The 116,986-nt window shown below is 40.9% G+C and overlaps 5 protein-coding genes across 7 annotated transcripts; 1 reads left to right on the top strand and 4 right to left on the bottom strand.

The window, feature by feature from the left end:
- Positions 1 to 22,638: 22,638 nt before the first annotated feature.
- klhl4 (kelch-like family member 4) lies at positions 22,639 to 44,619 on the bottom strand (the record flags this gene model as incomplete). The annotated part of the gene is made up of 11 exons (XM_079268470.1): positions 22,639 to 24,127; positions 24,464 to 24,635; positions 25,696 to 25,908; positions 26,723 to 26,885; positions 29,589 to 29,813; positions 29,904 to 30,090; positions 31,697 to 31,909; positions 34,949 to 35,145; positions 35,484 to 35,620; positions 36,863 to 37,030; positions 44,165 to 44,619. The coding sequence occupies 11 exons, from the start codon at positions 44,617 to 44,619 to the stop codon at positions 24,068 to 24,070; spliced, it is 2,190 nt and encodes a 729-aa protein (XP_079124596.1). The 3' UTR covers positions 22,639 to 24,067.
- Positions 44,620 to 53,399: 8,780 nt separating this feature from the next.
- On the bottom strand, positions 53,400 to 90,669 carry ahnak (AHNAK nucleoprotein). Of its 2 annotated transcripts, XM_079268979.1 has the most exons (7): positions 90,540 to 90,669; positions 83,173 to 83,242; positions 78,828 to 78,885; positions 78,520 to 78,676; positions 78,196 to 78,413; positions 68,785 to 78,081; positions 53,400 to 68,082 (listed from the first exon to the last, which is right to left on the bottom strand). In XM_079268979.1, the coding sequence occupies exons 4-7, from the start codon at positions 78,674 to 78,676 to the stop codon at positions 56,386 to 56,388; spliced, it is 21,369 nt and encodes a 7,122-aa protein (XP_079125105.1). In that variant the 5' UTR covers positions 78,828 to 78,885; positions 83,173 to 83,242; positions 90,540 to 90,669; the 3' UTR covers positions 53,400 to 56,385. The 2 variants fall into 2 exon arrangements, with proteins under 2 accessions (XP_079125105.1, XP_079125104.1); XM_079268978.1 differs by having other exon boundaries at positions 53,400 to 78,081.
- Positions 90,670 to 101,034: 10,365 nt separating this feature from the next.
- eef1g (eukaryotic translation elongation factor 1 gamma) lies at positions 101,035 to 108,626 on the bottom strand. The gene is made up of 10 exons (XM_079269018.1): positions 108,572 to 108,626; positions 107,531 to 107,689; positions 107,283 to 107,346; positions 105,948 to 106,090; positions 105,616 to 105,759; positions 105,361 to 105,490; positions 104,468 to 104,672; positions 103,102 to 103,274; positions 102,044 to 102,168; positions 101,035 to 101,425 (listed from the first exon to the last, which is right to left on the bottom strand). The coding sequence occupies exons 1-10, from the start codon at positions 108,581 to 108,583 to the stop codon at positions 101,267 to 101,269; spliced, it is 1,314 nt and encodes a 437-aa protein (XP_079125144.1). The 5' UTR covers positions 108,584 to 108,626; the 3' UTR covers positions 101,035 to 101,266.
- Positions 108,627 to 108,797: 171 nt separating this feature from the next.
- Positions 108,798 to 111,852, bottom strand: polr2g (RNA polymerase II subunit G). Its single transcript, XM_079269405.1, has 8 exons — positions 111,738 to 111,852; positions 111,295 to 111,404; positions 110,756 to 110,915; positions 110,265 to 110,315; positions 109,837 to 109,902; positions 109,449 to 109,520; positions 109,306 to 109,339; positions 108,798 to 109,161 (listed from the first exon to the last, which is right to left on the bottom strand). Exons 1-8 carry the CDS (start codon positions 111,747 to 111,749, stop codon positions 109,148 to 109,150), a joined length of 519 nt encoding a protein of 172 aa, XP_079125531.1. The 5' UTR covers positions 111,750 to 111,852; the 3' UTR covers positions 108,798 to 109,147.
- Positions 111,853 to 113,689: 1,837 nt separating this feature from the next.
- On the top strand, positions 113,690 to 116,315 carry LOC306777532 (uncharacterized protein). Of its 2 annotated transcripts, none has more exons than XM_079268697.1 (5): positions 113,690 to 113,932; positions 114,019 to 114,153; positions 114,259 to 114,358; positions 115,148 to 115,278; positions 115,499 to 116,315. In XM_079268697.1, exons 1-5 carry the CDS (start codon positions 113,879 to 113,881, stop codon positions 115,787 to 115,789), a joined length of 711 nt encoding a protein of 236 aa, XP_079124823.1. In that variant the 5' UTR covers positions 113,690 to 113,878; the 3' UTR covers positions 115,790 to 116,315. The 2 variants fall into 2 exon arrangements, with proteins under 2 accessions (XP_079124823.1, XP_079124822.1); XM_079268696.1 differs by having other exon boundaries at positions 114,019 to 114,177.
- Positions 116,316 to 116,986: the final 671 nt, after the last annotated feature.

Genomic DNA, 116,986 nt, shown 5'->3' with positions numbered 1-116,986 from the left:
CCAAACAAATAAAAATGCACCAGAGATTTTTTTCTTGGAGAAGACCTTTGTGTTTAGAACGGAACAGGAAAAAGCTTCGACATCATCGAACATTATGTTCTGACACCGGGTATCCAAAGACACATTTGTTTTTATGAAAATGTCAGCAGACTTTTACTTCATGTGGATGCAAAAGCTTTGAGCTATTCCTTGTATACATCACTAAAAACTGCATCAGAGTTTCCACTGGAAGATGTTTTTGCATTTGTTAATATAAATTCGCCAGATCAATATTGTTAAGTCAACACATGGCCATCGACACAATCCTTTATCCATTAAATGCTCCATTACATTGTCCCGACGGTTTCCCGACAAGCCATTAGGTAACAAAATCTCGCAATGGAAACCCAGTCTCCTCACATCGGTCAGTTTGGAGCCTTCATTGCAATATGTTCGCCCGCCTTCCTCTGGGTTTCACAGCGCGGCATGAAAGACAAATGGATATCCATTAGTCGTGTATTAATTACATGTCGAGAATTAATTTGTCCATCAATCAAGCAATTTTTCCCTCCACTTGTCAAGTGTAATTTGGTGACACAATGAACAGAATCTGGTAGGCCTGTTCGGATCTCCGCTGTTAACAGACTGTGCGGTGGTGACAGACTGGAACACTGAATGCATCTGCCTCTCGTTTCCTCTACGGAAGCACACCACCGTGCACACCCTGCTGAGCAAAGGTTCACAAAAACACCTCGAATAGAACTGACGCAAATTATCATGTCAAGATAGATTAATTGCAAAGATCGCTGAAAGACTAATGATTACCACTGTCAGAATGCATAGATGCGCAGACACGGCAGTGCAACCGCTTTTCAGTGGGCATCATATACAATTATCTGTTCTTCTCTGCAAGAATGAATGTCAAAGTGGCAACGCATCCAAATCCAAATACCACAAATGATTAGAACGTGAAGATTCTGAGCCGTCATTACAGAATAATGGGACGCGGGAGGGGAAGTGTTTCTGAGTTATTTTTATATACAACTGAATTACTCAAACTGATGTACACTACTACACCTTCCCTTTGGAGGACACAGATCATGTGGAGTGGGTGATGTGATGCATCATCAATTGGTACATAAAGTAAAGTGTTTCAGCAAAGACACTTACAAATAAACATATTAGTTTGATATAAGTAGGTGAAAACCACATCATTATGTGCTGAATAGTAAAGGGACATTGTAAATGGATATGTTCTGAAGATATACTACATCTACACTGATTTATATCATAATATAATATCATAAAGCTCTGTGATGTTCTCTTCTTTGATTAGGAGGTGAAGATAAAGAAAGGAAACCAGGATGTGGATTGGCCACTTTGTCTTAACTCAACACAGAAGGTAATATTTTAAACATTCAGTGTGTAACACCATGTCCAAAATATGCATGTATAATTTACTACATTTGTATCATATTTTGACCTTTTATGTTATTATTGTGTAGCATTAGCAACTGCACTATTTCTAGTCAGTACACACATAATTGCATAATTTCTATAAATGCGGTTACATTTAGTCGTTGCAGAACACGAAGCATAATATTGGATTGTCTCTGCAGCGGTATGAGTAACCCTGGTGTAGGCCCTGAGGCACGAGTATGACAACAGAGGTGAGAACAAACATTTTTTACCTCCTCTGAGCCTCTGCACCGCATCCTTGGCCAGTTTAGTGCATAGCGGGCCCCCTGCAAATACACCGTGTGATACCATTGACACAGATTATGGATTTTACCTTCTTAAAAATATGCTATGTGGGAGCGTGGAAATGTCAGGGAAAGCACCCGGGCTCTGAGATTTACTGGGAATTTATAGATCACCAAACGCTTCTCTCTAAGGAGAACGAGAGGGGGAGAGTCCATGCAGGAGGCTCGTCAGAATGCAGCCACTGTTTCCTATTTCACCCCGAGCAAGAAGCGATATCTGGCAAATTTGCATATACATGCATTTGCACAGATCCAATCAAACATCAAGGTGCAAGACACAATTCCAGGATTCAAAGCTGAATGGCAACCAGTGTTTCAGCTGTAACCAATACGCACAGCCCAAGGAAGTGGAGGGGGAGGGGGGCTTTATCTTCCGAACAGATACCATTTAAACCACAGAGGAGTTTTAAGCAGACTGCATATAGCAGCACAGGTCAGGTCACTCGGTTTTGTTACAGCTGGAGAGTGTCAAGCAAATAGAATGGATTAACAGTGGACAGGTTATGCCGTCATGTAGCATTCAGTTCAATGGGGCATCTGTTTGTGTCTAGTGTTGAATCATTAATTATTCGTAGAAAGCATCAAATGCCTCATAAGTATTTGCCTGATAAACAGGATCATAACACATTTGTATGGTAGATGTGTGACCAATTTCGGATCAAATCAAGGCTGATAAGAAGTTATCAACACTTGTATCTGTGAATCTCTGCATAGAAAATCTCATTCTCTTTGCTGCTCTTTTTGTGGTCTTATGTTGTTTCAAAGACGTCTTTCTAGTTTTCTTTTTGGAGTATATCAGCTGCCAGTGACCGCATACTGTAAAACCAAAATGCAGCGCTTGTTAAAATCATATTAAATCAAAGCATAATGATTGTCGGAAATCTTTTTCCCTCCCCCGAAATACAGTTCATGAAAGTGGAGAAAAACAGTGGAGGAAGGGAGATGGAACAGAGGTGAATGAGAGAATATATTAAGCCCTGAATGAAGAGATGGAGGGAAAATGTTCCGCGTTCGCAGCCTTCAGAATGTGTTATTAAGGAATGATTTCAACAGGCTCTTAGTAGCTCTCATTAGATGGTGTATCAAACCAGAACAAAACTCACTTCTCCTAACTATGTGGAGGAAGTGGATTGGAAAATTAAATGGGGAGAGGAGAGTGAGGGAGCAGTCTCTGCCACGCTCTTGTCACTGTGCCCCTGCTCCCACTAACAAGTCCGCTCGGTCGACTCGCGCTGAAAGTCATTCACATGGTCTTTAATTTCACTTCATTGATTGGAATTTAAAGCCCCGGAATATAGCAAGGAAGACATTAAGATTATCTATTCCCTAAACCCTGCACCGACCATTTGTTTTTAAATTGCGGTACAGTTTGGCTGAAACCTGGTCTTTTGAGTTTGCAGCCCTAAAAACTTCAGACACTTTGCAAAACTGAGCTTGCACTCGCTGTTGGGTACTATATGAGTGCCTGCCGTTTCTAAAGAAGTATATATTTATATATTGCATGCTGTAGATCAATAAAAGCAACATTTCATTAATCTTGACATGCTGTTCGTGCTTGATGCCAGATGCTGGGGACACAAGCTGTCTCAACAATAGACATGCTCTTCAGTGCTTACTTTCCCTTTCCCCGGTTGTCTTTGTTTGCACTTCCAAAGACAGCAATACATCTGTCAGCAAGATATGATTTGCATAAACATCAAACTATTCTTCAGAGTATCCGTCAGGGAAACTCTTGAGATTTGGAAAATATTAGCATTTCAAGGTTACATTTACACTATGTTCATATCTGTTTTGCATATACTATTTTTGTGTGTTCTTAATTTATCGTTATATTATTGCGTATGTCTTTGACCAACGCCAGGGTGTTGAGATTTTCGGCATTTAATTACTTACGCAATATGATCAGTTTTGAGTCTCAGCAAAAACAAAAATACTGCTGCAAATACTTGATAGAAACAGTCCATAACTTGTCATCATCTGTGTGGTAAGATGCAAGAAAAACATTCCAAAATCATGCCGTATCCGGATGGTGTTAAGAAAATAAATCGAGAGAAGACATATAAACAGGATTCCAATTCATTTCACTCAGCAACCGCATGCAATCACATCTTGAAATGGAAATTACACCTTGGACAAGTGCATGGCTATTTTATGGGTTGCTTTTGCCACTGATTGTATACCACTCATGTAGTACGACAGCTTATGCATGATGGAATTGCTGTTGACGACAACTGTAGGGAAATTTCACGTTTGTCTGCAGTATGTATTTTGTGTGCGCGCTTGTGTAAATGGCTGTGAAAGAGAGGAAAGGCGGCCCTCGTGATGCCATTTGCATGATTAGCTGTTATTGTTAAACAAGGCTGAGCACTGGCCTGGAATTACAGTTATACAGAGAGAAGCAAATGAACAGAATGATGGAACACCAAAGAAAAACACCAAAGAAAAAAGAAATCTCAAGAACATGTATTTTTTGCAAACATCTAATCTGTGCCTCTTCAGATGGGTTTAGTTGTTGTGGTTGTTGGTTTTTTTCTTATCTACAGCCACTTCAATTGTCCTCAAACTCCCCCTTGTGTACCTCAACTTTCCTCTTTTTTTCCTGTCAACTAAAAAAAGCCACACAAAGGTTAAAGAATTACATATCACATGAGTAATAGCTAAGACCTAAGTCGACCTCCACTTCTGGATCTACAATATGTGGTCTCCTGAACTTAAATCTCAAACATTATACTTCAAGTACTGTATGAATCAATATTACCTTTATATGTGCTATTTTACTTCGCTCCAGTGTCAGGATCGATACTCTATGAATTTGTAAGTGCATCTTAGCTTCAGGGATAGCCTGTAACCTGTGGCACTGACATCTCATTTCTGCCTTCAGCCCTCCTCAAAGCTCTGAGCTAAGTTTGGAGTACCAAACTTATGCTGCACCCAGTAGTATCAGCATTATAATGTGAAACAACTTTCAGATTCTTAGTGATTTTACGTGGAAAAGAAATGTTCTCCTGACTTCATTTCTGGTTTAAAACAAATGCCAAATGATGTCGATGGAAACAGCTATACGTTTAAATTCCCTCAGCTCTGTGCTGCCTTTAGACTAATACTTCAGTGCCAGTGACGGAGCTGTGAAGAAGGCCGAGCTCCTCTGTCAGTAATAACAAAAAAAGGGGAGCAGAGCAGATTCGGCCTTACATTGTTTTATTTATGAGAAGTGAACAGTATTACATTTCAGGTTTAAGCTTTTCAGAACAGTGTATGATTTGTATTAACAAACTTCAGGTTCACTCTTTTCTTGAATCTTTTCCATTGGTGACCACTGCACATGTGCCTTTAAATAAAGTTTCTGTGGCGTAACAGTTCACAGACAGCTGCTGGCATGTCTGTGATGTGTTTGCAACTGACACACAAACTTACACAGACTACATAATTGGCTGCTTTGCATTTTCCGGATGTGTTAGACTTTTTTCTATTTTGAGCTGACGTCCTCAGTTGGCTTTTTTTTAGTTGAGTATTTTAAAATGCTGAACATGTGCGTAGAACATTGCTCTCAACTCTAAACATTGCAGTGGCTGCAGTGGACGTGTTCAACTAAGCAGTATGACCTTTGATAACTGGGATTAACCAGTTCCAACCAGTTTGAGTTTATCGTGTCATACTTTACTGCTGTTGTGAATGAAGTTGAGTTCAATTCAGTTTTGTAAAATGCAGCTGGAATATTGAGACTTCAGATTGCTTTCATCCTTTTGCAAATCTTTCCATTTGGGTATAATCTGAATTTTTAAGATTGACTTTATTTTGTAACAATTTCGAATGTTTCACTAATGGACACTGTCTTACACATTTTATGTCAATTTTAAATATAAAGAGTATAGTTGATTTAATTAGGGTTAGAGGTTATATTTAAAAATATAATTCAGTTTCTGCAATTTGTCATCAAAAAGCCCTCAAGCTATCTCCAGGCATTGACAGGTGAACCTGTACATTTTTGAGGAATTAAGGCCACCAGTGTTTTGCCCCCGATTTCAAAAGCTATGGGGCAGGAGATAGAGACGAGTGATTTAAATACGGCTGATGTTGTGCCCAAGTTGAGAGTTAAACTACATCACAGCTCACCTCTGATTACGAATAATTTTGCCTTGATATGGAATTTTGTGGCATTTGAAGGAAACATCAAAACAGGAAGTCTGTTTGGTGGTGTTGGGCCACTGACAGCTAGAGCTGAGTCCTGAGCAGCCAAAAGACTGAATTTGGAAATGCCTTATTTTTGGGAACTGCCATTAAAATCTTTTTCTTACAGCAAAGACTAACAATAGGAAGTTCAGCAAACTGAGAGTGTTGTTGAACTAATGTCTGACACTAGAGTGGGGAAATCAATCTGAAAGTGTATGCTATTCTTTATCAAATTAAATAAACCTCTCATCATTTTTACTGAATCAATATACATGAACAGGTATGGGCATCAAGCATCAACCCTAGGCATCAAGAGGTTAAGGAATAAAAACTCACGTGTTCTCCAATAATAAAGCTAAAATTAAAGATATTTATTTTAGGAATCGGCTTTGTTGTTTGATGATTACAGCCCTGATTGGATCACTCTTACAAGCCAATAGAGTGAGATTTCTCCCATATTAAGGCTTTGGGTCAGATTATGTACATACTGATATCAGTATTATGTCATACATACAAACTATATGTCTGGACTTGTGCTCTATTGTCTTTGGATCAATTATCTATTGTTTTCAAGTAATGATAAATGTGTGTGTTGCTTTTTCTGTAATTGATCTTGTAATTTAAATTAAATTAAAATCTAACTTTCATGACACAGAATTTAGTTTAGGAGATGTATGTTTGGACCACATCATGGTCAAAAATTCCTGTCTCCCTTCTGAAGATCAGTACGTTATTTGGGGACAATGGATGGCATTGGTGTCGTCAAAAATAGGATCCACCTCAGAATTTGATGCAGTTTGAATTTCCTGCGACACGTGATTTCTAGTCCTTATCATCAGCTCAACCTTTCTTAAGTTTCCTTGGCAGAGAGAGGTAATACACGTTGGGATGGGTTGGACTATAATCCCTGTGGATACAGTGGATCTACATTGGCAAAAGGACAATAGTAATGATATTCACCTAATCTCCCTTGACAGATTCAGGACATGCTTTTCATTAACACAAAAGTGGATAAGAGAGCAATAAGCACTGTTTCAGAGTTTACCTAAATCCTTTAAAGCTAACTGAGATTCACATTCTGGTGTTGCCTGTCTCTGTCTGCTTGGGTTTAAGCCAATGGGGTACCATATTTACACAGCTCTTTGACATACTTTTTCAGCTGCATTTTTCAAGTTGTGACTACAAACAACAGCAGGGACACAGTTAATTTCACAGCTGGCCATGTGAATTTAAGTAATAAGAAATATGCATATAAGACAATGCTGTGCCTCTATTTTGTACTTTAATGAATGCTTTCTACGTTCAGTGTGGATGAAAACATTTTAAAATTGTAAAATCTGTGGCTGAAAAAAGATGCCCTTTTCAAATGAATTTCATGTTTCCTATTGTGCTTAATATCTTAATATAAACCGTCGCTATATATAATGTAACTGCTTATACAGTTGGAGTGTTAAATCCAACCATTCAAAACATATTGCGAGAAAAAAGAAATCACGAGCTGATGATCTCATCAGATTATGATCTCATTCAGTTTAATTAAAATACACAGGTTCCAGCCTGTAAAGCGTGTCTACTTTGGTAACAGCAGTCTTTATCGTCTGAAAAAAAACAGCATCAGATTGTGCTGTCAATTATTTTTGTTAGGAACAGGTGTTTTTCAAATGCTTGTTATCTAGATTTGATAAAAGGAACTTTGCATTTCTTGATGTTTGGAGGAAAGAATCGGAAGGAATCTAAAAAAAACAAAAAACTGAACTTTTTTTCATGAACAGAAATAGTGTCAGTGGAGTTTCCATTCAGATTGCAAAGGAGGTAAGAAGAGGGAGGATAGCACTTATTTTTCTTTTTAATTAGCTTCATTTGAGGAATTATCCAGCACTAATATAATGGCTCGATTCATCTCCCACACCATCTGGTGTGAGAGCGGTGTACCTCTGGAGCTGATTGCTTTCCCCCGGTGCTGTGTCGGGGTAATAGGCTGTTCAAAGGCTGCTCTGGGCTCGGACAGCTGAGCAGAGGTGGGGCAAGAGCAGCTGGTCTTGGCGCCGTCACCTGCTGCCTCTCAGCAGTCTTTCAAATATGGTCCGTCCGTGCCCGAAGTTCAGTATCTATGTCTGCGTATGTGTGTGTTTGTGCACATGAGAGTATTTCCTTTAGAAGAGAGAGAGAGAGAGAGAGAGAGAGAGAGAGAGAGAGAGAGCAAATCATCAGGGCTCTTGTGAACATCTGGAAGAAGTGAGACAGGTGACAAATAAGCAGTAGTGTCTGGAGATGATACCAGCACTTCAGTTAGGTGTCACCTCTGCTCCTTGTGTCAAATTTCACTCTCAAAAATGCACATTATTTGCTTTATTTAAATAGCTTTTTTAGTGAACTGTTCACAAGCCTCTCTATCAAACACTTGAGCTCCATCTCAGCATCCACTTTTAATCATTGCATTGTCACTGGATTTTTTGTTCAAAGACTATATTTGTCAAAATGGAGGGGGTTCATTTGAGAGTTGACATCTGGTTTGCCCTGAGGCCCATCCAGAAGTGCACTGCGCCCACAGCTTATACCTGTTGACGAGGACCTGCTTATGGTCAGCAAACTTGTTGTATCAATGTAATTTACTACAGCTTAGAGCAGGATGAAGGTCTGCACCTGCAATTTAAAAGCTTTGCTTCTAAAAACTCCCATCACCCCTGTTTCCAGTCGCAGGTTTTCAGGGAAGAATACAATTAATAAAAAAATCAATTCAAATAGAAATCAATGAATGGAGGTTTAAGTAACAGATAACATGTTTTCTTCCAACATGCTAGTAAGCCCTCATACAAGGACACTCTGGGAGTCTTCGGTTGTATTAAATGTTGTCATGGATTCATTCGACGCTAAAAAGCTTTATCCTTGTCCCAAAATGTTTTCCATCACAACATTATGCAAGATGTTTAAATCAAACTCGGCGAAAACTGCAGAGTCGTTTTAAGAGAAAACAGACCAGAATGAAGATGATTGTACTGGCTGACTGACTGTCCTGATGACAGTAGCTAACGTGAGCTTGTTAAAATTAAAATCTAACGGAGAAGCTCTGATGCCAACACTTTTGGGACTCAGCCTCTTTGTAACTCAGTTGTTTGGGTTTCTATGTACTGCGAAACTGTTGTAATATGAGCAGCTGATCACAAATAAGGGCACTGCTTTGTGCAGGAACTGTATGCGTGTGTGTGTGTGTGTGTGTGTGTGTGTGTGTGTGTGTGTGTGTGTGTGTGTGTGTGGTGTGTGTGTTTCTCTGCAGATGGGGAGGTGGGTGACCAGGGGGAAGGGTGGGGGTTATTGAGGGTGTCTTATCTAACAGTTGAGCAGCTTTATGGCTTCTAATAGGCACCCTGTCAGATTGAATTGTAAATATGGAGCACCATTGTGCATTCAGAAGTGTGTACATCCTCTGCTTCATTTACCAGATGCTAAGTCATGACCAGCCCATTTATTACACCATGCAATCCACAATTAAAATGGAGAGAGGCTCGCAAGGAAAAAGCCATTTACCTTAGCCCGAGCTGCACTTACACACCAGACACACATTTCACTGTTACTTGAAAACTTTCCATGCATGGAGCACATTATCATTTGATTTCCATCCAGAGTTCTCAATTAAAATTATACAGAGGTTGCATTTCATTACCTGAGCTCGGGGCAATTTGCAGGCCATTAAGCTTCTACCTGTATCAGCGGAGATGTTTTCGAGGTGAACATCTGGGGTTGAGGTGGCAGAGCATGAAATGAAATGCCCCTGGCTCTTGGCTCTGCCTTTTGTCCAAAAATGGCTACGGGTATTAGAACGCCATGCAAAAAAAAGTGTGTTTCTGCGGGTGGCAACAAATTGGTCTGGGAGATTAATTGAAATAGAAAATTGACCACGAATGTGAGGATACCAAGTGACCAAAAAGTATTTAAGTATGTAGAATTGAATGGATTTGTAGTGTTGGGAAGCAAGAATTCTACTGAATTTGGTTCATATTATTATTATTTTTGTTATTATAATTGTTACTATACGTTTACCCAGCTTGCATTTGGCTTCAAAACCCCTGAACATGACACCAATTTCTTTGCTGTCTAAATCCTGAATACCTGTAAAAAATGCAAAGTGTTCCTTGCTGAGTTCCTCATAAAGGGATCAAGATTCTCCATAAAACTCTAATTGATTTCTGTACCACACAATAATAAAGACTCGCCATTAGGAAACAACTGTTACGAGACCTTTTAAGAATCAGATCTCATTATACCGTGGATCTAATGTCATGATGTAATTTGTTTGGTAATGTAATAATAAACTGCAGCTTACAATTAATCTCTGGAATTCTCTGATCAAGATCGAATATGTATTCCCTCTGCATATTTTTGCTCAGTGTGAGATGAGACTAAAATATGCTCACAGAATGCGGTGGTAGATGAAAATAATCATATCAGATTTTCATTTCAAGTTATTTGAATGCCACAGTGACATGGGTTGCATGAACTTCTTGGAACTAAATGTTATTTTTGTAATACCTCACCATTGTTCATAGAAATTCATTAACCTGATATGGATGTTTGGCCTCAATTTAAGCAAAAGTTGAAGTTTTAAGCAGTAGCAATTGTTCTAAATCTCAAATTTAGTGTTTGCCTTAAAAAGTTGACTTTTAGGCAATGTTGTAGTCATGTAGTGTATCCTCTAAACAATCAAACAAAACAATAATTAGCACTGCATGTTGAGGTTTGGTATTCACATTTATGGAGGAGATCATACAAATGGATTAGAACAACTGAGCAATAATCTATATTTCATTGCCTCTGATTTAGCATTTCTCATTACATTTGACAGCATGCTGTCACATGCAAAAATTGCATTGGCTGGTTTCCTTTATGTAAGAAGCAATATCTATGCAAAGTGCTGTTTTATCAAGTGTTACTGGGCTTGCTGTAGAGTACTACCCTTTAATATTCTGTAGTTAAAAGAAGAAAAAAAAATGTCTTTAATATCTTTCATAAAATACATTCAGGAACAAAAAAGATCAAAACCCTTTAGCAAAACCTACACTTAGTGCAGGGCAGCTTTGGTGTGCCTCTTTTCACACTGTTGTGAATAATAACATGTATTTGTTGGGGATTATAGGTCCTTGCTACAGGGTGTTCCAAATATGTTTTCTTGTGACAGCCTGAAATAGCTTTTACTTTGTCAAATAACTGCAGAATTGCTGTCTAAGTCATGCAGTGAACATTCGAAGATCACTCGCCTCAACACTGGGAGGCGGCTGCGTTAAGAGAGCCCCAACACAAGCTAGCTTTCATTTCTGTTATCGTACTCCAACAGTATAGGGATCCCACTGGAGATTTGTGTGGTACAAGTTGTATTTTCGATGATATGCAGTAATCAGGCCCTTTGAGTCTCCTTCTGTCTCTCTGTCTCTCTCCCTCTCTCTCCAGGCTGTCTCTCCCTCTTTCCCCTGCCCGAACCAAAGCACTCAAGTTTTGCAGTATTTTAGCATTACATCATTCCACATGGCACACTATTAAGCTTTTGGGAGCTGGGAAGACAGCCCAAGCCTTCAGATTTGTCAAAGCATTGAGCTCCATTGTTGCACTGAACAGATGAATCGCATGCTGACCAAACAAGCACTAAGCTAGGGGAAATAATTAATGCACACTCCTCTTTTGTTCTTCTAACACAGCGCATGGACAAGTTGTGACACCGCGACTAGTTGTCCGATTTTGTTCCTTTTGTGTCAACATTGGGGACAAATATTTATTCTGAAGGGGCATGGCCTCCATCTATCCCTTCATCTGCCCATATGGTATTCCATCCTGGTACGATGTCGTGGCCACGCTTAGTTATGCAGTGCAATTTATTGTCTGCACTGCGGCAGATTACCATTGCTTAACATGCCATACAGGAGACTTAAAGAGGCAGCACCTTTCACAGTGTTGCATCCTGCTGGCAACTATGTTGGAATGCCTGAGGCATGCTGGGAAGCCTGGTCTTGAAGTATGGTTTCCTATGCTGTGAAGGACATACAGTGTCGTGCAAGAGAAGAGAGACTCAATAAATTAAAATGTAATATTCACTGTTTGTCCTGACACTATATTCACATTTTGTATAATTGGTTAGCTCAAATGTTTTTTGTTCGTGTTTGGTTCTTTTAATTAATAATTTTTTGTCCAAGAAAAATGTAAGCAATAACTTCAGCCTACTTTAATGAAGTTAACATATGCGTTGACTGTTGAGTTCATATCCTGATATCGGATCAGTGCATAGACTCGCATCCTCGATAATACCCGATCCAGTATCTGAGGTTGTATCGGAGGCATTTCCGATCCTTGTATCTGAATTGGAACAACTCTATTTGCAGCATGAAGGTATATTGTAGTGATGAATGTCTTCCTTAGAAAAGAATGAAGTCAAACTCTGTCTGTGTGTGTTGTAAGCCAAGCTTCTCTGTTCTTTGTTTATTTCGCCGGTCCGTCTGACGTCCCTCAATTTAGTACCTATAAGAGCCAGCTCACATGCAAAATTCCGAGAGAATTTCCCCAACACTCGCTGAAATGTGATATTCTAAGGGGCAAATAAGGTAAGGTATGATCAGGTGTACAAACCCACTATTTACAAGGTTGACATCTTCAGCCTTCATCCCTGATAACTTTTAATATTCCATCCAACTCCATTCAATAACGAAATACAGATTCAGCCTAAATAATTGAACACCACTGCATGTCAAAGAGGGATATCAGGCATGAACCTTAGGATGAAATTGAAGGGAAGTTCTTTACCAAGCTAAAGGCTATGTAACGAAAGACTTTGAGTACAAGAGATTTTCCTAAGATGAGAATTAGTCTTTTGAAGTTGTTATCTCCATGCATATGCTATGCGATTCAGATACCAGGCTATAGAAGGATAAGAAAGGTTTAGCTTTTGTCCACCGTGGGCAATCCTCCTGGCAATATTGCTGCCGTGTGGGTTTTGCCTCTGTGATGCACATTGCCTGGGGTTAAGCAAGAAACAAAATGTTCTAAAAATGTATTAAATCAACCCTGGTGTGCCTCTGTTCAGATCACATCTGTAGGTAGTCACAGACTATTGCCTACAGCTTCAACATTGTTGCAGAAGAACGCTTTTGCAGTATATCACACGATTGTACTTGCACGTCATAATATTCTTTAGAACTTTCATTTACTTGTTGTGTTCACATAACTGCCATTTCATACTTGTGTGTAGTAGTCACTGTATTGTCGTCATTGATTTAAACTAGGTTTGACCTAACCTGTCTTTCTCCTTGAGCTTTTGAATTGAGAACATACTGCATACATATGAAGGATTTAAAAAGGTCAAAGTAATCTGTATTTACATCAATTAAATTCATTTCAGTTACTATAATCACTCATGTCTTAGCAGGACTTTTCTGGGGAAAGTGTCTTGCTGCACAATAAATAATGAATCACATTTTTTTGAATTAGTTTTACTGTAAACAGAGGGGGGAAAGAATCGGGTAGCACAGAAGCAGTTTTGGAAACAACAGCTGAAAGAAAAACAAAAAAAATCATCCCCCGATTTTACACCTATTACAACACTCATCTTATCATCTAAAGCAGTCTCTTGGAAGTGATGCACAAAACACAACATGCTTGTAACAAAGATAATGCCAGGAAAAAAGCAACTAAACTGCAGTACATATTACGACAAAGATGCGGCGCAAGAAATTGTTCATCAGAACACATCATGACAGCGTTACAATTTATCTTCTCCTAATACTCGTGTTTTTTCTGAGTAGAGTTTGAGCGCACCATAATGCAAGTCAATATGACCTCCACGAATTTAATTTGTTACCTCCAGGGGAAGACCCCGCTCTTGGCAGACGAGCTGGTCACTGCGATCACTCCGCGCAACATGCATGGTTATGAATTACAAAATAAAAAGTGGCTCATTAAGTTAATTGTTTTAAGGTTCTTTCACTGCTTATTTTCGACTTGCAGTTGTGACACATTGTGAGCTTTATGTCTTCTTCAATTGCTGTCAAATGCTATATGTGTGTGTCTGTGACATCACTGTCTGTGCTGCTGTGTGCTGACGTATAACTATCATACTGCGGCAGCACATGTGTGTAAATATAAAAGAAATTGGACTGATCGACCGGTCACCAGTCATGACTGATCAGCAGAAAACCTACCTGTTTTTGATCAATCAATTGGCACATCTTTAGTTAAGAGGTATTTACAGATCATCAACAGCTAGCTTAACAGCACTCTAGAAATGACATCCCCATGACAAAGCTGCATGGTTCAAAACATTGATGGAAAGATCAATCAATCAATCAATCAATCATCCCAGGGCTGGGTCGCAGGGGCAGCAGGCTTAGTAGTGTGCTCCAGTCGTCGCTCTCCCCAGCAATGTTTTACAGTTCTTCCTATAGAACCCAGAGGCCTTTTCTGGCCAGACGAGATATATATCTCTCCAGCGTGTTCTGGGTCTACCCCGGGGCCTCTTACCAATTGGACGTGCCCTGAAAACCTCGAAAGAAAGCCGTCCAGGAGGCATCATGATCAGAATCCCGAACCCCCTCAGCTGGCCCTTTTGCACACAAATAAGCAGCAGCTATACCCTGTGCTCCCTTGAATGTCTGAGCTAGGGATGTTGTAATTCGATTATTTTCCCATAACTTTGGTTGAATAACGTATTGCATTGAGAGACTGTAAAGTTGGCAACAGCATCTAACAGATGCTGTTATACCGTATGGTGTTTCCATTTAGTAACATTATGGTGTGTTCATTCCCCATTCAGTAAATATTTGTATTAGACGCTGGTAAATTATGCCGCTATCATGACGTGTTCAAATGTAATCTTGTGAAATTTAGTTTTGTTGAGAAACTTTAATAAATGCAGTTGTTTTACGGCAATGTTTTCACAGCAATATTGAATAGATATTAGCGAGGAAATTATGACCCGTTTATCTTCTTACGAATATGTCAAAGCAGCTTATAATACATCATAAAAACTAGTTCATTAGTTCTAGGCCTATTAGAAATATTCTAAATAATAAACATGAAAACTGTGAAACCGTGATATTTCCTCTGACAATAACTGTCAAAATTTCATTTTGTGACATCCCTAGTCCGAGTTCTCACTGTAAGAAGGAAATTCATTTTGTATCCGCGATAACATAATTTCATTCTCTATCCAAAGCTCATGACCATGGCTGAGGGTCGGAACCTCGATGGACTGGTAAATCGACGGCTTTGCCTTCCATCTCTCACGGCAGAATTACTTCAACTCCCTCACTTGGGGCAGTGACATACTCCCTACCCAGAGGGCGCAATCCACCGCTTTCCTGCAGAGAACCATGGCCTCAGACTTGGAGGTACTGACTCTCATCCCAACCATTTCACACTCCGTTGCAAACCCGCCCCAGTACGTGCTGACGGTCACGGTCCGATGTAGCAGAACAAAACCACATCATCTGCAAAGATCCTAATTGTTTATCCTTCCAGCACGTACACATATCCTAGCCTTGTATGTAAACTCAGATTCACAGTATTATTTGCAACCAAAGCACCAACACAGATACACTTAGTCTGGTGCTGCCACACAAAGAATATAGTCATTTTGATGCAGAAATGGAGGGGATGCATTTAACATTGGTATTGCCAGTCTTCACCCTATATTCCTACTGTGATGTTCATCTCAAATGCATTGTGGTCTGTTGTGGTTACACTTAGCATGGTTACAACTTAGCTGGAATGGAATGCAAATTTCCATTGTTGGATTTGCAGCAGGATGTGTTTTCTGTATTATCTTACTTAGTTTCACCATGTTTCCATAATATTCCAAGCATCCTTCAGACATCCAACATCTCTACGAAAACCTGACCCAATGCATGGTGGTGGACATTTGTTGGTTCTTCATCCATTCAGGGCTGTCCATTATGGCTCCAGATGAAAGATTTAGAAACGGTGGTGTTCTCCCTCAGGCTGTAAAGCATGAAGCCTAACCGACCTCACAGCAGAAGTAATGGTCCACACCTTTAATTGTCGCAGGCTGTTCATCTTCACTAACAATAGCAGTAAGCAATGGGTCTGGGAAAGAAAGGCAGTCGTGTCTGACAAAGGAAGTGATTTAGTTCTGGAGGCAATTCATAAGCGGGCGTTGCAGGGCCAGCAGTAATGTGCCGAGAGAAAGATCATGTGGGGTAAGAGGCGTAGCAGACACAATAGTGGCCCACGAGTAACGCTAGATTTTTTTCATCCTTCCATTGCAAAGATTTATCTAAAAAAAAAAAAAGAGGCAGTAAAATGTATATTGTGTGTGTCCTTCAGGGGAGCGAGAGCTTGTGTTATTGAAGTGGACATGATGCTCTCTGAATTATAGATGCTGCAATGGTTTAGAAAGTGAGTTGGACAAGATCAACTTTATCATCACGGCTGTGTCATTCAGAAAACAAACAACACGTCTCATTTGAAGTATTGGACTGTAGGTGATACTCTGGTTTTGATGCCCCTCATTATCCCATTTGATTTCAAAAGTCTGCTTTTAGTTCTGTATTTCTTTCAAAAGAGGAAAAAGCTGCTGTGAAACAGTGTGCCATTGATGGGTCACTAGCTTACTGTCAGTATTAGACATGTAAAATAAGAAAAAGACAAGTGTTGTTACCAAATTAAAGCCTGTTCCCTGTGAAAGTTGAGTCCCATTAAAATGATAGATTGCATGCTGTATGCAAAGGGACACTTTACACCCACAAAACACTCTAATTGCATGCATTCCTGTAAGAAGTCCACAAATGTTGAATCTAGATTCGCAGGCGTATTGGTAGCAAGCTGCTAGACAGCAGCCGACTAGCTTCAAACGAGTAGCGAGGGGGAGGGATGTAAAATCTTGACAAACAGTGAGAGCCAGTGTCCACGTCATCTCTCGCCCCTGACAGGCTTCCCCATGCATGAATTCAAAGCTGGTAAAACCATGGCTGGATTCATTTTGAGCTGACATCCATCATGTAGATCAGTGTTGTGGTTTCACTGTACTGTGTCCACCAAAAGATGTTTTGACAATCGGCCCATGACATCTGTTAAAGCCAGTCGAGAGAAACTGGGACCAATTTGGCTCTTCTGTCACAAGTTATTGTTGGCTTTTGGCTTCGAGCGCTTTTTATTCTTATTAGAATCACACGAGTACCAAAACTATTCCGGAATGTAATTGCACTGTATGTCTAAATTGCAAAAAGTTAATTTAAAAGCATACATATGAAGCTAATCATGTTCATTCTTGATCATTTTTGAGGTTGCAATTCATGGTGCCTGTTGTATCAGACTGTGTGATTCTGTAATGTGTTCGGCTTTTTTTTTCCTCCTACCGCTGCTGTTTCTTTGCCCTGGAGAGGGTTTGCAAATTGGAAAATTGGGTGGGACTGCAGATTTTGTTCTCCTTTTTATTTGTCTGAAGGAACCAGAAAAAAAGCCTTGCAGCCAGTTGCCGGAGGGTAAATGAGTTTTGTGTACAAGTTTAAAGCCATTAATAAATAAACTACATGATGCTGCAATATTGATGATGATATACGATACAGGCTAGCATAAAGAGACGGGGGGGCTCTTTGATGGTTACCACTGCATAGGAAGACAAACAGCCCTTCTCTCTACTCTCTTAATTCTGACAGTGATATTTAACCATGCAGTGATTTAGTTAATAGCATTGTTCGGATCGGCTTAGAATACAAGTCTCATAGCTCAGTTTTAGAATTACAGATGAACTACCCACAGTATTCCTGCACCAGCTTGCATGGCTCAAGCATGGTGGCATGTGTGTGGAAGGCGTTAGGCAGATGGGATATGTCTGATATCTCTCACTCAACATAATGAGACGAGAATGCGCTTCACCAATCTTAGGGCCCGTCTGATGGCAAGAGACACGGTGCCCACTCATACGGGAGGGATCTCTCCCCTCTTCAAAGATAATGAGATGACAATGTATTCAACTATCATTAGATAGAGACAGGGTTTTGGGGGGGGGAGGACTAGGGGAGAAACATTCTACAGCACTTGTCTGCAGCCTTTGATCAGACGAGAAAAGCAACTGTCACTCTTTGTATCAGTGCTGGTCTCGTGAAAGTGCAGCTAACCACTTTATCACTGGAACTGAAAAGCTGTAGTTTGTGTAGTTCCTCAAGCAGGTGATTTCTCAAGCTCACCTGGATTGTAAGCCCAACAGGAACACACATCTATACGGTTGCTGTCCTGCTGCCTGTGTGATATGTTTAATCTTTGTCACTCTCTGAATTCAGTCTCTTAAAAATAAAAAAAGCACCTGCTGTGTAACATTACCGTCACCTGGGAAGAGAAGACACAGCATTTTGCCTGACATGGCAATCCATTGCAAGATGTCAAAAGTGCCATGTTAAGGGGCTTATTTAAGCAGGCTCGACGAGACAATCTTATTCTAAGTTGACAGTTTGTTGTGGCACTTGTAGAGGGATCCATCTTGCCTTTTGTTCCCATGGTGAAGAGCATCCCTCGCATGCTGTTTTTTTAAATTCTCAGTCTTTCTTATAATACAGCGTTTTGACAAATAAACCACCCACATCCATTTTTTACAGGCTTTGTTCAGTGAGCATTAGGCCAACTGATCTGCGTTGAAGTTCTGAGACTGTACTTTGACAATTATGCAGCGTTATCATTGATCTGGCAGAGGAAAATGTGTTTGGTGAAATCCAAAAATCTGTGCCTGTAAAATGCTGTAACATCTTTGCAATGCAATGATTTGTAATTTTATTTAGACTTTTAACCTTTGCATAGTATATCTTATAGAAGAAAGCAACCTGGTATACAGTATGTCTTCACAATCAATATGGTACATTGTTTGCAACTTACACTGTGCTGTTGCATGTTGCATCTTTTTCTCATCACTTCCCATCTCTGTTCACTGTCAAAGAAAAAAAGGATCATAAAATATGAGTGAGAGCTGCTCCCTCACTCCTAAAAAACAAACAAAAAAAAGGCTCGGCGCAGAGCTCAGAAATAGAACAATCATTTGTCACGGAATTATGAGAGATTGTTCTTTTGCGACGCCAAAATCCCTTTCACACCTGACAATCATCTCTCAAGTGAGGACTTTTCTTCCTCATAGGTTCTGTGCTTTCCTTAACTCAGCAAGATGCTCATTTGAAAGTAAGAGAAGGAGACGCCTTAACATCCAATTTCCCAACATTTCATCATCGTGTCTCAATAATTATGCAGGGTTATTAGCTCAAGTATTTGTCCGTGGCATTCTTAATGCCGGTTGACATTTATTATGAACAGTAATGCCATTGGAGATCTTTGATTTGTCCGTTCGCGGTGGTAAGTATGGTTTGGTGTGTTCTCTGCAGTGCAACAGCACCCTCTCTTGATCATTTATGATATAATCACATCACCATGGAGGAGCTGTACGAGAGTGTGGGACACTGGTGAAATATATACTAGAACTCAAAACTGCTAAAATTAACAAAGCTGAGCTCTCACTAACAAAACCAAAATTGATGAATGCAAAGCTAAATACTTGCAGGCCTGTTTGCTTGCTTGCCTGCCTGCCTCCCTCTCTGCCTGCCCCCTCCCTCTTTGCTTGCCTGCCTGCCTCCCTCCCTCTCTGCCTGCTTGCCTCCCTGTCTCTTTGCTTGCTTGCCTGCCTCCCTCCCTCCCTTCCTCTTTGCTTGCTTGCTTGCCTCCCTCCCTGCCTGCCTCCCTCCCTCCCTCCCTGCTTGCTTGGGAGGCAGGCAGAGAGGGAGGGAGGGAGGCAGGGAAGCAAAGAGGGAGGCAGGCAGGCAGGCAGGCAGGCATAGAGGGAGGCCTGCCTGCCTCTCTGCTTGCCTCCCTCCCTCTCTACCTGCCTGCCTCCCTCCATCCCTCCCCCTCTGCCTCCCTCCCTCCCGCGTTGCTTGCTTGCCTGCCCCTTCCGTCCCTCTCCTGCCCCCCTCCCTCCCAAGCAGGGGCAAGCAAGCAAAGCGGGAGGGAGGCAGGCAAGCAATCAAAGAGGGAGGGAGGCAGGCAAGCAAGCAAGCAAAGAGGGAGGGAGGGAGGCAAGCAAGCAAGCAAACAGGCCTGCCTCCCTCCCTCTTTGCTTGCCTGCCTGGGATCGGCTGGGATCATCTGGGGCCAGACAACTATCTCCAGGCCAGACATCGGCAGTCCTACTGATTGGGGGTGGACACAGAAAGGAGAGAAATGGCAGGTTTGTTGGTCGACGTTACCCCCCCCCCCCCCCCCCCATCGCAGCCAGTTGTCAGGAACTGGCCAAGTGTTCCTGTAAGAAAAGTAGCCATGGGAGGTGCAAGTGCTTTCAGTTGGGACTTCCATGTACAGCACTCTGCAGCTGCATATGTGAGCAGTAGCAGTTGGAAGATGAATGTGCCCGATGACCGTACCTTTGTGCGGAGTTACTGCAGACATTCAGGTCGAAATGATACCCCCTGAACAGTGACATTGACATTAATGCACCTAAATGTGGCGCTACATATTAGTTTGAGGCTAAGTCCTCAGCAATTGTAAGTAAAATTGCATTTCAAGAACTGAAAAACAATAAAAATAAAAAGAAATTCATGTTACAATTGGTTATAATCACTTTATGGCAACTGCAAAATTGTTGATTTTCATATCAGTTCAGTATCTAGTGCTGTAAGATAATTAATTTCCGTCCAGATTGACTAGTCTAGCAATGTTTCATATGTTATGTATAGTTATAATCCCCCTAAAGAATCTCAACTACTTTTATATCCAGCAACTAGTCTTATAATGTTGTACATGTGAATTTAGCTGCTTTGATTTTGTGTTTAGAATAATATTGTAGATCTTATATGAAAATGTAGCATCTCTTACTGTTTAAAAAGTGAAGTACAGTTGTTTCATTTATTGAATGAGTTACAACTTTTTGATCAGGCAGGTTTGACCAGATACCTCTGGAGAACAACTCCACCAAATTTCATACTTGTTTCATAATTTGCACGATGAATCTACTAACTGCCCCACTACATGAAACATGACACAATCATTTATATCAAGAGGGAGGGAGGCAGGCCTGTTTGCTTGCTTGCCTGCCTCCCTCCCTCCCTCCCGCTTTGCTTGCTTGCCTCCCTCCCTTCCTGCCTCCCTCCCTTCCTGCCTCCCTCCCTCCCTCCCTGCACAGGGAGGCAGGCAGAGAGGGGGGGGGGGGAGGGAGGGAGACAGGCAGGCAGAGAGGGAGGGAGGCAGGCAAGCAAGCAAGCAAAGAGGGAGGCAGGCAAGTTCCTGTCGGAGGAGTAGACGATGTAAATGTGTGTTGGAAACCTCTGAACTACAAAGCCCTTAATCCTATTCCCACTTTCTGTTTTGTTCTGTATTTCGTACTACACTGCGCTGAATGGACAATATCCACATCTCATTTATCACAAACCTTCATACCCATTATCTTAAATCATCGGTTTAGCTTTGTCTCTGTCTCCTTTTTTGTAATGTTTCCGGGTTAAAAAGGGGTTTAACACTTATTCATTATTTGGGGATTTGGCTTTTTTCTGGTGTGATTTAAAAATATTTCAGGGAAGAAGGAACTGTTTTGTGATGATTAATATAGATTAATACATAATTACATACACAATATAGAGAAGCATCATTTAGTCAGCATGTCGAATTCTTGGGATTCAATTTTACAGATGAACTGAAGACCTTCTTTTAATGATATGTTTTATTGTATTTCGGTCATGTTAAATACCTAAAAGTGTTCAATAAAAGGATCCGAAGGATTATCATGAAAGTGTTCACATCTGAGTTGTTCAGCTAGAGTGAAGTCAGTGCTGCACCACCGTACTTTTAAATTATCAGTGGATTGTATTACTTAAAACAACAGTCAAATGACTGTAGTGAAAGTGTAACCTTTCCCATAGTTAGGTTGTATGGTAACATAAAGCTCTTGTCCTATGGCCCTTTCATCCACATCAGGCTTGGAAACCTTGTGACTTTGAGGTATGCGCTTATCATGTGACGCTGACTGGCTCCGTGTTTAGGTCATGGGGTGTTTTTAAACTATGGGTGGCAACTAGACTGTCTAACAGATATTGAATTTGAGATTGAGCAAAACTGAGCTACCCTCAGGAGAATAATCTAATGATGCACATTTGCAACAAATTATATCCAGCTATTTTCCACAGACATTACACTAAGCCTCTGAATTAAGATGACAGATATAAAGTGAGATATACTGTAAATTCTACACGCTAGGATGTTCAGTAACATTATGCTCTGAACAGGTGAACTCAGGGGAAAGCTATTATCCTTTATTGATCTCCATTATATGATCTGACAGGAGATGCAGATAAACAGAAACAGAAAGTTGGAGAAGGAGATTAATCTTCACACGATCTGAGATACATGCTGAGTAAAAAAAACAAAAACAAAAAAGCTATTCCTCAAAATGAAAAAGATAAAGGTGTGTAATATGTTGTGTATTTTGAAAATAACTAGAACTCTGCGTGTGAACACATGAGCCAGTATTTTGTATTCATCAAAATCTAACCAAACAAGAGCGAGGAGGTTGGGGGGACCTTGAAACTATTTCGAGGATAAACAATGAAAAAACGAAGGCAAGCAATGCCAGTTGGTCCTCAATCTGTCGAGTGATACCGACAAACATGCGCCTGATTTTTTTTTTAAAAAGAGTCAATGCTGTAATAAGAAGAATGCTGAGGTTAATGACGACTTCAAAGAAGCTTCCAAGTCTGTTTAGTCAAAGAATCAGTTTAGTTTACTCAAAGCAGAACAAGAGAAATCAAAACCCGCCCGCCGAGGGGCCACATTCAGCTCTAAACATGGATTTGAACATGCAGAGAAGACTGAAGTCATTGTATTTATAGTTTTGCATGCTGTACAAAATTATGATTAAAAACTAACATTTGGACCCAAAAACATGTTATAATTACAGTCGTCATTGTGATAAAGTTATTAGTGTTTCAACTTTTATGAGCAGAACAACCAACTATGAACCTAAACATTTGAATCAAAGTCACATGAGTGAAGTTCTGTGGAAATCAAGTGTCCCGAAAGCTGCACATAAGACTCAGAATGCTGGTTTGGATGCACCTGGTGTCACTCAGCCATAGTTTGCTGTTGCTTGTGTGTTGTTCTAATGGTTGTGTTGTGAATGTTAAGATCATCTAAATGACCCTAGAAAGTACAGAACAGACAGTGATGTTGATATAGAATATTGTATAACTCAAACCATTCGCTCAGTCAGCATGCACAGAAATAAAGACAAAATAATAATAACAACTGCAGTCACCAGAGTGCACTGGTTTAGGTATGATTCTATCAACACAAACATAGTTTCAGAAAGTTCTCAAAAATCGACAGCAATGGGAAATATCAATATGATATATTTTCTGTAATTCACAATTTTGTAAACTTTTATACAATGCGTAACACGACTTCTAAGACAAGCAAATGACTTTGGTGTTTTGTAGCTACAGGCTCAATAAAAAAAGAAAATGTCCAAATATATTCTTCACCAAAAAGTTGGATTTCATTCCTGTACTTCAAACTCATGTTCAAAGTGGTCTTCTTCCCCAAAGAGTAAGAATCTTTTCAGACCAGCCACGAAGGAAAGCCACAGGAGCAAAGTTACATTTATGCATCATAAGAACTTCCATTTGAGTAGCTATAAAGTGAAATATAAACCCCAAAATATACTGTACTGTATGTGATGGCACTGATAAGAAAAGTCTCTGTATAGATGTAAACTAACCTGCAGGCTTATTTGCTCGAAATGTTACTTTCACATTTAATTTTTTACAGACTTACACAGAATGTTTCAAAAAACTATCATAACAAAGCAGTACAACAAAGGCTTGGCACTTGCTACAGCTCTGCCCAAGTCTATGAAAATTGTTGATCGCTTGAGAATGTGGAGAATGTGCAGTGCATTCCAGTTTCTGAACCAGTCCTCCCCAGTGGCCAGGCATGTCCACTAATGATAGAAACAATGGCTTATGGGCAAGGCTCTGTCTGTGCTTCCTTCAGAAAAATATGGAAAGCCGATTTAAAGAAGGAAAAAAATAATAAAACATGACTCTCGAAGGATGTGTCCTTGATCCGTTGTTTTGTTTGTCCACTCTTCTTCGCCGCTCTCTTTCATTTGTTTCCCATGCTGTCGTGAGACAAAGCGCTCAAGGCAATTTCACCACCACCACGCAGGCGCCTGCCCTGCCAATGTTGAGAGGGACCTCCTACAGGATGACAAAGGGGTTAACATGCAGCCTCTCATCTGAGGCTCTCTTCAAAAGGAATCTCACTTTACTTCATGCAGACAAGAGGGCTACAGAGGCAAGATATAAAAAACATAGCAAGCTATAAAATATTGATAGCATTCAGAGACTTCAGCAGATTTATCCTCCCAAAGCGTGTTAACTGGAACCCTGATGTTATATGTAACCAGTTCTGGCAACAACAACAAAAAAAGCTACAATTCAATTGAACAGTTTTAACCATTTTCAAGTTCCCTATTTTTATTTATATCCAAAACAATAATAAGAGTTGTGTAACTGTGATAAATGATTAGTTACCTCAGTCCACTCATTGTTCTGCGCATCGTAGGACTCCACAGTGTTCAGATATGTCTGGCCATCGTATCCACCGACAGCATAAAGCCTGTCACCCAGCAGGCAAACACCCACTGCGTCCCGGGGAACACTGAGGGAGGACACAGTGGTCCATGTGTCCGTCTTTGGGTCGTACCTGTAATACAATGTTTTGAATTTTAATTGCATTATGGATTTTATGGTTCAAACATTTTTAAATTATCCAATCAACATGAATCTCAAGAGGAAACCCGTGTCCCATCCCCACTTAATGAGAAACCCTGATGCCCCCCCCCCCCCTCTTTAATCACAGATGTCTGCATGGTTAACTTCTTTCAGCACACACAGAGAGCCAGATTGAAACTAAAAGCAAAAATTATTTCGTGGACAGCAGCTGGCGGCTGCTGGGTCCACCGAGAGAGCTGGACTCAAGAGTGAAGGAAGATGTTGCTCAATGTCGTTTTCACCATGTTGACCGCTAAAAATGAGGACAAAGAAGACACCCTTCATGATTTTATTTCAGTGATTTCGGGATAATGACGTCATTTAAATGTTCATAAATTTAGCCTTGCTGAAAGTTGGTAGTATCAAAGTTTAAAACTTTTTATCAGTTTCAAGCAAATCAGTTTATAGTTTGTAAAATTGTTAAAAAATATGGATTTGAAAGCTAAAAAATATTGTCTGATATTGGAGACTGCTACATTAAAATAATAAAATAATAAAATGCTAAATTTAAATGACTCAAAATGCTTTGCAGTGAGTAAAATCACTGTTTTAAAGATCCTTTTATTACTGCCTCATTGATTAAACGCTGAAGGATAACTACTATTACTTGAAAACGAATTATTTGAGTACATTGGTGTTGGAATAAAATGTCAAATGGTGGTAAAATACAAAGCAAGAAGGTATTCTGAGCAGTGACTTATTACTGGAGATGCTCTACTGTGAGTCAGCTATAGGATATGACGGCCACCAGATGGGGCCAGATATTATGAAATAGAAAACATCTGTGGAAACTATGATCTCTTCAATTGAGTGTTGTGGTATAATACAGACATGTCTCGAAAGGCAGGAACAGGGTGGGGATCATGAGTTTGTCTCCCTTTTGTTCTTACAGCCTCGTCCCCACCCATGACTGAATTCAACTGCAATCCAGAAGCGCTTCTGAAACATTTTCGCGCTTGTGTGTTTTATCCAGAGAAGAGGCTTTTACCGACCTTTCAACACAATCGGAGAGTCTAGAACAGTGGTTGGAAGCCGGCGCGTCATGGCCGCCTACAGCATACAGGAAGTTGTTGTACGTCGCCACACCCACTCCTCCTCGCCTCTTGGCCATGGGAGTACACATGCTCCACTTGTTGGTGTGCGGATCGAAGCACTCCATTGACCTCAGACACGAGCTGCCGTCTCGACCGCCGACTGCAAACAATCTGAGAAATTAAATGAATTGGTTTCAAAATCTCTAACATCTGACATGTACGTACATACAGTGCTAGTGGGGCTGGAGGGAGTATAGCTCACATCAGATGGTTGTAAACGATTACGATAGAACAGTGATGATGTGACAGATTTTCAAGATACATCAGTGTGGATGGAATTTTTTTAAAGGCCCCGTACCTTGTGAGTGTTCTCTCCCAGAAAAATCACACCAGTATTTGAAGTGCTTGTAGCTCACAGGCCCGACAGAAAGTAGAGATGAGGGAAACACTTTCCTTCTTGTCTATTTTTGACCTAGATGCAGAAATAACTCTGCATTGACTTTAACACTGAATACTGGATGTAGCCGAGCAGCAAGCTTGTTCTTCCTTCGGCACACAAACCTATTTAAACGAGGCTGTGAGCCAGTTGGTTATTTGCTTAATTTAGTATTAAATAGTGTTGTTAGGCATTTAATACATACAAATATACAAAGTGTTTTGCTTTTATAGAGTCCCGATGACCCTGAATAAATGACCACACTGATCAGAACAGCCTTTGCTGTGAGCTGCTAACTAATGCAGCCACCGTGTAGTTTATCTCACACAGACCACAAAGGTTGATGCTGCATTCAAGAAGTACGGTACAATGTTCACTGCTTTATTTTGTTTTTGTTAAAATCACATCGTTTTTGCATGACAACCACAGATGGCATATCCTAATTAAAGCAGACATGATGGTTGTGCTTAAATTTCAGGTCAAACAAGGTGATTTTGAGTTTGCTAAAACATGCATAACAATGTCTGTAGGTTTGATGAAGCAACTTACTTTCCATTGAGCGCTGTGACTCCCATGGTGCTCCGTGGTGTCGACATACTCGCCACATAGTTCCACTGTCTGGCCTGCGGGTCCCAGCGTTCCACTGTGTTGAGGTAGCTCCAGCCGTCGTGGCCTCCCACAGCATACATTGGGCCCTCCAGCACAGCAATACCTACACAAATGGAAACAAGAGATTTGAGTTATTGGCAGTAAGGAGATATATTAATCCATCATTTGTTTATAATCACCTTCAACTAAGAATTATGTTTTCATTAGCTTAGAATGAGCCCTCATATTTACATAGGAAGCATGTCCTCTTCACAGAGCCTGCTATGTTGCACTGCCATGTTTCTACAGGACGCACAGACCAAACACTGTGGCTATAAGAGGGCCTCTCGCGTTTTAGGTGACCTGAAGGCAACCATAGTTCCCCAAATGCATGGAAAGGGAGGAGGTGAGCAGAGGGGTGTTCATTTGGATGCAATCTGCAAACACACGGCTAGATTTCACTAATCCGACACACTTCTCCTTTAGATTATCTCTGTTGAATCTGCCCGTCTCAGAGTCTGCATTATGGGTCATTCCCGGCTGTTCAGCTCCCTGCACAGTGACATTAGTCCTTGTGCTTCATACTTGTGTATTAATATGTGAATTTGTTTAAGTTGATCATGAACAATCAATGAAATTGAATGACATTTCCAAATCAAAGCCTTGTTTGCTTGAACCAGTTCTTAGAGAGAGCTGATGCAGAGGTATGTTTTTCATTTTAGAGCTGGGCAGGGTGAGTCACACAGCTAACCGAATCTATTCAGAAAACAGGAAGACTATAACGGCGTTGTTATTCCTCATTCTCAAGTCACAGAGGAAAGCGGTTTTCCCCAGCAGCATAGCAGAGGATGTTTCAACACAATGGATTTTTATATTACCCCCCTTCTTTCCTTTGGTGAGAGTTCAAGAGATAGAGAGTGCAAGAGATATTTGCTACGGGAAAGATCAAAGACAACACAGGTAATCTGTACAGTGTGATCTCCTGAGCAGGCTGATACCGCTGACCACACTGGGTGAGCGAGCTGAATGCTTTGACAAGATCTCCCTGTTCTGTTACCCAGACCTGTTTCAACTGTTTGATTTCTTTTTTTCCAGCACTCCAGCTGTTACCTTCCTGAGCATGCATCCTGCAGTTGTTGGTGTTTCATAACACCAGGTAGCCTGAACGAGCTAGAACCTCAAACCTTGAAATAGTTGTAAGAATTGTGTTTCCACACATCCAATGGAAACATGATAACAAAGGTAGAAGGAATTTATTGTTTCCCATTAATTACCTAGGCTGTGGCAGCCCGCCAAAGTCTAATTTGTCCCACCACATTTTGGTGCATTTAACAAATTTCCCCCTGGGGATGAATAAAGTATACATCTATCTATCTATCCATCTATCCATCTATCCATCTATCCATCTATCCATCTATCCATCTATCCATCTATTTCTTCCGCAGCTATGTGCAGCGACTGGCTCTATTTCACCACGAAAAGTGAAAGTAGCTCAGCACACTGGCCGGGTCGGCTTTAAAGCAACCCTCGTCTGGACTTTGTTGCTTCCGGCGGCCGTGAAGTTAGTGCTCGCTGTGTCCTCATTTCCTGCGGCGCAACTGTTAACCAGGGCGGACTGCCTAGACTGCACAATCTGCGGCGATGCCGGCAACCCACGCACTCCATCTTGAAACACGGCACCTGTCTCATTTACCATGCTTAGTGGGGGTGACTTTCTTGCTCTCATCGCATTCATATTCATACAACCAATGTGTTTATGATTCAAATATTTACGAGAGCACAGAGTACATTATACTCTTACAAGTAAAATACCTGCATTCAAAATGTTACTTTAAAATGCCTATAACATTAGATTATAATTGTTGATGTATTAATGTGTTTATACTTAATAACTAGGCTATATACTAAATAATACATCATAGTTTATAAGCTGGTTTATATTTTTTTTATTAAGAATCTGAATCTGCAAACTAGCCTAAATAATGTAGTGAAGTTAAATGTACAATATTTCCCTCTAAGATGTAGTGGACTAGTAAAACAAAGGATAGAAATACTCAAGTACAGCACAAGTACCTCGAAATTGTACTGAAGTACAGTACTTCAGTAGCCTAATTCTGCTTTGTTACATTTCAGTATTGCTAGAAAAAGAGCAGAAAATTGTTTGCAAGAGCAATAAATCCATATATATATATATATATATATATATATATATATATATATATATATATATATATATATATATATATATATATATATATATATATGGTTCTACTTCAAAGTATCTTTGGTCATATTTGATATTTTGTGTTTATATGTGTTTATATGTGATATATATGAATAATTCATATATATATATATATGAATAAGAGCACACAAATATGACCAAAGATACTTTGAAGTAGTTTTCTTGATGACATGTAGATCTGAAAAAAAGTATAATTGATTCATCAACGAATAAGTCATTGATCATTCAAACACTAAATATCCACTGGTTCCAGTTTCTCAAATGAGAAGATTTCATACATAAAAGTAAACAAAATATCTTTGGGTTTTAGACAGGATAAAACAAGCAATTTGAATCCATCAGGTTGAGCTCTGCAGAATGTCCTTGAATGCTTTGACATTATATTGTAACATTAACATATTGACCCTACTATTAAATCAGTAAATTGTGAAAATAATTGGCAGACTAACTGATTGTTAGTTGCAATCCTACTGACATATTCGTCGTCATCCACCACATTTCCTCTGTGTAATTATTATATTATCTGTCAGTGTGTTTATTTTTTTTTTTGTGAAATAAGTGGAGCTCATGAGACACACTCACCAAGGCCATGCCTGTGTGTTGACATGGGAGGCATAGTAGACCAAACTTTATTGATCGGATTGTAACACTCCACCATGTTGGATGTCTTGAGTCCATCTCTCCCTCCGACCACATAGAGCTTGTTGTCTATAACTGCGACACCAAACTGCAGCCTGCGTCCGTTCATGGTTCCAACCTGGACCCAAGTGTTAGTCCGCAGGTCATACTTCTCTAGAGTGGTGGATCCTAAAACCACAGACGCAACAAGTGTTACGTTTTAAATATACTGTCTTGCTGTCAATGAATAACCACTGTGTATATGCGCGTGGGCCATACCTTTGGTAGCATCCATCCCTCCTACAGCATAAAGTGCGCCCACAGTGGACTTTCTAGGTTTGGTTCTTGGGCTCTGAAACATGGGACGTCTCTCAGGCAGAAGATGGTACTTCATGGCCTCCATCAGCAGCTTTTGGCATTCCAGATCATCGGAGAACATCTTGTTGTTTTCCAGATCGGCAAGGAGCTACATTTCAAGAGATCACTTTTAATAGGCTGCATTGGAAGAAATACTGTGTTAAAGATATAATGTGTAGAAAAAGGGCCACATGCCACCATGTCACCATTAAATACATTTACTGAAATACCTGTTAATCTAAAGCCAGGTTAGTCTCATGTAGAATTACTTTTCATATGATTAAGCTTAAATAAAATACAAACACACTGTGTAGATAGATACTGTAGATCTTCAGATGTGGTGACAGAAATTATTTAATCATGTGGTTCATTTTAAGTGCCATTTCTAGCCACGGTAGTCATATTTTGTATCTGTTTAGAAAGTATCTCACCAATTATTTTGGAAAATAGCCACATTAACATCGTTCCGAGCCTCAAACTACAGATTGAAGTAGTAGCTTCTAAAAGAGAGCATGTTTTCAATATTTCACCACACTTTTTATTTTCATAAATTAAGTTATTATTTTATTTAAATTTTTTACTATTCATCTTGGTATATGTCAATGCTCAACTTTTCAGTTTCTACGAAATAAAGTACTGCTTTTGACAAACACAGTGATTTCTTTCTATTGTTTATCTGAATCACAGCCAACAATATCTCCTTACCCAACGGATGAGATCATGTTTCCGATCATATTTTTCATATCATTCATACTCATGAAAACAATCACTTCATTGTTTGCAGACAGCAATGTTGTACGTAGTTTTTTATCCTGCATCTATTCACCTCATATTAAGTGAAAAATAAAGCACATATGAACAAAATTAGTTTAACAAAAACTGTCCGTGAAAATGAAGCTGCCATAAAGAAGGGCGATATTTTCATACTTCAGATCCGCCAAAAATTCCTGTCTGGATTTGATGTTATGTAAATTAGGGAGACACGACACAGTTGTAAAACAATGCTTACTCTCAGAAATACAGCATTCATAAAACATGAGTTGCAGTGCAGTGTTTAAAACAATAATAATTCAAACATAAGCAAGCATAGTCTGACAATGCATATAAAAAGGCATGTGTATCTGTCATGCCAGTATGATGTATCACTCAGAGGAGAGATTTCTCTTCCTCAGCCACAAACACAAACAAAGGGATTATTGACAATGCAGCAGTTCATTGCCTTTCAGTGGTCAATTGGAAGACTGAGGGTCGGTGGTTCTCTTGCAGTAAATGTATGGCGCTTAAAGCTGAAACAAGTTGTCGATTCATTAAATGCTAAATATTCCTTATCATCTCCAGGACTCCAGGAATGGCTGCTTTCATTTTGCTTCATGATAGTAAACTGAATACTTTTGGATTTAAGACTATTTCTACGACAAAACAAGGTATTTGAATATTTTATGTCAGGCTCTGAAAGTTATATACCATTTCCTGACATGTCACAGACAAAACGTCTGAAAGCCTTTAAAACTATTAAGAATACATTTGTAAAAAAATGTATTATAAATCCAAAATCTCACCCGGGGTACGTACAGTAGAAAAGGTCATAGATTTCGCCTTCTGGTCACACTAAGCCGTCAGTTTAGTTGAGAGCTACAAACTCGAGCAAAAGCACAGGATATGATCCTGATCATACCTTTTTCTTATAGTCCCTACCCCCTCACCCGCTATCTCACCTGTGGAGGAAGAAGAGGGAGGCGGATCAAGGCGAGAAGCACCCCAAGGTCCTGTTGTCGATGCTGGACGTCGTACCGCACCCACATCATCAAAGCCTGGAAGATGGTCTCCTCATCGGGGACGTTGATTTCATCGCTGGAGAGCAGCTTAACAATCTCAGCCGTGGGGAGCAGCAGGAACTCCTGGTTCTGAATGACCTCCAGGAAGTGATCCTGGAACGCAGAGGAGACGGGTAGGAGGCAGATAATCATCAGTCATTAGCCGCGGAGTACGCTTGGTGCAGCGTTGCGTGTGTGTGTGGGGGGCTGTGTTTCTATGAGGATGGCAGGAGGACAGAGAGGTGAAGAAAAATGAGTGCAAATAGATAGAGAACGCCAATTTAGAGGTCTTCATTGACAATTTATTATATAATTGATGGTGAAATACTCTCTCACACATTTTGACACATACCTTAACATCCATGCAACAGCAGGCTACAAATCAATCTGGCATAAAGCGTCTCCAAAAAAAGCCTCTTCATAAGCTCATACAACATGTTTGCTGATTGTACATGACACCGTTGAACCAAAATCAGATGCTTAATGAGCAACAAAAGCACTGCACACCGACATTACCATCACACCAATACAGTGTCCAGCTCTAGGTTTTTGTGGGAGCTGTTCTCTATTGCCTTTCTTAAGATTGATCTTCCATTTGCTGGCCAGAAGCCCAGACGATATTACTGCGCTGCATGGCTACCTCTTCAAGGACATTGTCTCTGGGCAGTTCCATTCCAGAGATGATGCTATATAAAACAACCTTCCGCCTCTACAGTATGTTATATTCAACATTAAAACACAGGAGAGACATGCGGAGAGCAATCCTCTGCCATAATCAGGCCGATTCCTTCTTCAAAAAGGCAGCTGAGCATTAATTGCTAAGCTGCTTTAATAACAACTGAGACTGGATGCTCAACAATTAAGAAAAACAAGCAGGCTATTGATCATCAACTTGCAACAAATTACAGAGTCTCTGTCCAATCCATCATGAGAGTGTCTTTTTGCAGAGCTCAACACAGACAGCCCTAATGAAATGAGGGACATCTATTGATCTGTTTTGGTAACACTGAGGCAGAAAAGCCATCCAACTCTTTTACGTTGCTTTAAACCAATTATTTGTAATTACCAGTGCCGAACAGCTGACAACAAAATTGAAAGCTCAACCGAGTTTGTTTCATAAACATTTAAAGGGATGTGTTTTTAGATGCTGGCAAACTCATTGGTGGGTAAACTGCTTGGAAAACAAGATCAGCGGGAGAGGATACTAATTGATTTAACTACCGCAAAAGAGTAATTGCGTAATAATAGTGTTTTCTGAGGCGCAGGAACGTCGATGTTTAATGGGAGTGAGGCTGGGAGAATTACTCTTTAAGAACATGTTGATTACTGTGCAATTTGCAGAGGCTGGCAAAGATTGCTATATTTTGCCATTTTTCTAAATTTGGATTCATTCATTCAAATACACAAATTCCATGGTATTAATTATTATTTCTGAGTGTGCACCTCTGTGTCTGTCCACGACTAATCTCGCATTCTGTTGCAGCAAACTGCATAACATTTTGGATGGCCAGCTATGACTGAATGCTCCTCTCGTTGTTTCTCAAAACACCCTTTACAGCCTGTTTTATACTACCATTGACTGCTCGATGACTTCTCACTCACTACTCTTAACAGGCCCTGCCCGGTAGGGGCCACAAGCGATAATACAGCCGAGTGCATCACCAAACGCCAGCCTCTATTAGGCATCACCCTCACATCACCCTCACATCATTAGGCATCACCCTCACGCTTGAATTGACACTTCAAGTCTCAGTTACGACCGTGAGGCGGAGCTGAGATGCGCATCTGGACGGAGCAAGTGCGAACATCTGCAGAGATTAAAATAAGAGCGTATCTGTTTTGTGATACGTCTGAGTGCAAAAGACGTCTGATACACTTGCGGTCTAGACTGGGGGGGGGTTAGCCAATTAGCCAATTGTGGGTTGCATTCATTCATTACAGCAGTGGTCATTGCAGACTCACCTGGCAGCAGATATGTAACTGAAATATAGTTTTATTGCTGGAAAGAAATACTGTCATCCCAAAGAATATAACAATACATTTTTTCAACGACTGCAACGAAAGAGGGCAACTCTTTCAGACAGGAAAAGGATGTTGGGGCGGATGTCAGCGGCCTTGCTCAAACAGGGAAAACAAGCTTATCAAAACACAACTTGCTCCACTCACAAACCAGATGACGGACTTTGCGGAAGCCCGCAGCTCTCGCTGCTCATTACTGAAGTGATTGAACAGGAAGTTGAACCTCTTGTGCAGTCTGATGATTCGATTAACCTCCTGGTCCTGGATGGGGCCTATGTAAACAGACTGAGCAGATGTCCTCTTGGAGATAACGCCTGCCTCATGCTGTCACTTCTGCGTGGCCAAACAAGATGTTATCTGACAAATATGTGCATGAATCTTAATCAACTGCAAATATTCCTTGCAGAAAAGTCTGGCAGCGCACTAATCAATATGAAGCAACGTGGTATCTCTTAGTAACAGCCACAAAACCAAATTAGAAGTAAGAGCATGACACTTTTCAATTTCTATTCAAATGTGGACGTCACCCATTTATCTGCTGAAATGAGATGATATAAATAACCAAGACACCTTTACAAGTTATGACAGGTTATTTGAATTAAATAGTCTCCAGAGGACAGCATACATATTTCAATGTGTTATGTACAGTATACCAAGTGTTATACTATATACCAAGTGTTATACTATATATGTTTATACATGTGTATATATATACAATATTTTTATATATATTACATACATACATACACATCTATACATACATATATACAGTATATATATATATATACAAAAATGCATAAATATATATGTGTGTACATATATAGTATACTGCATTCACAAAACATTGGTTATTACACATGTTATATTGAAAATACAAATCAGATGTGCACTGAAAGAAAGGCTTCGATTATGTGCAGCAGAGTAAATTTGATGCACTGTCGTGTAGGCTGCCTCTCACATAGTGTTAATTAAACCACATTTTAAAATACTCTTGTCACTGTTTCATTAGCACAGCTCCCTGTGTGTAATCATGCAATGAAGAGTCACTTTGAGAGTGTGATCTCTTCCTCCAAAATTAATAATTTAGCCCACCCCGGCCATGTAAATGTGGTATAGCGCTAATCGCCCCCCTACCATGGTGTAGTTATGAGCCACATTGAGCAGGTCCACGCAGCCTTGGGCGTCTGCAAAGGAGCGTATTCCCAGGCAATTGGAAGGATGCAGCTGTTTCATCAAGAAGTTACAGCACACCTGGATGACTTGTGAAAGCTGGAGGAGGCAAGCTGCCGCCAATAAGCTCTCAATGGTCTCCTCTTTCAGCTCAAGGACGCCTGCAATGTCAGGACAAGCAAAACATATTTTTATGTCACGACTGGATGTAACCATAATGGTAAATACAGCGGCGGGAGAAGTATTGCAATCAAACAAACTGGATAATCATCATTATATAATTTGACCCCATTTTACAATTTGAATACTGTGGATATGGATTTTCCCAACGTTTCTCCAAATGCATTTGTCTTGTAGAACAAAGCAACGCTATGTTTAAGTGTTGCCCAGTCAGTCAGCCCAGTGATGAACTGCCTTATTGATCCATTTTAATCATGCTGGATTTCAGAAGTCTCATAACTACTTCCAAGAGCTAGTGAATGTCTTTACGAGTACTCACCGGTGTAGGCAAAATGAACCAGGGATCTGAGGGCCTCTGGATCGACTCCCTCCATTTTGATCTCCTCCTGCTTTGCCTCTCTCACGTCGCTGGTGAACATAGCAGCAAAGTAGTCCGACACGGCACTCAGGACCAGTCTGCCGTAAAGAAAACGCAGTGGATTAATGCTCTTGTACCGCATACGAGTTTGCATATCTAAGGGGGATCTATATGCTGATTATTTCGAGTGGTTAGTGAATAAATCCGTAGATTGTGTCTCCTCAAATGTAGCTTTGCAGCATAAGAAAAGGTATCACAGTATCGCATGGTACTGTCGGTGTAATACTTTCATGTCGTACTGTTTCTTACAGAATGCTTTTACACCATGCTAGGTACTGTTCCCACACATTCTCTGTCATTCCACTTGTGTATGATAAATTAAATTACCCCACATACTCCATGTTGCTAATCGCTGCACTGGTCAGACTTCTAATTTTGTTAGCTCATTTGTCTAGCTCTCATAACCCGGGTTGATTCAGGGAGAGATCATATGACAACACAAGGAATTGAGATCAAGTGACACAGTCCAATAGTCTAATCCCATATTTCCATAATGTTGTGGTTTCTAATAATATATAGATATATGTATATATATATATATATATATATATATATATATATATAATATATATATAAATAATTATTATATCATGTTTAATTTATTCCCTGCTTTACTTGGTTGTGTCCTATGAACAAATACAAAGCTGCATGAAAACAGGCTGTCAGAGAGCTGATTTCTTCAACTAGGTCAGTCACTGATATACTCCTTTCTCTCTCTGTGGAGAATTCTGGTTTCTGGTTTCTGGTTTCGTGAATCTATTTGGATGAACTAACAAAATGTGCTGGCAGGCAGACATACACAAGCACATGCACTCGGTGACCGTGATGCAATGAACGTGATGCCTCTCTGCATTCAGCAGATTTGATGTCATGCCATTCAACCGAGGGCTGGATGCCCAAATATTGACACCTCCATGTGTTGGATCGCCGTGCTCTTCCACTTCACAAATGTAATGTGGAAATGAGGAAGGGCAGAGGTGTGTAATTAGATCACAGCAATGTGCATTATCTAGATGCAAACCAGGGAAACATGGAGTTTGCATATTCCTGTCACCTGAAAATCTGAAAAATCTTGCTTTGAATTTTAAAGATTATTTGATTGTCAGTCAGATGGATTGCGACTGACGAAATGTATTTAAGAATGCGAAGTGTGGTCAAGACCAACGCCTGAACGCTTGCATCAACAACTTAAGGAAATGAATCCAGATGAGCTTCTGTATCTCTTAAATCAAGGCGATGCAGGTGTGATTAATGAAATCAAAGCGGACGCAAATACCAACCTGTGAGCAGGTATCTTATGATCCCCTGCTATCAAGAGGACATCACACAGCTGCTTGTGCTGGAGGTAGGTCTCCATCTTACGGAAAGTCTGTTCTGCATGATTTGTGGCCTGGAAAAACTCATCAGAGGAGTTGGCGTTCATTCTGGAGAAGGTGCTCAGAGCCAACCTGTGGAAGAGAGAGGAGATGTATCGACAAAAGCAATAGACCCTGTCTGTATGTCGACAGCATCTTTGCATTCTGTGCGTCGTGTCCATTTAATTGGAATACTTCTGCACTTTCTGAACAGTTGGTCATTGTACCAGGAGCCCTTTAGAACATTGCATGAAGTCTTCTCTAAATAACCAGAGAGGGTTTTGTTGCGTTAGCCTTTGGCCATTGTTTGTTTTGGACATCGCCATGTGTAGGAAATAGTAAACTGGAACCATAGCGTCACTTGATGGGGACTCAGGCAAAAAACAACAACAACAACAACAACATTGACCCTTCAGGTGAAATTAACAGACAGTTTATTTAGGGAGACTAATTAATTAAGCTAATTAACACATTTTACCCTCTGTTTCCTCTCCCTGCCCACTATCATAATTATGAAATAATAAAAATAAAATTGAAAAGCTGGACACAGCAAGATAAGAAACAAATGATTAGGGGCACAAAAGAGCTTATTCGGGCACATGGCACTCCTGAATCCTCTATTCCCTGCGGTGTATCTGCATCTTTCTTGCCGCTCTTAGCTGAAATTAAAACTATTATGGACTAAACTCCACACATAAGTCGATAACTAAGAGATGCAGTCTTATGGGACAAGCAAGCGCCGCAATCTATGCAACAGCTTTCCAGACAGAATTTCCCTGTGTCTGTATGTGTGTATGCCTTTGTGTCTGTTCCTGTGGTCATCTGCATATCTGTGTGCGCACGTGGGTTTTCCAAAGACAGGGACTTAACAAGTGAACAAGCCGGTTCCTTGCGGCGTTGTGGTGAGGCTGAGTCCCTGTCCCCACCGGCTGCTAGATGACATGCTGTTCTACAGGCACCCAAGTAATCCCTCAGACTCGTGGCAAATAATGCAGCCCAGACATTTTGGTGTCCTTCACAGAGAAAGTCCACTCATTGACATTTAGGGTTGTTTGTTACGCTACATAAACAGACCCAAGCCGCCTCGCAAAGGGAATTTACTGTCATCTCACGGTCCTGCGGCTGTGTAAAGACTGATTGTGCTCAAGAAGAAAAAGTCACTGCTCTTTAAATTTACACTTTATGTCCCCACTCATTACCAGTCATACTGATATGAGAGCTGCATAAACTAGTAAAAGTTACAGATTCATCAATACAAATGAACTGAAAACCCAGTCATGTTTGGCAACACAATGTACTGGCGCATGCCAATATTGATAACAGAGGAGGGATGGAGGTGGTGATGGCTCTCATCGATGTCCTGACTAACACGCTATTGTAAAGTTTTTAGCAGAGTGTGTGACTTTCTCCTCTTTGATTACCAAAAGCAACAACATTTTCCCACCTGGGAATTGTTTATATCGCCCTCCAGTCACTGCAGTATATACTGCTGTAGTCTAATCTTTATGGGGAGACTTCATGCTAAATGTGAGAGTAATTTATTGCCCTGTCACGATTATTCCCCACTGACTCTGGAGTCTTGGAGAGGAACACCAAACAAGACTGAATAAGCAATAGGGCCTTAAAACTGAGATGCATTGCCTTTGTATTGGCTCCAAGGCATGCTGTGAGGATGTTTCATGCCTACCAATCTCTCCGACACTAATTGCTTTGGTATCACATTCTGGGGAGCAGTAAATTTCTCTGTGGGGTATATTTCGCTTTCAGTAGAGGGTTGAATCATCAGAGGTATAGCCCAATTTTATTGAGGCACTAAAGCCCCAGAACACCTTGCTCCAGAGAAACTGCTGTAGGGACATTGCTGTACATCGCATATTACGAAGCAATTCAAAGAGAGTCACAGACTCTAACATGCTATAGATTTCTTTTGTGGGCCTTCAAACTGTTTCAATGAACTTACTTGCAATCCTAGAACGAGGAGGTAAATTAGCCTATACAAACGAATACAATCCCAATTTATCGTACAGTACACATGTGTTTACTTCAGTGAGCAAAGTCTTTTCATTTGATCCTCACACCTTCCCAAAGACATCGCACCAATGTGAAGAATTGAATCTGAGAAAAGAACTGCATATTCAAAAACTCTAAGTTATTCAGGTCAATCAGAAATTCCGTCCACTGCAATCAGTCTGACTTCTCACTGTGATGAAACCACCCTCCTAAATGAATGGTCGGATGATTCCAGACGTGCTTTCATCGGCCAGGATTAGCCCCTAAGCTGTAAAGGTTATGAGTCAGACATGTTGCTGAGTATCTCAGTATTATTCCAACTAGTGTCGACTCCATCCCTCTACAAATGGGAAAGTCGTGCCTGCCCGGCCCAAATGGGATATGACTCTTTCAAAATGGATTATAACCGCCATTTGCCCCAGAAGGCTGCCGAGTAGCTTGGGTTGGGTTGAGAATCCAACAACTCCTACAAAGCCTCATGCGGCATGTGCCAAGTCTATATATTCCATGAGATCTTTATGCCTCATGTGCTTTGACAATCGGTATTGCTGTCATTCAGCTTTGTAGAGAGAAATATATACACTGACTGAAATAACTTGATCCCAGCAGTGAGGCTGAGATGATAGATCTGCACAGAAATAGATTTTCCTCTCTGCTTTTTACTATCTCACCAAGGCTTTGCAGCAGACATTCTTCTTCTGATACCATTGTTATACCAGACATACTTAATATTGATAATAATGGATGAAATGGAGCTGCATACGGGAACCATGTCTTTTGAAATCTGCTCTGATTGTGGCCAGCCAGCCCTTTATGTTAGAGTGCAGTGGGAAATTGTCACATACAGAAATTAAATATTGCGTCCTTATAGCTTTTCCAAAACCGAGCACCTTGTAAAGACGAAGTGATGGTGTAAACGTCATATCAGCAGAATGTCTGTGAACAGCTAATGAACATATCAAGTGGCATACCAATTCCTGTTTTGAATATTAAGAAACTGCATCCAGAAGAGAAATCATGCACAGTGAAAATGAAAAACCAGCAGTTGAAATATATGTTCGTTTAACAATGAAATTCTCCATAACTGACTTGCACACTTAAGTGAAATATCTGCTTGGAGCCACTGAGGAATAATGTGCCAGGAGATGAATGAATTTCAAAATAGCGATTAAATTTTTCCTGTTACGCACAGCATATTAATACTGGAATTGCCTTGGAAAGGGTACAAATATGGCACATTTTAATGGTATTGACATGGTAAATCTTAATTCCATATTGCGATTTTTTGGTCCTTGTCCATAGATTGACTGTGATTACAATGCTGAGCTCTGCATTGTAATGCTGATGAATTTGGTGTAAATTGCGTGTGTGTGTGTGTGTGTGTGTGTGTGTGTGTGTGTTGGGGGGCGACATGTAAGTGAAAAATGTGCAGATCTTAGCAGAAAGCTCCTCACTGCTTTGCTGATGGCAGGTTAACTCGCATCGTGTATGAGACCGTCATCATTGTTGGATTGTCCGTAATTGATCTGCATCTAATCTTAGTGGGTAAACAAATGAATCCACATTATTACAGCAGTGGGTCCTGGGTGGATTACTGTATATATTAGATATGTATAGATCTAGATCTTTAGATCCTTTGTGTATTTGGGCTTAAACGTTTAGACTTTAACCTCTTGCATTACCGGTAGATATGTGTGTTATTTGGGGATACCCTAAAACAGGGTCAATTAGTTAAGTTAGTTTAGTTATTTTTTCTTGTCTACGATATCACATTGTCAGCTTGATTATAGTTGTCCATGCCTCTGTGATTATCTTTCAATGCAAATTACAGAGTGCCTCAGAAACTGGTGAATGAAGTCATGGCCCCGAGTGCCCATGTGAAATTCATAGACAGCTGTGTCGGGGATTATTTCCTTTGAATTCCATTTGGGGGGAAAATGACTGATCCACATTTCAACAAAAATGAGGAATGTGTCGAGCATATAATGCTGCTCTGTTCACTGCCTTCTGCAAAAGCATGAGAAGGGGCTACGGAAAGCTCTATTGATCTTTAGCTTCCATCAGAGGTGGCCTTGTTGCATACAGAATGCTGATTTGGCGAAGTTGAACAATGCTCAGAATCAATTATTTGTGAAATACAAAATCCTTTACACCTCTGAGGAAGTCATTTTGGGATTATAACAGATATACTGTATTTTGCAATTTACAGCCTCTTAAAGACACCTCCGCTGGATGTGTCACAACCAGACCAAGACCCTATAAGCCGTGTGGTGTTATGAGACATCTAACAAATATCTGAATTACTGCTGTTGACAGGGTGAGAGGTGGTGGTATTTCTTCTCCAAGGCGGTGGAGAAGGAATTGAGATATCATTCAAACTAACAGCCCGCTGACTCAAGCCTCTGTTAGTGTTCATGTGGGAGAGGTCAGGGTTTCCATTCCATTCAGGTTAACGTCTGTCGTATATTCTCTGCCAATGATGGGGAGAGGTTATTTGGATGAGAGTCATGAGGACACAACAAATAGATAGTATACAGATCACTCTAGACTGAGCGAGTATAGGTGGGAAACAACATGGACATTATCTGCTACTTATTTCACTACGTTTGATTTGACAACTCTAACATAATGAGAATAATTATACCAGCATAGACCACAACATACAGTATATGAGTCACTGACTTTTTTAATTATCTTCAGTACTCTATGGCATCCTGGCAGATTTTTAGAATGTGCTATAAAACTTAATGAGCTACATTAAATACGAAGAAAAATCTATTTCATGAGCTCAATGTTAATGTTTCCAAGAACCTTCATGCGACATAAATACCTGTGAACCAATGTCAACATTTGCATTTATCCTTAAGCATATTAACGTCAAACATCAATTCTTAAAGTCAAGCAGAATCCTAAATATATGCTCACATCGTTAGGATAAGCTGGTTTTATTCACTTTGGCAGTTTGACAGCAATCTTAAATAATAATAACAAAAGTGAGAAACCAAATCAATGAACGAATGAAATACGCTGATGGCATGGATTTCTTACAGACATTGCGTGAATAAAGCTAATCGCTGAGCGGCATGTAACACAAAATGACTGACACATATTTTACAACAATAGAGTAACGGCTAAAACTTTTGTATTTTTCAAAGTCAGCAGAACTCATTTCTTCTTTCAGCCTGAGGGATTGTGACAAATTATGTGTCATGGATTTATGATGCGAGACATAATAGGGCCACCCAGCTGGTGGAATGAATGAATGTGCATATCTCAGTGACATCCACACATCTGCATAGCCACCGAAGAGCATGCAAGCCATAATGTGTCATGCAGTCACTGGCCTAGTTCACTGTTCAACTTTGTACATCTACTGTACAGATGCAGCGCTTGTCCAAACATTCCAGCAAATAATCCTTCACAGATATCGAGTGACTGCATTTCAATTATCACGCACTTGATTGGAAAAGTGCCACCATGCCACACACAAAATGTATTTACCTCAAGCCAAACTCATTTTTGCAGCCTTGCTATTCAAGCCACTGCAAGATCAGAAAACACAAATTCCATGATTTAATAATTACGTAAAAGAGGTGATGCATTTATTTATATGAAATGAGGAAGTGGCTGTCAATAGTCTTAATGATATACTGTTATTTAGAAGAATGGGTGATTTCATTACTAAAATTCAAACAATTAAAATACCGTCAAAAACAACGTCTGATGATCAAATTCATTGATGTACATCCCTACAACCAAGTACAGCTGAGCCAAGGAAATAATGTATTATCCACCAGAGAAGGACCATTCAAAATGTCAGTATCATGGTCAAAATATAACGGGTGGTAGTTTACATGGCCAACATGAACTCAAGGTCCCCCTTGAGAGCCTGAGAGTTACACATTTTAACTGTGAGGCACATCTTTTATGCATGTACTTTTGACATACAGCGACCCCAAAACATGAACATCTGCCAATTATACCAACACGAAGAGCAGAACGTCGAGCTGATTCCAAAACTGGATCTTAACTCAGAATAATTCATGTTCTGTTCAGGGAACTCCACCGTCCGCTGCCCATGGTATTCATTTCATCCACATTGACACATTGTGTGTGTATTTAGAATTACCTGTCGTATCATGGTGAGCTTTATAAAACAAAGGGACAGGTTCACTTCCATTGTTCATTTCATCACCAGGTGCATGGAACAAAAGCATGCAGCAATGTTTAAGGACCAATCACCTTACAATGTCACAGACAAGATAAAAGGAAGACTTGGTCTTTTCATCTTTGATGCGAGGTGCTTTTCGTGTTCTGCCAGATAGCACACACACACACACACACACACACACACACACACACCTAAACACACACATAGCTCTAACCTGTTAACTTCCTGGAAGAAGATGTAGCATTTCAGGGAAGACGGGGGGAAAAAACACAACCTGGAGATGCAGGTGGTGGGATTTATAGCAAGAAACACATGTATGACTCTGATTGGTTTGGCATCAGGGTTTTTGAAAAGATGTAAGTAGAAAATAAATTAAATAACATCTGCTAGCCACTCCCTATGATAGCTTTTGGCTTATAAAGTGGTCGTCGTGGCAGTCTAGGTAATTCATGTAATTGCACTGCTTCTTCTTTTTATCCGTCCAGTATGAATGATGTAATGGCTCTTTCCCGCTCTATGGAAGAATGCAATAGTGTAATGTGTAAAAACTAAATACTCTGGAGGAATCAGGGAAAGTCATACAGTGCATGTAATCTGGACTACAATACACACAAGGCAGCAGAGACAGCCTTGGCTTTTCGTCCAATGAATAATTAAAAGGATGCTTTATTGGTTTATCCTCCCTGACGTGCTGTGGACAAGGAGAGTGTTTCATCCCCAGGTGAGCCATGGTGGCAGCTGCCGAGCCACAGCAAACTGGGAAATGATAGCTGTGCAGATAATTTCATTTTAGCTTAATTAAAGGATCTGGAAGTGCAGATATTTAACTTAATAGACTGTAGACATACGCTTCATATATCTATGTATTTAGTCTCAGAAATATTGAAAACAGCTATACTTTCACTATGAAAGGTGAGGGAACCATGGCTTCCCAAAATAGCTTCCCATAGTCTGGTTTCCGCTAACTGAGCATGCACAGTGACTGATGCTGCACCACATAATATATCTGTGTCTCCTAAGAATGTAATGTCTCCTAACAGTCATACCTCTCTCTGGCCTCCATCTCTGCAGTTTCCACTGTGCTGTTCTTTACATCTTTCTGGCCAGTGATGGTGTCCTCTTTCCTTGGAGTGCTGGGTGAGGAGCTGCTCTTTGAAGATTCCTGGTTGACCTGGAGAGCCTGGATGGTGTTCTGTTGATGGTGCCATGATTGTTGACCTGCTCTGACATAGACAGGTGTGGGCCCTGGCGTCGGAGTCAAGATGCTGTGGACCGGACTGTTAGTCTTCCAGAGTCCTCCAACACCTCTTTCCCGTGAGTGACTCTTCAGCCGGCCCTGGACAGCCGGCCCTCTGTGATCCAGGCCATCCTGCTGGATGTAGCCTCCCACCCCGCCACCCCCTCCACCACCAGATGAACCTTGGGATGAATGGCTGAACCAGCGCCAGCGGAGCCTGAGAATCTGCTTCACATCAAATTCCTTCTTCCCCGACACAGACATCCTCCTCTGGGTTGGAGACGAAGGCAATGGTACGTTGAGTCCCCAAAAACATGGAGAGCAGAGAAGAGGAGCGCCTCGATTTCAGTCCTTACTTACTATAATGTCCCTCTTCTCTTCCGTTATTGTCTCACTACTATCATGTCCAACCCCTCCTTCTGTTACTCCTCCGTTGTTCTTTTAGTGGAGATGGAAAGCAGTCCTCCGCAGCTTTTGTTCCTGTGCCTGAGATTACTACCCTCCCTCCAACTCTCCCTCTCTGTCTTTCCCTCGCTCTCTCTCTCGCTCTCTCTCGCTCTTTTTCCCTCCTGTGCTGCTGCTGTTTCTGTTTGCTGCTGCTGTGCCGCTGGAGCTGAGTTAATGCACATGCATGATCCACACTCCCTCCCCTTCGTCTCCCCTGTTTTCGTTTTCTCTCTCTCTCTCCTTGTCTCTCCTCTGCACACACACACACACACACTGAGATATAGACATATATACTCATGAAATAAAATGAGAAAATCTCCCAAGCCCTGCCCAGTCCCCTCTGCTGCTGTTCAGTGTGGCCCTGTGTGTGTTAGTGTGTGTTTTTGTGGTATAACAGGGCTCCAAGGGGGAGGGGGGTATCATAGAGCGAGGATGATGAGGTCACACCTTATGAAAGCAAATTACTGCTTGCTGAAGGAGGGAAAGAGGAAGACTACTTCCACTGTACTATCAGGACTATAACTGCAGTAGGAGCTTGTAATCCATTGATGTTGATACGCATGCTCATCCATCAACAGAAAAGCAGGATCCATTAATAACAGTCTCATAAATAACCAACACACATCAACACGCACTCTTCAGGGCAAGTCAAATGTATCTCACACAAACACATCTGAGCAGTCTGCTATTCTCACATCAAACAGAATCCCATGGGGGACTGTCTCAGTGTACGTAGCCATGCAGAAAACATATTCTCCTTCAGTCACTGTCTTATAAGCCCCCTGCAATTACAAGTGAAAAACTACATACTGATCAACCTTCAAGGTCAGTAAGCTGCCTCTTCCCCAGTCAGGGCTTCACAAAACAGTCTTTTGCATTTAAAAATAGATCCTGCTTCTGCATGAGGATAATACTGCACCATGCAGGTAATTGAGATACCACACCTTAACCCATACCTCAAAGGCAAAGGGACAGTGGAACAGTGCACAAGCTAATTTGGAGGTGATCAATGCTGACGGCATCACCAGCATATGAAAAGAGATGGTATGCTGTCGGGTAGTGATTCTCCACGACTGGGCTACTGCACTGCATGGATGTTATCTGACAAGAGCTGATCATCCCCCGTTCAATGTACAGAATGAATCAGGCTATGAAGGGGGACATTTTCTCTGTGCTCAATTTTAAATTAGAGATGCACTGATATCAGTATCGACTTCGATACTGGATATTGATTCAAACAGCCGGAACGGGTATCAATGACAATAGGCCAATCTCGTATTGCAATACCATTATTTAATTGATAACTTGTGAAATTATTGAAAGCAATAATGATGAAAGCAGTGTTTAAGTCGGCCTGATGCTCCATTACACATAAAAGAATGATCCCAGTCACATCCACAGAGTGAGGCATACAGCTTATCAATTAAACACTGGTATCTGATCGGTACTCGGTATTGGCAGCTTCAGTGCATCCCTTCTTGGGGTGAGACGTTGTGTATAATGTGATGCCGCCAGTGCACACACGCTGATAATGGACATGATAGTGAAGTAAGGGACATGTGACTGACACATTTGCATATTCACAGGATACATTTTGTATTTTTAAATTACAAAGAATCCCACCCACCCACTACTCTTTGCCAGCTTGCCGGTCCCCATTTCCAAAAAAGCTTGAGAACCCCGATCATATTCTCTCTACACTATTTGATCGGGATGTTTTAAGTACTTTATTTTGAACAAGTTGTCAAAAGAAGCTCTATATGCCCATGTGGCAGGTGGTAATTGAATTTAGAAATGGATTGTGAACCATGAAAGATTGTGAAACACAACAAGCATTATCCTACTTGGCTGATACTGCATAACATCCGCTCAGGATTTATGGGTTTCAACGTTGGAATAATTCAATCAAGGTTAATATTCTGATCCTGACCTCGCTATTGACACTGTTTTTATAACTGCAAGCTTACACACTGACATAACAGATTTGCAGTGAACCTTTATTCCGATGAACTAGATAAAAATGAAAACGCATCACAGTCTTTCTGTACTAGTTTCCTGATTCTCACTTCCATGTGAAAGGTGAGAGGAGAACCTTACCCTCAAACTGCCGGATTTCAATATTGTACAATCTCTCATCCGCCTCCACAAACCTCCCACTGCAGGTTTGGAAGAGTGGCACAACCAGCTATTCTGTCCATCTACCTAAACCATAACTGCCCATGTTATTTGATGGGCACGGGCATTGACCCATTTAAAAAGGATGTTTAAATATCTTCCACTCACAGACTGCACATTGCCTCCATTCTCTGGTTTGTAAGTATCAAGTCTTTCCTACTAAAATTAGTTCGAAGTCAGCAACACTAACAGCCCATTCCTACTTCCAAAGCCACTCCCCCAAAAGTACCAATATGACCGTAAAGGTATCATAACGAACATTAGTATGCACAGCTGTCAAGCTAGTGGCTTATGGAAGACTGTGTTGATGCGCAATGAGTGAATGGCAGGCAGGTAGACAATCAATTCATTCCCAGGACCCTGACCTGTGACAGACACAGATACTGGATCTTTTTTTTCTTCATTGATTGCCGTCAGGATGTAATAAGAATTTACAAATACAACAAAAATGTTTTTGAAGATTACCAACCCTACCTTTGGGTAGGATGTAGAACAACTGTCAGATCAAGAAATGCGCAAAATAAAATGTTCAAGTCAATGCATTATTCAAATAAACTATATGGTAGAAACTACATGAGGATAGATGACTGCATGATGTTTGTGGATCGTCCTTCGCACCCCCTTCTACATCCCGACCGGGTTCGCGCACCCCCCCCCCCCCCTTAATAAAAAAAAAAAAAGCAACAGAGCCTAAAAATAAAATCGGACCAATGAGAGAACAGTTTGGCGTTTGTTTACAAGATTTAATCCGCTGTTAAATGTTGCAGTGTGAACACAAACCGAACAAAGGGGAAACTGCAACATTGTATCATATTAAAGCCAGAATCAGAACAAATCAAACGAACTACGGGTGTGAAAACGCCCTGAAACACTGCAACAAAGTTTCAATAAATTTCAGTTCCACAAGGCGTCACTTTTAAAGAGCAATACGGATGCGAGGACACACGCACAGGCTCGGGGCAGATTGCATCACATTTAATTTACAATTAATGACCGACTAATGACCGACTAATGACCGACTAATGACCGACTAATGTAGCCAGGATGTCTTCGGACAAAGCATCGATGCGGCGCGACACAGTGTTGTTGGACACCGGGATCATGTCCAACTTTTTTGCTTCTTTCTCTCCAATCATACATTCCACCATCTCTCTGGCAGCTGGCAAGCACACGTCTTCGGCGATTGTGTGCGGTAGCCCCTTTCTCGCTATTCTGTAACTGACCAGATATGAAGCCCGTAGTGCGTCATTTATAGACCCAACACATGAATGAGACTCCAGTTGTTTTTGGCTGTTTTGTAACTCCTCCAATTTCGATATAAACTATGTAAGGGGCTTTTGACTTGCACCGGCATGCTTGGTGTTCAGGTGGCGACGTAAATAAGAGGGTTTCAGACAGCTGTTAGCCAGAACCTCGCTGCACACCACGCACTGTGGCTTTGGGGAATCTGCGTTGCCAATCCAAGTGAAGCCCAGACACAGGCCAGGCTCCAGGCACTGATTTGCAGGGGGGCCTTACGTTGCTTTGGGGGGGGGGGGGCACGTTTTTTTTGTTTGTTTTTTTACAGCCGATGGTAGCATAGTAGGTCAACTTGTGTATTGAAAGATCAGCAGATAGCAGATTCAGCCACAACAAGACATTTTAAAAATAGGCACATCCAGCAACAACATTAACAACAACAATAACAACACACTCTACAACAACACACTGTGCGGAGTTTGTCCGAAACGGAGCGGAGCACAGCAACAACGAAAAGGGCCTACCAACAGCTAGCCTACAACAGAAATTAAGAAAACATTGCTTTGCATTACATATTTGTTTGTTTTTCCAAGAAATTACAAACACATAGGCCTACAACCAATCATTTAGCCTAGTCCATAGGGCCAGGAGGCTGGATAAAACCCGATAACTCACCATTAGTAGAGCGGGAGACGACGATTGGCCACCGAGTGAAAGCTGCGTAGGACAGTGTCCCTCCATTCACTCCTGAACTTCTTTGTTCAGTCCTTCTCGAAAGCTAGCATAATCAGGTTGGCCTTTCGTTTGTGGAGCATCGACTGTCTGTGATCTGAGAAAACATTCTTTAAAGTGGAGAAGGAATTCTCACAGAGGGCCGTGCTTGCACCAAAAGTCAGTGCATGTTTCAGCGCACCACACTTTGGGAATCCCTGATCTAGAGCAATGGATCAGCTCTCTAGGGTTTCCCTTTGTCTGTAAGGGAAGCCATCTTGGTGTGCTCTACCTTAGACCTTCACCTTTTGACATTTGCTGTTCCACGGCAGAGAGAGTGATCATATATAATGCCATCACGAAAGGAATGCCTTCCATTAATTAAAAGCAGCAAGACCTTTGGAAGAAATGTATTGATCACAAGCTTGAGTATGTTGCACACATGTTTTTTTCATGGTGGTACACTAAGTAATGCTCTAATCACTTTCAGTAAGTGTCATAATGTACATGCAATACATTATCTACATTATATTTAAATAAAATAGTGGTGTTACTATAACCTCCCTCCACTGTACAACCAGAATCAGACATGCTTTACTACAGGCATAAAAATGTAAATAATATGGATTTTGTTGTTATCCTTCAATATTAACCACTACTAATTAGTCATCACTAAGACGCATTATCACCACGAGTGGCATTACCTGTATATGTAAACTTGTGATAAAAATCTCCTAATGTCTCTCAAATGCATTTATTTTAGTCCAAGAGGCACTTGATGCTCCTTTGCACTTGAGACCTTTTCAATCAAATATGATCTGAAAGCAGTTTCTAAATAAAGCTGTGTATTTGCTGTATTGTACCCAGAAAAACATGAAGATTTGGAAAAAATTTAAATGAGCAAATATTGTGTGTGAAATTATATTATCAATGAAAACACAGAAATTAAACTGTTTTATCCAAATCCTTATTAGCTTCAATGTATTTTCCACCATTACATCTATTCATCATCAGTCCTATTACTGTTCCATAGAATAAATAGTGTATTTTCAGGACACTATGACAAGGAAGTCTAGATGTAGCATAAAAAAGAAAGGCCTATTAGAGTGAGATATGATCTAATGTGTAGTAACATGCCATCACACTGTGTAACCTCTTTTATTCTTGCAGGAGTCAAGGACACCATCTGGCTGCACTCTGCATGACACATGAGATGTCAGATGTCAGACTGGTGTGGTAAACCATATTATCATCCAACATCTGCCTCCCCAGTGAACATACCTAGATATTCTCTCCTTGCACTAGCAAGGAGAGAATATCCGAAATCCTTTTTGTATTATGGTATAAACAATAATGTGTTAGATGTGATTAATTGTCTTCTGTAATCAGTAAAAAGCCGAGAACCATGTAAGGAAAACTACAACAATGCTTTACTCAGAAATCCATGTACAGGGTGTTTCACATTGTATTCACAGGCTTATACTGTGGAGTATGTGGGATACAACCATGAATGGGAAAACCCACCACCCCCTGCTACAACTGCAAGATCCTAGCATTAAATGCATCTAAATGCACCTTGGAAAGATGAAGGAAAGGCCAATCTCATGCAGTGTTTAGCAGTGATATTTTAAGAGGTTAAAAGCTCAGAAATAATTAAACTCACACACACTAACGCATGCTCACCGGCACTCACAGCATGTACAAGTCATACACACACAAATAGTGATTTGAAATTTTAGGGCAAAAAAATACTACTTTCAATTGTAAGAATCTCTTAAGTATTTGCTGTAACATCCCTGACCTCATATGCTTGTAACCGATATACACGAGATGCAGCCTTTCACTCCCTATGGAGGTCAGGGGGGGACAAGTTGAAAATGTATGAGAAAATTATGTTTAGTGTTCTGAACGGCCAAGGTTACTGTTCCTCCTGAACCTATAGCATAGACAGTTTTGGACATGTCTGATTGTAGCCATGGACATACCATAACCAGAATATAGAGTAAAAGATAGCATTTATTTTACAGAGGAACTGACCAGATTCATGCTACTGTTTAAAGTAAAATATTTTTCTATGTCAGTTTAAAACGTGTTAGTAATGAATATGTTTCTTACCTAAAAAAATGATCTTCAGCAATTATCTTCTAAAATGGAAGTCTAACAGAGGCAAACTGCATGTAATCCAGTAACTTAGAGGAACTGTGCTGAACTCTTTCTTCTCCTGTGTCCCTCTTTCAGCAAAAAAATGTTTGCCTCTCCAGAAAGGAAGGCTGCACTTTCCTCTTTTGAAGGAAACTCCTGATAAGTTCCTTCCTCTGCACTACAACAATAACTGCATTCAAGCAACCAGGGGCACTGGGACCACATCCTGTGTTTGAGGTAAAACACTGCTTTCACAAAGCCTTACACGACAGATTGTGTTTCTTTAACGCTTGTTAATACATTTAATGTGACCAAGAGGGTGATAATGTATAGTGCAGAATTAAATCATCACAAAAAAGTCAGTCTAAAAGTCTTTTGAAGACTGTATTTATCAAATCCATGGAAAAGTGGTGGTATATTAGAATTCACACATCTAACATTTTGGCATATCTAACATTTTCTCTGAAACAGTTTAAGTTTAGTTTCATGGGTTATAAAAAAAACTGTTTTGCCAAAATGACCACATGCTCCATCTTCATTCCCACATTCAAGCCAAATTTGAGCTACACTGTAGATAATGTGACAGTTAGTGATACACGTATATAATTACATTGTATTTTTTCTTCTAAACAGTATTACAATATCCTGTCTGTTCAACACAACTGCATGATAAACTGTAATTGTCTAATCACAACACATATATTATTCATGCTTATCTATTACAACGGACATACAGTTATGTGTATTTGCACATCATGACTGTTTGGTTTAGATAAAAGCAGCTGTCGACTATAAACTAGTCGATACAGCTTTGTCCAAATCCAGCACATTCTCACTCCCAACTCGTCAAATGCTGACACTTGGTCAGTGGCCCTAAGCTTCAAGCTATGGCGCTGTTAGTTTTGGACAAGGCAGGGATGGCATGTCAGTTTCCTCTCGTTAAATGAATAGTGTCTTTTCAAGATGTGACTAATGACTAATGTGCAAAAATGTCAAAATTGACCTTAAGTTTCACACAGGACCCGACCCACGGTCTCTGGAATGAAAGTCCTATGTTTGTTTAACCCCTCCCCCTCCCATACCACTGGACCTGTGCAAACTATCTCACTCTTTATATTACGCTGTTGTTTTGACAGTTTTATAATGACGCCGTCGGTTTATGTTGGAGTTAGTTGAAAGTCCAAGGGGCACTGACCAACAGTAGGTATTTAATGATTTGGGAGTGAGACCAGGTTGCCAAATCCTGTCTATCTTTGTTATTTTGTTCATGAATGTTTTGGAATTCTCCACTTTCGAGTGTTAATGTGCTATATAACTATGAATTCTATAAAATCAAATTATTGTTGTATGCTTTTCACTTTAACTGTTAGTTGTGTTGTATTTTAAGACAGGCTATTTTGTTTATTGCACATTTTTAGATATGCAGCATCAATGGATGATATCTGGGAAACTTCTGATATGCCAAATCAGTGTTATTTTCCACATATAGATCATCCCATGAAAAACTGGAAAGAATATCTTTAAATTTTGAAATATTTGATTTGCTCATAATTCTTTTCTGTCCCAGTCAGAGTATGTAGTCGATTTTTTAAAAGGTCTATCTTGAAATCTTCTAAAATGTAACAAAGTTTACAGCCCACACTGTCATTGAAAACTTTGACGTCAGAGTCAGGTGGGCGATAAATAGCACCAACAATAACATTCTTTCCACCAGAGACACCAGAGAGCTCTAAAAAATCCTCCCTATCAGACTTCAACGTGAGATCATCCCTAATTTTGAATTCATAGTCACTGTGAATAAACAGAGATACTCCACCTCCAGATCTATTCTCTCTTACATAGTGAACTGAATTGTATTTTGGTATTTTAAAGATTTCTCTTGAGTCCTCAGTAAGCCATGTTTCTGACAGGGCAATAACTGAAAAATCATGCTTCAGTAAGGATAAATAATAAATAAATTTGTCATAATTGCTAGGAAGACTTCTTATATTCAGATGAAAAGTAGAGAATGTATTTTGTGGAGTCCAATAACCCTTCCTAGCTCACGTCACAGAGCAGGGTTTTTTTTGCCTTGCTATACTATGACTTTTTTGGACATTCTATACGATAACTTTTTTCGACATGCTATACTAGAACTTTTTTATGACCTTTTTCGACATACTATACTTTTGTATTTTTTTTAACATACTATACTATGACTTCTTTGGATATACTATTCAATGAATTGTTTATGAATTTCTGACATACTTTTAAAAATGTGGCTTTTTTTCAAAAGTTTAAATGACCTGGGTGTATGACAAGGAAGAAATCGGTCCAACACATTCTGGGTTTTCCTCATAAGTTTATTGAACTCCCAACACTGAACCAGACAAGCCAAAACCAACTTCTCTTTCACCTCTTTCATTACTTCACCCTATAACCTCTAGCCGGCTAAACAGCACCAACTAGTGCCGATATCTGCTATCAGATCATCAACTTAACACAACTGTAAATAATAAATATGTGTACACAAAATAATAGACAGCAATTCAATGTCATACTAAACAATTGTTTAAACCTGTTTCTTGGCTTTTTTTTAGAAATATGATACAATTTACTTTTTATTTGACTTCTTGACATGCTATGTGACTTTTTTCTGGCCTTTGCTATACATGCTTTACTTTGGCTTTAATCGGCAGATGACTATGACTGTTTTCGACATTCTCTTTTGGGCTTTGTTTGACAAATTAAATTATGAATTTTTTTTCTCGACATACAATATTATGGCTTTTTAAAGACTTTTGAAATGCTAAACTATATTTTGTTTCTGGATGTTTTTCAATATACTGCACAATTATAAAAAGGACTTTTTGACTTTTTTCTGGCTTTTTTTGGTCACACTAAACTTTTTTCACCATATTATAATATGACTTTTTTTAGACATACTATACAATCATTTTTATGACACTTTTCAACATACTATATTACACTTAATAATTTTTCTGACATGCTGGTCTTAGATTTTTCTGTAATTCTTTCAACATGCAACACTATGCTTTTCAACATTGTATACTATGATATTTTCTGACATTTTGCGAAGACTTAAATGATGACTCATTTTGGACATGCTATACCTTGACTTTTCTGACTTTTTTTTATATATTATTCAGCCATATTTCTGACATTTTTCAACATACTGTACTGTGACTTTTAAATCACTTTTTTCGGCATATTATATGATGACTTGTTAATTACTTTTTTCGGTATAACAACCATTTTTTCATGATTTTTTTATATGCTTCAATATGACCGTACACCGATATACTATGGCTTTTTTGTGACTTTTTTGACTTGCTATACTGACTTTTCAGACTTTTTGACATAATTTATTATGACTTAATTGTGACTTTTTTGATATACGATACTAAGACTGTTTATGACTTTTTAATAATATGCTATTCAACAAACTTCTCATAACTATTGATAACATACGTTTCCATTACTTTTTTCCAACATACTATACAATTACTTTTTTGACATAATTTACAACTACCGTATTTTATAACTTTTTTCTTCCTACTATTCTTTCACTTTTATAGCTTTTTATTGCATGCTATACCATGACTTAATGTTATATTCAACATCCTATACCATGACTTTTTATTCGTTTTTTAATTACTTTTTCATTATACTCTACTATGAATTGTTTAAGACTATTTTCAATATACTATGCTTTGACTATTTTATGAGTAATTCTGACTTTTTTATTGACTATACAATGACTTTTCCCCAACATTATCGTATGGCATTAATTCGTCTCATTATAATTTGGGATACTATACTATGATTTTAATTTTTTTACATGCTCAACTGAATTTGTTTAACATATCTACCACCGTTTATGACTTTCTTTCAACATGATATATCATGACTTTTATGAATTTTTTATGGCTTTTTTAACATATATATGAGTTTTGTGACACACATTACGATGACTTTTTTATGCCTTTTTGACATACTATGACTCAACACTGTTAATATTCACCGTAGAGAAACCGGTGCAAGGCGTGTCCAGCAAAAAATGACATTACCACTGCCTGTGCGTAGAGAGTGAAGGCTCCACAAGTGATCATGGCGCAAATGTTGTAAGTTTAAGATGTTAACGATACATAATGTAAATAACTGTTGATGACTCAATGATGACTCAAGTTGGATTGATTAATGGCTGATTGATATTGATAAAAATGTAGATAAAATGACTAATATAGAACGAAATACAGACGGACACAATCAAGTATTGCCTGTATCATATCACATGATTAAGGCACTTGCAAATACGGATTTCAGAAACCTTATACATTCTATAAATCTTTTTATTTAGTTTATTTGGCAGAATGCACACAAAAGAATAGACCCAAAGAAGCATGCCTTATCTCCATCATATCTGATCAAAACTATGCAACTCGCTATTAACACAGTTTTTTTTTTGCAAGTTTAAAAGTGACAGTTTCTTTGTGTTTTTTTTTACATTATCATAAGGTGAGTGTACAAAAGGAGAGTGACAGGAAACATAACAGGTGAGGATGGAAATGACACAGGATTGGGAAGCAAAACATGTTTAAAACAAACGAAACAATGAATATTTTTTGGAAATGTTACACAATCAGAGGATGAATAAAGTTTCTTAAAAAATGAACAGCACTTCAGATAATTGGTAGTTTCCAAACAGTGATTGTCTTTGCAAATACGGTATATAGAACACCGTTACTCTTTAGAATGGGTTATAAGGGGCCAGCTCTATGTTGCCTAAATATGCTTCTACACAGATTATATTACAAAGCTTGAAAATAAAATCATTTCATACATAAAAGAACTGGTAACTGTTTATACTCGTGTCTGGGTGTACAAACAACATCATCCTTCAAAATAACAATTGTAACTATCTGTTCTGTGCAATAAACCCCTGGATACAAATATACTACACCTGTTCATTAATAACATTCATTTAATAGCATAAAATAGGACAAAATGACAACCCTGTAATGAACTATTTGTGAAAATTTGGTGGGATGGCATGTGTTCAATAAATCTGGACTATGTACAAAAAAAACAATATTTATTACTACAATACAAATTTATCTTATTTACAGTTATAAGGGACTTTGAACAATCTCATGCACTCCTGTCTAATTACTGAAAAGAAAATTACACATAGTTGACAATATTGAGATGACTGTGTACGTGCCCTTAGGTTTTAAAGATTTATGCGTTGAAGAATTTGCCATATTAGAGTCTATTTGGGTGTACATGAAAGAGTTTAATTTACCTCATAATTTATCATTTTTTTGGTGAAACAGATAGTTCAAGTCTTGGGAACCTGAAACCACCTCTCGAACCACTGTCACTGCTGGAAGATGAAGACAATCTTGATTTTTTAGAGGGTAAATGAACACCTGCACTTGCTTCACCCTCCTCACCAAGTGACACTTCATATGAGCCCTTTGACTTTGAACCAAAACCTCCGAAGGTGCCAAACTTCAACTTGCCTTTCTTTCCTTTGACCTTGCTTCCTCCTAAGTCTAATGAAATGTCACCACTCTCAGCTTCTAAGTGACCTGAAGAAGAACTTACTGCGAGCCCCCCCTCATCACTCAGAGAAGAAGACCGATGCCTTGATTTCTTGAATAGATCCAGTGAGGCTGACTTTGCTTTAGTTGACACACTGAGCCCAGGATCACCCTCTACTTCAAATGTTCCACCTATCAGTTTCCCAGTGTTTGCCTGACTGCCTTTTCCACTTGTACTCAATTCTACCTCTGGTCCCCGAAGATCACCTGCACTACTGCCCTTTGCTTTTGATTTACCAAACATTTTTGGCATCTTTACCTTTACCTTTCCTTCTCTTTGCCTCAGTTCTGGACTGGGAACCTCAACATTTTGTGAACTGACTTGGCAACTGACAGATGGAGACTTTATATTCATTCCTCCACTAGCTGATTCAACATTTCCTCCACCTGCCTGGCCTTCCATCTGAGGCAGAGCAATACCAAATTTTGGCACCTTGATTTTGGGAAATGTTACAGTACCTTCTGGGTAATGAAGGCCACCGCTTGCACTTCCCCCTGGAACACTTGCATCAATCTCTGCACCACCTTTCACATTTATTTTTGGGCCTTTAGGATTCAATTTGACATCTGTCTCTCCCAAATGAAAATTTGGACTGTCAATACCAGAACTTGGTGATTTGATATCTAATTCCACATCAGGAAAATGAAGCTTACCAAAAAGAGGCTTCTTTACCTTTGTTCCTTTGACATGAATATTGGGTCTGTGTAAATCCAGGTCTGCTGCTGATGTTTCTATGTCTATATCAGGTTTCTTTGCCCTTCCTTTCACTTTAGGAAGTTTGAATTTCCCTTTTTTCCCCTTTACATTGACATTAATACCAGGGGCATCAAGACTTGCTTCAGTATCTGGGAGACTAATTTCTGGTTTTGAACCTTGTGCTTCAACACCAAGTTCTGGGGATTTCATTCCAAACTTAGGACCTTTGAACTTGGGAAATGTAACACCGGTCAGTCCATGATCAATAGACCCACCTGCCATAGTGATGGTGGGTACAGCAATGTTAGCATTTGGACCTCTGATATCTGCGTCCAATTTGGGCACTGATGCATCCATCGTTCCTTTGACTTTAGGCCCTTTTACTTTGATATCAAAATCAGGTGCTTTCATGTCAATGTTTCCTTTGGGAAGTTTTATATCAACGTCTGAACCCTCCACTTTTGGACCTTTGATGTTGAGTGATGGCAATGGCAATTTAGGCATTTCGAATTCACCCTTGGGCCCTTTAATATTAAACTCTGGACCTTTGACGTCAATGTCAGGTGTTTTTATGTCACCCTCAATCTTTGGAACTGACACATCGAAATCTCCCTTTATTTTGGGCCCTTTCAGACTCAAATCCCATTCGGGCAGCTTGGGTCCTGATATTGATGGCATTTTGATTGTAGGCATTTCAAATCCACTTGAGGGACCTTCGATATCAACCTGTGGACCTTTGATGTCAACGTCAGGTGATTTTATGCCTCCCTTTATCTTTGGCATTGACATATCCACATCACCTTTCATTTTGGGACCTGTCAGGTTGAAATCCACATCTGGCATGGAAAGTTTTGGTCCCGATATGCTTGGCATGTGGAATTTGGGTCCTCTGATTTTACCACTTGGACTCTCAATGTCAAAATCTGGTCCTTTGATGTCCAAGTCAGGTGTGTTTATGTCAATATCAGCTTTTGGGAGTCTTACATCAACTTCTGGCCCTTCAATGTTTGGACCCTTCAGTCCAAAGGATGGCAATTTAAATTTAGGCATTTTAAATCCTCCTTTGTGGCCATCAATGTCGATATCTGGTCCTTCAATGTCAAGTTTGGGAGCTTTGATGTCACCCTCAATCTTTGGGACTGACACATCGAAATCTCCCTTCATTTTGGGTCCTTTCAGACTCAAATCCCATTCGGGCAGCTTGGGTCCTGATATTGATGGCATTTGGAATTTGGATCCTTTCAATTTTACATCGGGGCTTTCAACATCAAAGCCCGGCCCTTTAATGTCAACATCAGGTACTTTAACATCAATGTTACCTTTGGGAAGGTTTACATCAACATCTGGAACCTCGACTTTTGGACCTGAGAAGCCAAATGATGGCATTTTGATTTTAGGCATTTCAAATCCACCTGAGGGACCTTCGATATCAGCCTGTGGACCTTTGATGTCAACGGCAGGTGATTTTATGCCTCCCTTTATCTTTGGCATTGACAGATCCACATCACCTTTCATTTTTGGACCTTTCAGTTTGAAATCCACATCTGGCATGGAAAGTTTTGGGGGTGACATGCTTGGCATGTGGAATTTGGGTCCTCTGATTTTACCACTTGGACTCTCAATGTCAAGATCTGGTCCTTTGATATCCACTTGAGGAGCATTAATGGCAATATCTGCTTTCGGGAGGCTTACATCAACTTCTGGCCCTTCAATGTTTGGACCTTTCAGTCCAAAGGATGGCAATTTAAATTTAGGCATTTTAAATCCTCTCTTGTGGCCATCAATGTCGATATCTGGTCCTTCAATGTCAAGCTTGGGAGATTTTATATCACCCTCAATCTTTGGAACTGACACATCAAAATCTCCCTTCATTTTGGGTCCTTTCAGACTCAAATCCCATTCGGGCAGCTTGGGTCCTGATATTGATGGCATTTTGAATTTGGATCCTTTCAATTTGATATCAGGGCCTTCAACATCAAAGTCCGGCCCTTTAATGTTAACATCAGGGACATCAATGTTACCTTTGGGAAGGTTTACATCAACATCTGGAACCTCGACTTTTGGACCTGTGAAGCCAAATGATGGCATTTTGATTTTAGGCATTTCAAATCCACCTGAGGGACCTTCGATATCAACCTGTGGACCTTTGATGTTAACGTCAGGTGATTTTATGCCTCCCTTTATCTTTGGCATTGACATATCCACATCACCTTTCATTATGGGACCTTTCAGGTTGAAATCCACATCTGGCATGGAAAGTTTTGGTCCCGATATGCTTGGCATGTGGAATGTGGGTCCTCTGATTTTACCACTTGGACTCTCAATGTCAAAATCTGGTCCTTTGATATCCACTTGAGGAGCATTGATGTCAATATCAGCTTTCGGGAGGCTTAGATCAACTTCTGGCCCTTCAATGTTTGGACCTTTCAGTCCAAAGGATGGCAATTTAAATTTAGGCATTTTAAATCCTCCTTTGTGGCCATCAATGTCGATATCTGGTCCTTCAATGTCAAGCTTGGGAGATTTTATATCACCCTCAATCTTTGGAACTGACACATCAAAATCTCCCTTCATTTTAGGTCCTTTCAGACTCAAATCCCATTCGGGCAGCTTGGGTCCTGATATTGATGGCATTTTGAATTTGGATCCTTTCAATTTGATATCAGGGCCTTCAACATCAAAGTCCGGCCCTTTAATGTTAACATCAGGGACATCAATGTTACCTTTGGGAAGGTTTACATCAACATCTGGAACCTCGACTTTTGGACCTGTGAAGCCAAATGATGGCATTTTGATTTTAGGCATTTCAAATCCACCTGAGGGACCTTCGATATCAGCCTGTGGACCTTTGATGTCAACGTCAGGTGATTGTATGCCTCCCTTTATCTTTGGCATTGACAGATCCACATCACCTTTCATTTTTGGACCTTTCAGTTTGAAATCCACATCTGGCATGGAAAGTTTTGGGGGTGACATGCTTGGCATGTGGAATTTGGGTCCTCTGATTTTACCACTTGGACTCTCAATGTCAAGATCTGGTCCTTTGATATCCACTTGAGGAGCATGAATGGCAATATCAGCTTTCGGGAGGCTGACATCAACTTCTGGCCCTTCAATGTTTGGACCTTTCAGTCCAAAGGATGGCAATTTAAATTTAGGCATTTTAAAACCTCTCTTGTGGCCATCAATGTCGATATCTGGTCCTTCAATGTCAAGCTTGGGAGATTTTATATCACCCTCAATCTTTGGAACTGACACATCAAAATCTCCCTTCATTTTGGGTCCTTTCAGACTCAAATCCCATTCGGGCAGCTTGGGTCCTGATATTGATGGCATTTTGATTTTAGGCATTTCAAATCCACCTGAGGGACCTTCGATATCAACCTGTGGACCTTTGATGTCAACGTCAGGTGATTTTATGCCTCCCTTTATCTTTGGCATTGACAGATCCACATCACCTTTCATTTTGGGACCTTTCAGGTTGAAATCCACATCTGGCATGGAAAGTTTTGGTCCTGTCATGCTTGGCATGTGGAATTTGGGTCCTCTGATTTTACCACTTGGACTCTCAATGTCAAAATCTGGTCCTTTGATGTCCAAGTCAGGTGTGTTTATGTCAATATCAGCTTTTGGGAGGCTCACATCAACTTCTGGCCCTTCAATGTTTGGACCTTTCAGTCCAAAGGATGGTAATTTAAATTTAGGCATTTTAAATCCTCCTTTGTGGCCATCAATGTCGATATCTGGTCCTTCAATGTCAAGCGTGGGAGATTTTATATCACCCTCAATCTTTGGAACTGACACATCAAAATCTCCCTTCATTTTGGGTCCTTTCAGACTCAAATCCCATTCGGGCAGCTTGGGTCCTGATATTGATGGCATTTTGAATTTGGATCCTTTCAATTTGATATCAGGGCTTTCAACATCAAAGTCCGGCCCTTTAATGTTAACATCAGGGACATCAATGTTACCTTTGGGAAGGTTTACATCAACATCTGGAACCTCGACTTTTGGACCTGTGAAGCCAAATGATGGCATTTTGATTTTAGGCATTTCAAATCCACCTGAGGGACCTTCAATATCAACCTGTGGACCTTTGATGTCAACGTCAGGTGATTTTATGCCTCCCTTTATCTTTGGCATTGACATATCCACATCACCTTTCATTATGGGACCTTTCAGGTTGAAATCCACATCTGGCATGGAAAGTTTTGGTCCCGATATGCTTGGCATGTGGAATTTGGGTCCTCTGATTTTACCACTTGGACTCTCAATCTCAAAATCTGGACCTTTGATATCCACTTGAGGAGCATTGATGTCAATATCAGCTTTCGGGAGGCTTAGATCAACTTCTGGCCCTTCAATGTTTGGACCTTTCAGTCCAAAGGATGGCAATTTAAATTTAGGCATTTTAAATCCTCTCTTGTGGCCATCAATGTCGATATCTGGTCCTTCAATGTCAAGCTTGGGAGATTGTATATCACCCTCAATCTTTGGAACTGACACATCAAAATCTCCCTTCATTTTGGGTCCTTTCAGACTCAAATCCCATTCGGGCAGCTTGGGTCCTGATATTGATGGCATTTTGATTTTAGGCATTTCAAATCCACCTGAGGGACCTTCGATATCAACCTGTGGACCTTTGATGTCAACGTCAGGTGATTTTATGCCTCCCTTTATCTTTGGCATTGACAGATCCACATCACCTTTCATTTTGGGACCTTTCAGGTTGAAATCCACATCTGGCATGGAAAGTTTTGGTCCTGTCATGCTTGGCATGTGGAATTTGGGTCCTCTGATTTTACCACTTGGACTCTCAATGTCAAAATCTGGTCCTTTGATGTCCAAGTCAGGTGTGTTTATGTCAATATCAGCTTTTGGGAGGCTCACATCAACTTCTGGCCCTTCAATGTTTGGACCTTTCAGTCCAAAGGATGGCAATTTAAATTTAGGCATTTTAAATCCTCCTTTGTGGCCATCAATGTCGATATCTGGTCCTTCAATGTCAAGCGTGGGAGATTTTATATCACCCTCAATCTTTGGAACTGACACATCAAAATCTCCCTTCATTTTGGGTCCTTTCAGACTCAAATCCCATTCGGGCAGCTTGGGTCCTGATATTGATGGCATTTTGATTTTAGGCATTTCAAATCCACCTGAGGGACCTTCGATATCAACCTGTGGACCTTTGATGTCAACGTCAGGTGATTTTATGCCTCCCTTTATCTTTGGCATTGACAGATCCACATCACCTTTCATTTTGGGACCTTTCAGGTTGAAATCCACATCTGGCATGGAAAGTTTTGGTCCTGTCATGCTTGGCATGTGGAATTTGGGTCCTCTGATTTTACCACTTGGACTCTCAATGTCAAAATCTGGTCCTTTGATGTCCAAGTCAGGTGTGTTTATGTCAATATCAGCTTTTGGGAGGCTCACATCAACTTCTGGCCCTTCAATGTTTGGACCTTTCAGTCCAAAGGATGGCAATTTAAATTTAGGCATTTTAAATCCTCCTTTGTGGCCATCAATGTCGATATCTGGTCCTTCAATGTCAAGCGTGGGAGATTTTATATCACCCTCAATCTTTGGAACTGACACATCAAAATCTCCCTTCATTTTGGGTCCTTTCAGACTCAAATCCCATTCGGGCAGCTTGGGTCCTGATATTGATGGCATTTTGAATTTGGATCCTTTCAATTTGATATCAGGGCCTTCAACATCAAAGTCCGGCCCTTTAATGTTAACATCAGGGACATCAATGTTACCTTTGGGAAGGTTTACATCAACATCTGGAACCTCGACTTTTGGACCTGTGAAGCCAAATGATGGCATTTTGATTTTAGGCATTTCAAATCCACCTGAGGGACCTTCGATATCAACCTGTGGACCTTTGATGTCAACGTCAGGTGATTTTATGCCTCCCTTTATCTTTGGCATTGACATATCCACATCACCTTTCATTTTGGGACCTTTCAGGTTGAAATCCACATCTGGCATGGAAAGTTTTGGTCCCGATATGCTTGGCATGTGGAATTTGGGTCCTCTGATTTTACCACTTGGACTCTCAATGTCAAAATCTGGTCCTTTGATATCCACTTGAGGAGCATTGATGTCAATATCAGCTTTCGGGAGGCTTAGATCAACTTCTGGCCCTTCAATGTTTGGACCTTTCAGTCCAAAGGATGGCAATTTAAATTTAGGCATTTTAAATCCTCCTTTGTGGCCATCAATGTCAATATCTGGTCCTTCAATGTCAAGCTTGGGAGATTTTATATCACCCTCAATCTTTGGAACTGACACATCAAAATCTCCCTTCATTTTGGGTCCTTTCAGACTCAAATCCCATTCGGGCAGCTTGGGTCCTGATATTGATGGCATTTTGAATTTGGATCCTTTCAATTTGATATCAGGGCCTTCAACATCAAAGTCCGGCCCTTTAATGTTGACATCAGGGACATCAATGTTACCTTTGGGAAGGTTTACATCAACATCTGGAACCTCGACTTTTGGACCTGTGAAGCCAAATGATGGCATTTTGATTTTAGGCATTTCAAATCCACCTGAGGGACCTTCGATATCAGCCTGTGGACCTTTGATGTCAATGGCAGGTGATTTTATGCCTCCCTTTATCTTTGGCATTGACAGATCCACATCACCTTTCATTTTTGGACCTTTCAGGTTGAAATCCACATCTGGCATGGAAAGTTTTGGGGGTGACATGCTTGGCATGTGGAATTTGGGTCCTCTGATTTTACCACTTGGACTCTCAATGTCAAGATCTGGTCCTTTGATATCCACTTGAGGAGCATTAATGTCAATATCAGCTTTCGGGAGGCTTACATCAACTTCTGGCCCTTCAATGTTTGGACCTTTCAGTCCAAAGGATGGCAATTTAAATTTAGGCATTTTAAATCCTCCCTTGTGGCCATCAATGTCGATATCTGGTCCTTCAATGTCAAGCTTGGGAGATTTTATATCACCCTCAATCTTTGGAACTGACACATCAAAATCTCCCTTCATTTTGGGTCCTTTCAGACTCAAATCCCATTCGGGCAGCTTGGGTCCTGATATTGATGGCATTTTGAATTTGGATCCTTTCAATTTGATATCAGGGCCTTCAACATCAAAGTCCGGCCCTTTAATGTTGACATCAGGGACATCAATGTTACCTTTGGGAAGGTTTACATCAACATCTGGAACCTCGACTTTTGGACCTGTGAAGCCAAATGATGGCATTTTGATTTTAGGCATTTCAAATCCACCTGAGGGACCTTCGATATCAACCTGTGGACCTTTGATGTCAACGTCAGGTGATTTTATGCCTCCCTTTATCTTTGGCATTGACATATCCACATCACCTTTCATTTTGGGACCTTTCAGGTTGAAATCCACATCTGGCATGGAAAGTTTTGGTCCCGATATGCTTGGCATGTGGAATTTGGGTCCTCTGATTTTACCACTTGGACTCTCAATGTCAAAATCTGGTCCTTTGATATCCACTTGAGGAGCATTGATGTCAATATCAGCTTTCGGGAGGCTTAGATCAACTTCTGGCCCTTCAATGTTTGGACCTTTCAGTCCAAAGGATGGCAATTTAAATTTAGGCATTTTAAATCCTCCTTTGTGGCCATCAATGTCGATATCTGGTCCTTCAATGTCAAGCTTGGGAGATTTTATATCACCCTCAATCTTTGGAACTGACACATCAAAATCTCCCTTCATTTTGGGTCCTTTCAGACTCAAATCCCATTCGGGCAGCTTGGGTCCTGATATTGATGGCATTTTGAATTTGGATCCTTTCAATTTGATATCAGGGCCTTCAACATCAAAGTCCGGCCCTTTAATGTTAACATCAGGGACATCAATGTTACCTTTGGGAAGGTTTACATCAACATCTGGAACCTCAACTTTTGGACCTGTGAAGCCAAATGATGGCATTTTGATTTTAGGCATTTCAAATCCACCTGAGGGACCTTCGATATCAGCCTGTGGACCTTTGATGTCAACGGCAGGTGATTTTATGCCTCCCTTTATCTTTGGCATTGACAGATCCACATCACCTTTCATTTTTGGACCTTTCAGGTTGAAATCCACATCTGGCATGGAAAGTTTTGGGGGTGACATGCTTGGCATGTGGAATTTGGGTCCTCTGATTTTACCACTTGGACTCTCAATGTCAAGATCTGGTCCTTTGATATCCACTTGAGGAGCATTAATGTCAATATCAGCTTTCGGGAGGCTTACATCAACTTCTGGCCCTTCAATGTTTGGACCTTTCAGTCCAAAGGATGGCAATTTAAATTTAGGCATTTTAAATCCTCCCTTGTGGCCATCAATGTCGATATCTGGTCCTTCAATGTCAAGCTTGGGAGATTTTATATCACCCTCAATCTTTGGAACTGACACATCAAAATCTCCCTTCATTTTCGGTCCTTTCAGACTCAAATCCCATTCGGGCAGCTTGGGTCCTGATATTGATGGCATTTTGAATTTGGATCCTTTCAATTTGATATCAGGGCCTTCAACATCAAAGTCCGGCCCTTTAATGTTGACATCAGGGACATCAATGTTACCTTTGGGAAGGTTTACATCAACATCTGGAACCTCGACTTTTGGACCTGTGAAGCCAAATGATGGCATTTTGATTTTAGGCATTTCAAATCCACCTGAGGGACCTTCGATATCAACCTGTGGACCTTTGATGTCAACGTCAGGTGATTTTATGCCTCCCTTTATCTTTGGCATTGACATATCCACATCACCTTTCATTTTGGGACCTTTCAGGTTGAAATCCACATCTGGCATGGAAAGTTTTGGTCCCGATATGCTTGGCATGTGGAATTTGGGTCCTCTGATTTTACCACTTGGACTCTCAATGTCAAAATCTGGTCCTTTGATATCCACTTGAGGAGCATTGATGTCAATATCAGCTTTCGGGAGGCTTAGATCAACTTCTGGCCCTTCAATGTTTGGACCTTTCAGTCCAAAGGATGGCAATTTAAATTTAGGCATTTTAAATCCTCCTTTGTGGCTATCAATGTCGATATCTGGTCCTTCAATGTCAAGCTTGGGAGATTTTATATCACCCTCAATCTTTGGAACTGACACATCAAAATCTCCCTTCATTTTGGGTCCTTTCAGACTCAAATCCCATTCGGGCAGCTTGGGTCCTGATATTGATGGCATTTTGAATTTGGATCCTTTCAATTTGATATCAGGGCCTTCAACATCAAAGTCCGGCCCTTTAATGTTAACATCAGGGACATCAATGTTACCTTTGGGAAGGTTTACATCAACATCTGGAACCTCAACTTTTGGACTTGTGAAGCCAAATGATGGCATTTTGATTTTAGGCATTTCAAATCCACCTGAGGGACCTTCGATATCAGCCTGTGGACCTTTGATGTCAACGGCAGGTGATTTTATGCCTCCCTTTATCTTTGGCATTGACAGATCCACATCACCTTTCATTTTTGGACCTTTCAGGTTGAAATCCACATCTGGCATGGAAAGTTTTGGGGGTGACATGCTTGGCATGTGGAATTTGGGTCCTCTGATTTTACCACTTGGACTCTCAATGTCAAGATCTGGTCCTTTGATATCCACTTGAGGAGCATTAATGTCAATATCAGCTTTCGGGAGGCTTACATCAACTTCTGGCCCTTCAATGTTTGGACCTTTCAGTCCAAAGGATGGCAATTTAAATTTAGGCATTTTAAATCCTCCCTTGTGGCCATCAATGTCGATATCTGGTCCTTCAATGTCAAGCTTGGGAGATTTTATATCACCCTCAATCTTTGGAACTGACACATCAAAATCTCCCTTCATTTTGGGTCCTTTCAGACTCAAATCCCATTCGGGCAGCTTGGGTCCGGATATTGATGGCATTTTGAATTTGGATCCTTTCAATTTGATATCAGGGCCTTCAACATCAAAGTCCGGCCCTTTAATGTTGACATCAGGGACATCAATGTTACCTTTGGGAAGGTTTACATCAACATCTGGAACCTCGACTTTTGGACCTGTGAAGCCAAATGATGGCATTTTGATTTTAGGCATTTCAAATCCACCTGAGGGACCTTCGATATCAACCTGTGGACCTTTGATGTCAACGTCAGGTGATTTTATGCCTCCCTTTATCTTTGGCATTGACATATCCACATCACCTTTCATTTTGGGACCTTTCAGGTTGATATCCACATCTGGCATGGAAAGTTTTGGTCCCGATATGCTTGGCATGTGGAATTTGGGTCCTCTGATTTTACCACTTGGACTCTCAATGTCAAAATCTGGTCCTTTGATATCCACTTGAGGAGCATTGATGTCAATATCAGCTTTCGGGAGGCTTAGATCAACTTCTGGCCCTTCAATGTTTGGACCTTTCAGTCCAAAGGATGGCAATTTAAATTTAGGCATTTTAAATCCTCCTTTGTGGCCATCAATGTCGATATCTGGTCCTTCAATGTCAAGCTTGGGAGATTTTATATCACCCTCAATCTTTGGAACTGACACATCAAAATCTCCCTTCATTTTGGGTCCTTTCAGACTCAAATCCCATTCGGGCAGCTTGGGTCCTGATATTGATGGCATTTTGAATTTGGATCCTTTCAATTTGATATCAGGGCCTTCAACATCAAAGTCCGGCCCTTTAATGTTAACATCAGGGACATCAATGTTACCTTTGGGAAGGTTTACATCAACATCTGGAACCTCAACTTTTGGACCTGTGAAGCCAAATGATGGCATTTTGATTTTAGGCATTTCAAATCCACCTGAGGGACCTTCGATATCAGCCTGTGGACCTTTGATGTCAACGGCAGGTGATTTTATGCCTCCCTTTATCTTTGGCATTGACAGATCCACATCACCTTTCATTTTTGGACCTTTCAGGTTGAAATCCACATCTGGCATGGAAAGTTTTGGGGTTGACATGCTTGGCATGTGGAATTTGGGTCCTCTGATTTTACCACTTGGACTCACAATGTCAAGATCTGGTCCTTTGATATCCACTTGAGGAGCATTAATGTCAATATCAGCTTTCGGGAGGCTTACATCAACTTCTGGCCCTTCAATGTTTGGACCTTTCAGTCCAAAGGATGGCAATTTAAATTTAGGCATATTAAATCCTCCCTTGTGGCCATCAATGTCGATATCTGGTCCTTCAATGTCAAGCTTGGGAGATTTTATATCACCCTCAATCTTTGGAACTGACACATCAAAATCTCCCTTCATTTTGGGTCCTTTCAGACTCAAATCCCATTCGGGCAGCTTGGGTCCTGATATTGATGGCATTTTGAATTTGGATCCTTTCAATTTGATATCAGGGCCTTCAACATCAATGTCCGGCCCTTTAATGTTGACATCAGGGACATCAATGTTACCTTTGGGAAGGTTTACATCAACATCTGGAACCTCGACTTTTGGACCTGTGAAGCCAAATGATGGCATTTTGATTTTAGGCATTTCAAATCCACCTGAGGGACCTTCGATATCAACCTGTGGACCTTTGATGTCAACGTCAGGTGATTTTATGCCTCCCTTTATCTTTGGCATTGACATATCCACATCACCTTTCATTTTGGGACCTTTCAGGTTGAAATCCACATCTGGCATGGAAAGTTTTGGTCCCGATATGCTTGGCATGTGGAATTTGGGTCCTCTGATTTTACCACTTGGACTCTCAATGTCAAGATCTGGTCCTTTGATATCCACTTGAGGAGCATTAATGTCAATATCAGCTTTCGGGAGGCTTACATCAACTTCTGGCCCTTCAATGTTTGGACCTTTCAGTCCAAAGGATGGCAATTTAAATTTAGGCATTTTAAATCCTCCATTGTGGCCATCAATGTCGATATCTGGTCCTTCAATGTCAAGCTTGGGAGATTTTATATCACCCTCAATCTTTGGAACTGACACATCAAAATCTCCCTTCATTTTGGGTCCTTTCAGACTCAAATCCCATTCGGGCAGCTTGGGTCCTGATATTGATGGCATTTTGAATTTGGATCCTTTCAATTTGATATCAGGGCCTTCAACATCAAAGTCCGGCCCTTTAATGTTGACATCAGGGACATCAATGTTACCTTTGGGAAGGTTTACATCAACATCTGGAACCTCGACTTTTGGACCTGTGAAGCCAAATGATGGCATTTTGATTTTAGGCATTTCAAATCCACCTGAGGGACCTTCGATATCAACCTGTGGACCTTTGATGTCAACGTCAGGTGATTTTATGCCTCCCTTTATCTTTGGCATTGACATATCCACATCACCTTTCATTTTGGGACCTTTCAGGTTGAAATCCACATCTGGCATGGAAAGTTTTGGGGGTGACATGCTTGGCATGTGGAATTTGGGTCCTCTGATTTTACCACTTGGACTCTCAATGTCAAGATCTGGTCCTTTGATATCCAAGTCAGGTGTGTTTATGTCAATATCAGCTTTTGGGAGGCTGACATCAACGTCTGGCCCTTCAACATTTGGACCTTTCAGTCCAAAGGATGGCAATTTAAATGTAGGCATTTTAAATCCTCCCTTGTGGCCATCAATGTCGATATCTGGTCCTTCAATGTCAAGCTTGGGAGATTTTATGTCACCCTCAATCTTTGGAACTGACACATCGAAATCTCCCTTCATTTTGGGTCCTTTCAGACTCAAATCCCATTCGGGCAGCTTGGGTCCTGATATTGATGGCATTTTGATTTTAGGCATTTCAAATCCACCTTTGGGACCTTCAACATCAACCTTTGGACCTTTGATGTCAACTTCCGGTATTTTTATGTCTCCTATCTCTGGAGGTGACATATCCAAATCACCTTTGAGTTTGGGACTTTGCAGATTGAAATCTACATCTGGTATGGACATTTTTGGTCCTGAGGTTGTTGGCATTTTGAGTTTTGGTCCCTTGACTTTTACATCCGGAATCTCAATTTGAACACCTCGTCTTTCAATGTCCACATTGGGACTCTTTATGTCAATGCCAGCTTTGGGAAGATTAATGTCAACTTCTGGCATTTCAACCTTTGGGGCTTTGAACCCAAATTTTGGCATCTTGAATTTTGATCCTTTAGTTTTCGAACCAGTCAACCCAAGGTCAAGATCAAGGTGTTCAGAGCTACCAGTCTTCCCTTTGATGCTGATATCCCCTTTTGCCGTTTCCACATCAGTTTCTGGTGCCTTTATCTTTGGGCTCTTGAAACCAAACTTTGGCATTTTGAATTTAGATTTCTTCGTGCCAATTTCTGGAACGTCAATTGCAAGATCTGGACCCTCAAATTCAGCTTTTGGTCGTTGAATATCCGCTTTCAAATCACCTTTCAACTTTGGCCCCTTCAGATTGATGTCAACATCTGGAAATGATATTTTTGGTGGAGATATTTTTGGTAACTGCACCTTTGGTCCACTTTCAAAATTGACGTTAGAACCTTTGATGTCAATCTCAGGTGTTTTCATGTCTCCCTCAATCTTTGGAGTGGCCATATCTCCCTTTATCTTGGGACCTTTCAGACTCAAATCCCATTCAGGCAGCTTGGGTCCTGATATTGATGGCATTTGGAATTTGGATCCTTTCAATTTTATATCAGGGCCTTCAACATCAAAGTCCAGCCCTTTAATGTTAACATCAGGGACATCAATGTTACCTTTGGGAAGGTTTACATCAACATCTGGAACCTCGACTTTTGGACCTGTGAAGCCAAATGATGGCATTTTGATTTTAGGCATTTCAAATCCACCTGAGGGACCTTCAATATCAACCTGTGGACCTTTGATGTCAACGTCAGGTGATTTTATGCCTCCCTTTATCTTTGGCATTGACATATCGACATCACCTTTCATTTTTGGACCTTTCAGCTTGAAATCCATATCTGGCATGGAAAGTTTTGGTCCTGAAATGCTTGGCATGTGGAATTTGGGTCCTCTGATTTTACCACTTGGACTCTCAATGTCAAGATCTGGTCCTTTGATATCCACGTGAGGAGCATTAATGTCAATATCAGCTTTCGGGAGGCTTAGATCAACTTCTGGCCCTTCAATGTTTGGACCTTTCAGTCCAAAGGATGGCACTTTAAATTTAGGCATTTTAAATCCTCCTTTGTGGCCATCAATGTCGATATCTGGTCCTTCAATGTCAAGCTTGGGAGCTTTTATTTCACCTTCAATCTTTGGAACTGACACATCGAAATCTCCCTTCATTTTGGGTCCTTTCAGACTCAAATCCCATTCGGGCAGCTTGGGTCCTGATATTGATGGCATTTGGAATTTGGATCCTTTCAATTTCATATCAGGGCCTTCAACTTCAAAGTCCGGCCCTTTAATGTTAACATCAGGGACATCAATGTTACCTTTGGGAAGGTTTACATCAACATCTGGAACCTCGACTTTTGGACCTGTGAAGCCAAATGATGGCATTTTGATTTTAGGCATTTCAAATCCACCTGAGGGACCTTCAATATCAACCTGTGGACCTTTGATGTCAATGTCAGGTGATTTTATGCCTCCCTTTATCTTTGGCATTGACATATCGACATCACCTTTCATTTTTGGACCTTTCAGCTTGAAATCCATATCTGGCATGGAAAGTTTTGGTCCTGAAATGCTTGGCATGTGGAATTTGGATCCTCTGATTTTACCACTTGGACTCTCAATGTCAAGATCTGGTCCTTTGATATCCACATGAGGAGCATTAATGTCAATATCAGCTTTCGGGAGGCTTAGATCAACTTCTGGCCCTTCAATGTTTGGACCTTTCAGTCCAAAGGATGGCACTTTAAATTTAGGCATTTTAAATCCTCCTTTGTGGCCATCAATGTCGATATCTGGTCCTTCAATGTCAAGCTTGGGAGCTTTTATTTCACCTTCAATCTTTGGAACTGACACATCGAAATCTCCCTTCATTTTGGGTCCTTTCAGACTCAAATCCCATTCGGGCAGCTTCGGTCCTGATATTGATGGCATTTGGAATTTGGATCCTTTCAATTTCATATCAGGGCCTTCAACTTCAAAGTCCGGCCCTTTAATGTTAACATCAGGGACATCAGTGTTACCTTTGGGAAGGTTTACATCAACATCTGGAACCTCGACTTTTGGACCTGTGATGCCAAATGATGGCATTTTGATTTTAGGCATTTCAAATCCACCTGAGGGACCTTCAATATCAACCTGTGGACCTTTGATGTCAACGTCAGGTGATTTTATGCCTCCCTTTATCTTTGGCATTGACATATCGACATCACCTTTCATTTTTGGACCTTTCAGCTTGAAATCCATATCTGGCATGGAAAGTTTTGGTCCTGAAATGCTTGGCATGTGGAATTTGGGTCCTCTGATTTTACCACTTGGACTCTCAATGTCAAGATCTGGTCCTTTGATATCCACGTGAGGAGCATTAATGTCAATATCAGCTTTCGGGAGGCTTAGATCAACTTCTGGCCCTTCAATGTTTGGACCTTTCAGTCCAAAGGATGGCACTTTAAATTTAGGCATTTTAAATCCTCCTTTGTGGCCATCAATGTCGATATCTGGTCCTTCAATGTCAAGCTTGGGAGCTTTTATTTCACCTTCAATCTTTGGAACTGACACATCGAAATCTCCCTTCATTTTGGGTCCTTTCAGACTCAAATCCCATTCGGGCAGCTTGGGTCCTGATATTGATGGCATTTGGAATTTGGATCCTTTCAATTTCATATCAGGGCCTTCAACTTCAAAGTCCGGCCCTTTAATGTTAACATCAGGGACATCAATGTTACCTTTGGGAAGGTTTACATCAACATCTGGAACCTCGACTTTTGGACCTGTGAAGCCAAATGATGGCATTTTGATTTTAGGCATTTCAAATCCACCTGAGGGACCTTCAATATCAACCTGTGGACCTTTGACGTCAACGTCAGGTGATTTTATGCCTCCCTTTATCTTTGGTATTGACATATCGACATCACCTTTCATTTTTGGACCTTTCAGCTTGAAATCCATATCTGGCATGGAAAGTTTTGGTCCTGAAATGCTTGGCATGTGGAATTTTGGTCCTCTGATTTTACCACTTGGACTCTCAATGTCAAGATCTGGTCCTTTGATATCCATGTGAGGAGCATTAATGTCAATATCAGCTTCCGGGAGGCTTAGATCAACTTCTGGCCCTTCAATGTTTGGACCTTTCAGTCCAAAGGATGGCACTTTAAATTTAGGCATTTTAAATCCTCCTTTGTGGCCATCAATGTCGATATCTGGTCCTTCAATGTCAAGCTTGGGAGCTTTTATTTCACCTTCAATCTTTGGAACTGACACATCGAAATCTCCCTTCATTTTGGGTCCTTTCAGACTCAAATCCCATTCGGGCAGCTTGGGTCCTGATATTGATGGCATTTGGAATTTGGATCCTTTCAATTTCATATCAGGGCCTTCAACTTCAAAGTCCGGCCCTTTAATGTTAACATCAGGGACATCAATGTTACCTTTGGGAAGGTTTACATCAACATCTGGAACCTCGACTTTTGGACCTGTGAAGCCAAATGATGGCATTTTGATTTTAGGCATTTCAAATCCACCTGAGGGACCTTCAATATCAACCTGTGGACCTTTGATGTCAACGTCAGGTGATTTTATGCCTCCCTTTATCTTTGGCATTGACATGTCGACATCACCTTTCATTTTTGGACCTTTCAGCTTGAAATCCATATCTGGCATGGAAAGTTTTGGTCCTGAAATGCTTGGCATGTGGAATTTTGGTCCTCTGATTTTACCACTTGGACTCTCAATGTCAAGATCTGGTCCTTTGATATCCATGTGAGGAGCATTAATGTCAATATCAGCTTCCGGGAGGCTTAGATCAACTTCTGGCCCTTCAATGTTTGGACCTTTCAGTCCAAAGGATGGCACTTTAAATTTAGGCATTTTAAATCCTCCTTTGTGGCCATCAATGTCGATATCTGGTCCTTCAATGTCAAGCTTGGGAGCTTTTATTTCACCTTCAATCTTTGGAACTGACACATCGAAATCTCCCTTCATTTTGGGTCCTTTCAGACTCAAATCCCATTCGGGCAGCTTGGGTCCTGATATTGATGGCATTTGGAATTTGGATCCTTTCAATTTCATATCAGGGCCTTCAACTTCAATGTCCGGCCCTTTAATGTTAACATCAGGGACATCAATGTTACCTTTGGGAAGGTTTACATCAACATCTGGAACCTCGACTTTTGGACCTGTGAAGCCAAATGATGGCATTTTGATTTTAGGCATTTCAAATCCACCTGAGGGACCTTCAATATCAACCTGTGGACCTTTGATGTCAACGTCAGGTGATTTTATGCCTCCCTTTATCTTTGGCATTGACATATCGACATCACCTTTCATTTTTGGACCTTTCAGCTTGAAATCCATATCTGGCATGGAAAGTTTTGGTCCTGAAATGCTTGGCATGTGGAATTTTGGTCCTCTGATTTTACCACTTGGACTCTCAATGTCAAGATCTGGTCCTTTGATATCCACGTGAGGAGCATTAATGTCAATATCAGCTTCCGGGAGGCTTAGATCAACTTCTGGCCCTTCAATGTTTGGACCTTTCAGTCCAAAGGATGGCACTTTAAATTTAGGCATTTTAAATCCTCCTTTGTGGCCATCAATGTCGATATCTGGTCCTTCAATGTCAAGCTTGGGAGCTTTTATTTCACCTTCAATCTTTGGAACTGACACATCGAAATCTCCCTTCATTTTGGGTCCTTTCAGACTCAAATCCCATTCGGGCAGCTTGGGTCCTGATATTGATGGCATTTGGAATTTGGATCCTTTCAATTTCATATCAGGGCCTTCAACTTCAAAGTCCGGCCCTTTAATGTCAACATCAGGTACTTTAACATCAATGTTACCTTTGGGAAGGTTTACATCAACATCTGGAACCTCCACTTTTGGACCTTTGAAGCCAAATGATGGCATTTTGATTTTTGGCATTTCAATCCCACCCTTTTGCCCTTTAATATCAAGCTCTGGACAATCCAGGCCTCGAACGTCAATTTCTGGAGCATTAATGTCTTTTTCGGGCATTTTCACATCAATGTTATCTTTGGGAATGTTAAAATCGACATCCGGACCTTCTACTTTTGGAGCTTTAATGCCAAATGATGGAACTTTGATTTTAGGCATTTTAAATCCACCTTTGTGGCCTCCAATGTCAACTTCTGCTCCTTCGATACCCAAATCAGGAGCTTTTAGATTAGCTTCAATCTTTGAAACTGAAACATCCACATCCCTATTGACCTTCGGACCTTTTAGTTTGATATCAAAATCTGCCATCTTTGGTGCTTTTACGGATGGTATCTTGATGTTGGGTCCTTTCATTTCTACATCAGGGCCTTCAATGTCGAACTTTTGCACTTTAATGTCAACAACAGGTGCTTTAATGTCAATGTCCGCCTTTGGGAGGTTAATATTAACATCTGGATCTTCAACCTTTGCACCTTTCAAGCCGAATGATGAGATTTTGATCTTAGGCATTTCAAATCCACCCTTTGGCCCCTCAATATTGACCTCTGGAACTTTAACATCAACATCAGGTGTTTTTATGTCTCCCTCTATCTTTGGAGCGGACACATCAACTTCACCTTTGAGTTTTGGACCTCTCAGATGGAAATCCACATTTGGCATAGAGATTTTTGGTCCTGATATGGTTGGCATGTTGAATTTGTCTCCTTTTACTGTTGCATTCGGTCCTTCAATGTCAACATCAGGTGCTTTCACATCAATGTTTAGATCCACATCTGGACCCTCCACTTCTTGACCTTTAATGTTAAAGGATGGCATCTTGATTTTAGGCATTTCAAATCCATCCTTTGGCCCTTCATTACCAACCTGTGGTCCTTTGATGTCAACTTTGGGTGCGTTCATGTCAATGTTTGCTCTCGGAAGGTTTGTAGCAACATCTGGACCTTCAGCCTTTTGACCTTTCAAGCCAATTGATGGGATTTTAATTTTAGGCATTTCAAATCCACCTTTTGGACATTCAATATCAACCTGTGGACCTTTTATGTCTACTGCAGGTGCTGTTATGTCTCCTTTAATCTTTGGTCCGGACAAAGCCACACCACCTTCAAGTTTCTGACCTTTCAGATCAATGGACGGCATTGTAAATTTTGAACGGTTGAATCCACCTTTTGGTCCCTCAAGGTCAATATTCACTTTGGGAGCTTGTATGTCTACATCTGGGCTTTCAACTTTAACTTTGGATGCTTTAAAGTCAACCCCAGAAGTTTTTACATCAACTTTTGTTCCCTTGGCCCCAGATGATGGTATCTTTATCTGAGGCATTTTTAAATCTCCTTCTTTCGTCTCAATATTCATAGCTGGAACTTTAGTGTCCATTTTGGGTGGCTTCATTTCTCCCTCAGTCTTTTCCACTGTTAAATCAATATTTCCCCCTACCCCTAGACCCTTTGTATCTGGCCGAGATAAAGATAGAACAGACGTTTCCATTTTGTATTTGATATCACTCATTGGTACTTTGGTTTGAATGCTAGAGCTGATTTCAGGTGCTTTGAACTCTGCCTCTGGAAGTCTTACATTGACGACTGGTCCTGCAATGTTAGTACTAGAACCTTTGATCTCCATATCTTTACCTTTGATAGCTAGTTCTGGTTTCCACACCTTTTCATGTGTTACAGGTACTGACATACCTGCATCACCACTGAGTTTAACTTCAACCCTATTTCCCTCTTCCTTATTTCCTTTTATTCCAAAGACAGGCATCTTGAATGTTTTTATGCCACTCACAGTCCCCTCATTTTTATACCCTGGAACTTCAGTGTCTATTCCAGGTGCTTTTATTCCTCCCTTTGTGCTTGGCAGGCTGACATCAACCTCACCTTTTAACTTTGAACCCTTAATGTTGACATTGTCACCTGCCATTGAAATCTTGCCTGGCCCTGAGGAATAACCTGTGGAAACATTGCCAACTGTTATTGCTGTTCCTCCTAGTCTGCTGCCTGATCCCTTTGCCTGCGGGTGACTGATGGTAGTTTCAGATACCTTCATCTTTGTCCTCTCACCTAAACTGGTGTCAATACTTCCCTCTTGTGTTTTATCCATGGATGAAGTCAAAATCTGCATGCTTTTTCCTGGTAAAGAAAGACCAATAGACCCTCCGTTCTCATCAGTTGAGGTTACTTCTGCACCTCCCAACCCTCCTATTGTAACACCTCCACTACCAGTGTTTGTGCTGTCTCTTAGTGTCATGCTTGTTCCTGACATCTGAATGCTGCCATCACCTTGCTCCCCACTCCCTCTTGAGATCTCAAAGCTCCTCTGACTTTCTACCTCTCTTGTAGTTGTGACCTGAACGTTCCCACTGCCCCATCCTGTCTCTGTGGAGCTAACTTGTGGCCCAGTGTAAGAGACCTTACTTGACTCAAAAACTCCCTCCTCTGACCCCACTTTACCTGAAGGGCTGCCTTGGAAGAATTGTCTACGAGGAGAGCCATCACCAGATTCGTGCCTTAGCCCCTTAAACTCTGGGTTTGAAAGTTCAAGTTGCTCACTTATGCCACCCGGCATATCCACTGTGTAGGTGGTGATGCGGCGGGTGACGGTCGTAATTGTGCTGCCATCGTTGCTTGTGCTGCTATGCCGCTCTGTGCGAACATCTACTCCCTCTGCAAGGTCTTCAGACTTCAGCCTTGGTTTTATCTTCTTTGAAAATATTCTCCTATAGTCCTCATCCTCCCCACTCTGTAGAAAAATACAGTAAGACGTACAACATGGAAATGTTATCATCACATGTATTTTGTTCAATAGATGCCCCACAAACAAATCAGTGATCATATAATTTAAAAAATAACTTACGAGGATGATGTCTGGACTGGAACTTCCTAACCTGGTCTTCCCTTCCCATGTGAGGGTGCTGACTGGTGAACGACACGGTGTGCTCACGGGCGAGCAGGAAGGGGATTTGTTTTGTAGTTTTAGTCCAACCTTGTGGTGGTTCAATGTCTTCAGTAGCTCAGCTGTTTCTTCTGAGCTCATGTTATCAAAGTAGATAGTGGCACCCACAATTTGGTCACCTATGGATTTTGTAGAGACAGGGCAAAAATCTGTTAAGAATACTAGTCAGCATGTAGGTGAGACATACATTACTTCATGATTTGAGAAAAGAAAATGATTTCCTACCTTCACATACTTTTCCAGACCGTGCTGCAGGTGACTCTCCTTTCACCTCCTTGACAAAGATATCTCCTCCACTTGTCTGTTCAATGGTCAAGCCAGTTTTTTCTGGGCCCTCCCAATCTGGAAAGAGCACCTCTCTGGTGTCCTCCTCTTCAGCCATCTGCAAACATAACCACAGAAATAACGTGTTTGAGAGAAACATTACAGGGCAGTTGGCAGGAACTTACAGTACATGCACAGTGTACAGTGTATTTTCACCAAGGTATACATATAGAAAGTACAAGAGATGTATTATGACTTTTATAAAATACCTTGTTTTGCTTTACTCTATTTACGCCCTGTTGTGTTGGAAACTCTATCTTGATTTTCCTGCACAAAAAAAGACAATAATAATCATTCAGACAAAATTGTGAGTACAATCCATCCCTTTATGTTCACAAAGTAATTTATTCCGGATAAAATGTTCTTCTTTCACCCTTAAAATGAATCCTAAATTTAACATTTACCCACCCCACTGTCAATAGGTTTGGCATGTAGGACCAAATGGCAAACAGTAGGTGGCGGTAAAACCCTTCCAGAAAACACAGCCTCTACCCCCTCCCTCCCTCCCTCCTCTTCACGCTGTGTTTTGCAAATTTGGTTGGAGTCAGACCACACCCTGCCCTGAGGAAAACGGCCCAATCCTGCGCCTACACCCTTGCTCCAATGTCAATAGCGAGAACAATGATGGTTAAAGCTGCCTTGTGTTATGAAAACACACACACAGCGGTGTGAAAATGCACAGTATCACATACAAAGTATGTGTGATACTTTGTATGTGATACTATGTATGTGATAAGTATGTTGGTGCATGTTTTCTCTTTAACACACATGCATATGCACAAACAGTAGTTTAATACTAAAATAAGTACATATTTTTAAATGCTCTCAAACGCACAATGCACAGCAAAGTTCATATTCTGTTCATTAATGACAGCTACATATCAGTTTCAATCTAGGTTGACCATATGGTAATTATATTCATTACATCATGACAAAATTGTAATACCACTATAATTTTAATGAGGGAATCATTCCGCTGCTGACTGATGCATCTTACCACATCAGACTGTGCAGCCATTCATTAGATTTCAGCAAATTGTCTATTTGCATGTAATCAGCCAAAATAAATGGCAAAAGCCTACCCAAAGGATGGCACAAGACAGGATACGAACAGGATATGAGTCATAGCGGTGACAGCTTGAATGCGTTTTTATGGGGAGGACATGAAAACGTGAGACCAACTTGGAAACGGACGCTAGAAGCTCTCTACTATAGTTTTATCACTCTGCACCATACTTATTCAAGGCATTGCAAAATACAACTTCTGGGTGGTCAGCTACACACTTCATGAATGCCTTTTTCCACTTGGTATACAAGTGTCTTCCTTTGAGATAAGCAGACCTGCTTCAAGACCATTATTTAAGGTGATGACATGTAGTTGGATTGCTGAGATAGTACATAGTAAACCGTGGGTGATCATTTAATTCACATACACGTGACTAAAACAAGATAAGACATGTAAACTCATGAGAAACTGTTACAACAGCTGGATTTACATGTTATCAGAAAAAATATTGAAGGATAATTTAGACTTTCTCTTTTTAGGAAAACTGAGCAAATTGTCTTTCAAATGTCAATCTGAGAAATAATTCCGGAAAAACACATTTTTCCATACTATTATGCACCACAGTAAATAACTCTCCCTTCCCCATTCACTGAAGCTGTCACAGTGCTCTGCAAGATAACAAGCTGCTGGGAATAAGACAAACCTGAGGCAAAGATAAAGAAACAGCTGTATTAAAAGGATCGATATTAAGCATTACTTGGTCAACGGCCATCTGGCACTCTCGCCACACTACCAGTATATAGTATTTTAAACAAATAAGAAGGTTAAGAAAAGACGCCACTGATGTTTTGGCTAGTTCACTAGGACTTTAAACAATATGCTGTAGCTGGTGGTGCATGTAGCTCCTTGTGTAAATGTGGACATGTGTGTGTGTGTGTGTGTGCGTGTGAGTTAGAGATCAGTTTGTCTCCTGACGTAATTGTATCCCAACCATTAACACATCATTCTTTTTTTTTAAGTTAGGGCGTGTGGGAAAGCATTAATAAACAAACAGTTTGGAATGCCAAATTGTTTGCAAACTGGTCTCTCTAGTTTGCTGCACCCTGTCCAAGGGTACACAACAAGCAATACACCAATTAACGCAGGTCAATAAATAGACTGGTTCCGCATTATTGGGAACACTGGAAAAGGCATGTCATGCTTTGGTGTAATATTAAGCCTGCTCTCTAAAATAGCCTTTTGCACACTCTCAGGACTGAATAACAAGAGCCAGGGCCACCGAGAGTGATAATACAATAAGTTAGGAATGGTGTTGATGCGAAGTATGACACCAACCACTCGCAGGCATCTACAACCTGATATTCTCCCTCCTCCCTCTTTCTCATTGTCTCTGTCAGTGTGACTTGATTGAAAATATTAACATAAATCTATCAAGATCTCAAGCATTACAGTATCCATAACATTATATGCATCAAACACAGCTGACATATGTCTGGAGGGGACAAACAAGGCAGTTTGCAGTTCCACAAACCCAGCTTTACCCAACGAACTCATGAAGATCAAATTCCACTTAGGTCAACTAACACTGCCAGTTATAGTATCTTAACCAGGCCGAGAGCATTTAAACTGAACCAAAAGAATTTGCGTTTTCCCTATGGGTCACAACGCAGCTCGTTTTACATACCCGCCTCCTCTCTTCATTCAGTCAATGAAAACAGACGAGAATAGCTGACAAACTTTTCACATGATCTTGGTTTCCTCACTTTCTTTCACATGCTTCTCAGGACTCGTTGACATTACACAAAACTGTCGAACTTCAGTTTCAGAGGGGGGCAGTGGATTTGAAGTATTTTTATTCTCAAATGAGGTACATATTATTGTTGGCTAGAAGTTTTTTGAAAAATAAAATCTCACAGAGGAAAGTGGAAGGCAACACCCATGTGTTTACAAAAATAAAACCAAGAGCAAGGGAGAGACAACTTTTTTCTTGTTCAATCTTCAATCTCTCACTCACAGGTATAACCTCAGGACACAACCCTCTTACTTTCTCTATTGTCATGCATAATTATCTTCCATATTTCAACTTCTTTTCCTTTTTTTCTCACATTGTACCACGTGATCGAGAGTTAACTATTTGAGCTGTCCTTATTTCTAAGCTTTGACATATTTCTGGCAGCAAGCCAAAGTGAGGAGCTGAGGCTCACAGCAATATGGGAGGGAAGGAAGGAACTTGGAGAGAGAGAGAGAGAGAGAGAGGGAGAGAGAGAGAAGAGGAAATAGTAAAAAAATGAAAGTGAGCGAGATAGTAAGTGAGAAGGGAAGAGGAATAGTTGTGAAACTGCCCTGTGAAATGTAAGCATATAAGTTAACAGTAAGAGGTGGGTGGAAATGAAGGTTCGAAAATAGGACTATCACTGAAGAGTCTCTTCAGCAGCTTACAATCTTCAATCTCTCACTCACAGAGGGCATCGTAAATACATGCTTCACTCTATGTTTTCATTCTTTATGAGTCTCAAGTATAAGAATCCCTCTATTAAGACAAGCTTAAAATATGCCCTTGCATAGCATAACCTCTTTTGGAACTAGAGCACAGAGAACCAATTATCTTGACAAAGATCATATTATTAGAAATAAATTGTGTTGTAAACAGATGCTAAATAAGTAAGCCTCTGTTCTTGAGATCATAAGACCGGCAGGCAGTCTGTGACTCAAAGCAGTCAGGCAACATGAGAATCAGCCAGTCCTCTATTCTTTCTCTTTCATTCGCTGACTGAGATTGATGTTTCTGATGTCACATGTCCACGAATTTGATTAACGATGTCATGAAATGCATATTTGTACATCAAACAAAATTAGATTTTTGCAAGAAGCATTAGAGGAAAGGATGGCATGGAGGTAGGAGGGCAGAGGGAAACAGATGAGCTTGTTTATCTATCATGTTTTATTATGGCCTGGTATGTATGTGTGTTGAGCAAGGGGGGATGTGAGGACAACCAGGCAGACAAAAGCTTCTGTTATTAACTACTGCAACCACATTGCTGTTCTGGATGCGCCTCTCTTACAGCCTGTCATTGGCTTGCATACGTTTTGGGTTTGGTATAGCTTCTTATGCTATTCCTCGACTCTTCAGGAATGAATTGTCCACAGCTGCCAACTTCAAAGAGTTCAAGCAGTATGGGCTTGTCTGGCCTTTGATTTGTTTCATAAGAAGGGTAAAGGGTTTTTAGCGGAACAGGTGGTGTCTGGGGGAGGAAGGAGGGCTGCGAAGAGGAGGCACCGGGAGCAGAAGCAGCTAAGTGTCAGGTTTCCACAAGGCAGGCCTTTCACAGCTGAATGGTGGTGGAATGACCTTCCAGGTTCAAAGGAGGCTTTGCAACAAACATTCCAACAGAAGTTTGGTGTCTGGCCGCATAACAGAACACTGTTCTAAGGTGACACTGACTAGATGGCCTTGGATTGGAGTGAAGGGTGATAAGAAATGTTTTCTTTCAGTTACGTAACCAGTAATAGATGCGTGGAACACTTGCATTATGTCTCAGGACACTTACCTTGGATTGCTCAAGCAAGGCCAAGGCCAAGGCCTTCAGTCTGATGCTGCGGTTCTTGAATTCTTGGCTTCTGTTGGCAGAGGGACAAAAACAGGATTGGGATTTAAATAACATGATTAAAAATGTCTTAAATAACAAGAACATTAAGTTGATACGTTTTACCGTCATCATGGGTGATACAATAGAAGCCAATTTATCATGCATAACAGACTCATGTTTGAAAGACAGCAAAACATATTCCTCACATACAAGTCAGTGTTGCTTTAAGGGGTGTGTCCCAACATGACACATGAAGCCACATACATCCAGGATTCACTCATGGCTTTTTTGTGTAAATGCTCAATGGTCCTGCCCATAACCAATCCGAGCCTTCAGAGACTTTAATAATTAAACCAACAGAAGTAGAAGCACTGACCCTGGCAAGTAAATATGCAAAACGACTCCCTTTAAGTAAATAAATCCGGCTACTTGTTTGGTGCGGCCCTCACTTCTGCAGAAGAGAAGATAGACGGACACACTAACACAGTATCTATCCAGGATCCAGTTCAGTTTGATGTGATTTGAAAGTTAAAAAGTAGCCAATGCACTTCAAGAGGAACTTTAAAAGGACACGTAATATGCCTGTAAATTCCTCTGCTCTAGTTTCATTGCTTGAGAGACGACTGTGAGACAAGACTGCACTGCCAAGGTGTATAAAACCACTGTAGTATAACAACAGGAATGGGCAGCTACAAAAGACAATATATCAATTAAAAATGTTGTGACTATAATCATGATTTAGATTTCAAGTGTTATCCTGCACACCAAGTCAATCTTACTTTTATCCACTAAGACTAGCTCAAACTCTTACCAGACTAACGAGGATTATTGCTACAAGCCATCGGCATATTGCGAAACAAAGCCTTCTCTTTGTCAGTCTCAGTACAAACAGAACCAGACTTTGATGTGTGTACAGACAGGCATCTACCAGTGGGAACATGTCCCTCAGACAAATTCTTCTGATAAAGGCTCTCTAACCCCGTCATTAACCATCGCCTCCCCAGGCCCCCATGTTCAAATGAAATTGCTCAATACTCTGGGAAACGTATGCCAAATGACTGTGTTTGCAAGACTCTGAACCTATTTCTAAACAGTCTAATTTTGAATAACGATGCTAAACGATAAATGCTGTATAGAGCAACAGAGCGCAAACATGCTCCTTAAACCAAGCGAGAAAGCTTGTAAAATGCTTCAAAGGTTTGCCTAAGAATGGGTTGTTGATTACCTTTTTGAACTGTACTGAAATAGATGGGACATAGCTGAGACAAATGCCAGCCAGTTTGTGGTTGTCATGTTTGTGTAGGGAAATTTGCGACACAGCAGCTGTGTACACTCTCTAACCCATATTCTTGTTACAGAGACATATTAATCAGACAGCCATGTTGGGAGTCGTTCAGATAAAGGGCTGACTGAAAAAAAAGGCTGATTTTTGTCAAGAATCTGTTAAATTACTGAAGGTAATGTGAGATATAATTTGCTGGATTACTAGTGCCAAAGACTAAATTAGATAAATGGTATTTGAGATGCTTATGACTTATTTTGTGAGATTTGTTGATGAATGTGATTTGTGACGACTTCCAGATACATTTATTTATTGGTTCATTTGAACGGGACAGTGCACATTCATAAAAACATTTCTGCAAATGTGCCAGAGTTAGCCAAAAGGCTATTTTTCATCTGTAGTCCCATTGACTCAAAAGATAGAAAACACCTTCTGTTCTCAATACCTTGGTTGAGGCCACACATAAACACACATGTAGGCATGCACAGTCAGGTGAAGTGTGGTCACCTACAAAAAGCCAACAAAAACACATTCCATGTTGAATAGTAGAAATACTGCGCCACAGTCCACGAGGTGGATCGCGTCGCTTTACCCCTGTGCTCTGCTTGCAGAGGGAGCAGCTCAGTTCACAGCCCCACCCAGGCCTCCAGTCACACACATTCTTTGATAGAGCCGTCAGGCCAGCTGGAAGGGAGCCCAGCCTCTCCCCACAGTGACTAACTCCAAAGAAATGTCCTCTTTCTCTCCGACTCCAGCCTCATTCTATGCCGCCCACCTTGCACCCTGCCTGAGTGCCCACCCCCTGCCATCACCCCCAACCTCCAGGTTCTGCTCAAATAAACAAGAACACCACATTCAGTCAGATATGCACGTTTAGAGGCACCCTAAAATACACGCTCTTAAAAGAACACCGAGAAGTAACACTGGATCCCATTTTCACCATCCACGTCACCATCATCACCGTTTTAGCTAGCTCCGCCTGTGCACCAAGTGGATGCAAAAAACAACACTCTACACCTCACCCATTCCCAGTCCTTGTGTCTTCTTCTATGCCATGAGGGCACATACCTGCACAGTTTGACTTGTGTGCATAGTTGGTCCCAGTACACTAAAAACTGATCAAAGTGTCTGTAGTCAATCCATCATGCTGATTGCCAAATCTAATCAATTTGGCAAACAGAAAACAGGGGCAGTGTGACAATGATTAAAGCTCAATTGTAAGTGAATCAGGCACAGTGATGCTGTTGAGTGATTCGATTATGACTAAAAAGGACTAAAAACAGTGACCAAATCAATTGGGCTGTCAAAACAGAATAAACTCCCTGTTAGTCTCTCTCTATTGTAGTTTGACAGAGCAAGTACAACAAATACCAAAAGACACACAGCAGGCAGCCCCCCCCCCCCCCCCCCCGACTTTCCTCAAAAACGCAGATAGGACATGCATGTGTGACACGTATAAAAGGAATGCACGTCAAAATAAATGGTTCTTTTCTGCACTCCATAGTCCACACAGCCCTCAACGAAACCACAAGTCCTACATAAACCAAAGCCTGCCCACTGACGCCAACTTGGCCTGCTGCTGATTAAACTATTGTGATTCTGGCAGGATTCGTGCACAGAATGGAAAAACTGAAGAGAACTCTTAAAATCCTGTTCTCTTGCTTTTACAAGAGCACAAAGTGAACCAGGGGTTGCGCTCAGCCTCAACTATGTCTTGATTTGCATGTAAATTATATTCTAAGCATCATTTTTCACAAAAAGGATAGTAAAATAACTCTTCTATGCTATATGAGGCAATACCGGATAAATCATGGTTCCTATAATTACTCATTGTTCTCTATCACACTCCTAGACATCCAAGCAGGGAGGGTCTCACTTTGAATTTCCTCTCCCGGGGTTTCTTTCATTTTTTCCTGATGCGTTAATGTTTTCAGGGCAGTGTTTCCTTGTCTTCTCGTGGACTTAGGCTGCATCACAAACTGTTGCCGTTGTGGGCCTGTACATCCCACTGAGACATTAGATGTATTGTTGGGCTATACAAAAGAAGCAGCAGTAACATTTTTTGCAAACATATAACAAACCTATAGATGAGATTCTGAAATGTGAAGTGATCCTGAGCTGGTGCCTGTGGGCAGTTTCAGAGCCAACATTGAGAAACGAACAGCAAAAAAATAAGCCGATGACAAGCACAGCTGCAGAATAACTGAGTTTAGGATGCAAAGTGGCATGAACAGTTACACCAGAGAGAGAAAGAGGACAATGAAGTTCACACAGTTCTGCCACAAAAATAAGATATCAAGTGAGCTTTACAGACATCCACAACAACCTTATTGGCCATGCCACATATCTGCCCAACTTCAACTCGTTGTAGTTTGTCATCAGCAGCTGCTGTTTAAATAAGAACAAATGCAAGTCCATTCATGGAGCAGGGGACAAGAAGGTTAAGAGGAGGGCTAGATGGCAACCGTAGCAGCAGAATGTATATATAGACATAAGGCTTCCTTAGAGCTTGAAGCATAAGCACAGCGTTAGTATGTATTCATACTTAGCCACAGTAGTGCAGAGTTGTTTAGAGCAAGCGAGTGTTGGATTGTGATGACGTGCCATTCTTGAGTATCTTGTGGCAGATAAAGAAAACTTAAACAAAGCTGAATGTATTTCTGAATTTACATTCCGAGCCCTGTCGCCCTGACACTCTGGCTGCCCCATTCCAAAGAGAGGTTTTGTCATGGGGTGTAGGTCATACAATTAGTGGAGAGCAGGTAGTCATGTGAGATTGATCGATTTTGGATGGATTTGTTAGATTAACTGTCTGGCAGAGAAGTGGCGAAAGTTATCGGCTTATCAGAAAAATGATTCACACCCTTTCTAAATCCCATGATTGCATCAATCTCACCAAGCTTAAAGCTACAGTAAGTCTGAATTGCATGCCTGTGCATGGGTGTGACTTGCAGAGGCTTCGTGTGTAGCTTATGGTGACTGTCCCATCGTACTTCTCAAATCAACATTCCTCCAAAACAAGGCAAGCAATGCTAATGACAGGTGAGCATACTGAGGACACGCTCAAACATTCCAAACAGGCACTGGATGGACGAGAAGGGAGTGGCTGCTGGGTGGATTGCCTTGAAGGACTCACAACTGAATTGCACACTGCAGTTTGCTGTTGATTTGCATCTGCATGACAAAACAAACTTCCCTCACTGGAACAACTGCGGATCTACAAATGTGCTGTTGTTTCATTCAACCAATCCCTCAGGTAGTCTGCTGCATAATGTCCGAAAGCCGAGCTTTGCTTCTAAATGAACTCTAGTTTCATTGCAACCACCCTCCCTTCTTTTTGAGTATTCACTAGTACATCCAACTTCCTTTTTTGCCTTTCCTTGCTGTCCCTCCTTCCAACCACCCGCTCAACAAGCCCATGAGGAAATGGCAGAGGAAGTGTGATAGAGACCAGTTTCTTTCCGTTTCACACTGGCACGGCTGAGTAACAACACTCTCGCCTGTACTGCCTGTTAAGAATTGACAGTGCTTCTGTAAAAAGTATCCTAACATAATTGTGCTCAGAATCCAAACAGTCAGGAGGCATGTCCTTAAGGCTGGTAAAGATGCTGTTTGTCACATGGGTGGCAGCTGCATCATAATCAGCATGACTGGCCATGTGCACCGCCAATGTTTGCTACAATGACTAAGCAATTAACTTTCTTCACAGTGCGGTTTTTGGAACTGAAAATGTCAGACATTACGTCAAGTGTCAATGTAAAATAGCCTCTACACTGTTCTGACAAACAGTATCGGCCCCCAGGTCAAGATAAGGCTGTTAACGGACAAGCGTTTTAGCTGCATGTAGTCAGGAACCAGTTACAACAGTTTTAGCTCTCAAATGTTTCTATTGATCCACCCCCTTCCGGCAATAAATCTGCACCTTTACGAATATGTTTTTTATCCCCAAGTAAAGCATGTAATTGTTAAATGCTAAGAACAGTAAACAGCTTAAATTACAACCCAAATGCCTTTTAGCCCTGTGTCAGTCGGCTCCTCAAGCAGTCACAGTCAATCACCTTGACAAGACCAATTTGAGAAATGCCAGACATGTACAACTGTGAGGCCCTCAATATGAGTTTAGTGCGCAATGTCGACAAGATTGTGCAGAGCGGAGCAAAAAGCAGGTCTCCATAACACTCACTGAAATGATTTTTGGGTGTGGCAAGAGGGAGCAGCGGAGCAACTCCACGCTAAGACATTTGACATTCAATCGAGATGTGACAAACGATTACATTCGGTCGTTTTTTTCCCAAAACGTTTTCCTCAACATGAACCAATACATCATATCAATCAAACGAGACTATATGTGATGATTCTGGTTTGAACCACACTTGGAAAGGTGCCGCTAATACTATGTACGCAAGTTAGGCAGAAATATGTATATTACACAACGTTTTTGGGCAGATAAAGTGCGTTTCTCTCTTTCCCAAAAAGTGCCAAGCCTAAGCTCCCCCTCTATGCCTCAAACCTGGTTTCAATTAGCTTGTCTTTCCAAACCACTACATTCCATTACTCCCCTCCTCACCCTCACCCCGCCCATCCCCCCCTCTCACTTACTCACTCCTTGACTCTCTTTCCCTGTCTTCCTCCCTCCTTCTCCTCCCCTGCACCCCCTCTTTCCTCCCCTGCACACCCTGGCCGGGTGCCCAGGTTAGGAGACCCAAGGTAAAAGAAAGACAGACAAATCTCTTTTCATCCGAAATATTAAAAAGTAAGTCATGAGAATTCTCAGAACAAAGCAGCAGTGATAGTTGCCAACTTTCTCTTACGTAACGCTGGCTGGGAAAGGCCTTGTTCAAAGACTGGTTTATGTCATATCAATAACCTTCATACATGTTTGCCGCATTCCAACAACAGCAGACTGCGTTAAAAAGGCCAATATATTAAATGTTCATTTTTCCCTATGGCTGATAATACAACACCCTACAACACAGTTGGCAGAGAATAAGTTATGATCAGTACTGTTAATTGTGCAAACTTTGTACGATTTAGAGGGACCCATTGCGACAGAAGTCTGCAGCATGTATGTTTTATTTTTGCAATACAGGGTGTGCCTCTGTGAGGAGACAGCAAAGCAAGAAGGAAGGGAGGGGGAAAAGGTGGGGGTGGAGGGAGGTGAAAGGGAGGAATCCACACCCAAGCTTGTTGCTGCACGCGTTCAGAGAATTTGCTTTACTTTCTAAACTTCACGGTCTGAGCAAAAAACTCGTTGGACAGATAAGAGAAACACCTGAACAATAACATTTATGAAAGCACCCGACTCTTTTATCTTTGAGCTCCACTTGCATCTGCTGTGTGGGATATTCTAGTGCAGTAAAAAAGAGTTCACTGTCCCAAAGTCTCGTGATTATGTGTATTCAAAGTCAAATCACTGCACAAGATTTCTTGACTGAAATCATATGGCGATACCGTGTATGTTTTTTATAACAGTGGGTTCAGCACTCACATGCACCTTGGTTAACAACCTTTGTGCGCAGTTAAAAGAAAAGTAAAGTGCGCAACTCCAGTCAAGCCCTCTGCATTCATGTGGCGACTGTGGGTACACACCCACTTCTTACTTCTTTCCCTATTTTAAATCAGTATATAAACTTCTGATGAAATTCACACAAAATCACTCCCACTTTGCAGCTCTACAGAAAAAAAACATAAGTAATGATATCAATTTTGTCTTTATACAAAAAGTCACTATCACAAAACCTTTACAAAAAAAACTCCACAGGTTACCGCAGAAGCTAAACACATAAAATAAAGTAGGACAGAGTCACTATAAACGTACCACTGTTACACACACTCACTGCAGCTGCCTGAATATTACAAGAATGTTGGATTGTGCAACGTAGTTGTTGAAACGAAATCCAGGTTATTATAAGGGATTTGCTATTTTTCAGCAAATTTAACAATCAGCAATATTGAAGCAAAGCACAGCTGCCAACAAAGTTCACAAACACAGTTTTTAAAAAGCATGAACTTAAATCTAAAGAAATTTAAAAAAGTGCATCTTTACCTGTGCGCAGTCTTTGCGCCCAAGAAGCCTCACTCCAGTTTGAGCATCCTTGAAAACGCGTCCTGTTTTCTTCTCCCAGCCCAAGAAAAGCGCTTCGTCCCGTCACAACTTTGTAGTCTGTTCGGATTCCTGTTTCTCGATCAAGACCAAGTTTCCAGGGCGTTTTCTTCCCCCTCTCTCCCGCCCTCCGCTGCTCTGAGTTGAATTGAACTTTTTTTTCCCTGTGTGGCTGCTCCTCTAGGCTGTGCAGAGTGGTTAGAGGGAGCTGCATGGGTCGGGCTCCTGGTTTCCAGAAGGAGGGGAATTCAGGGGAGGGGATCAGTGCGAGGGAGTGGTTCACAGCAGCCGTGGGACCACCCACTGACAGAGGGCCCCGGTGACACGCAACAGGAAAAGCAACTTCAGCTTCCAAACAAAAATGGAGACAAAAGGTTATTTACTATAAAATAACTACATCAAATGTCCATAATACATTTATCACCGAACTTTTACCAGCAGTCAGCGTTTTTGAAACTGCTTTTATCAAAAGTACTCAAAATATCAAAGTGAGCAGCAGTGACTGACAAGATATTGTTTGAGCCATATAATGTATTATTCAAGCAGGGCGGCTTTGCATATTTTGTAATTCATCTTTGCTGCCAATAACAATAACAACTGGAAGGTACATGTTGAGTGCTTTAAGCTAATTTAAGGAATGTGACTCACCTCATAGCCAACTGACAGCCAGCAGCAGACTTTAATGCATAAATGCTCAGTGTAGCCGTCCAAACCAGTTGTATCTCCGTTTCTTCATTTCTTACCATTCTAAAATCGATTTACCGTAAACAAAATGAAACTGTTTTAAATCGTTTTTCATCCGTTTTTGTTTTACATTTCAGAGTAAGAATAAAATACACAGAGTAACACACCACAATGTGATGTGCTGGACAATGGCATAAACATGTTATTACAGTGTTTAAACTACTGCACACAAACTGACACAAACTTATCATTAACAAAAAATGACTCAGGAGTACGTCCTTTACTTACACACAGAAGGCAAAGTGTGTATTTACAAGACAGGGTTTTCGAAGTGTTTTGTTTTAACAATGCCCACCCTGAATTAAGTCTTACTGAATTCTAAGAGCTGCATGTTTTATGTATAAATAACTTCATTTCGGTCATGTCCAAGATGTTGCATACTCTCTCCCCTACATATTTTTGTAATAGTCACATGAAAATTGTTTGAAGAGTGAGGCGTCGTAGTCGCGGTACAGTTCCTCTTACTGCTTTGATGTACTGAATGATGTTTCAGTTATCCCACTCTCACAATGCCGTTGCTGCCAGTGTTGGGCGTGACGCTTACAAAAGCACAAAAGTTACAAACGTAACACCTTATAGTAACACATTGCTTTTTGCAACAAAGTAATACGACACATTACTAATAGGATGTTGGTGATATTATTACAGTACATTATCCTCGTGCCAAAATTCGATGGCTGAGATGGCTGCAGAGTCTGCACTCTACAGTTTAAAAATGGGTGTACTCCCATTACCTAGACATCAAAGGAAAGGACACAAACAAAACCGGCAAGTGCAATCAAGGGAAGCCTGGTGCTGTAGAGGGTTCACGCTAACACTAAGCTAACTGAGAAGGGCTACGTTGCGACTCGTAAGCAGAAGAGAAAGGTTGAGGACTTTTTAAATGTTATCAATTCTGCTTCTGAAACATGTCATTCCGGTAGGTTGTGACGCTCAAAACAATGTATCCACCATCTAACACCGACCCACCGATGAGGCGGCCCACAGGGATTTGTCCTGGCATGCCAGGTGGCCAGTACACCACTGCTAGCTAGACTGTGGTAATTAAGTGTTGTTACTGGCAATTACGCAGCAGAACAGAATTTCTATTTCTTTTTTTAACTCAGTTTAGTTACTTTAGACAGTTAGAAATCACTAATTTAGGATATGTTCATTTCTCACACCAATGTCCAGTGTCCTTGAAACACCCTTTCCTTCTTGTACATGTCACACCCATGCTTAGCGAGGTGAAATAGCAAACTTGCAAGGAGTACACACAGAGGAAGTTACTGCGTTGCTTTGCAAAGACCGAACAGGGAGTGGCACACAGACACACACAAGCGTACATGCGCGCGCACACATACTATTATATCATCACATTACTCCAGCATGAGCCAAGACAGCTCTGATTTTGTTTTGTGTCAAACACAGGGTGCAGTTCCTCCTCAAAAAGAAGATGTGCATGCATGCCTGTATTTGTCTAATTGTGAGCATGCTGAGATAAAAGTGAAGAAGTAATCCCTTCTATGTGCAAAAGAAACTGAGATCTTAAAGAACTCTGTTTGCAAGAGTGGCATTGCTTTACTCTTTGGACTGCGGCCGCGTTTTGTATAAACAATGCTTTTCACATTACCGTAGGGCTCGGAAAGTTCTTAGATGCTATTCTGTGAATGAGTAGGTGGACAACATGCATGGCGTTGCATTTCACTTCATTGACTGCAGAGATCATTTATATTGTCCACATGTTAGAGAAACCATCCGGTACTTTTCAACCGTGTGGCTTAATCTGTGAAAAGGATGATTATAATATGCACACAAAGTGTCCTGCTCCTGCACCGGTTTGCTCAGTTCCACAAGTTTGACTCTTTGCCACTGAGGTGTGGCCGTTATTGCCTTTGAAGACCAGTTCCAGCGCCAGGTATCCTATAGTGTGTGCACATGTAAATAGCGCTAGGCTTGTGTGCTACTCAACAACTTTACGGTCAAATAACACACTGGCACTTCTGCACGTTCTTTCCTACTCAGAATGACCATGTTGATGAACCTTCACTGTGACTTAAAAGCTCATTCTTACACTGATGAGGTGACTATCTGATAAACAGCCTGATTACTTATTGATTCACCTGTTGTGTGTTAAAGCTAAATCAATCCAAAACAGGAGTTGAAGATCAGGATCAAGATTAGGAATTAAAATGTGGATTGTGCAATAGGGACAAAAATACACAACAACAAATTAGATAATTAGATAATTTGCACACATGCAAGGCATGTTTCAGCAAACTGAAACCCTACTTTTAGCACTTTGTGGCAGGTCATTCTAGTTGAACACAAGGATATGTGAGAATGGGTGTTTCCTGGTCCTAGGTGTGTCAGCCAGTGTGAACCAGCGCAAATAGCTTGGCTCAGAGCTCGGTGACTCACGGCCCATGACTACAATGAAAACAAGGCAGCTCAGAATGTCGAGGAGAGGAAAATCAAAGGATTAGATAGGGATGGACGGTTGAATGTGTGTGTGTGTGTGTCTGTGTATGCTTGTTTGTGTATTTGTGACTGTGTGTGTATGATTAATGTCTCCCGCAGGATAAGGGAAGTCACATGGCGCTGGCCTGAGCAGAACTGTAACTTGTGATATGATTAAGCAAAACTGACACCACACCTAGATATAATGATAGTTTAAATTCTATCCTTGAGCAACAACCCATTATTGGCATGAGAGCCAGATGGGTGGAAGTTGCCCATTTGATTGCGTAATGCAGGATTTATCAGACACAAGGGACTATCTGAACACACTCGCAACAGAGTTTTTAACCAAAACAAACAAACAATAGTTTTGTTGATAATTTAAAAAGGTTAGGAATGCGATGAGAAGAGAGAAAACGCATGTCTTACACTGGCAAAGTGTCACAATTGTCAGCTGAAGTTCTGTCCTAAATTCAGACAATGCACACAGTGTACATGGCCTCGGCGGTATGAGTCATCAAGATCATTTGTGAGAACATGAGATACAATCGAAGGGTTTTACGCCAAAATACATTTGAGAATGTAACTCAATGTTCGCTGCTCTTTTTCTCCCTTTTCTTATCTTTCTTTTTGTCCATGTTTACTAAAGGTGACTAAAACAACATTTATTGCTGTACGGCGTAACCGATAACTGTATAGTTTAACACACAAAATGCTGATTTACATAAACAACAAGCCCATTCAAATGGCCTGCATTCACTGAAACTGATCTTGTTTGCTGCATTTGTGGTCACTTAAAAATGCCATTTCACTTAAAAGGTCATTGTCAAGAGCAGCAATAAAAGCAGGGACTCACTACACATATCATATTGTGTGCAGATGGAGGAGTTCTTTGTATGCCAATTTTATTCGATTTTTCACACAATGCAACATTGTCAATGTTGTGACTAGATAAACTGTCAAAGAGGCATTGTCAGTGTTGAAGAATGTCAAAGCAAGTGTACCACAGATTCAACTTGTGCTCCACATAAACGAATGAATGTGCTATTGCTGAAGATGAGTCAAAAAGGCGATTTTTGAGCGATATCTTCCGACTGCTGTTTACTTTTGGTGTCACTGTTCATTTCAATTGTACTTGACCTTGTGTCCTATATTTAACCAGGTAGATTCATTGAGATAGGAACTCTTTTTCACATGTACAGGGAATCCTACAAAATAACTCACCAGTTTCTCTTGTAGAAAGATATTGACGAATGTAAGGTATGTGTGATCGATCACCTGCAGCATCGGCTCTCTCAGCTCAGAGTCCTTCACTCAATAAATGCAACAAGACAAACTATTCCGGTGACAGTGTTATATTTTATCTCTTATTTGTGAATGATCAACAAAAACACAGTGGATTACAAATCAGTTGACTGTTTGAAACCATGATGTATTGACTGACTGCATTGCTGAGATAAAAATGTCTTCAAATCAAAGTAGAGACCATGGGGCCAATGGCCCCTTCTCATCTTCAAACTCAACCTTTCACTAATCTTTAAATTTGCATGCTATTAAGTTTAATGCAGTGTAATGTTGTGCAATATCATATTATGTCATGGAATTAGACGCCATAGTGTTAAAAAAAATAAAAATAAAATGAATACAATTACTTTTTGGATAACCTGAATTACAACTTTTGTTTTACAGTATGTTTAACAAACTGGATATTCTAAGTAAATAGTTTAACAAGGTTGTGTTCAAATATATAGAACTTCAGACTAATCTGATTCATTAACACCTGAAATACTGCACACTTTACATGTAGTCATTATCTCGAAAAGTGAAACCCCTTCTTTATAATCAGTGCTGGAATGTAACAAAGAAATGCAGTAGCATTTAGGTAATGCTATGTAATTACGTAACCTGACAGCATACGAAGTACAACAAAGAAACTCTGCGGATATATTATGCTTAAATATAATTATCCTGTAATATATAACAATAAAATGGCGAAAGGGGCCATTCTGCTGCTTACTTTTACGTTATTTAATTTAATTTTGCCAGAAACAATTTCAACACATATTTGAACGAAATGTAAACTGTTAACGTCGTGAAACATCACTGTCTCTTCCTTCCATTCTTTATTTGCTTATGCTGAGACCAGTGCAGCTTTGAATATAATAGGAACATTCCTTACTAATTTGCTGTGAAAGTTAAGGATTGGCCTCATCCTGTTTTAGAAATCCAATTTAATTTAATTGAATTAGCACAGATAATTGGATTTTCTTCATCGTCTTGGAAAATGAGTTAGGGACAATGGAACTAAAGCAAAAGAGAGATGATGTGCAAAAAGTTAACTTAACTTAATTACCAAATGCATCATATATTGCATCATATGCGACGCATTATTGCACATGTGATGTTGTGCTATCCCTGTGAATCCGCCCACAGCGCCTGCATGCTCCCTCGCGCACACGTCGATGATTCAGAGAGGCGAGCTGGTCCTTTGGTACAGAGAAGAATGTACAGGGGGGGAAAAAAGGGGAATGAGAGACAGATGAATTGTGGTTTCCACTGCAAGTTGTGAGTCACGGACACAAGGGAGGGACAGAGACAGAGGAAAAAAAGAGAGTATTCTGGGATGGCTGCTATAGCAACATAATAAGGAAGGGGGCAGGTACTTCCAGGGGTGTTTCCATAGCAATGCGCTGTGTGTATGGATAAATATCACATCACATGCCACAAAAAAGTGTGTAACGTAGGGAAGAACTTTGTTTGTGATTGTTTTTTTTAGATCTGCACACTCAACTCATCTAAACAGACCAATGCGGGGAACACCTTTCACAAGTCTTGGCCTGCCGTCACAATGTGCAGTCGGAGTACCGGTAATTACGCTGCAAGCTTACTTTTAGGTGTATTACTGATGCCCAATTGTTTCAACATATCAGTCCCTGGAAACGCCTTTGATTTAACACATTCATGTCGAGACAGATACTTCTGTGTGTGCATATGATCGCCCACCATGTGATCCCTTTCTGTACAGTGTCTGGCAATCTCTCACTGTTAACTGTTTTGAATCATTGATCCAAGGGAATGAAAGGTTTTGCAAGACTTGTTCCTCCCTTTGGCTCAGCAGCTATCTGTTGTGCTTCAACGGAAGGAGAAACCCTCCTTAGCTGTACATTCCAGTCATAGCCAACGCTCCAACTCTTTCTTTGGGTGTGATGTACATCATAAACCACCAACAAGTCAATACATGAAACTGCAATCTGTACGTTCACATGCAGGCCTGGAGTACCCGTTTGTTCAGAAAGCTCATCCAGACCTAAACTGCCTCTTTAGTAACCAAGCAATGAAGGCGGAAGGCTATTAAATGTCTAAAAACAATGTAAGTTACTCTAAACAGTGCTCATTTGAGTTCTCATACTTGCAAAGTACCTGTTTTCAACAAGGTACAATTGCAGTTGTGTTTCGTGGGAAGATAATGGATAGCTTGGGGCCAATAGGAAAATTGAAGGTTCAGCACACACCCAAACCACAAAGTGCTGGCGAAGCTATGACGACTAACTTTTAAAGGTAGTATTTCTAAAACACAATTCTGAATAGTATTGGAAGTATTGGTGTATCAACTGGAAGTACGATGAAAGGGAATGAATTCGTATTATTATTTTCCATGACAGTTATGAATATTTCTACACTCTGTAGTCGTGCTGCGTATTACAGTTTTGCTTTAGTTTGACAATATCCCTCAGTGCCCCACCTCCAGATTCTGGTAATATGAGCCAGAGGCAACTCTGGGGTTTCATGTCCAAAAGCGCAGGGGCTGTCTGTTTTCCCTCCGCCGTACCTCTCTCGCTCTTCCTTCTTGTTACGCACTTTCCTCTCCACTCTCACACTGGCAACCTCTGTTGCAGGGCAACGCAAACCCACCAAGAAATAACTAATAAATAATCCCCTTTCTAAACAACAATGTCCCAACTTCAACTTAAGGACTAGTTACTTGCAAGCATTGTTATGGAGCAAAGCCTCATTGGATGCTGTAACATACCATCTTGTCTCTCCCTGCCTTATTCAGCGATATCCCCTTCAGCAAACTCACCCCTGACCTCCCTCATTCCATTCTAGTACTAAATTACTGTGCTGCGTTGTAGTGCAGAGAAAAAGTTCAAACCCCTTTAAGTGCACCAATGGGAAGAAACGCCCCTCTCTCCGGAACCGAGGTTAAAATACGAAGGTCACTTTTTTGCCGAATCGAAACAGATCACATTAGGTTGTATGTAGAAACCGTCTGATGTTTGCCTGCTTTACATAATTCCCCTGCTTTACATGCGTTTGTCAGTGGCCTTACTTGCCTTCCCTAGAATTCCAGTCTCGCATTCACATGGCTGCACCTCAAAATCAAAGGGGGCATGCTTAAGGTGGAAGAAGCCCTCAAGTGCTGAGTAAGGATCCGTATCCCTGCCCCCTTTGCTTTTGTTCAAGTTTAGTGTGTTTGTGTCAGTGGGGTTGCAAGCCCAAACCCAGACTAGGGTCTAAGGGAAAGTCCATAAAACTGGGAGGGTGGGACTCTACGTGTGGCGGCTGAGTGTTGTTTCTGGTCGCCTTGAGACGCTCCTACGACAGTCTGACATTACTTACACAATGTTGCTTCGACCATTAAGCCCAGACACTGTGGCAGAGCTGTAAACATCTCCAAAGGGGAAGAAATATCTATTTATGTTATTTGCGGCTACAACAACAAATAAATTGCTCATTCTACTGTTTGATTATAACTTCTCGAGTCACCAAAATGCTAAACCCAGAAAATAACTTCTTTAGCAACAGCATCTGCAATGTATTGAGCTTCTTTAAAGGAAACTTTGTCAGTTGTCAGCTTCAGACTCCCCAGTGTTAGCCCTTCTCCTCGCTGTTCCAAGCCCCCCCCCCCCCACCGGCCGCCTCACTCTTTTCCAGATGTGTCTTCCACCACCAGATGCTCAGCACATGCGTACCATGCATGAAGCTCCTACAGGGGGCTGACAGCCACACAAGGACCTTATGTGGTGAAACAATACAGCCTCTCTCTGGTGTTCCTCCCTCGCCACCACTCTGCTGCTGCTGGGTCTCCTAGCCCCCCCCCCCCCCCCCCAACACCAGCACATGTATGGACATAGAAATATGTCCAGAGCGCAAGGAGAGAGGAAGAGAAGAGGAAGAGAGGAAGGAAGAAGTAGTAGTGAGTGTGAAGAGAGAAATAAAGACCAGGGCGAGGATGGTTGGCAGGGCTGGAAGGAAGAATGTTGCTTTTGGCATAAAACTGCGTATTGTTCTTGTGGTTGGCTTTAGTTTTGCTTTTTAACTCTAAAGTGACTAAACACAAATAAGGATCAGAAAACAGTTTGGAATATCGCAGCCTTTGCAAAGGAAACTTGCTTCAAGAGCGTAAAACTGAATTGTGCTTTCCTCACATTAATTTCACATTTGATTGCAAGATTACAAGGCTTTTGTAACACCACTCCTTCAGCAATCAAAGGGTTAGCCACCAACACTGTTGTAACTGCTGTGATGAAGTTGGAGTTATTTGCTCAAGTTACAGCCCTCTTCCACCCCGATCCACAGGATGGGTGAGTCATGTGTTCAAGGACTTGAGCGCTTTGCTGTTGTGGGAACATTTCCATTTTCTGATTTCCATGAGACTACAGAACAAACTAAAATGGCCTCCCTGATTCAACACTATGGTGGAAGATGGTTGAACCAAAAGGATCTTGAATCACGCTGAGGTTGGAAAAAATTACAGCTCTGACTCACTCCCGGATGGGATTCCTTTCTTGTGCATTTCGTGTGTGTGTGTCATAGAAAAACAGATCCACCCAAGAACTTTTCAGCTTTAGATTTAACATATTTAGGGATAAAACAAGGATTGATTGTGCTAAAAATATTACTAAACATCTCGAGACTGACATTCAAAGATGTGAATTTGTATTATGAAGATAAATAAATCACATGGGCCGTCCCAGGTGTCCTATTTTACCTGCAGCTATAGACGACAATTAATCACCAAACAAAGAATTCAGTTATAGCTGAAGTGAAAGGTTGAACCAGGATGCAGGTGTGGGAACAATCAGATGGAAAAGTGAATTACAAACTGATATGGTTGGGTGTGTCCGATTAAACCAAATGGTTCTTATTCACAGTCACAATATTTACTCCATTGGGACACAAATCCTGAAGCTTTAGAAATATTTCCCTCACTCGTTAGGAAAGAAAGTGTTTTTTGATTTATGCATTCAGTCTTATGTGAAAATAATGGCTGTATATATATCTATATATGCACACACTATTCCTGTTAATGTAAATAACGATACAAACTTGCAGAAGTAGGCACCAAAACATATTTCTACATTTAAGTGGAGTCAAACTAGAACAGTTTTTATATTTGCCTGTAATAAGTCATCTTCAAATATAATTTACAAAGAGCAATGCAGGTTGTTGATAAAATAAAATGTAGTGGATTAACTTAATGTCAGTCAGTATGCAGGCTTTTCTTTTTTACAATGCCGTCTGTTAGACTTGGAAAGGAAAAGGCCCATGGCCTTGTAAAAGGCGTTTGAAGGGCATTCAAGGTTCTTTGTAAAATATTTTCAGGCATCCGCTCTTTGGGAAAGTACCAGAATCATCAAAACAAGCCTTAGTCTGAAGCAGACAACATTCTTGTCTTCGAACAAACCACAGAGCTCTGCCCAGTAATTCTCTCTCCCTATTGGATGTTCCCCATTCAACGTGCTCAAGGGCGTTCCAACTCCAAGTCTCTGGCTGCCCCCTAGTGGACAAAGAGAAGACAGCAGCATCACTTATGTAAGTGTAATGGTGAAGAACTGCTACTCGGGGACTAATTCAAGCGTTATAAAACAAAAAGGTTTCCCAGTCGAGATGCTAAATGTATTTGCCCGTTCACAATATCAGCAGTACAGGTGGAGAAATGTGTAGAGTATGATTTGACACCCAGCTGAGAGGCTGTAAGAACAGTCTTCTGGTTTAAAGTTTAACTCGTGATGTATTGCCGACAACACACAGCATTGACATTCGCTGTGGTCAGAAAGGCGCACCGTTATACCATGCACCAGGGAACTCATGCTGGGAAAACAGCTTTTCTTGAACTGTAGCAAGGTTTCCACTTCTACTTCTGACTGGAGGTGAATGGAAAAACGGTTGCAGAGCTCCTCATATTTTGCTCATTGTGTACACTAAATTGCTTACCACTCAAACACAACATTAAAAAAAAAAAAGACTTAAGTCAGACCACGGACATATCCCACAGATGGCATTGTGGAAAATGCTTTTATTTCACAGGTCAAAACAAAAAAAAACTGTTTGGGGCCACTGAGACAATTCACTGCCGCCTTAAACACTGTAATTCAAAGTCATTCTTGCAGTAAAGTAAGCACGTGGTGGCTGAAAGTCAATCAACTTTAAGTGCGGGACAGCAGAGCGTAGAGTGCTTTTGTTCAGACGTCCCCAGTGTCCTCTCACTTGAAGATCTTGCCCTGATTAAAGGCTTTACCCATGTGCTTAAAGTCACCCTCCCAGGCAAAGTACTCCTTCACCATGGTCTTGCACTCCTCGCCGTTGGAATCCAGCTTGCGCCAGTCATATGATTCATAGTCGATCTGCCAGTCTGGAGATAGCTAAGAGGGGGATAAAAACACATGTTTTTAATACGAGTGAATTACCGTCGGGTCTGATGAATTGATAATGTACCACTACTTGACAGTAGAGAGTAATTGGACGATCACATGGTGTGCATTGAAATGCAGACCACGAGAGCTTTGGTGTAACAAATTCAAGAACGTCAAGCTAGAAAAGAGTTACTAGAACATGGTCTCATTCAATCTGTTCAGTCTAATTTAGTCATTTGACTTAATTTAGCCGAAAGCCAAAACAGCATGGATGACACCAATCAACCTAAAACAGCTAATATTAAAATTTTGGGAATCATCTGTGGCCATAGCATGAACCAGCCTTTAACTCACTGAACAGAGATGACTGGGATGAACATGGTCTCTAGTTTCTCTTCCCCTGTCAGATTAAGACTTGGTGCCATGCCTGGACACTGCCTTGCCCAAAGACTGGGGATCTAAATGATCTAATCAAACATGTGGTCACTCAGGAAACATTGGTTTAATGTTTAGCCACAACATGTTTTAGCAACTATGCACATGAACGACTGCCCAAATCAGTGCATCAAACACAAGCACTACATGCTTGAGGGTGGGGATGTTATCAGGTCAGGACTTTGAACTTACAGGGAAGGCCAGGTCCTGGCCTCTGAAGATCCAGATGCCAGAGATGCGGCTGTCGTTGTTGGTGCCAAACAAGGCGACACTAGCGAAGGCATTCTTTCGGAGTTTGTCCAGGCGCTGGAACATACCTGTGAAGAACATGGAGGGATTGAAGACATTTTATTAAATCAATAGAAACAAGTCAAAACATTAAAAGTAATATCAATGACACATTGACCAGCACAGTCATACATTTGAGAAAAGGACTTCATTGAACATTTTCTTTAAAGTGCATCTGGATGATCCACGACAACTTAAGGCCCGACTCCTCAGATACGGTCCAAACTAAAACACCTTTGGGGTCGTTCTCTCTGTATAGCTCGGTGTTTTTACTGTGGCCATAGCATGAACCAGCCTTTAACTCACTGAACAGAGATGACTGGGATGAACATGGTCTCTGGTTTCTCTTCCCCTGTCAGATTAAGACATAGTGCCATGACTGGACACTGCCTTGCCCAAAGACTGGGGACCATATGCTTCCCCCACAAGAAGGGGGTTGCCCGATTCTACAACTTTTGAGAAACAGCCAGGATTTCAAAAGTGAATTACTCCTAAAAGAAGAACAAGCTTTGATCATCGACTAAACCTGGTTTGTTATCCTTTCTCAGAGCATGATCTTAATGAACGCAGAAGAGCTCAGCTCCACAGAAATATGGGCCAAAACCACTCAGGAACCTGGTTTATGTTAAGAATCTACACCAAGACTCCAGATGATTCATAATTCTAGCCCAACTTGCAATTTATTTATTAATCATTTAGAAACAACTTTTAAGTAAGGATTGATTCACATTATGTTACAGTAAAACCCAAACATGATGTACGCCACTATTAAAAAAAAAAACGGACTCATTGTTGTCACACTACGGGAGCAAACCTGAACAAATGACGGAAACGCACGGCAACACATGAATCAGTCATCATAGAAAATTCACAGTATTATTGCTCAAATAAGCAGGACTGAAAAAAAAAAAAAAAAAAAGTGATTCACGGCCTTTGGTTAAACAGCTGCTGCCGAGTCTCACCTGAGATCAGGTTGCAGCTCTTGAAGGTAAGCGTGAGCTCCTCAGGATACTTGTACTGGCAGTACCAGATCGAGTAGCCCTCATGGTCAAAGTTCTCCCAGAAGTGAGGAATGGCAACTGTCATGGTGTCCTCGTTGGAATACTTTCTCTTGAACTCGTCCATGACAAATGCGCTAGAAAGGAAAAAAAGGGAAAATAAGATTGGGTCATAAATATACACCGTTGTATTTTGACAATATTTTGTATAATGCAGCACAAAACAAAATCAGCCAGGGGAGCACTTCATCCCATCGTTCTATGAAAGAACTCCGAATGCTTTTTTATGACAACATATCACCACTCTGACTACTGTTTTATGATTAGCTACTAGCATCGCCCCTTTCAGGTTTATCATCTATTCGGGCTACCATATATGTGCGTGACTTGTTGCCTTTATATGTTGTGTGGATGGCCTCGTCACCGCATAGTTTGACGGCCGAAAGATTAGAGCAAGAAGCACAACGCTCACCAGCAACATTGTGTCCGCCGGGCTGATCGGCTCCCATAAATGAGCTTTTTGGTCTTTGTCATAATAGTGTCTGTCTGCTAGACAAGGCTCAGGATAGACGGACACTGGCTAAAGTAAACAGTGCTTTTATGAAAAATTCATATTTTTAACTCGAAGTACTCGAAGCGACTACACTACAAAATAAATTAAAATTTAAAAAAGACACGTGGTGCATTTAGTAGCTCCAAGGATTTTCAGCATCGACGTCATTGACTAATCGTGACAGCCCTAATCATAAAGGATACGACTAGACGCATAGCTACATGTTTGGTTAAACTTTCGATTCTTAATTACCCCTGCACGCCAATTTCAACCATTTCTTTTTGCAATTTAAAAGAAAAAAATATTTTGAAAAAGCTGTCCGCTTACTTAAATTGTAGGGGGTGGAAAACTACGGACTACTTGCACAACTTAACAAGTCTTACAGAGAAAAGGAACAACTGTAGATCTTGGAAGTTTAATCTGGTTTGTGGCCATAGCATGAACCAGCCTTTAACTCACTGAACAGAGATGACTGGGATGAACATGGTCTATAGTTTCTCTTCCCCTGTCAGATTAAGACTTGGTGCCATGATTGGACACTGCCTTGCCCAAAGACTGGGGATCGATCATCAGTTTTCAGATTAGTGTTCAGCCTTTGCATTCAATATGCCATTGAGATGCACCAAATAAACTCAATAATCTGCTGAAGTGATCAACTGGCAACCTGCAGACTATTAGCTCACCGTGGGAGACGGTTTGCCACTGCTTATCTACACAGTATTAGCTGAAGTGTGAGGAAACATGCTTTAGACAAGGAAATCATCAAGATCTTGTTACCTCTTTGCCAGGTGTGCAAAGGGGTCCTTGGTTTTGGGTTCAGCAGCCAAAACCGCATCACATTCATCGATCTCCTCTTCTGGGGCAGGCTTCTTCTCTTCCTTCTTCTTTTCCTTCTTCCCCTGGGGCTTGGCTGCCTCTTTTCCTCCCTTCTCTTTCTTAGGTGGCGTCTCTTTCTTAGGCTGCATCTCTGCAAACTTCTTGGCTGGAAAACAGAACAAAATATTGAAAAAATGTTTTATGTTAATTGTTGCAATTATTTGGTTTTGGAGTCAAGACTAATAAAACGTAAGCAGTTCTGTCTTATTTCAATTAGCTGAGGTAAATCTCTTGTTACTGTGGCCATAGCATGAACCAGCCTTTAACTCACTGAACAGAGATGACTGGGATGAACATGGTCTCTAGTTTCTCTTCCCCTGTCAGATTAAGACCTGGTGCCATGACTGGACACTGCCTTGCCCAAGACTGGGGATCATCCGTTTCCTCCGAAGAGTTGAGCTTCGTTTCTATCTAGGTCTTTGGAGATGAATTGTGAAATACTGCAAGACATCATCTTTTTGATTAAAAATAGACTTTTCCGTCACTGAAAGTGATCCAGTATTTCATTTACATTATCGTAACACTTTAAAAATAAGTAAATAGCCTTTTGTCAAATGCCATCCAGTCATTTTGGTGCAATCCTTCGACCACAACCATTTATCTTTATCTGCAGATTTAACAAGACATGTAAACAGAATACAGCCCTTCCAGTTATCTTTGTTGACATTTCAGCTGAAAAATTTAAAAGTATCAGCCGAAAGGCAAGTGCATGTCAAATTTGTATCTCTTAAATTACACCGTGTGCTCCAGCAGCCAGCAACGTGCATCGTCTGATCTCACTGCCAACTACTCACCATCAAACTGAGCCATCTTGTCACACAGCTTGACCTCTCCAAGGACAGTCTTGAATTGAGGCTGGTTGACACAGGTGACGAACCAGCGAGTCACGTTGGGGTAAGGCTGGCGGAAAGAAGGCTCGAGGACCTACAGGGCACAGAGGTGTTAGGTCCACCTGGAGAGCATTCTAACTCATTCATTAGAAGTGCTGCAACAAAATAATATTTATTATTAACAGTGTGTACCGGTTATGTGCTGTGTGTATGCCAAACCTGTTTGTAGAGCCAGACCATGGAGCTTGCCAGAGTGATGTCAGCCAGACTGACCCTCTCCCCCACCAGGAAGGTACGGGTGTTCAGGTGCTGGTTCAGCACTGTAAGGGCCCTCTTCACGTCCTCCTTGGCCTGCTCTGTGGCCTGGACAGACCCAGACAGAAGAATGATTATGCAAAATTACACAACATATAAAATCTACGACACGGTCAAGTCTCAACTACAGCACACGCCACTCCGGCAAAAAAAAAAAATAGTTACCAACCTCCCACCACAGCTAACAAATCAGAATTGAAGTCTTTAGCTTAACCAGAAAATGCTGAGTTGCAAACCTGCTTGTTGAACTGCATGATTCCCAGAGTGGGGAAGACCCATGCGCTGGCTGGTGGGATGATCTCCGAGTCAGCGAAGCTCACCCACTGCAGCACCTGCGCAGCGGCCTGGGGAGTGGCACCACGCAGGGCATCATTGCTCACTGTGGGTGAAAGGCAACTATCTTTAATCATCATGTCATAACCTTCTATATTGTGAACACTGAGCGGACGGAAAGTTGGTTTTCATGGCATTAACTATGCTTTGCCGTATTAAAGTATTGCCTTCAACAGCATGCTTCACAAGCAGTTTCAAGTGCAGACTAGTTACAAAGTCTGATGGAATGCTGCAAACAGTGCAACAGACATTTCAAATGTTTAACTGGTCTATCAGGTATAACTAATAATGAACCGTGGATTTATTACACATCAAAAGGACAATGTTGGTGATTATCAGTGAGAACAATTTAAATGATTTTTGGGACTGTAAAAAGAACTCTGGAGCCTTGTAGATCAGCTGCTATAATTAAACAAGGATTTGTATCCACCAATATGGATCATTAATGATCGGTAACAAAACTTGATCAGGGATCTCTAAAAGTTATATTTACGCCTTTTCTTCTTTTGTGAAACTAATAAAAGCAGTTCTGTCTTATTTCAATTAGCTGAGGTATGTCTCTTGTTACTGTGGCCATAGCATGAACCAGCCTTTAACTCACTGAACAGAGATGACTGGGATGAACATGGTCTCTAGTTTCTCTTCCCCTGTCAGATTAAGACTTGGTGCCATGACTGGACACTGCCTTGCCCAAGACTGGGGATCATCAGTTTCCTCCAAAGAGTTGAGCTTTGTTTCTATCTAGGTCTTTGGAGATAAATTGTGAAATACTGCAAGACATCGACTTTTTGATTAAAGAGAGACTTTTCTGTCACTGAAAGTGATTCAGGAGTTAATTTACATTATTGTAACATAAACAAAAAAACACGATCAGGGATCTCTAAAGGTTATTTGCTCCTTTTCCTCTGATCCGATCCGTTGCACCTCTAATGACTGGACTCAATGCATGGACCCATGATATGCACATGTTAGAGCAGTCACCTGCGCCACATAAGCTAGCTAGTTAATATTTGTAGTTTATGCAATTTATGAAGTAGAATTGTTGGTGGGCTCATGCGACGACGACCACCACCACAAATTGTTGACCCCAGAGAACCTGTCCCTTAAACCTAGCAGCATTTACTCTGCTTCCTTTAAAACTTAAGGTAATCAATAAATACGGACCTATCGGCTGCACACCAAGATGAATCGTGCATAAGACACTTCAGTTAATCATGCGAATACCAATAAAAGCTTACAGTAGTGAGCAATGGCATTACTCTCGAACAGACAGAAACCATCATCTCCCTGGTATGCAGGTACCTACAAACAACGGCAGAATTCAAGAATGATTTAACACATTTTAATCCAGAGAATCAAGCAGTTTTGCTAATGATAATTGATTGCAGTGATTGATTTGCAATTGCAGACATCGACACTAAGCTACCGTGAACATGCGTTTCATATTTTTAAAAAGGTCCTACAAGCACATCATAACCACACCAACCTTGCCGAGGGGGAAGTTGTTGAGGAAGGCAGGAGTACGGTTTGTCTGCCCGAAGGTGAAGGCAGGGGAGTTGCTGGCGACTTTGAGGCGAGCCCCACTGTACTGGGCTGCAATCTGGGCCTTGAAGGCCCGCCAGTTCTCTGGGTACGTGTATAGTGTCTGGAAAGGGGGTTGAAAATAGCAATTGTTTAACTTAAAAATACACATGACTTCAGCATACATGTATCACATATTTGCTAGCATGTTGAACAGAAGTTAAGGCAACATTAAGATGTTTTCATGCCAATAACTCAATGGTTGCATACCAAAAAAATATTTATTCTGGCTGTATTTTAGTTACATTACATTAAAATATAATGTGAAAGGTCTTGATAAACCGACACATCTATGAAAATACAAGTGGTGCGTTAAATAAAGCCACATAATATGTTTGAGTGGGATAGCTTGACAAATGGTTGATGCTATATAAACATGGACGCACGACCATTTAAAACATACTAGGCTGGAATGGAAGCAGGAGTCTAGTTTATTTAGATAAAACTAACTGCTACCAACGCCAAATGTACGTTAACTACGAGCAACTATCGTTTCACGTGGTTTCCAGCTTGCTTTAAATGCTAACTACCAACACCGGTAATATAGCTTTAGCCAAAGTAGCTTTAGCCAAAGAGAGTACCGGTTTGTCGTAGACCTTCAAACACAGGACATAAACACTAAGGTTGTGCGAAATTACCTTTAAGTGCAACAATACGTTTTTACAGCTAGATAATAGTCACGGCAACGTGGCACAAGCCTGGGTCGGAAGAGGGGCGTCATTCTCTGTGAATGCTACGTCAGGATAGCAAAAAGCTAACTGCAGTTCCTACGAACACTGAATGAAATTCTTCGTAAATACGCCCAATAACGGCTACCTAACAGACCTAAAGCATCGTTTACGTTAAAAGGAACTCAATAGCAGTGCAGATGGGCCGGATTTACGGCGGATTGCGCCAGGAAAGTGAAAAGGGAAACCCCAAAAGTGCATGTTTCCATTTTACTCACCCCCGCCGCCATCTTCAGGACGAGAGAAAGAAAGAACGAGCGCTCTACTGACGTATTTACGTCCGCGAGTCGTGCGCGCACTTGTAGTTTCCGCGTTCACGTGTCCCACAGGGTGATGCTTTGCCACATCACACAGATGCAGTTGTGCATAAAGTCTCTTTGCAGATTAAGAAAGATCAATGCTCTGACATATTAACATGAGACATTTAAAACCGATACAAAGATATAACAAATAAAATACTTTATTACAGTCAGTGTACAAAAAACAAAAGCATATATAGTTGAGATAGAAATTGTGAATTCTACAAAGAAACAATACATGTTCTGCTTCTGCATTGTATACCATCTTGCTATAGATTTAGCAAACATTACGGTGGATTTTCTTTAACTCTTACACTAGTTCCAATCAAACAAATGTAAGCTGTGCAGCATTATAACAAAATGATGTCGCTATGGGGCTTCTCCACCTGTCACCATATCATATCAATCAGTGTAGAAAAATATTCATTTTAACAACAAAATAACTAAACTACTACATAAAATGTCCCATGTGAAATGTGCTGCCTCTGGGTCGAATCAGCTCACAAGACCTGGAAGTAGAGAAGGCAAGTTCAACAATCATTTATAGAACAGAAAATAAAACATTTTAAGCTATATCACATTACTGTGCAGAATAATTTCACATCGACGAACAGATTCAGAACCTGTACGACTATATTCTGTGTAATACTCACCCAGATAATCATCCATGAGAGAACCGATGGCAAACTGAGAAACCAGAGAAAAGCTTGTTGTTAACTTCTCGTATATTAAGATACAGTACATCACATTTATAAACTGCTATGTAACATCTGATCCGAAGAAGAAAAACACTTACAATGTCATTCTTGTCCACTCTTGTTCCCACAATCTTTAGCCTAATCTCATCATCTTGCTGGATTACAATGTCCTTGAAAAGAGGAAAACATCCAACTCAGTAACAGTAAAATAATAGGAGCACAACAGTATGCAGCACTGCAACTACTTTGTATACAGAATGCATGGCATTGTACTTGTATTTCACTCGTGCTTTATTATGTTGTCTAAAAAATAACTTTGTTTACCCCAGTGTTACTATAATTACCTGGATTTGTACGAGTTAATTTATTTAAAAATGTTGTCAAAGGCAAAGCAAGGAAAATATTTGGTGAACATCTATAGAAATAAAAACGAGTGTTTATTTTAAACTTCCAGCTGCTAATAAGCAACAATTAATGAATTCTTACCTCATCAACTGTCTTATAACAAGGAGGATTGGAGTTGGGGTCGAACTCCATTTCTGAAGGGATGGACTGAAAAAAACAAAGTTTCTTGTGAGATAAAGATGAGCGATCAACCGGCAGTGGACTTTTAAAGGCAGATATAATAACAATAGTTTGGAACAGGAATTAGCTGACATCTTAATAATCGGACACATCAGACTCAAGGTAGTTCAAAAATAAATCTAGAACTGAACATCAAAGCATACATTTATTTTGAAAGAACAAAAGTGAAAGTTTTAGTCGACGTTTATGACATGCTTTCCTTCTGTCAGCAATTTTTTATATGCAAAATATCCGATTAATCGGTCAACCTCTAACAAAGAGGATATAAACCGTAGAGCCTATAAAAGCGAACCGTTTCAGTTACAACTATACATTTCATGCTGACTCACGTGGCGAGAGATGAAGCAGGACATGGGACCAATTTCTGTGAACAATCCAACCTGTAAGAAACAGAGAAAAAAAATCCACGATCAGCTATTTATCACTTAATAAATATTCAAAACATCAACCACTACAGAAGCATAACGTCTCCCCTGCAGGCACATTTACGATGATAAAGTTAAAAGATGTGATCATTTACCACTATAAAATATGGGTGTTTACAATTATCTTGGTTATCTTTATGATTTATATTACAAAGCACCTTGTTTTACTTTTTAACAACATGAGTTTTTGCCATTAATATAGCCAGTTACATTACTGTGCCAATTTTTCAGAAGCAAATTAACACATTTTGGCATTAGACAATTAGATAAAAAAACAGTGCCGTGTCAAGATGATTTGTTATAGTATCAATATGTCAGATTTCACATGTCATCAGATACAATATGTTCCAGCTTAAACATCTGCATCATGGCCAGTATGCTGTATTGTCCCATACCTTGTTGACCTGAGTGACCACAGCGTCAACCACCTCCCCTTTAAACGGGCGGAACACAATGGCCTTGTACTTGACGGGGTACAGGACAAACCCTCTCCCTGGTTGTATTACACCTGCCCCGATGTTGTCAATGGTGGTGACTGCGATGACAAAGCCATACCTGAAGGGAGGGACACACACAAATCAATAACATGTGGGAATATAAATGCAAAGTTAATAACGTCCCTACGCAGGTGAATATTGTCTTGATGACTTAAAGGGTGTAACAAATATCGGCCCTGATCTGTTGCCTTTGATTGTGTTTTAATTTTAAGCAATGTTTTCCATTGGCCATAATTTAAAATGACTAAAGTATTTCAAATTATTACACAAGTTGTCAAATGTTCTATCCCAGATAATGAGATCTCTGCCTCTTCCTGAAAGCATGTACACATACTCACCTGTGCATAGGGTTTAAGTTCACTACACTTTAGTAACACATGTTACAACCTAAACTTCCACGGAAATAACAAGTTAACTTGAGTCTCGCAGCCACTCACTTGCCAGTGCAGGTACCCTCCACTTCTGTGAACAGCTTCTGCTTCACGGTGTTGAGGAGGTTAGGGCCAAAATACCTCGGATGTAGTAAGATTTCATGCTCCAAAGAAATCTGACAACACAAAACAATACACGCATTATAAGACACCGCTTGCATTAATAATGCAGGTTGCACACTGTTGTAAACGTCATGCTGTTTAAAGGGATGCATGTGATACTACGGTGGCCGCCACACTGCATCTGATTAATCAAAAACGAGAGAGCTGGTGGTGTTTCTGCCTGGCTATAAAACAACTCCTCTAATCACAGCGTGGAGGATTTTGAGAAGTTTTGTTGAGCTACAATAGCTACGCTAACCGATCACGCTCGGCACACATTGATAAATCAAAACACCACCACACGGCTAATATCCGGCTCACACGCGGAGGGTATTACACATACTTACATGGTAAAACATTTTGCCGTAATGTTCAATTCGTAAATTGTTTTGTTTTGATAAATTATCCAAAGCGTCTTGACAGAATCCGCCGCTCAATCGCGACCGTTCGCTTTCCGGGGCAAAGGGTAGGTAGATGGGCTTTTGTTGCTGCCAGTGCGCTCTATACTGACTCCTGGCGACGAGGAGGGGTACTGCATGATAGTGAGTATGACCTGTCCCCAGTCTCATGCAGTACCCCTCCTTGCCACCTAGATTCTAGGTTATTCAAAGTGAGAAGAGGATATTTGTGTACCAGTTGTATCCTTTTACCTGTAGGCAGATGTTATCATATCATCCTTGCAGTAGTGGTAACATCCTCCAAATACATACAACTTTCCAAACATTGCTGCCACTCCATGCCTGATATTTGGCTTGTCTGGCATCTCATCCAGCCTCCTCCACTCAATCTTCTTCACCAAACCTATACCACTGCGTAAGGAGTTTGCAAGCCACAGTTCCCTGCTTGGTATGCGCTGTCCCACATCTGGGTTCAGCTGGTCTCCTGCCTTTTCCAGCTGTCCTGCACGGGGTCATAACTATAGCATTTGTGTGATGAAAGAAAAAAGATGGAAATGTTCAGACCCTGGCTGTGCATCTGTGGGACAGATTATAGACTGTATATAGGAACAGACTGACCGACCAATTTAACGGTCGTGTCTAGAATGTAAATTGAAAAACTCCCTCGATAATGTTTAGGATGTAAATCAAGAATGTTTGCACTTTCTTTTGCAACTCCCCAGGTAGCCAGCGGACTCGGCCGTATTGCGGCTGAGTGTCGGCTGACTGCTGTGTTCCGGCTCGATGCGGCCAAATGTGAGCCAGCTTTGGCCCATTTTATTTTTGCCAAATCTGGGCCCAATCTGGCATTATAGACTCGGGCCTATTCTGGCTGAGACATGGCAGCCGGGTTAATCGGCAGCCAGCACTGAAACAGGTTCTGGCCCGTTGATGGCTGCCAAATCCGGGCCCAATCTGGCATTATGAAGAAAAATATATGTATAAAGAATCAAAAAGGGCAGCGAAAAAAGTAGAACGGATGTAGGTATAAACATTTAGCTATAATACAAGTATAAATATATATCCAAGAGTGGGGTGAGGGTAGGCTTATCGAACCTGCAGGAGAAGGCATCTCGCTGGACTTTCCTCTCCCTGGTAGATATCCTCGACATTGCTTCCACTATTTACAAAATGACTACGACGATTCTGGGGCGTCATTCATGCCGAGTCGGCAACCGGGCCAGAGCCGAGCTCGGGCCGATGCTGGCTCCGGTTATTTTCGATTACGGCCCAGTGACGGCAGTGACGGCATCCGGAATCGGGCCGGTGTATTCGGCCCGATTCTGGGGCGTCATTCATGCCGAGTCTCAGACGAGTCGGCCGACGCGTTTCTTCCGGCGTGCCGGGCTTATGCCGGATCTGGGCCAGGTCATTTTGGCTACCTGGGTCGTGGGTACGGGATCCGACAAATTCACGCCCCTATCTTGTCCCACCTCGTCTGGAAGGATCAAGTGTAACAGCTTTATAACACAGGGATTGCAAAAAAATGTGACACAGGAAACTGGCATTTAAAAAATCTTTTTTTATACAGCCAACATTGCAGCAGGAGCCAAATACAAGACACAGCAGAGACAGTTAATAACTAGGCAAAGGCTGGGTCACTGTGGACTGAAGCAATGGTGGCTGAGCATCCAGATGGAAGCTGTGGGGATGCAGAAACTATAAAGCACGCCTTGATGTGGCACCAACTTTTCAACATTGTATTGGACTCTACATAATGATATAACGCACACAGTTGAGGTCTACAAATAAACCGTGGAGGGCAGCAACAGTCCGTGGCTGCGTCTAGTCTGCTGAAAATGAAAGAAGAAGAAATATGGGCGTGACACAGTACGACTCTACGATTGGCTGTTTGACTTGACCCACAACATCAACCATATATAACAACGAAGTAAAACAATGATGTCACTGACAGTTGGAAAGACTGGTAAATAATGTATATTTTTACCAAACTTACTTAACTTCAGTTAAGTTGGAAGACGTGAAACTAGCGTTAACCGAGCAAACCGTCTGTTTTTGACGCTCCCTCCTGGCTCCTCTTTCGGACTGAAATGGCGAGTACTCTCGTGTCGAAGTTGTTTCGTCCCCATGTGTTCACACAGCTGGTAAGTTATCGATTAACTACGTTTCTACTGAGCTCGGATAGTGCTGTTGCCGTATGACTCGTGTGACTCTCCTGTCTTCCGTCCAGGCGTCTCTCCGGTCGGTTTGCGTGCCTCGACAGAAGGCAGCGGGGATCAGGCTTCTCTCCAGCGATCCGCCACCGGAGAACGTCAGTCGGTATCCAGTTCCGTACAGGAAAGATCTACCTCATGACCTAGTCGAGGTAATGGAGGAAGTTGAGTCAAAGGTATAAAAACAAAACAACGTATTCAACTCTTCAGATCGACTCTTATTTCATCTGCTAAACGTCCCGTTTATTTCTTTACAGGGAGGCTTTTTGCCCAATGTCTTCAAAGCCCTTTCTCATAGACCAGCAGAGTTCAGAGCCTTCTTTGCTTACTACAATGAACTAATGAACAAAGAGACAGGTGTGTGTGTTTGTTATGTTTCTCTGTGGTGGCAGTTAATGCAAGTGGTGTTACTCGGGACTAAGCCAAGATGTTATTTGTCTTCATTTTGTTGGCAGTATGCAAACTCCTTTTACAAGGCTGCACCCTGTTTATGTTTTAGGCTTTTGTTATGTACTGCATTGCACAGGTGATCAGACATACAGATTCAATAATGCAGACTGCGTCTTGTCTCTCACAGGATCTCTGCACACATCTTTGACATTGTTTACGTCTAGTTGGGTTAGATGGTGTAGCCGCTATAAGAAAGTAAGAGTAGTGTAATTGTCAGCTGGCTGGCTGCTGCATGGTCGTCTGAATGTGACTGCTCTGTGCCACGCACTACACGTACAGTAGACGTCCACCCAGACAGCCATAACAAGCCGGGGAGACTGCAGAGAAAGTATCAAACAACTATCTGGCTTTTGGTTACATGTGTTAAGCCATATTGGCCTCTAAGCATTGACACTTACAATTTACAACAACAATCTACCCACGAACAACACAATCAAACACTGAAGCCTCAGCATTCTCTTCCCGTCCCACTGTCTCTACTAAACTGAACGTCATCAACTTGTTTTGTTTATGAATGTTGTTTTAGGCATTGTAGCCACTTCTTGAATGTCATGGATCTGTTCCAAGAGGAAGTTTCTCTTTTGTCTGTAGAAACATATTGACTAAAACCAGCCAGCCTGCTGTGTACTTTATATATATTCTTGTTGTTGTGTATGTTATTGTTTTCACATTAATATGATGTCTACTGTGTTCCAGGCGGATTGACCAAGGCAGATCGTGAGCTGATTGTAGTAGCTACCAGTGCCCACAACAAATGTCTTTACTGTGTGGTATCCCACAGTGCATTGCACCGCATCTACTCTAAGAAACCCACTCTTTGCGATCAGGTATAAACTCTCATCGATTTTTACTACTTGCCCCTGCTTTGCTTTGTATAATACACAATTACTGCAGTTGTCACAAAAGTGTAGTTAAGTTATACTCGACATTTTAATCAATCAGAGCAAAAGCATTTTTTTTTTTTGGTGATTCAAAAAAGTTATATATTAAATAAATCACTTAAATTTCCCACTATGTCTAATTATTTACCTCCCCTTTTTCACGCAGGTCGTTGTTAACTATGAGAATGCGGAGCTGGCACCTCGGGAGAGAGCCATGCTGGACTTTGCGATGGCTGTGTGTCGCAGCGACGCCATCACAGAGCAGCATTTCCAGTCTTTGGAGGAAGTGGGCTTTGACCGTGACGATGCGTGGGACATCGCTGCCATCGCTGCTTTCTTCGCCATGTCCAACCGGCTCGCCCACCTCACCGACATGAGGCCAAACTTAGAATTTTACAACATGGGCCGTATACCAAAGGACAAGAGCAAGGACAAGGGGAAAGTGAAAGGGGAGTAGCATTATAAGATCATTGATATTTTTGTAAATGCCTCAAATCAATCAAAAGTCTCCTGTTTTTTTGCCGGCCCTCCACTTTGAGCATAGTATGTCAAATTGAGGATTTTCTAAGCTCCCCTGAGTATATGTGCTGTAGATGTAAGTTGTGTCTTAATCCATATCATTTTTGATTGTGTGACTTTGACATTTTGAATTTTAGGTGGCTCTGGTAGTGGGGAAACATTGTTTTTTTGTAGCTGGTTGTTCATTACATTGCATTTACTGAGAATGTCATTGTTGTCTTCTAACTATCATGTTTGTGTCTTATGAAACATAATCACACGAAACTCTGAATCTCAAGCCAGCTCTTTATTTCCTTGTTCACAAGTTGAGTGCTTGGTGTTGCTCAATGCATTGTTACTGTGACTACCAGGAGCAGTGTAAATAAGTTGCTGACATTGTTCACAGCAATGTTAGATTGTGTTGTCAATTTTAAAACAGCTTCTCAAAGCCTTTCCTTTATCTTTTCAATAAACGATTTCTCTTGATAATATGAAAGAGTTGGCACTTATTTTTCTGACTTTACCACTTTTTTATTTTTTTTGGAAATAGTTGATTGTAACAGATCAACTGTATCACAGTTCGCTGCTGGCAGGGCGGTCAATGGTGGGACAAGTAAAAATGACGAAATCACAAAATGTTGGTGAAGTACTGTGTATCACTACCAGATGGCACCACATCCATGCACATATTGTGTGTATGTGTACACTGCTGAACTATGATTTAAAGATGACTGTGATTTTATACCCCATGAGAGCTGCATATGTGAGACATTAGTCAACACAGCCTTATACAGTTGAGAGAAATACATATTTATTTGCTATTATTAGTTAAGCTAACACACTATTGGTGCAATCTTAGCTGTCATTTTCTATGTGATGTGATGAATCACTGTTCCTGATTTGCTGATAATGCTGACGTCCCCTGTGCTGTCTATTATCCACAGAGATACAAGTCAAACATGACTCCAGGCGTCACCTCAGGTTTACTTTGGTGTGCACGTGTGAGTGATGTGTGAGAGCGTGTATGCAAATTCTTATTTTTGTGTGTGCATTTGAAATATACCTCATTCACTTTGATATTTAAGAGTTATTCACAGTTGAGGAAATGTGTTTGGTTGTGAAGAAAGCTCTGGTGAACGACAGTCTAAAAGAATAC

Source organism: Melanostigma gelatinosum (assembly GCF_949748355.1).
Source record: "Melanostigma gelatinosum genome assembly, chromosome: 5".
In the NCBI taxonomy this organism is placed as follows: Eukaryota; Metazoa; Chordata; class Actinopteri; order Perciformes; family Zoarcidae; genus Melanostigma; species Melanostigma gelatinosum.
The sequence above is the reverse complement of the archived record's forward strand: the minus strand, read 5'-3'. Positions and strand labels throughout refer to the sequence as shown.

Excerpts from the sequence above, each read along its gene's own strand:
- ahnak (XM_079268978.1), bottom strand. The coding sequence starts at position 78,676 with ATGGCTGAAGAGGAGGACACCAGAGAGGTGCTCTTTCCAGATTGGGAG. Across the intron at positions 78,414-78,519 it reads GTCTGGAAAAGTATGTGAAG|GTGACCAAATTGTGGGTGCC; the intron begins GTAGGAAATCAT and ends CAAAATCCATAG. Across the intron at positions 78,082-78,195 it reads CCAGTCCAGACATCATCCTC|AGTGGGGAGGATGAGGACTA; the intron begins GTAAGTTATTTT and ends ATTTTTCTACAG.
- eef1g (XM_079269018.1), bottom strand. Across the intron at positions 105,760-105,947 it reads TCATGCAGTTCAACAAGCAG|GCCACAGAGCAGGCCAAGGA; the intron begins GTTTGCAACTCA and ends GGGTCTGTCCAG. Across the intron at positions 101,426-102,043 it reads GCCAGGACCTGGCCTTCCCT|CTATCTCCAGACTGGCAGAT; the intron begins GTAAGTTCAAAG and ends TCCCCCTCTTAG.
- polr2g (XM_079269405.1), bottom strand. Across the intron at positions 110,316-110,755 it reads TGGTCACTCAGGTCAACAAG|GTTGGATTGTTCACAGAAAT; the intron begins GTATGGGACAAT and ends TGTTTCTTACAG. Across the intron at positions 109,521-109,836 it reads GTTATAAGACAGTTGATGAG|GACATTGTAATCCAGCAAGA; the intron begins GTAAGAATTCAT and ends CCTCTTTTCAAG.
- LOC306777532 (XM_079268696.1), top strand. The coding sequence starts at position 113,879 with ATGGCGAGTACTCTCGTGTCGAAGTTGTTTCGTCCCCATGTGTTCACA. Across the intron at positions 113,933-114,018 it reads CCCATGTGTTCACACAGCTG|GCGTCTCTCCGGTCGGTTTG; the intron begins GTAAGTTATCGA and ends TCTTCCGTCCAG. Across the intron at positions 114,178-114,258 it reads TGGAGGAAGTTGAGTCAAAG|GGAGGCTTTTTGCCCAATGT; the intron begins GTATAAAAACAA and ends ATTTCTTTACAG.